Source organism: Oncorhynchus nerka, linkage group LG2 (genome assembly GCF_034236695.1).
Source record: "Oncorhynchus nerka isolate Pitt River linkage group LG2, Oner_Uvic_2.0, whole genome shotgun sequence".
NCBI classification, from domain to species: domain Eukaryota; kingdom Metazoa; phylum Chordata; class Actinopteri; order Salmoniformes; family Salmonidae; genus Oncorhynchus; species Oncorhynchus nerka.
In genome coordinates, this window is record NC_088397.1 from 68606856 (window position 1) to 68751034 (window position 144179).

A 144179-nucleotide genomic window follows, 5' to 3' on the forward strand; every position below is an offset into this window, starting at 1 on the left:
CAAACCAGAAACTGTGGATAGATGGCAGCATTTGCGCAAAACTGAAAGAGTAAACCACCGCATTTAACCATGGCAAGGTGACTGGGAATATGGCCAAATACAGACAGTGTAGTTATTTCCTCCGTAAGGCAATCAAACAGGCAAAACGTCAGTACAGAGACAAAGTGGAGTCGCAATTCAACAGCTCAGACGAGACGTATGTGGCAGGGTCTACAGTCAGCTTTATTAAATAGTACCCGCAAATCACCAGTCTCAACGACAACAGTGAAGTGGCGACTCCGGGATGCTGGCCTTCTAGGTGGAGTTCCTCTGTCCAGTGTCTGTGTTCTTTGCCCATCTTAATCTTTTCTTTTTATTAGCCAGTCTGAGATATGGCTTTTTCTTTGCAACTCTGCCTAGAAGGCCAGCATCCTGGAGTCACCTCTTCACTTTTTTTTTTAAATAAAAAAATGTTGTTGAATTTTTACCCCCTTTTTTCTCCCCAATTTCGTGGTATCCAATTGTTAGTAGCTACTATCTTGTCCCATCGCTACAACTCCCGTACGGGCTCGGGAGAGACGAAGGTTGAAAGTCATGCGTCCTCCAATACACAACCCAACCAAGCCGCACTGCTTCTTAACACAGCGCGCATGTCTACACTGTATTTCTGATCAATTTTATGTTATTTTAATGTTCACAAAACGCACTATTCTTTCTAAATGACCCCAAACTTTTGAACGGTAGTGTAAGAATGCTGTTCATTGACTATAGCTCAGCATTCAACAGCATTAGTACCCTCCAAGCTCATCATTAAGCTCGGGCCATGGGTCTGAACCCCACCCTGTGCAACTGGGTCCTAGACTTCCTGACGGGCCGCCCGCAGGTGGTGAAGGTAGGAAACAACACCTCCACTTCGCTGATCCTGAACACAGGTGCCCCACAAGGGTGTGTGCTCAACCCCCTCTTGTACTCCCTGTTCACCCATGACTGGGTGGCCATGCACGCCTCCAACTCGATCATCAAATTTGCAGACGACACAACCGTAATAGGACTGATTACCAACAATGACGAGACAGCCAACAGGGAGGAAGTGAGGGCCCTGGAAGAGTGATGCCAGGAAAATAACCTCTCACTCAACATCACCAAAACAAAGGAGCTGATTGTGGACTTCAGTAAACAGCAGAGGGAGCACGCTCCTATCCACATCGATGGGACCGCAGTGGAGAAGGTAGAAAGCTTCAAGTTGTCGGTGTACACATCACTGATGATCTGAAATGGTCCACCCACAAAGACAGTGAGGTGAAGAAGGCAACCTCAGGAGGATGAAGAAATTTGGCTTGGCACCTAAAACCCTCGCAAACTTTTACAGATGCACAATTGAAAGCATCCTGTCGGGCTGTATCACCGCCTGGTACGGCAACTGCATGGCCCGCAAACGCAGGGCTCTCCAGAGGGTGGTGCGGTCTGCCCAACGCATCACCGGTGGCAAACTATCTTCCCTCCAGGACACATACAGCACCCGTGGTCACAGGAAGGCTAAAAAGATCATCAAGGACAACAATCACCTGAGCCACGGCCTGTTCACCCTGCTATCATCCAGAAGGCGAGGTCAGTACAGGTGCATCAAAGCTGGGACCGAGAGAATGAAAAACAGCTTCTATCAAGGCCATCAGAGTGTAAAATCACTAGGTGGCGTCCACCAGGGTTACTGTCATGGAAATTCTAATCAAGTGAGAGAGACTTTGTCATTTCTTCAAACAATCAACCTTTATTTGATATCGATACATTTTTGCAATAATGGAGCTGGTCAACAAACCACCCGTAGGTGATTCGTTGAAAGCCCAGCATTACAGGAAATGCTGAGGTCTTATATAGTGGACCTAAACATGCTTATTAATGGCTGGTTCCACCCCCCTCCCGGGCAGATCAGGGTATCATAAGCTACCTTGTTTTCTTCTTGTGGCTATGTGTATCGGGTCATAACGCACAAACAAGTGATAACGTTAGTTCTGTTACTCCTCTCTGTTCAAGCCAGTCTCTGTTCACCTCTTAACTCCACACAGCAGTACCCTTGAAAGATATGAGAAGAACAGGATGGACAGGATGAGACACTTTGTTCACTCTCAGAGGCTCTTTGTCTTATGCCGTGTGACCAAGTTGAACAGAGGCAGAGTGGAAAAATACCTGCTTTTTCTTACAAGACCTTCAAACAGACAGTGGAAATGTACAGGTTTAAGATTAAGACTCATACAGCACATGTGCATAACAAAGTTCAGCATTAAGAACTAATGAAGTAATTCTACTTCATTACAGGCTGTACGAGCTTATAGAGCTTATACAGGATTTTTCCCCTTACATTACGCAACCCTGCACCATAGAGGTTGTGTCACGACTTCTACCGAAGTCGTTGCCTCTCTTTGTTCGGGCGGTGCTCTGGCGATGTCACCGGTCTTCTAGCCATCATTGATCCATTTTTCATTTTCCATTGGTTTTGTCTTGTCTTCCCACACACCTGTTTTCAATCCCATTCATTACCTGTTGTGTATTTAACCCTCTGTTTCCCCTCATGTCTTTGTCAGAGATTGTTTATTGTCAGTGTAGTGTTTTTTGTATAGGTGCGCGACGGGTCTTCGTACCCATATTTGTTTATATTCATTTTTCTATTTAGTGTTATGGAGCATGTTACTTGGACATTTATTAAAAGACTCCATTTTACACTCCGTTTGACTCTCCTGCGCCTGACTTCCCTGCCACCTATACACATATATCTGACAGGTTGCTGCCCTATATACATACTGTAGACTTGGAATCACTGGCCACTTTAATAATTGAACACTAGTCACTTTAATAATGTTTACATATTTTTGCTTTACTCATCTCATGTGTATATACGGTATTCTATTCTACTGTATTTTAGTTTGTCACTCTGACATTGCTAGTCCTAATTTTATATATTTCGTAATTACATTATTTTACTTTTAGATGTGTGTATTGTGGTGAATTGTTAGATATTACTGCACTGTTGGAGCTAGAAAAATACCAAAGGCGGACATTGTGCAATCAGTCAGTGGTTGCACAATGTGGTGCAACCACTGGTAACGCACATCATGATTGGTGTCGTGGAAATATTCGGTCAATTCTATTTCACAAATATATATATATTTTTAACCTTTATTTAACTAGGCAAGTCAGTCAAGAACAAATTCTTATTTTCAATGACGGCCTAGGAACAGTGGGTTTAACTACCTTGTTCAGGGGCAGAACGACAGATTTGTACCTTGTCAGCTGGGGGATTCGAACTTGCAACCTTTCGGTTACTAGCCCAATGCTCTAACAACTAGGCTACCCTGCCACCCTGGAGCCCGTGAGTTCAAACCATTTTTATACATTATTCCTCCTTATATCACACTCATAGTAACTCCTGTTAATTACTCGTCTCCTCTGGCATTTAGCCACAGTTACCTTATTGCCTTGCACTAAGTTTAGTTTGGTTTCATATTAGGGCATGGAACCCGTAGAGCCACAGAAATAGTTCATATATGACGACATTCAGTGCCTTTACGGAAATAGTGGATGGACTGTTGATTTGTTTACACGTATGTGAACTCTATAATCTATTTTCTCGGGCTGAAAATAGGAGGAGCAGTTGTCAATCCCAAGTGTGTCCGTGCGCCCATTTGATCTTTAGGTTAGGCCTATATAATGGGAGTATTAGTATTCTGTGGAAGGCTACAAGTACAACAGAGAAATCAACAATGTCTACTCTGAATAATAAATGCATGTATTTGTGTAACTACATTCCTGGAGTGAAGGCAGAGTGAGGACGGGGATCAGCTGTTTCACTTTGGGTAACTTAAAGCAGGCGTAGGGTGTCCTGTTGCAACATGGTGGACTATAGAAACTGTTCTCAAATTGTGAAAGATCATTATTGGGTAACAAACATCAACCAAGAACATACTTGTGTTTCTCAATTAATTGAGACATTTTTTACAAACAACTACTATGTGCATTTTGCATATCTTGAGATGAATTACAATATACAGATATTTGAATTGAAGTCAAATGTCATCCCCTGATCTTCATTCGGCCTATTGACCGCTAATATTCAGTACAATTCATCCTCTCAGGGTAGGACAATGAAATGTAGTAATGCCAGAGGGTTAGACGAGACCTATTTTTGGGGAGCACAAAATACCCTCGTCACAATTAGAGAGACAGATGCAAAGAGACTGCTCACCCTGATAAATAAGTTAGGACCTTCAAAAGACAGATAAACAGCAATCACTCGCGGCTGTTCAGGCTACTTATTATCCTGATCTTCATTCAGTTCAAGAAATGAAACTAGATTTCCTATGTAGGGTGTGGCTTATAGCTTTGTTTACACACACCCCAATTCTAATAAATGCTGTCACTTTCAGATCAGCTCTGAAAAACATCTGATGTGAAAAGGTCTGACATTATTCTTGTGCAGGTCCACATGAGCATCTTGCCACCTTAATAAAAACATAAATGTAGCACCTTATTTTACAGTACTGTTTCCACTGTTACCTGTGGATACTTTCTGGTACTTACTTCAAATAATTCATACCCATTTGGTAAACATATGCTGCTTATTTCAATAGATCCAATGGAAACAACATCCATTTACCATTTTACTATGAAATATCTCAGTAAGAACCTGATAATTACATATTGTAAAGTGCAATCTACAAAGAGACAACTCACCATGACAAACAAGTTAGGACCTTCAAAACACAGGCAAACAGCAACCACTAGCGGCTGTTCAGGCTACATATTAACCTGATAGTCATTCAGTTCTCAAGAAATGAAACTAGATTTCCTACATAGGGTGTGGCTAAAGACTTCAGTTACAAAAAGGCTTTGTTTATTTTTCACTTATTGGTTGTTTGACCAATCAGATCAGCTCTGAAAAAGATCTGATGTGAAAAGGTCTGACGTTATTGGTCAGAAGACCAACTAGTGGAAAAAAGATCAGAAACGGGCTGCCAGTCTAAACACAGCCTTAAGGATCAGAGTCAGTATGTATAGATACAAACATACGATTGGGACATTTCAGCTGCCATACAGTGGGGAGACATCAACTGAAGGCGGCCAATCTGAAACTCTACAATCAAGCAGCAAGTCTCCAAACAAAGTAAGTTATTGTAGGTTATGTTAAAGAAACAATGCATTTCATGAGACAACAATGTGATTTAATTACACATACTTACAGTACATCATTTCATGAAGTAATCACATATTTGGTGGATATTTGTACATATGTAAATTATAATTAGCTTATGTCATGAAATATGGTATGAGTCTGTAACTTTATTATAATAATATGTTATTATTATGTACTGTACACTTTTGAAACAGTCAAAATTACCTTTATAGTTAAACCAATATCCATATTATAGTTCATCCAACCTACAAAGTGTAGTTCAGATGATGATATCAATCTGCAAGTAAGGGGGACTTGACATTTATTTGATTTTCTTTCAAGTCAGGGATGGATGTTAGTAAAACCATCCTGACAACTTTTTTAAAAAGAAGGCTAATTGGTTCCAGTTAATTGGGAGAGCCATTTTAACATTACTCTTGGATACAAACTGTTGTTCAGATAATTTTATTGAATGTCTGATTGAACTACTGTACAGGTTATTCACTCATTGTGGATTGACAAGAGCTATCTACATCTATCAGACCGCAGATCTTCCATCAAGCAGCTAATCTTCCATCAAGCAGCTATGTCCAAACTTGGGGAAAAAAGGTCGGTTGTATCACAGTAACAATTCAAATCTAGTGTGTGTGTGTGTGCAAAGAAATATACATTATTTGTAGCCTACTAAATAGGTGCGGAGAGCAGAATTGCATGTCTGTTCAACCAACATTTTAAATGTTTTATTTTTATCTTAGGGAAATGAAGGTGCGTTATAATGACAGAGGTGTAAAGGAGCACTTTTCCAGTGGAGAGCATAAGAATATCGCCACATTAAAACAAGAGAAGACCCTTTTAAAAGAGGCAGGAATAGATAGATACCTATCAAAAGACATAGAACCATACCCAGAGGCACCAGAGTTCCATCTGTCCAAAGTTGCCCATGTCACTACAAAAAGAGGCCTTGATGGAATCTTGAAATCAGGTGGATTTAAGGGGGGTGAGAAGAGTTTCCTGTGGTGCAATCTTCCTGTGGATGATGACGATATCATTGCAGCAGAACGCCGTTACCTGGAGAAGATCTTCCCTGACAGAACACCCGAGCAGAGGCAGATACAGCAACCCTTCCTCAGCAAGTTCACCACCTCACCTGCCTTCAGGAAGGCATCACGCTTTGGGAACTTCAGGTTCACTTTCAGTCTGTCTGATTTCCTGATGATGTACAGTCAGCAGATCTGTGATGGAAAACAGCCTGTCCTGAGAGTGTATGAGACTGTAGTCTACAAACAAGAGATTATGTACACAGTGCTTGTTCACAGTCCAGATAATAAGGAATTTGAGAAGTACCCCGTTCTTGGTGATGGTAGTGATGATGCTCTCTGTGCTTACATGAGGGGCAACATTGTCTGGCGTGCACAAGCCATGTCTAAAACCCATGACTTTGGGTTAGCCATAGATGAAGTTAACCAAAATGTAGGAACAGAAGGCGGGGGGAATGCATGGCACATGTGGGACCATGTGACCCTGGCATTCCACCTGCCTGAAGGTCAGGCCCTACATTTTGACATGGATATTGTGATCAAAAACCTTACTACTTGTGATGCCGATGAAATGTTTATTGGAGTGAAATGTCGCAAAAAAGGGCACGAGTGTGTGGGTACATGTCCATGTGGAAAATGTCTCGTACCCCTCGCCACAGCTGATGAAATAGTTGAGGGCATATCATGTGATTACAAAACCAACTGTTGAAGTTTGTCTTTTTCCCTCCAGTAGCTTATTAAAAAAGTTTATGATGAGGGAAATTCATTCAATCAACAGGTGTGGTGTTTTAACTTAATGCTGTCACATTTTTTCAGTCATCTTTTGTCATATAAGATTCATACCAATAATGTAGTTAACCAACAGTTTCAACAAATTGTGCATCATCATGAAATGGTGTTGTGTCATAGTTATGTCGTCTTTTTCCATAGCACTCGAGTGTCCCTAGTGATTATGTTAATGTAGGCTCTAGTACCTTTTTCAAAAAAATTTCATGTTTTTTTCTAAACATTGTTGTAATTTCCTTTCCAACCTATCCCTGGATAAAGTGATGATGCATCTAAAAAAAATACTTTGTCTGCTTTGGAAATAAATTCCAAGAATGACGACACAATCATTGCCTGGTTTTATTGTGACCTGCCACAAGAGATTTAATTTAAACGGCCTGCTTCAATTTCCATCATCCCAACAAATGATCATGATAATGCCTACAAACATTTCTCTAAAGGGTTTAGTATTTGAAGATAGTGTGGTTTAATATGTCAGCAATGACAACTATTTTTTAACAACCAACAAATGTTTTCTTTTCTTGTTGCTTATTTCAGCTTTGCATTCAGAAAATGTTACCCTAAAATGTATGAGCTCACCTCTGATCAGAATATTATAATTGATCATATACAGTACACGAAGGTATGGGAGTCCACAAACAGCAATCCCTTGAACCCACATAAACAGATGACTGTAACAATCACTGGACGGGTACCACTCCCACTGGACCCATGCTGACAGCTTTCATTTTTTCTCGTTCAAATATTTTTGATTGAACACACACAAGAATGGTGTATAGGTATAAAAGACAAGTATGCAATTCTTATCTAAACATAAAAGAGCAGACAGAAACAACAAGACTCAGAGTTCTGGGTACAAAACAAATATGACAAAACAAGGCATACAGAACCAGGACAGGTAGAAGGAAAGAGGGTAGATGTCACCCCCCCCAACTGCTATGATGGCGGGGCCAGCACATGCTGCCCAAAGGTAGATTAAAATACAATACAATGGAGAGTGCGTTAAAATGTACAAGTTCTCAGCGCCGACTGGTCCAAGCAAGAGAGGAAAGGTTTCCAGATTTGATCAAATGTTGATAATCTATTGTTCAGAATATATCTGATTCTTTCTAAGTGTACAGTGTTTGCCAATTTCGCTGAGCCATAATTTGGTAGAGGGAGCTTCCCTATTTTTCCAAAACAACAAGATGTACCTTCCGGCGCCGACAGAGATGGCCACCTCGCTTCACGTTCCTAGGAAACTATGCAGTTTTTTGTTTTTTTACGTGTTATTTCTTACATTAGTACCCCAGGTCATCTTAGGTTTCATTACATACAGTCGAGAAGAACTACTGAATATAAGATCAGCGTCAACTCACCATCAGTACGACCAAGAATATGTTTTCCGCGACGCGGATCCTGTGTTCTGCCTTACAAACAGGACAACGGAATGGATCGCATGCAGCGACCCAAGAAAACGACTCCGAAAAAGAGGGAAACGTAGCGGTCTTCTGGTCAGACTCCGGACAAGGGCACATCGCGCACCACTCCCCAGCATTCTTCTTGCCAATGTCCAGTCTCTTGACAACAAGGTTGATGAAATCCGAGCAAGGGTAGCATTCCAGAGGGACATCAGAGACTGCAACGTTCTCTGCTTCACGGAAACATGGCTTACTGGGAAGACGCTATCCGATGCGGTGCAGCCAACGGGTTTCTCCACGCATCACGCCGACAGAAACAAACATCTTTCTGGTAAGAAGAGTGGCGGGGGCGTATGCCTCATGACTAACGAGACATGGTGTGATGAAGGAAACATACAGGAACTCAAATCCTTCTGTTCACCTGATTTAGAATTCCTCACAATCAAATGTAGACCGCATTATCTTCCAAGAGAATTCACTTCGATTATAATCACAGCCGTATATATCCCCCCCCCAAGCAGACACATCGATGGCTCTGAACGAACTTTATTTAACTCTTTGCAAACTGGAAACCATTTATCCGGAGGCTGCATTCATTGTAGCTGGGGATTTTAACAAAGCTAATCTGAAAACAAGACTCCCTAAATTTGATCAGCATATCGATTACGCAACCAGGGGTGGTAAAACCTTGGATCATTGTTACTCTAACTTCCGCGACGCATATAAGGCCCTGCCCCGCCCCCCTTTCGGAAAAGCTGACCACGACTCCATTTTGTTGATCCCTGCCTACAGGCAGAAACTTAAACAAGAGGCTCCCACGCTGAGGTCTGTCCAACGCTGGTCAGACCAAGCTGACTCCACACTCCAAGACTGCTTCCATCACGTGGACTGGGACATGTTTCGTATTGCGTCAGATAAAAATATTGACGAATACGCTGATTCGGTGTGCGAGTTCATTAGAACGTGCGTTGAAGATGTCGTTCCCATAGCAACGATAAAAACATTCCCTAACCAGAAACCGTGGATTGATGGCAGCATTCGCGTGAAACTGAAAGCGCGAACCACTGCTTTTAATCAGGGCAAGGTGTCTGGCAACATGACCGAATACAAACAGTGCAGCTATTCCCTCCGCAAGGCTATTAAACAAGCTAAGCGTCAGTACAGAGACAAAGTAGAATCTCAATTCAACGGCTCAGACACACGAGGCATGTGGCAGGGTCTACAGTCAATCACGGACTACAAGAAGAAACCCAGCCCAGTCACGGACCAGGATGTCTTGCTCCCAGGCAGACTAAATAACTTTTTGCCCGCTTTGAGGACAATACAGTGCCACTGACACGGCCTGCAATGAAAACATGCGGTCTCTCCTTCACTGCAGCCGAGGTGAGTAAGACATTTAAACGTGTTAACCCTCGCAAGGCTGCAGGCCCAGACGGCATCCCCAGCCGCGCCCTCAGAGCATGCGCAGACCAGCTGGCCGGTGTGTTTACGGACATATTCAATCAATCCCTATACCAGTCTGCTGTTCCCACATGCTTCAAGAGGGCCACCATTGTTCCTGTTCCCAAGAAAGCTAAGGTAACTGAGCTAAACGACTACCGCCCCGTAGCACTCACTTCCGTCATCATGAAGTGCTTTGAGAGACTAGTCAAGGACCATATCACCTCCACCCTACCTGACACCCTAGACCCACTCCAATTTGCTTACCGCCCAAATAGGTCCACAGACGATGCAATCTCAACCACACTGCACACTGCCCTAACCCACCTGGACAAGAGGAATACCTATGTGAGAATGCTGTTCATCGACTGTGTTGCATTCAACACCATAGTACCCTCCAAGCTTGTCATCAAGCTCGAGACCCTGGGTCTCGACCCCGCCCTGTGCAACTGGGTACTGGACTTCCTGACGGGCCGCCCCCAGGTGGTGAGGGTAGGCAACAACATCTCCTCCCCGCTGATCCTCAACACGGGGGCCCCACAAGGGTGCGTTCTGAGCCCTCTCCTGTACTCCCTGTTCACCCACGACTGAGTGGCCACGCACGCCTCCAACTCAATCATCAAGTTTGCGGATGACACAACAGTGGTAGGCTTGATTACCAACAACGACGAGACGGCCTACAGGGAGGAGGTGAGGGCCCTCGGAGTGTGGTGTCAGGAAAATAACCTCACACTGAACGTCAACAAAACTAAGGAGATGATTGTGGACTTCAGGAAACAGCAGAGGGAACACCCCCCTATCCACATCGATGGAACAGTAGTGGAGAGGGTAGCAAGTTTTAAGTTCCTCGGCATACACATCACAGACAAACTGAATTGGTCCACTCACACTGACAGCGTCGTGAAGAAGGCGCAGCAGCGCCTCTTCAACCTCAGGAGGCTGAAGAAATTCGGCTTGTCAATCGAGAGCATCCTGGCGGGACTGCTCCGCCCTCAATAAGGCTCTCCAGAGGGTAGTGAGGTCTGTCACCAAAAGCACTCCAGGACACCAAACTTCTACAGATGCACAATCGCCTGAGCATCCTGGCGAGGTCAGTACAGGTATCACCGACCTGGAGACGGCAACTGCTATCCGCCTCAACTGTTAAACAGCCACCAGAGGGTAGTGAGGTCTGCACAACTGACATCACCAGCTACTTTAATAATGGGAATTGGGCAAACTACCTGCCCTCCAGGACACCTATCATCCACCCGATGTTACAGGAAGGCCATAAAGATCATCAAGGACATCAACCACCCGCTCTGTACCAACCACTGCCTGTTCACCCCAGTAGTTTTGGAATTGTTAGTTAGATGACTATCATCCAGAAGGCGAGGTCAGTAACCAGGTGCATCAAAGCTGGGACCGAGAGACTGAAAAACAGCTTCTATCTCAAGGCCATCAGACTGTTAAACAGCCACCACTAACATTGAGTGGCTGCTGCCAACACACTGTCATTGACACTGACCCAACTCCAGCCACTTTAATAATGGGAATTGATGGGAAATTATGTAAATATATCACTAGCCACTTTAAACAATGCTACCTTATATAATGTTACTTACCCTACATTATTCATCTCATATGCATACGTATATACTGTACTCTACATCATCGACTGCATCCTTATGTAATACATGTATCACTAGCCACTTTAACTATGCCACTTTGTTTACTTTGTCTACATACTCATCTCATATGTATATACTGTACTCGATACCATCTAATGTATGCTGCTCTGTACCATCACTCATTCATATATCCTTATGTACATATTCTTTATCCCCTTACACTGTGTATAAGACAGTAGTTTTGGAATTGTTAGTTAGATTACTTGTTGGTTATCACTGCATTGTCGGAACTAGAAGCACAAGCATTTCGCTACACTCGCATTAACATCTGCTAACCATGTGTATGTGACAAATAAAATTTGATTTGATTTGATTTGATACATTTTTTTGCCGAAATGAGACTGTAAGAGATGAGTTGTTTTTGGGGGTTGGATAATCCGTTTAGGGAATCAGACACTCCCAGGATTATCAGAAGCGAGTCTGGGTCTATTGAAGTCTCCAGAACTTCAGAGAGGATCCTAAAAATCCCACACCAATAACCATACAAGTTAGAGCATAGGGCAAAGCAGTGGAGTAGTGTACCCTGCACAGCCTGACATTTACCACACGTAGGGGATGTATCAGGAAATAACCTATGCAGTTTAGTTTTGGAATAGTGTAATCTGTGTAATACCTTGAATTGTATGAGACGATGTCTGGAATTAATGGAGCATGTGTGGATATACTCCAAGCTCTCTTCCCAGTCTGCCACCGAAATGTCAGTCCCTAGTTCTTCCTCCCATTTTGCCTTAATGGCATCTGTAGAAGGTGTGCTAACAGATTGAAAAGCATCATATAGACAAGATATCAGTTTGTCTGAGGTGGGGCATATTTTTATGCATCTGTCAAACATGGAAGGTTTAGCATTCCCAAATGTTGGGAGGTGTTTTCTAACATAGTCTCTAATTTGTACGTTTCTGAAAAAGTTACTTCTGGGAAGATTATAAATTTCCCTGAAGCAACTCAAAGGAGGCAAAGGTCCCTTCTATATATAGATCCCCTATGGTACTTATCCCCATCTCTCCCCATCGCTCAAAGGTGTTATCAAGGTTAGAAGGGGCAAAGGAGGGATTCCTGGCAATAGGATCATGAATGATATTGGTCTAATTTAAAAATTAAAAAATTAAAATAAAAAATATTTTTATTTCACCTTTATTTAACCAGGTAGGCTAGTTGAGAACAAGTTCTCATTTGCAACTGCGACCTAGCCAAGATAAAGCCTAGCAGTGTGAACAGACAACACAGAGTTACACATGGAGTAAACAATTAACAAGTCAATAACACAGTAGAAAAAAAAGGGGAGTCTATATACATTGTGTGCAAAAGGCATGAGGAGGTAGATCAGAGTGGACTTTGATTTGCTTCCAGATTCGGACTGTGCTATGTATAATAGGATTGTTATGATAATAGTGACATCTCCAGATTAACAGGCGACAAAATCACTGCGCCAATAGAGAAGGGGTGACACTCCTCACGCTCCATACTAAGCCACCTGCATGACGGAAGTGCGTCATCCAGCAAAAATGTAACCGTGAGGTTAGCGGCTCAATAGTAAAATATACCATTTGGGAGAGACAATCCTCCTTCCATCTTGGATGTACAGGTGTTTTTTTTTACCTATCCTGTGTGTTTTATAATCCCAGATGAAAGGATTGGTAATTGAGTGCAGTTGTTTATGAAAGGACTTAGGTATGAATACTGGGATGTTCTGGTATACTGTAGGTAGAGCAGTTGTGGGAGGAAGACCATTTTAATGGCATTAATTCTTTCGAGCAGAGAAATTTGAGAAGAGAAGCAGAGATGTTTGCCTTGTGTTTTTGCATCAGAGAAGGGAAATTATCTTTAAATAGTGAGGAGTATTGTTTGGTAACTACAATTCCTAGGTAGGTAAATTTTTCTGAAGATAACTTAACTTTTTTGCAACCGTATGGGCATTAATTCGCTCTTGTTCAAATTTATTCTGTATCCCGAGAAGGTACCAAACAAATGAATCACATCAAGAATAGCTGGGATACTAGCTTGGGGTTCTGTTACATAGAGGAGAATGTCATTTGCGTATAGGGAAATCTTATTTAGAGTATAGCCGTGTATTGCTGCATGAGATCTGATCGCCTGAGCGAGAGGTTCAACAATTAGAGCGAAGAGCATAGGCGACAGCGATTGGTTAGTGAGTATTCTCGCTCAGGGGTTCCTATATAAAAGCTGGATCAAATTTGTGAACCCATCTCCAATATAACATTTCTGTAGGACCTTGAATAGATAGGACCACTCAACTTGATCAAGGGCCTTTTCGGCGTCAAGAGATATAACGGCAAGGTCCACGTTAGGTAACCTCTGAGAATACATCATGTTGAAGAGACGCCTGGAATTGAAGAATGAGTTTCTGTTAGGGATAAAGCCAGTCTGGTCCGAATGGACCAATTTGCCAATTAAAGTGCTAAGCCTGTTAGCCAGAGTTTTTGCTAAAATCTTTTGGTCTGTATTAAGGAGAGATATTGGTCTGTATGACCCTACCTCTTCTGAATCTTTACCCTTCTTATGTATAACTGTAATGAACGCTTCATCCAAAGTAGGTGGGAGAGCTCCATCCTCATTGGCCTGAACCAACATTTTGTGCAGGTAGGGAGAGAGCATGTTGCTAAATGTTTTATAAGGTATCCATCTGGGCCTGGGGTCTTGCCACTCTTTAGAAATATATTGTCGAGATTTGTCCTACTTGTTTTTGATTTAAAAAATGATCATTCCCAGGGACTGGGAATAAGAATTTATTCTTAATTGACTTGTCTAGTTAAATAAAGGTTAAATAAAAAAGTGGTCTAGAGTGCAAACTCTGCCTACTTAGCCCGCCAAGCGAGACAAATCAAGTGCACCTCTTCACAAGGCCGGTGATGTTGTTCATGAAATGCAAGATTACCCCATGACGTGGATATTTTATGATTTTTGAAAAGTCATTTTTCTAAGTGAATAAATACATCTTCAAAAAGAACATGTGTAGGGTGACATTGTTTTGGCATAAAGAAATGGCACTCATTGATTTGGCAGAACGTATCTAACTTTAGTCCCCTGTTATTGCTATGAAGGAAAGAGAAATAAAAACTCCTTATGCTCCTATATATAAGTGAACAGAATGTCTGCCGTAGACTAGTGAGAAATTGGTACAATTATAAAGAATACTAAACAAATCTACATGCCCATAACGTTATTCCTAAAAATTCCCAATATTCTTAATATTGCCTAGAAATTACCATCACTTATTGTGAAAATGCATGTTTTTTTTTTTTTTGTTTACCATTCCATTACCTAGTCACATTATTCGAGACAGTAGAAGGTTTCCACTATTTAGTTCTCAATTGTTGATGTAGTCTATGTGTCTGTGCCTTTTGGTAAACCTATGCAGCCCAAAGATATTTATAACTAATCCAAGATAGTTAATCTAGTGGTCATTTCCACGACATTGTGTAGAATTTCCACGACACCACCTTTTCATGTTGTTTATTAAAATACTTTTAATTAAAATCATATGGTTTGGTTTCAGTAGGCTATTTCAAAACCAAATGGTAATTCCAGGTGGTCACAAAAATTGATGAGTGTTGGTTATATGGGGATTTGAATGAATGGAGCGAATTTGAAGGTAGTTTATTTTCCCCTGTGAGCAAGAAGCAGTTTTTGGAGGAGCAGTTGGAAAGGATGTGGAGCCCCAGTGGGATTTCTGACTGCTCATCTCCACTACACTCACATACTCTGGTCTGTAGGCAGCCGATATGGGCTGCTAGATCTGAATCTAGATCTGCACTATCATCTAGGAATGATGTTAGAGAGGAAGAGGTGAAGCGAGAGGCCCAACTGACAAAAATCAGTCTTCTCCAGCAGGTGGCGATGTTTTGTTTTAAGAGTTTTTGTAAGGAGGTTGTCTCGATACGAAACCTTCAGCCCCGCCCCTTGGCCGGCAGCGGGGTGCTAGAGGTGATTAGCGTCCCATTCCCTGGATTGGGCAGGGCACTATAGATACTTCAGGTTATCTCGGTATAACCAGGACCGCTCGCTTAGCCCTGCCTCTCTTTCTTTATCGATACGTTGTCCGCGTAGAGAGGTCTTTTGCCTTGTCACTCTCAACGGTCCAGCTCTAGCTGGGATGTGTGAACCCCAAGGGAGGTCTTTTGCCTTGTCACTCTCAACGGTCCAGCTCTAGCTGGGATGTGTGAACCCCAAAAGAGGTCTTTTGCCTGGTCACTCTCAACGGTCCAGCTCTAGCTGGGATGTGTGAACCCCAAGAGAGGTCTTTTGCCTTGTCACTCAACGGTCCAGCTCTAGCTGGGATGTGTGAACCCCAAGAGAGGTCTTTTGCCTTGTCACTCTCAACGGTCTAGCTCTAGCTGGGATGTGTGAACCCCAAGAGAGGTCTTTTGCCTTGTCACTCTCAACGGTCCAGCTCTAGCTGGGATGTGTGAACCCCAAGAGAGGTCTTTTGCCTGGAAACTCTCAACGGTCCAGCTCTAGCTGGGATGTGTGAACCCCAAGAGAGGTCTTTTGCCTGGTCACTCTCAACGGTCCAGCTCTAGCTGGGATGTGTGAACCCCAAGAGAGGTCTTTTGCCTGGTCACTCTCAACGGTCCAGCTCTAGCTGGGATGTGTGAACCCCAAGAGAGGTCTTTTGCCTGGTCACTCTCAACGGTCCAGCTCTAGCTGGGATGTGTGAACCCCAAGAGAGGTCTTTTGCCTTGTCACTCTCAACGGTCCAGCTCTAGCTGGGATGTGTGAACCCTAAGAGAGGTCTTTTGCCTGGTCACTCTCAACGGTCCAGCTCTAGCTGGGATGTGTGAACCCCAAGAGAGGTCTTTTGCCTTGTCACTCTCAACGGTCCAGCTCTAGCTGGGATGTGTGAACCCCAAGAGAGGTCTTTTGCCTGGTCACTCTCAACGGTCCAGCTCTAGCTGGGATGTGTGAACCCCAAGAGAGGTCTTTTGCCTTGTCACTCTCAACGGTCCAGCTCTAGCTGGGATGTGTGAACCCCAAGAGAGGTCTTTTTTGCCTGGTCACTAGCTGAACCCCAACGGTGAACCCCAAGAGAGGTAGCTCTAGCTGGGATGTGTGAACCCCAAGAGAGGTCTTTTTTGCCTGGTCAGCTCTAGCTGAACCCAAGGTCTTTTGGTCCAGCTCTGAACCCCAAGAGAGGCTTTTGGGATGTCCAGCTCTGTGAACCCCAAGAGAGGTCTTTTGCCTTGTCACTCTCAACGGTCTAGCTCTAGCTGGGATGTGTGAACCCCAAGAGAGGTCTTTTGCCTTGTCACTCTCAACGGTCCAGCTCTAGCTGGGATGTGTGAACCCCACGTTTATCCTCTAGACTCCTTTTACACCACTAATGGATCCTTGAGTTGTTATTAAGCCTCCTTCCTACCAGTCTCTATATGATTTCCCTCAGGTTGAGTATTTCCCTTCTGTGATGTATCTAGTTTAATTAAAGTGTGAAGACCTTTAGTCAACTTAGTCTCACTACTCTGCCCGTCGGCTATGTATCACTTGGATATTAAAACTTAGATAGATCGATAAGACAATTAATGAATCACTACTGGACACACCTTCCTCTTTGTCTTTTAATGGTATTTCACTTTGTCATGGAGTTTAATTGGTGAAGACCTTTTCCAGTGTCACCGGTGGAGGGAGTGTCACTTGGAAGTTGTTATCTCCTTGGGAGGGCGTTTTACTCGAGACAAAATAAGACTACCGTTTATTTTTGGAAACACTCTGTTTTTTGTCTTTTACAATCAAACACACTTCAAAATACACAATTTGTTACTCAGTTACACACCGCGTTAATCAAAAACATGCAAATGTCTTAATGCTCTATAATGCCTGGTACAATGATAATCAAACACGCGCAGTGTCTGGGGCAAGCAACCCGGCCGGTGATACAGTGTTCCTCTGTCAATTAAGACTTTGTCACAACGGTACACTCGGTCCATACGTATACTGCACACAGGGTCAACTGTTCGATAGGTAAACAGACTTATCTCTAATCAAATATAATATTTCAACTTAATTACCTTTAAAAGATGACAGGGAGACCCACGAGATCAGGAGTGGTGTTTCAATCGGTCAGAGTTCTGAGAATTTAGTTTATGTATCGATCTCTCCTATGAGGAATCGATCTCTCCTATGAGGAATCGTTGGTTCAACTCAATTTCGAGATTCAAGTTAGACTGAGTACTCTAACCTGCCCTCAGGTTGGATAGTATTGTCAAATAACCTGAAACCGAGATTCCAGGGCAAGGTACTGTGTTCAATCAGTTAAGATATTCTTACAACAGTACACGTGTCACTGGGTCGGTCGGAGACAGAGTCGATTCGAACAATTTACCAACCGTTCTCAGCAAGTGGTAATTCTGCCGTTGATCTACCGCAGTGTCTGGGGCAAGCAACCCGGCCGGTGATACAGTGTTCCTCTGTCAATTAAGACTTTGTCACAACGGTACACTCGGTCCATACGTATACTGCACACAGGGTCAACTGTTCGATAGGTAAACGGACTCTTACCCTAGTATCCAGCAAGTTAGAATCTTTAAAGTAATTTGACCTCGGGCTCAAAATAGCTTGCTTTTGTACTCCATCTTAATTCTCATCCTTAGATATCCTTCATCTGAGTGCCTGCATCTGGTAACTATTCTACTGTTTTCAAACAACTCTGCATATTCTCCCTCCAGGGGCCAAAATTCCTGAGGATCTTCCCTATACCACTCTTTCCTATGCCTTACGCAAGCCCTATGACATAAACATATTTTGCAAAGCGCGTATGAACTACTCATGGTGCTTACTCCTCCCATGTCCCACAACATGGTGTACTGTCCTTTAGTCCCTGTATCACAGCCTGTGCATCTTTGAACCGGTCTCAGTGGTCCTTCTTCTCCAACCTGTTGAATAGGTCTTATAAGCCATTCCATGTAATTCAACAGTACCAGTTCTCCTATCCCATTCTACTTCCTTTCCTTTATACACCATCATGAGGTTAAGCTCCTCTGGCTCGTCCTCATAATCCCACTTGTCTCCCTTGTTGACTATCAATTTTAATTTTGGCCACACATTTCTCAAGGCCAAGCAGATCATGCATACTGCATCTACTACTCTAGTCCTTATCGTCAATCTACCACTGAGTACCCCTTCGGTACTTCTGCTGCAGGATCCACACACCTTTAAACTATCTGGGTGTGGTACAATTGGAATTGGGACTACCCATCCTAAAGGGTAATTTCTGGTATCTGGTAATTCTGGGATCCCTTTTCTCTCTAATTCTCGCCATGCTGTCATGACTCTATGCCCTATTGGCTTACTATCCTCTTCCTCTTCCTCTTCCCATTCACTATCCCCAGAATGGTTGTCTTCACTGGGATCCTGGGGAGAGAAAAGGTTAATTACCTATTTTCTACTCTGACCTTTCCTGACCCTCTTCTTGTCCCTCCTACTGGGAGGTCCACTGTTTCCCTGAGGGTCGTTTTGGGTCAAGGCTCCTATTGCTCTCTCAGCTGCCAAGGTCATGTCAGCCAATCTATGGCCTAGCAACACCAGGTTCTCCCTATATCTTAGTTCTAACCCTGGCTCTGGGCCGTTCCTGCCTGGACCTCTCTGTTGGGGTCTAGGGGACACGGTTGTGATGCTTGTGTGGCCATAGGAGTGCCTATGGGTCATGGGGTCCCTATGTCTGAACCCATGTTGTCGCCTAAGGCCTCTCTGAGTTCCTTCTCTGTTGCCTCTGGTGAAGTCTGCCAACAGTTGTGGCTCTCCTGATTCGAAGTGTCCCTGTACTCGTGCTTGTGGCTCATGCCTAGCCTTTCTCATAGCCTGCCTGTCATCTCCACTCGGAAAATACTTGTCCCTAACTGGTAGGTGGTTGTTCAGTTCCCACTGGTTACAGCTGAGTCTGACCCACCTGGGGGGGAAGTTTTCACAGCTTAACAGGGACCTTCCACTGCCAAACTGAAACCACTGGCTATTTCTGAATACTGCCAGATCTTCCCGGGACCAATATGGTTCTAGGTCTTTACACACCAGAGCCTCGTCCCATTGTCCCGTCAGCACACCTGTCCCTATATCCCCTGCCACCCTCCGGTGGTTAAGAGTCAAGGTAAGGTATCCTGGCTTCTTTTGAGTGCTGCCTTTTGTTTACCTTTTCCCTCTCCAGCAGCACTATCTCTACATATGTACTTGTGACAGGAGTAGACTCCTTCAGTTTTATACACAGGGTCCTGGGCTAAGTACAGCTGCCACCCTAGGCCTAACCTGTACCTTCTCCTGCCATCTCCATCATGGGGAGGGACATCATTTCCTCCAGTCATGGGGGTGACAAATGTGAACACTTGTTCCTTTTCCATTGCTCTGCCCCAGTGTAGCTCTCTAACTGGCCTGCATGACCTTCCCACCAACACCTTCTCATCCATCCAGGATGTTTGTTGGACTCATGGTTGTAGTCTAGGGGATATTTGTCCACCTGGTCCCAACCTGTGGACTCCAGAAGCACTCCATCCCAGGCTACACTAGGGTCTACTAGGATCCATTCACCTTGTCCTGTTTCCATCCAGGCCTGCCTGTTGACTCTGTCTATCCCATATCCATCACTAGGTCCCTCTCCAAGGTCTCTATCTCTCAGATACTCATGGCTGGAGTTAAATTGGAACCTTTGACCTGTTAGAGCTGGGTCTGGGCCTGCAGTTCCAGTGGGAATGGGCCAGAGTGGTGCTTCTATTCTAACTGGGGTTAAGAGGGCACTTCTGGTTAGTTTGACCTCTGTGACCCTCTGTCTGCGACATTCCAGGCAATCTTTGTCTGAGATGTTTCCATATCTATCCCAGGCACACTGGCACCCTCTGGGGTCCCAGGAACCATTAATGGTCCTTATGTCCAGTGCACAGTTGGTCATGGTGTTGCAGTTGCACCTGCCACACGTCTGAACTCTTCCATACCTGCACCTATACTCTCCTGAGGCTCCATCAGAGCACATCTCTAGTTGCCTGATGCTTAGCTCAGCGGGCCCTTCGTATTGCATATCGCCAGTGGGCTCATTGCATACGTCACAAGGGACACACTTCAGTCTGCTTGAGCCAGGTAGACCTGTCGGAACGCTTCGTTCCCAGACTACTCTTCCTGTGCTCCCTCCTTTGAGGCCCTGTCTGGCTAATTCCTCATGTCTAAAGTGCCTGCCTACCCAAATGGTGTTTGGACTCCTCCTGACTTGGAGGCCTGCTCTGCACTCTAGGAGGTATTTCCAGTCTGGTACGATTATGGAGGACATACTTTCTTAAATTGTGCTATGTCAACTGTTTTTCCACAAGCTGTCCTTACAGTATTAGCGCTTATTACTTCCTCAATAATACGCCTTTTACCGTATTTCTTTGGCACTACCAGGTCACTTTTATCTGCCGCTGGATTCTTCCTAATCCTGATCCAGTCTCCTACCTGTAAAACACAAGGTAGAGGGGTAGACTGGGGATTAGGAACGTCCACCGTACTATTTTGTCCTGGTAATCCCATTAACTCTCTTGGACTAGGCCCTGAACTGGTTGGGGTGCTATTTAACTCTATGCATGCTTGCACTAGCTTTGGTCCCCAATCTTTGTCCGCTCTCCACAACCCCAAAGTTGTTTTGAGTTTGCCAATGGTCCTCTCTGCACACCCATTTGCTTGAGGTGTGTAGGGAGGTGAGAAAGTGTGCTTTACTCCCCTCTGGGTGCACCATTCCTCTACCTTTTTGTTTTTATACTGACGTGCATTGTCAGTCCTGATCGATTGAAACCGTCCTAGGGTCAAAGTCAAAAGGTTAAGCATTGTCAACACAGGCAGAGCATTGCATGTTTTCGCTGTGTGTACCATTGTGTAGCCTGTTGCCATGCACACCGCTACTATAGCATACCTATGTCCCAGTACCGTAGCACTTTTCATGGGACCCATAGTGTCTAATGCTATTTGACTCCAGGGCGTGCATGTTTTGATGTGTTGATCAGACACTCTTCCTAGATTACTAGGCTTTTGCTCTTGACAGGTAATGCACTGCTGGCACACCAGTTTTGTCATGTATTGTCATGTTATGTCTTGTTCCTGTGCTTTCTCTTCTCTTCGTTTCCCCCTGCTGGTCGTATTAGGTTACTTTCTCTTTCTCTATCTCTCTCTCTCTCTATCGTTCCGTTCCTGCTCCCAGCTGTTCCTCATTCTCCTAACGACCTTGTTTACTCTCTCACACCTGTCCCCTCTTTTGCCCTCTGATTAAGTCTCTATTTCTCTCTCTGTTTCTGCTTCTGTCCTTGTCGGATTCTTGTTTGCTTTGCCCTTGTCCCGTCCTGTCGTAATCTGCCTCTTCTTCAGATACTGCGTGTGAGCAGGTGTCTCTGTCCTCTACGGCCCGCGCCTACCCGGAGGGACCAGCAGTCTGTTGCCGCTAGCCCTGCTATTCTCCTCTACTACTAGAAGGGGGACTCTCCTGTATAGATAGAGGATTTATGTTTTCCCTGTTTGGACATCTCCTGTAAAGATTGAGGATTTATGTTTTCCCTGTTTGGACATTAAAGACTCTGTTTCTGTTAAATCGCTTTTGGGTCCTCACTCACCTGCATAACAAGTTTGGCCTCTACTGGGTCAAATTCAATCTGGTCCTGTCTAAGATGCTTCATAAAGATTTTGGGACCTGGGTGTCCGCAATCTATGTGTAACGCCTTAAGTTTGTCTGCTTCAGTTTTGTAGAGAACTATCCTGCCCATCTGCACTAGTTCATCTACTTCCCTGTTGCCTTGTTGGTTGAAATCAGCTCCTTTTCCGTCCCCATCTACTGTGTGGGCTTTTTGGTGACTGACGACAACATCCATTCTATCCATTGACTCATGGATTTTTCTCCATTCTCCTTCGTGCTGAATTGTTTTGTTCTTAGCACTTCTGTACCCATTATTCTGCCATATCTTTTTATCAGAAGTCATGGCCTGGGCACTGTAGTGACTGTCTGTGACCAACTCTAACCTTTTTAGATTTGAACCAGCACAGTGTAGCAGAGCTTCCATTATGGCCATGACTTCTGCTTTCTGGGCAGTGCCTGCTATTTGTTGTTTCCTTTTTATGAGTGTTTCGTCAGTGGCTTTGTTTTTTACAATAAAACCCCTCTTGGTTACTTGTTATCTCACTTCCATCCGTGAACACTACTATGTCCCTAGGTTTATCCTCCTTTGGTTTCACCTTGACTGTTGTAGGTCCTGGTCCTGGGTATTCAGTGTCCCATCCTTGGTCACTGATGAACACGACTCCTTTGGTGGCATGTACATTCCTCCACTTGTCCCAAGTGGTGGTAGTAATGCCTACCATTTTCTTTGTGTTGTTTGTGGCCCATAGTTTGTTTAGTTCTGTGTCTTTTATGATTATGGCCTGTCCTTGGGCAAGGGACACTATTTTGTTCCAGTATAGTTTTAGCTCCGGGACTTGAGTATCTCACTATGGGTCCTTTCAACTGCTTACTGTAGCACTTGATTGTTCTCTCCGATCCTTCATTGGCCACTCATATGAACCCGTCCCTATCTATGTCCTCCCCTTCTAATTTTACAAATGTCCATAGGGGCAGATCGGGGTTTCTTGGCTCATTAGTCTGGGCTACAGCTGCCATCTTTTTTTTAACTTTATCCATGATTCAGTCATTTTGTCTGTTTAAATTATGGGCTCTTCCCCATATTGCTTATGTGACAGCTCTAGTTGGTCATTTCGTCTAGTAATGCCTTTATAGCAATGCTTAGCTACTCTGCTATAGCCCGGTATGTGGTTTCTAATATACCCTAGTTTACCTAGGCATTTCTGCATCTCATTCACTGTTTGTGGCTCCTCCATTCTCTGCACTTTTTGTAGGTATCCTTCACTTGCAGTTATTCCGTCGCTGATTGTGAAACCGAGAACTGACTTCCTTCCTGCCTTTCTGCCTATCTGGCTTTTGTCAGATTCAGTTTTCTGCCTGCAGTATTCAACTTGGTTAAGGCCTCTTTTGTGTCTGGCTATTTTGCATTGCTTCCCTGGCTTGTGTACTCCTCCAATTATTTTATGTGTGTTCTGACTCTCTCTATTTGGTCTGGAACAAAAAATGGTTCATATTTATGACTCCCTTACTTATAATTATTTAGCGTCCGATAAGCTGAGGAGATTTTCTTCTCCTTGTAGCATATTTATCCCTAAGTGGTTTATTATTTTCATATCTTTTTTAAAGTCCATCCTGAAATTGTACCCTGAGGTGTCCACTCTTTGCATTATTTACTTCCCTGTAGGCTTAAAATATATCCTAAATATTTAACATAAGTCTTCCTGCATGGCTCTCAACATTACACTAGTGTCTCCTAGATTCGTTGGAGTCCCATCTTGTAGCAGGGCCATTGCCATGGGGTACCAGAGCTGTGCATAGAAGGCCACTTTGCCACAATACATACTTACATCCTTTGGCCCCCCTTCTTTTTCTGAAATGACTTTTAACTGTTCGATAGGTAAACGGACTCTTACCCTAGTATCGAGCAAGTTAGAATCTTTAAAATAATTTGACCTCGGGCTCAAAATAGCCAGAGGTCAAATGGTTGTCTAAATGAATTCGAGATTCAAGAAGTCAGCGCCAAAGTGATGGCGTTTTCTCTTTATATACCTTCTGATCACCGCTCAAGTCCCACTTGTGGTTTCTGCACCTTGTTATTTCAAAGAGCACAGCAGCACTACTGTGCCTCTTAGTTCATAGGCATCCTCTAACCGCAGCAAGACAATACATATATGGTCTTCCGCTTAAGGCGGTGGCTTTTACTCTATTAGCAGTGCTTCAAGCAGTTTCTCCGATTCTGCAGCTTCGTCAGATGGTGGAGGCGGTTCTTCCTGGTACCATGTTGTTGAGGTGGATGGTTGACTGGCGCCCTTTCCTGGTGACTGTGCCCACTCTGGTAGCTCATCAGACCTGCTCATGTCTGACTGTACTGGTGGTACGTAGGGTAGTGGCAGCGGGAGGGGGGCAGGAGGGAGATCCATTTTGCTTTTCACTACAAGGTCAATAGAGTACCACAATATGAATCATAATTCCCTGGCGTGACCTTTTGATAACCGTGTAAGTATCTCTAGGACAAGGTGACTTGTCAATATATTCGCCTGTATTTACCCCCCAAAATGAAATGCTAGTCATAAAGACCCACAAATGCCATGATGATCTGGACGAGACTGCCGAATCGAGGCAAAGGTAAGAATCTCTGGATTAACTATCTAGCTCCAGCCTGTTTATTAACCTAACCCTTGCATGTCCTACATAGGTACGGATGCCCCCAAGGGACATCCTACTACATATTCCCCTCTCCCATGAACAAGAACTCAACATGCATAACCACTGAAGGATAACTGAAATGCAATTTGGAAACCAGTATTATTCTCTAACATGCTACTTCCCATCCTGAAACAGTATGACAGCATTAAATCACACAGTCTCTTTTTGCTGGGTATGTTCCCCAGCAGTATGTTTTCTCTTCAGGTAACATAGTCTTTCAGCCACTCTGGTGGCTTCACATCCCTTTTTGGGCGTGCTTGTGGCTCCGTGAGCATTCTCTCTCCTTCACCCTCTGTTTGTGCATTTTGTGTGGCCTCGGTCTGTGTGGCTGGTACATCTGGAAGAGCTCTGAGGTGTGTTTTGTTCCTTCGTACCTCTTCTGAGCCTGTTTCCACCACATAGGAGCGTGGGGCATCCGCTTTCCTCAGCACTATTGCTGGTGTCTTTGAGTTTGTAATCCACACGCGTTGACCTTCGGTCAGCTCTGGCCTCTCCTTAGCACGGTGTCTCCGATTAAAGTCTCCTGTTTGCGTTTGTTTCAGACGTTTGTCCCTCTCAGCGAAGGCCTTTCTGTTAGGCCATCGGGGTTTAAGCTGAGCCGGTGAGACAGGCAATGGGGAACGCAGCCTCCTGCCCATCAGGAGCTCGGCAGGCGACGGCCCATGATGCAGTGATGTAACTCTGTAAGCTAACAGAGCCCTGTATGGATCCTTGTTCTTTTTCAGCTCTCTCTGCCTCACCATTACTCTGTGCATGGTAGGGGCTACTGGTCACATGTATGAAGTCATATTCTGCGGCAAAAGCAGAAAAGGAGCTCGCAGAGAACTGGGGAGCGTTATCTGTAACCAGGACCTCAGCGACCCCTTGCCTGGAAGAAATGTACTTTAATCCATTGATAACACCAGCTGATGTGGTTATGGGTGTCTTTGCTATTTCAATGTATTTTGAGTAGTAATCTACCACTAGCAGATAAGTGTCATTTTTCCAATAGAACATATCCGCCCCTACCTTTTGCACCTTGTCATTGGCTCCGGATGACAAGGTTGACATTTTGTACAGACCTCACACTGGGCCACTAGCTTGGCAATCTGAGTACTCAGACCAAGCCACCACACTGACTGTTGAGCCCTCAGTCTGCATTTGGTTATCCCCATGTGTCCATCATGCACTCTGTCTAGCATTTCTGGTTGTAGAGTCTCTGGGATAACTATCCGTTGTCCTTTCATGAGAAGGTCTCCATTACAGTGGAAGTCACTTTGGTGCACCCAATAGGGCTTCAGCAGCTGAGGCAGTTCCTCCTGCCTGGGCCATCCCTTTGGTGCACCCAATAGGGCTTCAGCAGTTGAGGCAGTTCCTCCTGCCTGGGCCATCCCTTTGGTGCACCCAATAGGGCTTCAGCAGTTGAGGCAGTTCCTCCTGCCTGGGCCATCCCTTTGGTGCACCCAATAGGGCTTCAGCAGTTGAGGCAGTTCCTCCTGCCTGGGCCATCCCTTTGGTGCACCCAATAGGGCTTCAGCAGCTGAGGCAGTTCCTCCTGCCTGGGCCATCCCTTTGGTGCACCCAATAGGGCTTCAGCAGCTGAGGTAGTTCCTCCTGCCTGGGCCATCCCTTTGGTGCACCCAATAGGGCTTCAGCAGTTGAGGCAGTTCCTCCTGCCTGGGCCATCCCTTTGGTGCACCCAATAGGGCTTCAGCAGCTGAGGCAGTTCCTCCTGCCTGGGCCATCCCTTTGGTGCACCCAGTAGGGCTTCAGCAGCTGAGGCAGTTCCTCCTGCCTGGGCCATCCCTTTGGTGCACCCAATAGGGCTTCAGCAGTTGAGGCAGTTCCTCCTGCCTGGGCCATCCCTTTGGTGCACCCAATAGGGCTTCAGCAGTTGAGGCAGTTCCTCCTGCCTGGGCCATCCCTTTGGTGCACCCAATAGGGCTTCAGCAGCTGAGGCAGTTCCTCCTGCCTGGGCCATCCCTTTTTGCACTGCTGCACTATCTGTTGGCAGATGTGGTCTCGTTGTTGCTCCTCTGCAATCTGCTGCAGTTTGGTCTGAGATGCAGGTAGACTGTCCCTTATTGTATTAATGGACACCTGTACCTCACCCTCTAGACATTGCTCCTCCTCTGATAATGGACGTTTAATTGGGGCCCTGGAGAGTGTATCTGCTGTGATCAGTGCCTTCCCTGGCACATACACCATCTTGTAGGTGAACCTCAGTAATCTGAGGGGAAGCACAGAACTCTGGGAGGCAAGTCGTCCAGTGCTTTTGTCCCTACCAGAGCCAACAGTGGTTTGTGGTCAGTCTCTGCTGTAAACTGCAGGCCAATAAGGTGTTGGCTGAGCTTTTCACATGCCCATGTGATAGCCAACGCCTCCTTCTCTACTTGAGCATATCTTTGCTCTGTGTCGGATAAGCTTCGGGAGATGTATGCTATTGGACGCCACTCCATGTTGTCCTGCATCTGTGTGAGGACCGCCCCTAGCCCAAAGGATGATGCATCTGCTGATACTTTTGTCTTAGCGTGGGGACGGTACTGGGCCAGCACTCTCTGTGAGGCCAGATCTCCTTTGATTTTGTCAAACGCTACCTGTTGCATGTGACCCCATGACCAGTCATTCTCTTTGGCTAGTAAGTCTCTCTGAGGTTTGGTTGTATCTGAGAACTGTGGGAGGAACTTACCCACATATGTGTCCATGCCTAAGAAGGTCCTGACTTCAGCCACATTCTGGGGTCTGGGCATATCGGTGAGGACGCTGATCTTCTCTGGGTCCGGCTCTATTCCAGCTGCACTGATTTTGTGTCCCAAGAACAAGACCTCTGATTGTGCAAAAGTGCATTTTTCATTGAGTGTCAGGCCAGTCTCCTGGAGTCGGCTCAGAACTGCTGTGAACCTTACATCATGTTCTGCTCTGTCCCTTCCGCACACGAGCACATCGTCCGCGTGGACTATGACCCCACTCAGCCCATCCAACAGCTGGGACATGCGTCTTTGGAAATGCTCAGGACCGGAAGCGATTCCAAATGGCAAAACGTTAAAACAGTAACGGCCAAACGGTGTTATAAACGTTGTGAGTGCCCTACTCTCTGATGACAGCGGTATCTGCCAGAAACCTGAGCGGGCATCCAGCTTTGTGAAGACTTGTGAGCCATCCAACTGAGCCAGTGACTGCTCCACTGATGGTAAGATGTGTCTCTCTCTGCAGAGTGCCTCATTCAAATTAGTCATGTCAACACAGATCCTTATTTCCCCATTGGCTTTTGGGACCACCACCATCCCTGCACATCAGTCTGTGGGACTCTCTATTTTAGACACCGCCCCAATGTCTTCCATCCTCCCCAACTCTTCCTTTACTCTGGCCAATAAAGGGATAGGCACCCGGCGGGGGGTGGTAAGGGCATAGGGGACAGCATCCTCTTTCAGGCGGATTTTGTAGTCCCTTCTATCCTTCCTAGACCAGAAAACACTTTTGGGAATTTCTTTTTGAAAACTTCACCTGGGTCCTCCAGTTCGCTCACTCTCTCAATGAGTTGCAATGCTTCAATTGCTGGCAGCCCCAGCAACGGTCTGGCTAGAGAGTCAATGACGAAGACAGGCTGGATGGTACTTTTGTCTTTACTCTCCAGTTCAATCACCAAGTGCCCTACCACTGGTAAAATGTTATTACTGGGCCCGTACAGCTTTTTGTTTGTAGAGAGCAAAAGGCCATCTCTGCTATAGCTATACAGCCTAGTTGGGATAGCCGTCACTGCTGCCCCAGTGTCTAGTTTAAATGACACAACCTCCCCATTGAGTTTAATGTCTGAATGCCAGCCAGTATTGTTTCCCTTTACTTCTCCCAGCAAGATGCTGTCCTGCTGTACCTCCTCTGAGACCTCATGCATTTGCTTTAATCGACAGACAGCTGAAAGTGTCCTCTCCTGTGACAGTTCCTGCATTCTGCATCCTTTGCTGGGCAATCTTTCCATCTGTGGAAAGGGGATTTCCCACATTTGCACAAACATTTGAACTAGCTACTGGTGCTGTCTGTGATTGTTTTCTCGCTGTGATAAAACTGTCGGTGGTTTCACCATGCTCCTGTTTGCGCATATTAAACCTAGCTCTCTCAAATATAATGTTGTGTCTCCCTACAAAATGCGTTTCAAAACAGTCTTTAACGGCACTGTAGTTAAGTTTCTCTTCCTCGGTCAACGTTGAAGCATTTAATATATCCTCGGCTTCATCACCCATAGAGTAGATCAGTGTATTAACTTGAAATGCCTCATTTTTCACGTTTAAGCCTGATGCTACCCTGTACCTTTCAAAGCGCCTGATCCATTTCGGCCAGTTTTGAATGTCCATACAAACAAAATTCTCGGGGGACTAATGTGAAATCAGTCAGCACTAGCCACTGGCCTGTCCGTGTTTGCGCCAGAGCCCGTTGAACTTGGAGTCGCAAACCCTGAAATCCCGCCAGCTTCTTCCTCTTGCAACATGTTGCTTAGCAGTAGCTTAGTCCTTGCTCGTTAGCTAGCAAAATAATGATATGCGCTGTTTTATCTCCAACACTGTGCCCTCCCTGCTTTGAAACAGCCTGAATGTATGATTTACTTGGTACCTCCTTCACGTTTATGTGAATTTTAAAACCACTTCTGACACCATGTAGTATGATCTAAAATAAAGACGCGCGACCAAGAGGTTCAAGCTCCAGCCTGTTTATTAACCTAACCCTTGCATGTCCTACATAGGTACGGATGCCCCCAAGGGACATCCTACTACCAGTTACATGTAGTATGAATACATTTGCAACATTTATTTAAATGTACAATTCTCTGAAGTGTCTTGGCAAGTTTTCAATTGACACAATACCTGTTAGCAAAGGTGTCAGTTAGAGATAACGTGCAGGAGCTTGCAGGTATTTGTAGTCTTGCGTGATGTCTACTTTGATGCTAATTAGCATTTTCAAATCTGAGAGTAAATAGAGAATATATTGATAAAAGTCACATTGTCCAAGAGTAAGTAAGATGGTGCTGACAGATGTGGCAGCTCTGCTTCTAGCTCCTAAGCAACCTTACAGTATTTCGTTTTTTTGTGTGTTATTTCTTGCATCATTAGCCCATCATTTATTTTGTGCTATTACATACAGCCGGAAATAACTTTTGGATATCAGAGCGGCGGTAACAGCATTATAAATAGGAATACGACTTTCCAGAATTGGATCCTTTGTTCCTACCCCCCAGGGCAATTGAACTGATTCCAGAGGCAGATCCAAAACACCGCCGGCGGAGAACAGGTATTCAGACTTCCGACTCAGAAGACGCACACACCATCCACCGCTTCTGAGTATATTACTCGCTAATGTTCAGTCTCTGGATAATAAAGTAGACGAGCTCAGGGCGAGGATCTCCTTCCAGAGACACATAAGGAATTGTAACATACTCTGTTTCAAGGAAATATGTGTCATGGTTTTCCTCCTCTTCATCTGAAGAGGAGAGGCGAGAAGGATCGGAGGACCAATATGCGGCGTGGTAAGTGTCCATGGTTCTTTTAATAAGTAAATCTCAACATGAATACAACTACAAAACAAGAAACGTGAAAACCCAAAACAGTCCCGTGTGGCACAAACACTGACACAGGAAACAATCACCCACAAAATACCCAAAGAATATGGCTGCCTAAATATGGTTCACAATCAGAGACAACGATAAACACCTGCCTCTGATTGAGAACCACTCTAGGCAACCATAGACTTACCTAGACAACTAAACTGAACACAACCCCATTAATCTAATAAAACCCCTAGACAAGACGAAACACAATAAATCACCCATGTCACACCCTAGCCTAACCAAAATAATAAAGAAAACAAAGATAACTAAGGCCAGGGCGTGACAGTACCCCCCCCCCCCCCCAAAAAAAAAGGTGCAGACTCCCGGCCACACACCTAAACCAATAGGGGAGGTTCGGGGGGGTGTCTGTCCACGGTGGCGGCTCTGGCGCGGGACGTGGACCCCACTCCACCATCGTCTTAGTCCAAAAAATCTCAAATTGGACTCATCAGACAAAAGGACAGATTTCCACCGGTCTAATGTCCATTGCTCGTGTTTCTTGGCCCAAACAAGTCTCTTCTTCTTATTGGTGTCCTTTAGTAGTGGTTTCTTTGCAGCAATTTGACCATGAAGGCCCTGATTCACGCAGTCTCCTCTGAACAGTTGATGTTGAGATGTGTCTGTTACTTGAACTCTGAAGCATTTATTTGGGCTACAATCTGAGGTGCAGTTAACTCGAATGAACTTATCCTCTGCAGCAGAGGTAACTCTGGGTCTTCTGTTCCTGTGGCGGTCCTCATGAGTGCCAGTTCCGTCATAGCGCTTGATGGTTTTTGCGACTGCACTTGAAGAAACTTTCAAAGTTCTTGAAATGTTCCGGATTGACTGACATTCATGTCTTAAAGTAAAGATGGGCAGTTGTTTCTCTTTGCTTATTTGAGCTGTTCTTGATGTAATATGGACATAATATGTACATCTCTACAAATGTATTTTGTAGTCATTTAGCAATTTTTTCTATTTCTCTATGAACTAGTTCAGCAGGAAGATGTTGTGGGAGTCGCCTTAATTGCTGAGAAAGAGAGAGAGAGAAGGCCTGGTATGTGTAAACTGTTGGTGATCCGTAGATAATATTGGGGTGCATATTCAGTTGAAGTGGGGGCCTGGGAGAGGAGAGTGTGTCAGAAGTGGAGACTAAGCATAAACACTGCTCGCTTAGGAATGTAAGACTTTCCCCTTTTGTACTGAAGTAGTGTTTGTGTGTAGAAGCATGCACGTTTGCGTGGTGCACACTCGGACTGACCACCAAGACATCAGTTCCTGCCGAGTTGTGCTCCAGTCTACCTGTGTCATATAGCAGCTGATTTTGTGACCTCCTGGTTGTCAGGTGGCTGCTGCCCCCTGGTGGTTGCCAGTCAGAGGGGCAGACTGGAGGCACCCAGAGGGTCTCGACTCCAGCATCACTAACAGGTAGGAGTTACATCTCTACATTACAGACAGGTAGGAGCTAGGATCATCCTCATCAGAATGAATATAATCCAATATCAAGTCAAGTCCTGTCTCTACATCACAGGTAGGAGTTATGTCTCTACACTGGATCATCCTAATGAGATCCAGTGTCCCCCTGTCACTACTCTATGTCACATTCAGGTAGAGTTCTGCTGATAAACATGATTCTTATGGCTCAGTTGGTTTGAGTTGTATTGATTCATGCTTGGGCCACATGTTCTGAACATATGTTGCTACAGTGCCTTCAGAAAGTATTCATACCCCTTGACTTATTCTACATTTTGATGTGCTACAGCCTAAAATGTGTTTTTATTAAATTGTCATTTTTTTCTCACTAATCTACACACATTACCCCTTAATGACAAAGGGAACATGTTAAAACAAATTAGGTAAATGTATTACATTTAATACAGAAATATCAAACTTACATCAGTATTCACACCCCTGAGACAATACATGTTAGAATTACCTTTGGCAGCGATTTCAGGTGTAAGTCTTTCTGGGTAAGCCTCTAAGTGCTTTGCACACCTGGATTGTACAATATTTGCTGTTTTTTTATTTTTATATATATATATTTTTTAATGTGTCAACTCTGTCAAGTTGATTGCTGATCATTGCTAGACATTCATTTTCAAGACTTGCAATAGATTTTCAATACCGTCTTGGTAAGCAAATCCAGTGTATATTTGGCCTTGTGTTTTAGGTTATTGTCCTGCTGAAAGGTGAATTAATCTCCCAGTGTCTGTTGGAAAGCAGACTGAGCCAGGTTTTCCTCTAGGATTTTGCCTGTGTCTAGCACTATTCCATTTATTTTTATCCTAAAAAAACTCCCTAGTCTTTGCCGATGACAAACATACCCATAACATGAAAATATGAACAGTGGTACTCAGTGATGTGATTTGTTGGATTTGCCCCAAAAACACTTTGTATTCAGTACATAACTCATTTCTTGACACATTTTTTTTTCAGTTTTACTTTAGTGCCTTTTTCCAAACAGGATGCATGTTTTGGAATATTTGTTATTCTGTACAGGCTTCCTTCTATTCACTCTGTCATTTAGGTTGGTATTGTGGAGTAACTATAATGTTGTTGATCATTCTCATTTTTCTCCTATCACAGCCTTAACGGTTTTAAAGTCACCATTGGCCTCATGGTGAAATTCAGGCTGTAACACAACAACATGTGGAAAAAGTCAAGGCGTGTGAACACTTTCTGAAGGCTCTGTATATTGCTAAAGGACCGTATGTTGTTATTATTAACCATAAACCTGGTTGTGTGTACAGACCATCCTGTGCTGCATGTGTCATGGGGGGATGGTCTGGCCTACTGCTCCTGGACCCACAAGAGACTGAGTGGGAGTACGCCTGCAGATGTGGCCTACAACACAGGTAGTGTAGTGTTGTGGTGTGTGTATGTTTAAGGGAACCACTCATATTAATATGTCATTTAAGGGGAACTACTGGTTCAACAAAGACCTTATCTATTGTTCGGGAATATGCCACTACTGATATTATATTTTATATATTTAAAAATATATATATATATGTATTTAACCTTTATTTAACTAGGCAAGTCAGTTCAGAACAAATTCTTATTTACAATGACGACCTACCGGGGAACAGTGGGTTAACTGCCTTGTTCAGGGGCAGAAGGACAGATTCTTACCTTGTCAGCTATGGGATTGGGTTACTGGCCCAACGCTCTAACCACTAGGCTACCTGCCGCCACATATATGTGTACAAAGCATTAGGATCACCTTCCTAGTATTGAGTTGCACCCCCCTTTGCAATCAGAACATCATCAATTCATCGAGGCATGGACTCTACAAGGTGTCGACTCCACATGTTGACTCCAATGCTTCCCACAGTTGTGTCCTTTGGGTGGTGGACCATTCATGATACACACAGGAAACATTTGCATGAAAAACCCAGTAGCTTTTCTTGACACCATGTTTGTGTTGTTGTTGTGTTGTCTTATGTCTCTCTTTATGGAGTGTTGTGGTCTCTCTTGTCGTGATGTGTGTTTTGTCCTACTTGTTTTTTACATTTATTTTTATCCCAGCCCCCGTCCCCACAGGAGGCCTTTTGCCTCTTGTTATGCCATCATTGTAAATAAGAATTTGTTATTAATTGACTTGCCTAGTTAAATAAAAAAGTTGCTAGGCTATCTTCCACGGTATACTGAGCTGTTAACCCCGCCTCCTCGGAGAAGCAACTGGTGACACAACCAGTCTGCCCACGAGCTCTGGTTGCCTTGGTGATGCGATGGACAGCATGCAAAACGAGTCCTGAGCACAGAGCTGGAATTGTTTCATCTGAAGGAGTCTTGTGAAAGAGGAAAGGAATTCATTTAAATAGCCTTTATGAATCTAAAACACACGTTGGCCTTGTTTGAAATCTTACTTACTTTCAATACTTATACTTGAGTAATAAAGCAATTATACGAGAGGGCGTGGTTTACGTTTATTCATTTTTTTCAGGGCTGTGCTGCCGTCGTAGGTACGAGGCATAACTGATCTATCCAGTTGTTGGATCAGTGAGTAGTACTTCCAGGGAGCATGGAACTAAGGGTGCATTTAGAAAAACATTTTAAACAGGGCCTTTGATTCAATCGCTGTAATTTACATGCAAATGTCTGCTTTTCTTTTTCTCTCTCTACCACTCCAGTCCTACTGTTACAGGTACAGGTGTGCAGCACATAGTCAGAACACCCCTGACAGCTCTGCCTCTAACCTAGGGTTCCATTGTGTCTCCTGGGAGCCACCTAGCTAGAAATCATAACATACGTTTTTACAAATTCGTAACGTATGTTTTTCAAATTTGTAACAGAATTCGGGGCTGTAGTGGAGCTGGCCGAGAGTTTCTAGTTTCTTGGTATTCACATCACCAACAAACTATCATGGTCCAAACACACCAAGACAGTTGGGAAGAGGGCACGACAACACCTTTTCCAGGTTAAAGAAGGATTATTAAGCTTTGAGACAATTGAGACACGGATATGTGCCATTCAGAATGATTTGGCAAGACAAAAGATTGATGTGAATTCAAATAGGGTATGGCAGTAGGTGCCATGGGCACTGGTTTGTGTGTAACGGGATTCCTCCTGGGAAGGAGAGGCGGACCAAAATGCAGCGTGGTTATAATTCATGGTTCTTTAATAATGAAACTATACATGAATAAACTACAAAACAAGAAACGTGAAAACCCAAAACAGTCCTGTGTGGTACAAACACTGACACAGGAGACAACCACCCACAAAACCCAACACAAAACAGGCTACCTAAATATGGCTCCCAATCAGAGACAATGACTAACACCTGCCTCTGATTGAGAACCATATCAGGCCCAAACACAGAAACAGACAAACAAGACATCCAACATAGAATGCCCACTCAGATCACACCCTGACCAAACAAAACATACAAACATACAAAGCAAACTATGGTCAGGGTGTGACATTGTGTCAAGATTTGCAACTTTGCTGGGTTTTTCCCGCTCAACAGTTTCTTGTGTGTATCAAGAATGGTCCAATACCCAAACAAAGGGCATCCAGCCAACTTGACACAACTGTGGGAAGAATTGAAGTGAACCCCTTTTTGGTGTAGATTATGAAAGTATCCATTTCATAGCTCTCTGTTTCCTGCAGGTGATGTCATTTCCTGCTAATGGCTATGGCCTGTACAACATGGTGGGGAAGGCATGGGAGTGGACATCTGACTGGTGGACTGTTCACCACACTAAGGACGATAATACACAAACACATTTATTTTATGTGGCACTTATATCTGTGAGGATTTCCTCTTCTTCATGTTCTGATATTTTCTCTCCTCTCTTTTACAGACAGGACCACCATCAGGCAGAGACCAAGTGAAAAAAGGAGGCTCCTACATGTCTCATAAGGTAACCAAGACAACCATTAACTAAAGGGTTATAACTATACCACGGCCAATACTGATACAGATGTGTAGTGTCAGAATAGCAGTGAACACCAAGGAAAGGCAGTGCTTTAGCTTAGTGCAGTGTCGACCAGTACAGTAGACCTTTCTGTATGGAGGGGCCTGTTGTCTCTGTGTGGGTGGTTCAGAGACCGGCTAGGCTCTGGTGTGTATTTGACTTCTATGCCCATGTAGACTAGCCTGACTCAGCTACCAAAGCTAGAGGGAGAGTCTTTCATCTTGACTAACACAATGTATTGTTGTAATTGGTAATGCAAGGGAGCTGCAAAAACGCTCAAATTGGACAGTTTTATCTCCATCTGTACATTCAAAGACTCAATCATGGACACTCTTACTGAAACTTGTGGCTGCTTCGTGTGATGTTTTGTTGTCTCTACTTCTTTGCCCTTCATGCTGTTGTCTGTGCCTAACAATGTTTGTCCTGTGTTGTGCTGCTGCCATGCTGTGTTGCTACCATGTTTGTGTTGTTGTTGTGTTGTCTTATGTCTCTCTTTATGGAGTGTTGTGGTCTCTCTTGTCGTGATGTGTGTTTTGTCCTACTTGTTTTTTACATTTATTTTTATCCCAGCCCCCGTCCCCACAGGAGGCCTTTTGCCTCTTGTTATGCCATCATTGTAAATAAGAATTTGTTATTAATTGACTTGCCTAGTTAAATAAAAAAGTTGCTAGGCTATCTTCCACGGAATTACTGAGCTGTTAGCCCCGCCTCCTCGGAGAAGCAACTGGTGACACAACCAGTCTGCCCACGAGCTCTGGTTGCCTTGGTGATGCGATGGACAGCATGCAAAACGAGTCCTGAGCACAGAGCTGGAATTGTTTCATCTGAAGGAGTCTTGTGAAGAAGGAAAGGAATTCATTTAAATAGCCTTTATGAATCTAAAACACACGTCGGCCTTGTTTGAAATCTTACTTACTTTCAATACTTATACTTGAGTAATAAAGCAATTATACGAGAGGGCGTGGTTTACGTTTATTTATTTTTTTCAGGGCTGTGCTGCAGTCGTAGGTACGAGGCATAACTGATCTATCCAGTTGTTGGATCAGTGAGTAGTACTTCCAGGGAGCATGGAACTAAGGGTGCATTTAGAAAAACATTTTAAACAGGGCCTTTGATTCAATCGCTGTAATTTACATGCAAATGTCTGCTTTTCTTTTTCTCTCTCTACCACTCCAGTCCTACTGTTACAGGTACAGGTGTGCAGCACATAGTCAGAACACCCCTGACAGCTCTGCCTCTAACCTAGGGTTCCACTGTGTCTCCCGGGAGCCACCTAGCTAGAAATCGTAACATATGTTTGCAAATTCGTAACATATTGTATGTTTTTCAAATTTGTAACAGAATTCTGGGCTGTAGTGGAGCAGGCCAAGAGTTTCAAGTTTCTTGGTATTCACATCACCAACAAACTATCATGGTCCAAACACACCAAGACAGTCGTGAAGAGGGCACGACAACACCTATTCCCCCTCAGGAGACTGAAAAGATTTGGTATGGGTCCTCAGAACCCCATAAAGTTCTACAGCTGCACCATCGAGAGCATCCTGACCGGTTGCATCACCGCCTGGTATGGCAACTGCTCGGCATCTGACCGTACGGCGCTACAGAGTGTAGTGCGTACCCAGTACATCTCTAAGCTTCCTGCAATCCAGGATCTTTATAATAGGATGTGTCAGAGGAAAGCCCCCAAAATTGTCAAAGACTACAGTCACCCAAGTCATAGACTGTTCTCTCTGCTACCGCACGACATTCATGTTCTTTAATAAAGGAACTAGACATGAAATAACTAACAAAACAATAAATGTGCGAAAACCTAAACAGTCCTATCTGGTGCAAACACAGAGACAGGAACAATCACCCACAAACACACAGTGAAACCCAGGCTACCTAAATATGGTTCCCATATTTGACTAACACCTGCCTCTGATTGAGAACCATATCAGGCCAGACATAGAAATAGACAAACAAGACATCCAACATAGAATGCCCACTCAGATCACACCCTGACCAACCAAAACATAGAAACATACAAAGCAAACTATGGTCAGGGTGTGACAGGAACGAAGTGGCTAGCTAGCTAAGTGTGTCATTGTTTCGTTAATTTTCATTCTATTGTCCGTGCAATAGGCCATCATTGATTTTGGCCCAATAGGCCTGACATGACCTCTTTCAAGGAGCTTTCCGTGTTGATAGGGTTATTTTGCCTAAAAACAAAAAACAACTCTGCATCCCTGCCAATGTAAGGGGTGCGTACTGGCGGCAGAGAAGTCAGACGCAGGAGAGCAAAAACTGTGTTTCCAACGACGCAGTTTAATAACAAAAAAAACAGGAAAACAGAACAATCAAATAATGGGTAAATAAACCGGACAGACGTGCACAAGCACTTACAATAAACAATCACCGACAAGGACTTGAGGGGGAACAGAGGATTAAATACACAACATGTAATTGATGGAATTGGAACCAGGTGTGATGGAAGACCAGACAAAACCAAGAGGATCAGCAATGGCTAGAAGTTCTTCGACCGCTGAACGCCGCCCGAACTTGGAAAGGGACCAACTTCAGCCTATACGCGCAATTTATAGACTATAATGATTTAATAGAACAAAATGTTGTTTAAATACTTGAGCGCTTAATGTTCCTGCCAGCCTTTTGTGTTGCAATCGCAAATGCTTCAAAATTTATTTCTTTGTAGGCTAATATACAGTGCCTTGCAAAAGTATTCACCCCCCATTGGTATTTTACCTATTTTGTTGCGTTACAACCTGTAATTTAAATAGATTTCTATTTGGATTTCATGTAATGGACATAAACAAAATAGTCCAAATTGGTGAAGTGAAATGAAAAAAAATTACTTGTTTAAAAAAATTATAAAAAAGATCTTAACGGAAAAGTGGTGCTTGCATATGTATTCACCCCTTTTGCTATGAAGCCCCTAAATAAGATGTGGTGCAACCAATTACCTTTAGAAGTCACATAATTAATTAAATAAAGTCCATCTGTGTGCAATCTGTGTCACATGACCTCATATACAGTGGGGAGAACAAGTATTTGATACACTGCCGATTTTGCAGGTTTTCCTACTTACAAAGCATGTAGGGGTCTGTAATTTTTATCATAGGTACACTTCAACTGTGAGAGACGGAATCTAAAACAAAAATCCAGAAAATCACATTGTATGATTTTTAAGTAATTGATTTGCATTTTATTGCATGACATAAGTATTTGATACATCAGAAAAGCAGAACTTAATATTTGGTACAGAAACCTTTGTTTGCAATTACAGAGATCATACGTTTCCTGTAGTTCTTGACCAGGTTTGCACACACTGCAGCAGGGATTTTGGCCCACTCCTCCATACAGACCTTCTCCAGATCCTTCAGGTTTCGGGGCTGTCGCTGGGCAATACGGACTTTCAGCTCCCTAAAAATATTTTCTATTGGGTTCAGGTCTGGAGACTGGCTAGGCCACTCCAGGACTTTGAGATGCTTCTTACGGAGCCACTCCTTAGTTGCCCTGGCTGTGTGTTTCGGGTCATTGTCATGCTGGAAGACCTAGCCACGACCCATCTTCAATGCTCTTACTGAGGGAAGGAGGTTGTTGGCCAAGATATCGCGATACATGGCCCCATCCATCCTCCCCTCAATACAGTGCAGTCGTCCTGTCCCCTTTGCAGAAAAGCATCCCCAAGAATGATGTTTCCATCTCCATGCTTCACGGTTGGGATGGTGTTCTTGGGGTTGTATTCATCCTTCTTCCTCCAAACACGGTGAGTGGAGTTTAGACCAAAAAGCTCTATTTTTGTCTCATCAGACCACATGACCTTCTCCCATTCCTCCTCTGGATCATCCAGATGGTCATTGGCAATCTTCAGACGGGCCTGGACATTCGCTGGCATGTGCAGGGGGACCTTGCGTGCGCTGCAGGATTTTAATCCATGTATTAGTAATGGTTTTCTTTGAGACTGTGGTCGCAGCTCTCTTCAGGTCATTCACCAGGTCCTGCCGTGTAGTTCTGGGCTGATCCCTCACCTCCCTCATGATCATTGATGTCCCACAAGGTGAGATCTTGCATGGAGCCCCAGACCGAGGGTGATTGACCATCATCTTGAACTTCTTCCATTTTCTAATAATTGTGCCAACAGTTGTTGCCTTCTCACCAAGCTGCTTGCCTATTGTCCTGTAGCCCATCCCAGCCTTGTGCAGGTCTACAATTTTATCCCTGATGTTCTTACACAGCTGTCTGGTCTTGGCCATTGTGGAGAGGTTGGTGTCTGTTTGATTGAATATGTGGACAGGTGTCTTTTATACAGGTAATGAGTTCAAACTGGTGCAGTTAATACAGGTAATGAGTGGAGAACAGGAGGTCTTCTTAAAGAAAAACTAACAGGTCTGTGAGAGCCAGGATTCTTACTGGTTGGTAGGTGATCAAATACTTATGTCATGCAATAAAATGCTAATTAATTATTTAAAAATCATACAATGTGATTTTCTGGATTTTTGTTTTAGATTCCGTCTCTCACAGTTGAAGTGTACCTATGATAAAAATGACAGACCTCTACATACTTTGTAAGTAGGAAAACCTGCAAAATCGGCATTGTATCAAATACTTGTTCTCCCCACTGTATATACACCTGTTCTGAAAGACCCCAGAGTCTGCAACACCACTAAGCAAGGGGCACCACCAAGTAAGCGGCATCATGAAGACCAAGAAGCTCTCTAAACAGATCAGGGACAAAGTTGTGGAGAAGTACAGATCAGGGTTGGTTTATAAAAAAAGCAGAAACTTTGAACATCCCACTGAGCACCATTAAATCCATTATTAAAAAATGGAAAGAATATGGCACCACAACAAACCTGCCAAGAGAGGGCCGCCCACCAAAACTCAAAGACCAGGCAATGAGGGTATTAATCAGACAGGCAACAAAGAGACCAAAGATAACCCTGAAGGAGCTGCAAAGCTCCACAGCGGAGACTGGAGTATCTGTCCATAGGACCACTTTAAGCCGTACACTCCACAGAGCTGGGCTTTACGGAAGAGTGGTCAGAAAAAAGCCATTGCTTATAGAAAGAAATAAGCAAACATGTTCGCCAAAAGGCATGTGGGAGACTTCCCAAACATATGGAAGAAGGTACTCTGGTCAGATAAGACAAAAATTGAGCTTTTTTTCAAGGAAAACGCTATGTCTGGTGCAAACTCAACACCTCTCATCACCCTGAGAACATCAGATGTTGTTCATCTGCAGGGGCTGGGAAACTGGTCAGAATTGAAGGAATGATGGACCAATTTGTAAGTCGCTCTGGATAAGAGCGTCTGCTAAATGACTTAAATGTAAATGTAATGGATGGTGCTAAATACAGGGAAATTCTTCAGGGAAACCTGTTTAAGTCTTCCAGAGATTTGAGACTGAGACGGAGGTTCACCTTCCAGCAGGACAATGACCCTAAGCATACTGCTAAAGCAACACTCGAGTAGTTTAAGGGGAAACATTTAAATGTCTTGGAATGGCCTAGTCAAAGCCCAGACCTCAATCCAATTGAGAATCTGTAGTATGACTTAAAGATTGCTGTACACCAGCGGAACCCATCCAAGTTGAAGGAGCTGGAGCAGTTTTGCCTTGAAGAATGGGAAGAAATCCCTGTGGCTAGATGTGCCAAGCTTATAGAGACATACCACAAGAGACTTGCAGCTGTAATTGCTGCAAAAGTTGGTTCTACAAAGTATTGACTTGGGGGGTGAATAGTTATGCACGCTATGCATGTTTGTTTCACAATGAAAAATATTTTGCATCTTCAAAGTGGTAGGCATGTTGTGTAAATCAAATGATACAACCCCCTCCCAAAAAAATATATTTTAATTCCTGGTTGTAAGGCAACAAAATAGGAAAATTCCAAGGGGGTGAATACTTTCGCAAGCCACTATAAATGTAAAACATGTAAAACATACATACATGTTAAATGTATATAGGTTCAGAGCTTTTGTGAAATAGCAGCTACAAATATATGGCAAATAGATATACATATACAGTAGGGCAAAAAATTATTTAGTCAGCCACCAATTGTGCAAGTTCTCCCACTTAAAAAGATGAGAGGTCTGTAATTTTCATCATAGGTAAACTTCAACTATGACAGACAAAATTAGAAAAAAATCCAGAAAATCACATTGTAGGATTTTTAATGAATTTATTTGCAAATTATGGTGGAAAATAAGTATTTGGTCACCTACAAACAAGCAAGATTTCTGGCTCTCACAGACCTGTAACTTCTTCTTTAAGAGGCTCCTCTGTCCTCCACTCATTACCTGTATTAATGGCACCTCTTTGAACTTGGTATCAGTATAAAAGACACCTGTCCACAACCTCAAACAGTCACACTCCAAACTCCACTATGGCCAAGACCAAAGAGCTGTCAAAGGACACCAGAAACAAAATTGTAGACCTGCACCAGGCTGGGAAGACTGAATCTGCAATAGGTAAGCAGCTTGGTTTGAAGAAATCAACTGTGGGAGCAATTATTAGGAAATGGAAGACATACACTACCACTGATAATCTCCCTCGATCTGGGGCTCCACGCAAGATCTCAACCCGTGGGTCAAAATTATCACAAGAACGGTGAGCAAAAATCCCAGAACCACACAGGGGGACCTAGCGAATTACCTGCAGAGAGTTGGGACCAAAGTAACAAAACCTACCATCAGTAACACACTACGCCGCCAGGGACTCAAATCCTGCAGTGCCAGACGTGTCCCCCTGCTTAAGCCAGTACATGTCCAGTCCCGTCTGAAGTTTGCTAGAGAGCATTTGGATGATCCAGAAGAAGATTGGGAGAATGTCATATGGTCAGATGAAACCAAAATATTACTTTTTGGTAAAAACCTCAACGCGTCGTGTTTGGAGGACAAAGAATACTGAGTTGCATCCAAAGAACACCATACCTACTGTGAAGCATGGGGGTGGAAACATCATGCTTTGGGCCTGGTTTTCTGCAAAGGGACCAGGACGACTGATCCGTGTAAAGGAAAGAATGAATGGGGCCATGTATCGTGAGATTTTGAGTGATAACCTCCTTCCATCAGCAAGGGCATTGAAGATGAAATGTGGCTGGGTCTTTCAGCATGACAATGATCCCAAACACACCACCCGGGCAACGAAGGAGTGGCTTTGTAGGAAGCATTTCAAGATCCTGGAGTGGCCTAGCCAGTCTCCAGATCTCAACCCCATAGGAAATGTTTGGAGGGAGTTGAAAGTCCATGTTGCCCAGCAACAACCCCAAAACATCACTGCTCTAGAGGAGATCTGCATGGAGGAATGGTGTCACGGCTTTCTTCCTGGGAAGGAGAGGCGGACCAAAACGCAGCGTGGTTATAGTTCATGGTTCTTTAATAAGAAAACGCAAACATGAACAAACTACAAAAAAATAAACGTGAAAACCGTAACAGTCCTAACTGGTGCATAAAACACAAGACAGGAAACAATCACCCACAAATTACCAAAAGAATATGGCTGCCTAAATATGGTTCCCAATCAGAGACAATAAACACCTGCCTCTGATTGAGAACCAATCTAGGCAACCATAGACTTACCTAGACACCTAAACTGAACACAACCCCATAAATATACAAAAACCCCTAGACAAGATAAAACACATAAATCACCCATATCACACCCTGGCCTAACCAAAATAATAAAGAAAACAAAGATAACTAAGGCCAGGGCGTGACAGTACCCCCCCCCCCCCCCCCCCCCAAAGGTGCAGATTGCCGGCCGCACACCTAAACCCATAGGGGAGTGTTTGGGTGGGTGTCTGTCCACGGTGGCGGCTCTGGCGCGGGACGTGGACCCCACTCCACCATAGTCTTAGTCCGCTTTTTTAGCGTCCTTTTAGTGGCGACCCTCGCCAGGGCGTGACAAATGGGCCAAAATACCAGGAACAGTGTGTGAAAACCTTGTGAAGACTTACAGAAAACATTTGACCTCTGTCATTGCCAACAAAGGGTATATATCAAAGTATTGAGATAAACTTTTGTTTTTGACCAAATACTTATTTTCCACCATAATTAGCAAATAAATTCATTAAATATCCTACAATGTGATTTTCTGGATTTGTTTTCTCATTTTGTCTGTCATAGTTGAAGTGCACCTATGATGAAAATTACAGACCTCTCTCATCTTTTTAAGTGGGAGAACTTGCAACAATTGGTGGCTGACTAAATACTTTTTTGCCCCACTGTATATACACATACTTTTTTAAGAATATACCTTCCTTTATTATTCCCTGCTAACCCTACCACCGCTCCCAATTGGAGTAAACTAATAAACTATAACACTTAGGCTTCTACTTCAGCTTATACATACTATATACATTTTACAGACACAATCTATTTTACAATAGTCATATTTTGTTTATTTTTTAGTCCTGGACTTCCTCTATATCTATATCCGCACTATTCCTCTCCATCCTCAAAGTGATGGCCTTGTGGAGTGCTTCAACAGAACGCTTGGACAGCAGCTGGCCATCGTCTCTGCCAAACACCAGCGTGACTGGGACAAGCACCTGCCTATGGTCTTCATGGCATGCCGCTCCGCTGTCCAAAACTCCACCTCCTGCACGCCTGCCCTCCTCATGCTGGTGAGAGAGATCCGATCCCAGAGATGGCGTGGAGATTGGTCGGGCCCTGGATAGCCCTCCTGTTCTCCCGGGGCCGGAGTATGCCCAGAGACTCCAGGACCACCTGGAAACAGCCCACACCTACGCCAGAGAGCAGCTGGTAAATGCAGGTGTGAGGCATTTAGAGGAACTATGACGTGCACACCCGGGGAAGGCACTTTGTGGCTGGGGAGATGGTCTGCTTCTACAGCCCCCTGATGAAAGAAAAGCAGATGGGTGGGGCCCTGCAGCCACTGGGTGGGGCCCTGCAGTGTCCTGGAGAGGGTGAGGGAGTTGTGTCCTGGGTGCAGCTTTCTCCCGGGGGAGAAAGGTGGCACTGCACCGGCCAGGTTAGCCCCATACAGAAGGGCCTATTCTCCCCAAACCCCAGGGACCCCCACAATTCCTCTCTCTGGCAATGACATTCCCCAAGCATCCACCCCCAAGCGCAGCAGACAAGGATCCAGACAGCTCACTCAACCAGGCCCCTCCCCCTGTCACCGCGTGGTTCCCCAGAGCCACGGACCCTATTCCCTGTTCCTTCATCCTTGTCCCCCATGTCCCTGCCCTCATCCTCTGGGCCCCAGAGGGGCAGGACCCTGCCACGGACTGAGCCCACTGTTTCACATCTGGACACTCTACAACCATCACGACCACGCAGGCAAAGGAGACCTCCGGGTCACTTCAGAGACTTTGTTTGTTCCCTCGGGGACAAGGTACTTTGTGGTGGGGGGGGCTGTGTAGCGGCCCGCACAGACAGCTGTGTGTTATGTGTTATACTGTCCGTTGGTTGGGATACCACTGAGAATGATTGCACAATGTCCAACAAAGGTAAGCTGTTAGCTGGGCCAAATATATTTTCCCCTTATGTCTGTGCCTGGGCTTCTTTGGTGGACATTGCCGCAATCAGTCAGTGGTAACCAGGTGAGGCACGTAATGATTGGCAGGTGGTTGCGCCAGACAACACGGCCCATCTGAGCCCATTTGAGCTGTAACCAACCAACCAGTGTATGCTGGTCTATGAAAACGTGATCTGAATGGTTAGAATAAAGAGGTCCCACCTACCAGAGCTCCTACTACAAATCTGTTTTTTTTCCTGTTCACAACTGATTTCAACTCATCAATTACATGTTTGAGAATGTTTACAACTACAGATGATTTTTTCATGTTCACGGTTACGCACTTGCAAATTGTGTTTACAACTACAAATCTTGTAAAATGATGCCTTTGTTGAATGAATAGAGGATGCTTTATGTATGAGCCGGACCACGAGTGATACGAGTGTGTTACCGGGATTGTACACCAATCCTAGAAGATAGTAGCCTCTAGATCTGCACTATTAGCTGCCTGATCAATGGAAAATAACCACCACCACTTTACTTGTTTATTTTTATTTCACAATGAAATGGGGTTAATAACTTTTATGTTTAATTCCTTTGATATGTACACGCAGAACATAACATGGAACCGCGTGCGCTATCGTGCATACATTTATTTTGTCCCCCTACACCAAATGCGATCACGACACGCAGGTTAAAATATCAAAAACAAACTCTGAACCAATGACATTAATTTGGGGACAGGTCGGAAAGCATTAAACATGTATGGCAATTCAGCTAGTTAGCTTGCACTTGCTAGCTAACGTTAATTTGTTCTATTTAGCTAGCTTGCTGTTGCTAGCTAATTTGTCCTGGGATATAAACATTGAGTTGTTATTTTACCTGAAATGCACAAGGACCTCTACTCCGACAATTAATCCACACATAAAACGGCCAACCGAATCGTTTCTAGTCATCTCTCCTCCTTCCAGGCTTTTTCATCGTTTAATATATATGGTGATCGCATCTAAACTTTCATTGTATTACTACGACTACTGCAAAACAGTTCTGTCTTTCAATCACCCATGTGGGTATAACCAATGAGGAGATGGGAGAGGCAGGACTTGCAGCGGGATCTGCGGCAGAAATAGGAATGAGGTCTACTTTAGCCCTTGGCGTCGCAGACGCTCGTTTGCGCGTGCGAGCAGTGGGTGTTTGAATGTTAAATGACGAGACAGAGGCATTGATGCGAGTAACCAGTCTTGTTCAGTACATGACAACACATCCGGGTATCTCAAGCACCCCGGTAAAACACAAGAGTTGCAGTAATGAACATTTACCAAAAGATGGCATCACTGTGCCATCTTACACCCATAACATATTCCATTTAAGGACAGGAGGTGTCAATTCCCTAACAAAACAAACCTAGTAACAATTTCCAACATGAACAGTTCAGTATTTATTTTTTTATATATTTTTTCAGGTAACAACAACACATTTTGATATTCACTTCACTTTTATCTCTGTCAACAATCCCTGATGGGAAACCTACAGATTAAGTATTTTTGGTGGCTGGGACAGACGCCCGCAGCGTGAAAAGACAGGGGGCTTGTCTGCGAGGACTGCGGGTTCCCGCACAGGCGTCTCACCTGAATGTCTAAGGGGAGAATTGATGGGCGACCTGTGATCCCCTGGCTCTTCGCACAGTGCCTCAGGCCCCATGTGACTTGCTGGGGTTCTGTCTTTTGTCATGCGACCCCTTTGGCCATCAGGGTTCTGAGTAGGTGCTGGCTCAGCAATCCGAAGGTCAACCCTGTTACGACGGTACAGTGAGCCATTCACTTCGACCAAGTAGGAGCATGGTGCCACTTTCTGTACACAGGATCCGAGTCTCCAGAGGCCTGTCCGGTCCCCTGGTAGTGGCTTCATTCGCACCGTTTCACCCACCCTGAGCTCAGGTAAGTCTTTTGCTGATTTGTCGTAGATGAACTTGGAGACCTGTCTTCTGTGACGTAGCTTCACCAGCACGTCTGTCACCACACATGGCTCCAGGAGAGTGCTGGCTACTGGCAGAGCTGCTTTTAAGCGCCGTGCCATGACGCGCTGTGCCTGGCTGCTGCCCATGCCTTCTGCATTGCGCCACTGCAGGATTGCTCTCCAGGCATCTTTGCCCTCTCGCAGAGCCTTTTTGCAGAGGTTCTTTGCGATTTTTACTGCGGACTCCGCCTTCCCATTAGCTTTGGGTGTCGTGGTGATGAAGTGACGTGCTCGAATTCCCATCCTGCAGCAAATTTTCGGAACTCAACTCCGGAGAATTGGGGTCCATTGTCTGAAATTACCCTATCTGGCTGGCCATAGCGGGCAAACTGAGCCTTGCAGCGTTTGATCGTTGTCTCTGCTGAGAGGTCGGGGGGGAGGTCAATCTCCCAAAAGTCTGAGTAATGATCGACTACCAGCAGAAAGTCTTTGCCACTGTGCTGGAAGAGATCTAGACTTACTATCTGCCAGGGGCGCATCGGTAGCTCGTGGGACATCATCGTCTCTCTCTGTTGCTCAATGGCATATTCATTGCAGATTGTGCATTTACTGACATAGTCTTTGATTTCACTCTGCATTCCTGGCCAATACAGTGTGTCACGTGCTTGTCTGTAACAGGCCTCACCTCCTATGTGACTTGAGTGCACGCGTGCCAACATCTCAGGGCGCAGAGACCGGGGAATAACGACTCTCTGACTCTTGAATATTACTCCGTTTTGAACACTGAGCTCCTCTTTGACTGGCCAATATTCTCTGACGGCTAAAGCAGTTTCTTCCCTGCAGTCGGGCCAGCCCATCAGAATCACAGACCTCAATGCCTGGAGTTGCCCGTCCCTGTCTGTGTGCTGTCTGATTTGTATAAGGCGCTGGTCTGTAACATTCAGGTAGTCAGCCTGGTTGATTCAACATCCACTTGCTGTTTGTAAGCTGCACACTACGTGTTGTTCATGCATGGAGCGTGTATGAGTGCCTGATGCAGTAGCCCTGCTGAGCGTGTCACTCACATACATCTCTGGCCCTGGCTTATACACCACCTTGAGGTTGTAGTTTTGTAGGGCCAGTAGCATGCTCTGCAGTCGTTTTGGGGCATTCAGGAGAGGCTTGCTGAATATAGCGATAAGGGACTTGTGATCTGTCTCTGCGGTAATATTGTTGCGCCCGTACAGGTAGTGGTGGAAGCATTGGCATGCAAACACAATGCTGGGGCACTCCTTCTCTATCTGGGCATAGTTCTGCTCTGTTGGGGTGAGTGCCCTAGAGGCGAATGACACAGGCTGGCCCTCCTGCATGAGGCAACAGCCAAGTCCATACTGGCTTGAGTCACTCTGAATCGTGACAGGTTTTGACACATCGTAGTATCGCAGTACAGGTGTCTGGGTGACCAGTTGTTTTATTTCCCTCACCGCTGCGTCATGTTTTGGGAGCCAATGCCAGATGGTGTCCTTGTCCATGAGCCTCCTTAGTGTCTCGCACACTTCAGAGTGCCGCGGTAGGAACTTGGCCAGGTAGGTGACGAATCCGACGAAGCGCTGCACTCCCTTCATGTCAGATGGGTGGGGCATTTCCAAGACAGCCTTCACTTTTTCAGGATCCGCCTTCAATCCGGTGGAGGACAAGATGTGCCCATGAAAGCGGACCTCTGGCACTTTAAACTGAAGCTTTTTTATGCTTACCCTTAGCTTGACCTGTCTGCATCTGACCATCAGGGCCAGCAGCTTGGCGTCATGGTCACATTCTGCCTCCTCATCACTGTCCCCACAGCCCACTACGAGGATGTCATCTGCTATGGGTTCCACACCACTGAGTCCCATCAACAGCTCATGCTGTTTCCGCTGATACACCTATGGAGCCACCAAACGGAAGCTTCAACCACCTCTTCCTGTCCCAGGGTGTCCAAACGGTGGTCATGTAGCTGCTGGGCTCGTCGAGCTTGCACTGCAGGAAGGCATCTCTGGCATCCACGAGCGTGAAGACTCTGGCCTTTGGGAGCTTGTAAAGAACATCCTCCAAGCCCGGTTGAGGTGTTTAGGATCAATGCATATCCGTAGCTTGTCTGGTTTCTTGACGATAACCATATTACTTATCCAGTCCGTAGGCTCAGTGACGGATATGATGTGGCCATCTGCTTCGTATTTGTCAAGCTGAGCCTTCGTAGCTGCTTTCATGGCCACTGGTACATTGCGGGGTGCACACTGGACAGGCTGGATTGCTGCGTCCAACTCAAAGTGGACTTCCCCAGGAACTGACTCGACCGGTGCGTTGAAGACATCATGGTACTTGCTTAGGAGTGTCTCCTTGCTCAGGGGCCCAGCCTGGACTTTGTCTATAATGTTAAGATCAGCTGGGATGGTGAAGTTAATAAGTCCAAGGCGCTCGCATGTAGAACCTGACAGTAATGGCTGTTGACTAGCCTCAACTATTTCAAACTCAAGGGTGTATTTCTGGCCACGTAAAACACACTCTGTCACAAACAGGCCTAAAGAGGTCATGAACTGGCCTGAATACAGTTTCAGCTTGGTGCTACTCTGTGTGAGTTTGTCTCTGGGCGCGAGCCTCCTTTTGTCTTTAAGGCTCATAACGTTGCATGTGGCCCCTGAATCTAGCTGGCATGGCTGTGGTTTATTATTAAGTAGCAGAGTGACAAACCACTTTTGTCCTTTTGCCCTCACTGCCCCTATGCACTCGCTAGCATATACATCCTCTGTGCTGTCGTTCCCTTCATCTGTGTTTATTTCCATGGAGTGCACTTTACCCTCCTTTCTCTTGCTTTTCATGCAGGCCCTTGCGAAGTGATTAGCTGTACCACAGGATTTGCATATTTTTCCATAGGCTGGGCAGTGTTCTTTTCCTCGTCCATGAGAAATGCCACAATATCGGCATGTATTGGGGTTGTCTACAGCAGAGTTGGCTGTAGTATTAGCATTAGCTGTGACAAAGGGGAATTTCTTTACTGGCTGCCTGAATGTAGCATTGACATTGTCCGTATGTTGCCTTTCTAGCTCCATGGACCTTATCCGTATATCAGTAAGCTCTGCTGCACGGCATGTCTCCACTGCCAAGGCCAGCATCAGGTCACGTTCTCTCAGCAAACGTCTGTGGGTGCCCTCATCAGTTATGCCAAGCACAATCGTATCTCTGATTAGTTCATCTCTTAAAGCACCATAGTCACATGTAGCTGCCTTTTCCCTTAACCTAGTGACAAAGCTGTCAATGGACTCCCCGTCCTCCTGTTTGCAACGACTTAAAACATAACGCTCGTAGATGACGTTCTTTGCTGGCGTAAAGTAATGTTCAAGAGCATCAAGAATAGCTATAGCGTTACCTTGCTGAGCTGCTGTTAGGTTCAGGTTGTGTTTGTATACGTGTCGGCATTCAGTTCCCATTATAGTCCTCAAAGTGGCAGCCACTACCACATCTTCCTTTTCCAGAAGTCCCGTTGCTAGCGCATAGTCCTCCCATTCACCTCTAAACGTATCCCAGTTCGTGCTCCAATCCCCGCTGAGCTTCATAACGGCGGGAGGGGGAATGTTCGCTGCCATGTCTAACCGGTGCTAACAACACTGAAGCTAACTACCAAACTCACTCTAGCTAAGGCCAATTCCGGGTGAAATTTTACACAAATAAGCATTTGTTTGTAAACCAGAGCAGGTGACTCTAATTTGTGGAAAGCATGGTTAGTTATCTGACTCTGACACCATGTTTGAATGTTAAATGACGAGACAGAGGCATTGATGCGAGTAACCAGTCTTGTTCAGTACATGACAACACATCCGGGTATCTCAAGCACCCCGGTAAAACACAAGATTTGCAGTAATGAACATTTACCAACAGATGGCATCACTGTGCAATCTTACACCCATAACAGTGGGTGCAATAATTGAATAACATGGATTTCTAAATGTATTTTGCGACGCTCGCGCACGCGACGTATCCGGTCTGGTCAGCATGTAAAGCTTTAACGTTGAGTTTCACCAAAGATGATCTAGCCTTTTCTCTTCCACTCCCATGACGACAGTCAGTGACTGGTAAGGAAATAGTGGATGGACTGTTGTTGATTTATTTACACTTATGTAAACTCCAGTATCAGAATCCCAGATCGGTAACATTGTGGGAGGCAACCCGTATATCTGGACTAGAGAGACGAATGTGAACCCATCGTCGGCGGGTTCTTGAGGAACGCAAATTACATATAACACTGGCTAATACAGTACCAGTTTCTCCGATGTAAAATAAGAGGAGCCGTTGTCAATCCCAAGGTTGTTCGTGCGCCCATTTGCTCTTCAAGTTAGTTATTTATAACGTGAGTATTCTCATTCTGTGGAAAGTTACAAGTACAACCTCGTAATCAATAGAATGTCTCGTAATCATAAATACATGTGTTTAAACTACATTCCTGGAGTGAGAGCAGAGTCCTTTGACTTTAGGTAATTTAAACTAGTGTAGGGTGTTCTGTTGCAACATGGTGGAATATAGAAATGTATATCAAATTGTGAAACATCATTATTCGATAACAACACCGACCAAGAACGTGCTTGTATTTCCAATTAATTGATTTACTACTACTAAGTGCATTTAGCATATCTTGAGATTAATTACATCATACAAATAGTTGAATTGAAGTCAATTGAATTTAAACGCCTAATATTCAGTACAATTCATCCTCTCAGGGTAGGAGAATGAAGCGTATAAATGCCAGAGGGAAAGAGGAGACCTATTTTTGGGGAACACAAAAGACTCTAAACACACTGAGAGACATGGAAGGCCTCTCTTGTTACAAGAATGTTCAGAAAGACATCCCACAGCTCACTGATATTGAGTTTCACATATCCAGTGTGACCCATGTCACCACAAAGTCTGGTCTTGATGGAATCTTGGATTCAGGTGGATTTAAGGGTGGGGAGAAGAGTCTCCTGTGGTGGGGTCTAGCGATAGACCATGATGATATCAGAGCAGCAGAAGACCGTTACCTGGAGAAGATCTTCCCAGACAGAACACCTGAACAAAGACAGATGCAGCAACCCATCCTCCGCAAGTTCACCACCTCACCTGCCTTCAGGAAGGCATCACGTTATGGGAACTTCAGGTTCACTTTCAGTCTGTCTGATCTCCTGATGATGTACAGTCAGCAGATCTGTGGTGGAGAAGAGCCTGTCCTGAGAGTGTATGGAACTACTGTCTACAAACAAGAGATTATGTACACAATGCTTGTTCACAGTCCAGGTGTACAGGAATTGGAGAAGTACCCAGCTCTTAATAATGGTGGAGAAGAAGTTTTTACATACCAAGAGGGGACCATGGTCTGGCATGCACAAGCAGTGTCTGAAACCCATGAGTTTCAGCCGGTAATTCATAGGCCACAGGTGGTTGAAGTGGAACCTTTTGATTGTTTGTATGAATATGACAAGTGGTATGTTTGGGACCATGTGACCCTGGCGTTCCACCTGCCAGAAGGCCAGACCCTACAAGTTGATAGAGAAGAACTGATCGAAAACCTCACTGCTTGTGAGGCTGTTGATCCATTTCTTGGGGTAAGGTGTGTCTCCAACAGCTACAACTGTGCATGTAATTGTTGTCGTCTAAACCGCTCTGAAGCTGAATACATTGTGAAGCAGAAAAGAAGAGACAAGCAATCAGACAGCACCAACAGTAACTCATAGCTTTTGGAAGCTACAGGAAATATTGATGCATATTTATAACTCAATTATGAAACCAGAATAACCAAACCAACTATAACACATTCTTGTGTGGTTTCCTTTCTCATTTCGTGACAGAGAGCTGAATTCATTCAGAACATCATCATATGATGAGGATTAAATCATGTCACGTGAGGTGTTTATAATTGATGCTATTAAGTATGTATTACCACTAGACTGTGTTTTTCAATGATATTTTGTATTTTTTCATATTTGATGTAGTTATATATAGACATGAGGTTAGAGCCCATTTAATATATTATATTTTTCAATTAAATTTAAATATTTATGCCTATATGTCAAAGTAAATAATGACTGTCAATTGGGTGGAGCTCTTTTTCCCCACTCTCATTATTTATACCCCACATAAATGTTTATTGGTTAACACATACAGTATTTTGTATTCTTGCTTTTACTAAGATAAGATTTTACATTTGATAAGGAGTCATTGAAATCAGCTAGAAGAGTGCCCCTCTGTTATTGATCCATTGCCAGGGAGCATCTTATTACATCCACATTATCTGGTTTCACTGAACTTCTTGTGCAGGTCCACATGAGCATCTTTCCACCTTAATAAAAACATAAATGTAGCACCTTATTTTACAGTACTGTTTCCACTGTTTTTATCTGGGGATACTTTCTGGTACTTATTTCAAAGAATTCATACCCAATTTGTAAACATCTGCTACTTATTTCAATAGATCCAATGGCCAGCAGCATACCACCCTGCGTACCACTGCTGGCTTGCTTCTGAAGCTAAGCAGGGTTGGTCCTGGTCAGTCCCTGGATGGGAGACCAGATGCTGCTGGAAGTGGTGTTTGAGGGCTAGTAGGAGGCACTCTTTCCTCTGGTCTAAAAAATAATATATATATATATCCCAATGCCACAGGGCAGTGATTGGGGACACTGCCCTGTGTAGGGTGCTGTCTTTTGGATGGGACGTTAAATGGGTGTCCTGACTTTCTGAGGTCATTAATTAAAGATCCCATGGCACTTATCGTAAGAGTAGGGGTGTTAATCCTGGTGTCCTGTCTAAATTCCCAATCTGGCCCTCAAACCATCATGATCACCTAATAATCCCCAGTTTACAATTGGCTCATTCATCCCCCTCTACTCCCCTATAACTATTCCCCAGGTTGTTGCTGTAAATGTGAATGTGTTCTCAGTCAACTTACCTGGATAAAATGGAAACAAGGTCCATTTACCATTTTACTATGAAATGTCTCAGTAAGAACCTGATAATTACATATTGTAAAGTGCTATCTACAAAGAGACAACTCACCATGACAAACCAGTTAGGACCTTCAAAACACAGGCAAACAGCAACCACTAGCAGCTGTTCAGGCTACATATTAACCTGATAGTCATTCAGTTCTCAAGAAATGAAACTAGATTTCCTACGTAGGGTGTGGCTAAAGACTTCCGTTACAAAAAGGTTTTGTTTACACAGACAGCCTAATTCTGATATTTTTCACTTATTGGTCTTTTGACCAATCAGATCAGCTCTGAAAAAGATCTGATGTGAAAAGGTCCGACGTTATTGGTCAGAAGACCAAATAGTGGAAAAAAGATCAGAAACGGGCTGCCAGTCTAAACACAGCCTTAAGGATCAGAGTCAGTATGTATAGATACAAACATACGATTGGGACATTTCAGCTGCCATACAGTGGGGAGACATCAACTGAAGGCCGCCAATCTGAAACTCTACAATCAAGTAGCAAGTCTCCAAACAAAGTAAGTTATTGTAGGTTATGTTAAAGAAACAATGCATTTCATGAGACAACAATTTGAATTAATTACACATACTTACAGTACATCATTTCATGAAATAACCACATATAAAACACAGTGCTAAACACTGCTAGAATCTTGACTAGAACCAAAAAAAGGTATCATATTACTCCAGTGCTAGCCTCTACACTGGCTTCCTGTTAAGGCAAGGTTTGATTTCAAGGTTTTACTGCTAACCTACAAAGCATTAAATGGGCTTGCTCCTACCTATCTTTCTGATTTGGTCCTGCCGTACATACATTTACATTTAGACGCAGGCCTCCTAACTGTCCCTAGAATTTCTAAGCAAACAGCTGGAGGCAGGGATTTCACCTATATAGCTCCATTTTTATTGAATGGTCTGCCTACCTATGTGAGAGATGCAGACTCGGTCTTGACCTTTAAGTCTTTATTGAAGACTCATCTCTTCAGTAGATCCTATGATTGAGTGTAGTCTGGCCCAGGAGTGTGAAGGTGAACGGAAAGGTACTGGAGCAACGAACCCGCCCTTGCTGTCTTTGCCTGTCCGATTCCCCTCTTTCCACTGGGATTCTCTGCCTCTAACCCTATTACAGGGGCTGAGTCACTGGCTTACTTAAGCTCTTCCATGCCGTCCCTAGGAGCGGTGCATCACTTGAGTGGGTTGAGTCACTGATGTGGTCTTCCTGTCCGGGTTGGCGCCCCTCCTTGGGTTGTGCCGTGGGGGAGATCTTTGTGGGCTATACTCAGCCTTGTCTCAGGATGGTAAGTTGGTGGTTGAAGATATCCCTCTAGTGGTTTGGGGGCTGTGCTTTGGCAAAGTGGGTGGGGTTATATCCTGCCTGTTTGGCCCTGTCCGGGGGTATCGTCGGACCTGGCCACAGTGTCTCCCAACCCCTCTTGTCTCAGCCTCCAGTATTTATGCGGCAGTAGTTTATGTGTTGGGGGGCTAGGGTCAGTCTGTTATATCTGGAGTATTTATCTTGTCTTATCCGGTGTCCTGTGTGAATTTAAGTATGCTCTCTCTAATTCTCTCTTTCTTTCTCTCGGAGGACCTGAGCCCTAGGACCATGCCTCGGGACTACCTAGTCTGATGACCCCTTTCTGTCCCCAGTCCACCTGGTCGTGCTGCTGCTCCAGTTTCAGCTGTTCTCCTTGCGGCTATGGAACATTGACCTGTTCACCGAATGTGCTACCTGTCCCAGACCTGCTGTTTTGGACACTCTCTCTACCGCACCTGCTGTCTCTAACTCTGAATGATCGGCTATGAAAAGCCAACTGACATTTACTCCTGAGGTGCTGACCTCGATCCAACTCAAGAGACATGGATTGTGTATGTGTGCCATTCAGAGAGTGAATGGGCAAGGCAAAAAATGGGCAAGTTCCTTCAAACGGGGTATGGTATTAGGTGCCATGGGCACCGGTTTGTGTCAAGAACTGCAACGCTGCTGTTTTTTTCACTCAACAGTTTCACGTGTATCAAGAATGGTCCACCACCCGAACAAAGGGCATCCAGCCAACTTGACACAACTGTGGGAAGCATTGGAGTGAACATGGACCAGCATCCCTGTGAAATGCTTGACACCTTGTGGAGTCCATGCTCCAATGAATTGAGACTGTTCTGAGGGCAAAAGGGGGCACAACTCAATATTAGGAAGGTGTTCTTAATGTTTTGTACACTCAGTATCCATTGTTTCCATGAACAGCTATTTCTACATTGAATTTTTTTTTTTTTTTACATATGACATATATTTTCTCATATTTAGGTACAGCATTTTTCATACAAAGAAGCACATTACTTCTCATATTCTCATAGTGCTTAGTGCTCACAAGGGCTTTATTGTAATACCCACTAGAGGGCAGCACAGACTCACAAATCCATTTGATACATGAAAAATATTACCAAAATGAGCTGCACTGGACTTTCTCATTTCAATTTTTACAGCTCAGTATTTACTATTATTCTCACACAGTAAAGTCATAACCTCTTGGTTAACACAGTCCCCTAATCTACTGCGTTTATGCAGTTCACAGAGCAATAAGACACCTTTCTAAACAGACAGAAGGGATTGATGGCACTCCGCTAATGCTTCAGACATGCACTCAGCAGCAACCCACCACATCCACAACCTCCTACTACCCTCCATCTGGTCATATCCATCTTCAGACCCCTCACCCCCTCTCCCCAGGTACATTACTATTCTCTCAGAGATCCTCTGCACCGCTCTCCCCTGGCAGATTCATAGCACTTTCTCTCAGCATGTTTGTAATGTGATCGTTGTGAGAGGAATGATTTGGTCGGATCAGGAGGGAACAGTATATACACCATCTATTGTCTCATGTTAACCATATTTCCCTGTGTCATGTGGCGTGAAGGTGGCATGTTGTACGATATTACCCCAGTTCCTTCACTGATTCCTGAAGCACTGATTGATGAGCTGGTAATATGGTGGAATAAAGTTATTATTCTCTCCCACTCTGATATAGCGTGCACACATGCACACACAAACACAGAGACACATGCAGAACAGAGCAGACAGCGGGGGGTTAAGCCGACAGGATCTGTGCTCTCTGTATGGCTGATTAGACTCCGAGGAGTGGGCTCTGCCGCACAGTGTGAGTCTGAGCCGCGGAGCTCCATGCTGAGATACTGCTTATGGGCTGCTGCAGCACATTGGAGGTGAATTGGAACCAGGTCTGCATGGAAAAATAACCAGAGCCAAGAGATCAGAGGTCAAACAGAGGTAAAAGGCCATGGTCCCTCATTACAATATGATTCATAGCGATTGAAGGACTATAATTAAGCAAACTGGTGAAATAAATGTACAACAACTGATTGAGAGACAATATTTATATAAAAAGATCAAAATGTTATTTATTTCAACTTCTTCCTCATATACAACAAAAGTAAGTGGTCAGCGACAGATTCTAGCAGATAAGAAAGAAATAATTCAGAGTAAATAAAGCTACTACTGTACCTAGTAACTGCATGTTATCAAACATTCACATTTCTCGTGCTTTACAGAACATTTATCAGCAAACTAATTTCTACTTTTTTTCCCAATTACAATTGAAAAAGAGTTTCAAATGATAGTTGATACAACATTACCGTACAATCGCTAACGTTATTCAGTAGACAGTATAACAAGTCTAATCCCCTTAGTCAGCTTTTAAATGAAGTCCATACAAACTCCTTTACATTTCAGTGCACAACAGATGACCTGTTTTACAAAAAGAGAGAAAAAACTATGTGATCTCAACCAACACTGCCAGAGGAACCTTTAACTAGACTAGTAGTCCCTGTTGCTGCGTTATCGACACTAAGAAAGTGGGTCCATGGCAACAAGCCAAAAGGCTGTGCTATCAAAAACGCACCATAAAGCAGCTCAACTGAGACAACCTAGAAGCTAGACACAGCTGCCATCTTGGAATAGTCCAAACTATAAAAGAGAAATAGAGTCAAACAAAGGCGATACGCTATACTAATACAAATCCTGTCCTTATCACTCTGCTACTTATTAGCAAAGCTAAAAATAAAAACATTTGCAACTATCTGATTTTTGCCCCCAACATTGCAAGTGTGTCTGTGTGTGCTGGGGGAGGGGCGACCCCCTCAACACATGTAGTAGCTGCGTGTGGTGTCCACAGGGGAGGGCTTGCTCTCTGCCCCGCCCTCCTTGTCCTTCTCACTGTCCACCTCCCACAGGTTGATGAGGGGCGGGTAGAGCTCATTGAGGGGGATGGAGGAGGTCTTCTGCATGTACTTCTTCAGGGAGTGGTGGTAGTTCTTCCTCTTCCAGCGCCGTGCCACGTACACCCCCACCGTAGCCAGGCTGAGGAAGGCCAGCATGGTGGCCATGACGACTAGCAGGGCGGCGCTAGGCCTCTGGTCCGACACGTCCAGGGCGAAGGTGTTGCTGCGCGTGGTCACATTGACGCACGACTTGTGGGTCTGCAGGTGGATGTTGGAGACGGTGAGGCACACCTCATACTCAGTGCCCGGCTGCAGGTGAGTCAGGTTGTACTCGTGCACGTCGACGGGCACGCGTGCAGTGTAGGTGATGTGGGGGTTGTCAATCTTCATGGTGGCCGAGGCCCACTTAAGGTTGGAGGTCATGACGTTGGAGTTAATCTTCCAGGAGACCAGAATGGAATGGGACTCGGTCTGCTTGACGTAGATCTTCATCACCTCGACACTGTCCAGCAGGGTGCCGTTGACCCGGATGGTGGTGACGCGTGTGTCGGCCCCCTCTGTGTTCTGAGCCACGCAGGTGTAGCGGCCTGAGTCCTCCACCTGGACTTGGGACAGCCGCAGGGTGCCCTCACTGCTCAGGTGGTACCGCTCTGACACCATGTCCACCGTGATCTTGCTCCCCATAGGAGACACCCAGTAGATTTCTGGCTCGGGCTCGGCCATGGCCCGGCAGTCCAAGCTGACACTCATGCCCAGCTCTAGGCTCAGGTGGCTGGGGAAGGTGTTGTGGGAGATGAGGGGCAGGCACTGCTCTGGGGAGTCCTGTAGCCTCACCTCCCTGACCTGCTGGCCCCGGAGCTCAGGCGGTGAGCTACACAGCATGGCCCGCGGCTCCATGAATCGCACACTGGTCCTGTTTGAGCTCATCCACTGGATGACGCAGTCACAGCGCAGTGGGTTGCTGTGCAGGCTGATCTCGCGCAGATTGGGCAGCGCCTCCACGGTGCGCTGGTAGATGGCATTGAGGGCGTTGTTGTTGAGCATCAGGCTCTCCAATGAGGACACGTCCCTGAAGGCCGTCCGGTGGACAAAGGACAGCTTGGGGTTGTTGGTGCCCTCCAACTTGGTCAGCTCAGGCAGGTTGTCCAGGGCGTAGCGGTCGATGGACACCAGCTCAGCCATGTTGTTGATGCCAAGCTCCTTCAGATGCAGCATGTTCCTGAAGTCCCCCTCCTGGATCTTGTGCACCGGGTTCTTGTTCAGGTCCAGGAACTTCAGGTTCTGCACTTTCTGCAGGGCCAGCTGGGGAACTCGGACCAGCTTGTTGTCGTAGAAGGACAGGCTTTCCAGGTTATCCAGACCCACCAGAGCACTCCCGGGAACGTCGGTGAGATCCATGCCGGCCAGAACCAGGCTCCTCAGACTCCCCAGGGGCTTGAAGTTCATGTCCAGGATACCAATGACGGGGTTATCGCCGATCATCAGGATCTCCAGGTTGGGCGTGGCCTCGAACCAGCGGCTGTCAATGACCCGGAGCCTGTTGGAGTTGAGGTGGAGGCGCAGCAGGCTGCGCAGGCCAGAGAAGGCCCCTGGGGCAATGGTGCTGATCTGGTTGTGGTTGATGTAGAGCTCCTGCAGGTTGCTCAGGTCCTGCAGGCAGTGGTCGGGCAGCTGGCTGATCTGGTTCTCCTCCAGGTGCAGGGTGGTGAGCTGGTTCATGTTGGCCAGGCCCACGGCTTCCACACTGCTGAAGTTATTCTGGGATAGGTCCAGCTCCGTCAGGTTGAACAGGGCTTCTAGCTCCCCGCTGGTGTGGGCGATGGAGTTGCTCTGGAGCAGCAGCACCTGGGTGTCAGAGGATAGGTTGGAGGGGATGCGTGTCAGCCGCAGGTCGTTGCAGTCCACTGTGGCCGCCTCCCTGTAGGTGGACTGGGGGGTGAACCAGGGGCGCACCTCACACACGCACAGCCTCGGGCACTCCCCGCCCCGCACCAGGGGCAGCAGGGGCAACAGCAGCCCTACACACAGCCATGCCAGTTGGGGCCAAGGGAGGGGGCTTAGAGTCATGCTGTCTGCTCTCTCTGTCTGGTCACACTGCTCTTAAAGGAGAGGCCGGGTTCCTGAGGAGGGCCTGGAGGGTAGGTGTGGGATGTGACATCAACAACCGATGGTCATCAGTGTCCTCTCTGTACAGGCTGGTAGTGGCTGGTAGAGCTGCGGTCCACAGTGCGGGTGAATGTGTGTGAGTGTGTTTCAGAATGGGGCCAGGGGGTGGTCAGGGTTATCCTCTTCCTCCACTCACGTGTTTTTCTCTCTCTTAACTTCAGAATTCAGCAGAATAAGCCTGAAATACACAGAAACCAGGTCAGGTATTAGAGCTCTGCATTACATCGTTCCATTATCATCCCACAAACAGATGGTGATTTAGATAAAGATGAAAGAGATATAGAGAGGGATACAGAAACAGGAAGGAGAGAGAGAAAGGTGTGAGAGGGATTGAGAGTTCCCGGTGAGAGATAAAAGCCATAAAACCTGTCAGACAGTGAATTGCATTTCATTAAAAAAATTGCTGATATTGACAAGACTTTTAACCTAAATATGGGCATGAATTACAAGTCCATATCTGCTACATATCGACAAGACAACATGTGTGTGAAACAGAGAGTAATACATTTACAGTAGTTAGCTGCTGACCTGGCTTCAAATACAATTTGAAATCATTTAGAATACTTTAACTGTTTGTTTGACCTTGCCTGTTATAATGGAACCAATAAAAATTCCCAAAAGCTCAAACTCTGCCCCCCTGGCACTCCGGTCTGGGTAAAGGTCTGGTTCTGTGGTTGGACAGAGATCTGACATCCTTTATAGTTTCACAGCAGAGGGTTAAGAGTGGAGACAGCACCCAGCCTACACAGCACCAGTCTGCAGACTTCTTGGGGACTCATTTGACATGCCTAACAGGGCAGAATAAATCTGTGAAATTCTTTTTTTTGCTGTGCTATTGTACAGAGGTTAATTTCTGTCTTTAATGAGCTGTTACTCAGCCAGAGACTATTCAAAAACAGGTGAAAAAAAGCTAACTCTGAGCATTCAAGTTTAATTGAATCAGTCAGAGTGTCTTGGTAGTACAGGCAAAACCACTCAACCCCAATGCCAGCAGTCAGACTGCTCTGGCCTGTTAGTAGCAGGTCGCCTCTGGAAAAATTAAAGGTTTTAGTGAAATGATTTATCATATTGGTGTCCTAATTCTTCTTTTTAAATAAAACATGGATCATACTAAATGTTTATATACATTAACTGAGACAGACAGTCCTGCTGTTTTAACATCTATTGCTGCTGTTTTAACATCTATTGCTGCTGTTTTAACATCTATTGCTGCTGTTTTAACATCTATTCCTGCTGTTTTAACATCTATTGCTGCTGTTTTAACATCTATTGCTGCTGTTTTAACATCTATTCCTGCTGTTTTAACATCTATTGCTGCTGTTTTAACATCTATTGCTGCTGTTTTAACATCTATTCCTGCTGTTTTAACAGCTGGGTGAGTGAAGGGTAAACACACGAGTAGGTTGTAAACCATAATGTACTCCCAATGTATTGCATCCAACAACAAGCCTATAACATCTGACTACACATTGTTTGCATATGGCTCACTATATTTGTGTATGCAGAAGTGTTGTCTTTGTTCAGATAATATATAAGATTATGGTCCAGAATTTTAAGCTATGGGCAATTCCACGGTAACGGAGTGACACAGACTGATTTTTCACTTTAAAATGTATGTCGCAAAAACAAATTATTGTAAAGTGAAACCGTACAACTATATATACACAAGGACTACTTTTAACAATTTCCACTGAAAATGTACTTGAAGAGCAGTGCAGATGCAAAGTTTGGTAACAGAATCACAGCACCAATAGCACAAACTGTCATTCTGTTACCAAACTTTGCATCTGTATTGATCTTCAAGTAAATGTGTTTCTGTAAAAGTTTCAGTGGAGATTGTTAAAAAGTAGCCCTTGTGCATGTAGTTGTATGGTTTGTTTAAAAATCTGAGTCTCAGTGTCACTCTGTTACCATGGAATGCCTGTATATGACAATGTATATTAGTAGAGATTGGTAGGCTAAATGTTTGATGCATATTTGATCCTATCTGAGGTCCATTGTGGATATGAACTCAGCTACTCTAATGTATTCTGTGTTCTGTCTCTTCAGAGATTACCCACGTTTCTCTCTCCCAAGGGATTATCTGCGTATGCTACTGGCACAGTGACAGAGAGATACTTTTGGTGTGGTAGCAGCCAGCCAGAGTTCTCTGCTCTGACTATGAGCACATTACACAACACACCTAATCTACCAGGGCGGGCAGAAAAAGAAAAGCGCTCAGCTCGACTCTGTGCATTATCATTAATGGTAGCTCTTGATTGTGAGACACGTCTCTGGAAAGCAGTGGCAACACAGGCGGGTAGAAATGTGTCTTTTAATGAGCCTGAAGAAATCAATTAGAGGCCTGTAGCCTCTGTGCTGGGACGCTGTCAGCTCCAGGCGTTGGGTTGGATGTGGGGGAATGGGCAGGGCAGGGGCCAGGGTGGATATGGGGGAATAGGCAGGGTGAGGCTGGGGCCAGGGCAGGGGCCAGGGCAGGGGCCAGGGTGGATATGGGGGAATAGGCAGGGTAGGGCTGGGGCCAGGGTGGGGGCAGGGCAGGGGCCAGGGTGGATATGGGGGAATAGGCAGGGTAGGGCTGGGGTCAGGGTAGTGGGTGGATGTGGGGGAATAGGCAGGGTAGGGCTGGGGACAGGGTGGGGGGTGGATGTGGGGAATGGGAAGGGCAAGGGCAAGGCTGGGGCCAGGGTGGGGTTGGATGTGGGAGAATGGACAGGGCTGGTGGGTCTAGCTCCAGAGGACATGTAACATTCAGGAGCCTCCACCGCCGCTGGGATAGCTCCTCACTGATGGGTCCCTGGCACCGCAGCATCCTCCCCTTTCCCCAACACATTTATGAGGCCCAATTATGGAAATCCAACACAGCAGTTTATTCTTCCTCTCCGTTTAAACTGCCAATACTGGATCTATAAGGCCTGTCAGGGGAAAATATGTGTTTTCTATATCAGTTTGGTGCTGTCAGTGATAAGGGTATTTCCACTGTAGCGGTGATATCCTCTGTGCCAAGAGTGTAGTGTTCTCTAAACAGGTATGATGTATGATGGTGAACTACCATGTATGATCTGCACATAATCAATGACTATGCCTTTCCTCTGCCCTGCCTGGAGATATTCAAATCAGTGACAGGAGAAAATAACATTGCATTATCATAAACAGATAGGACAGTGATGAGGACAGTGAGGAGCACAGGGCCCAGTGACTCCAATCCGTTTCAGCAAATCAAAGATTTGTTTTTTTTTGTGAGAAAATGTATCTCCATCCAGGCCAATTAGTTTTCAATACTAGAGAAAAGGATGATTAAATCTCAGCATTTTAGGCGAAGTGAAACACTTTGTATCTGTTCAGGTAGGATTCCAGTGGGTGTGAGTATATATACACACACTACAGCTGAGGACGGCAATTTCTCTTCAACCTGGAGGAATGGAATCAGCCTTCCATAACTGTCCCAGTGAGGGTGTACGGCAGGCCCTGCCGCTCTCACACTGACAATAAACACCACCATTCCTGCCCCTCCAGTCAGATACTAATAACACACCACATTTATCCCCATAAACACACTCCGTGCAGCCTGAAGACAGAGACGTGTGCGGGGGGGATGTGTTTTGTTTCACATCAAAACCTGACAACCATTTCTCTGGATTTATACTTTAGAGACAATAGTAACATAGAACAGGTTTAGTTAGATTTTTCTCCTTTTCCTCATGTGTGATTTCTCATCGACATTCAGTGCAAGCCTGGCAGAAACACCGAACACGGGGATGTGTGACTGACACAAACTCGGCTTTGATTCATATTGCAGGTGTGGTATTTATAGTGTCTCTAAAAATACTTAGTTATGCAGAAAAAAAACAGCATGTCAGTCACTGTGTTTCATGTCTGCATATTTTAATCATGAACCAATGTATGATCAAAAGCCTATCTGCCATTACAACTTCTCAATTAGTTAACTTAGTTGCTCCCACACTGACTAGGTACTGGATACAATATAATGTGAGTATCCAGTTGGTATGTCTGTTACTGTAAGAAAATCCCCTACCTCTAAGATACTGTTCTAATAGCCATGATGATATATATAGTATCCAAGACTAATGGCATCCTCTCTGCAATGCCCCGGCCAATCAGAACGCCATCTCAGTGATTTGTACACTGTGACTGAACTGTAACATCAAGGCTTTATATTTCCTCCTATTCCTCTTCTCAGGGCTCAGGGCCTGGGAATGGACAATAAGAGATCTGACTGTCATCTCTCCCTCTTTATCCATCAACCTGCCTATCTATCAATCTGTTGGTCTGTCTGGCTATACACTGTATCTTTATATCCAGCCATCTATCAGGTCATATATTATGCCTCTCTCTCTCTCTCTCTCCCCCTCTTTCCTTCTCTTCTCTAAAATCAGAGGAGACAGGCGAGGTAATCGCTGTTTTCACACTGAGGCTATAAAAATCACACCTGGCACCAGGCTCCTGGAGTGCTGACAGCTCTGTGGGGGCTCGTATCCAGTTTGACCGACCGCTACCTCAGTGTGTGTGTATGTGTGTGTGTGTGTGCGTGCGCACACATGTGCTTGCATGTGTGTGTGTGATGGGGGGGAAAACGATTATGACAGGGGACACCTCCAATGGAAATTGTGAACAAACAAGGCCAGAGGTGTCCTCCCTCAGCATCAAAGCCCAGAGAGACTACCAGATTGTCCATCGTGGCCTGAAGGCCTGAAAACAGAACACTCACTGTCAGTGATGAGTGTAATGAATGTTGTCACACTACACAAAATGACATTTCCCTCAGCCCACAGAGTGGTCTGAATGAAGGGAAACAGATGTTGCTATTTCATCCTCTCACTGACACAGCAGCACCAGGCACTGTTGACTTACACAGGGCCCCTTCCTATTAGCACTGCTGTTGATAGATACGGTGGCTAAAAGCTGTTTAAACCTGAATGGAAAAAAACATTATTGCTGCAAATCCTACAAACTATCCATATCCTGATGGCAATCCTTCAGTCATTCCAAAAGCGTCGTGTGTCGTAGCCTTACCCGCTATAAAGTGAATGGAGAAAAATATATATTTTCTACTCCTCCTGGTTTGAGTGAAACCAAACTGCTTAAAGACTAGAACAGTTATGGGGGATGCAATAACATCCTATACTATATACAGTATATCCTGTTTATACTCATCTACAGGATGTACATAACAATGCCTCAGGAGCAGACATAATAAGCATTGTTTTGGGCTTCCTGGCTTGTGACCCCTAATCGGGTGCAACACTTGTCTGAAGAGGCCAAACTGCTTAACTCAGATACACAGAGATTCAGTGTTCACACATTGTTTGCACTTAACCCAGAACTACAACAAAGAGAAACACAGGTAGAGAAGAGGGATAAAGGAGAGAGAGTGTAGAGATGTCTGCTTTTACACTCACCTATCATATCTCACCACACAGACAAATGCCTGTGTTACAGAAGGAGACCCAAAGCCCTGCATGAAGCCTAGTTTTATAGTGAGTGTGTTTGGTGGGCCCTGGCCCTTTGTGTGATAGCATGAGAGGTTTTGGTGGATCGGAGTTTCATTCCCTCCCTGACAAAGGTGATTTACATTTTTGTCATTATCCAATGTGACTTACAGGAGCAATTAGGGTTAAGTGATTTGCTCAAGGGCACATCAACAGATGTCTTCATCTAGTTGGCTCAGGGATTGAACCATAGAACTTTTGGTTCCTGGCCCAACCCTATGAAACGCTGGGCTACCTACCTCTTCATTCTGTCACATCCTTTATGTGCTTGAGTTTCTTAAAACACACAAGCATGCATGCACACGCACAGTATAGAAAAACATACACACAGTCAGGCACCCAGACACTCATGCACACACACACAGAGTGGTGAATGTTCACCCAGCTTAGTGCACTTTGATAAAAACAGCCCTGGGGTTCAAAGGATAACACATGCAAGTAGAGCAAGATGTAATTTAGAGATATTATCAGCCCTGTCTTTTAATGCCAAAGCCTCATAAATACATGCATTACTCTATGTTCCCAGGTAGCACAGGGACTAATGAAGCAGTAGGGCTCTCTGTCTGTGGCCACATAGAGCGCACTGATTTTGGAGAGGAGACTGAGAGACACCCTGTTTGGATGTCTGGACGGAGGTCTGGAAGTCTTAGACCCTTCATGAATGCTCTGTTTCATGTCCTGCTGAGCTTTTCCTAACAGCATTAGGTTTCCTTGGGCTGAGTCCACTCTGCCAACGTAAGCACTCACTGTTCTACAAAGACTTCAATAGCTAAAACCTTCTCAATTTTCAAATCGGGACACCAAAGTACACAAAGGCAACCACATGAATAAAAAACAAATGGCCAAATAGCTTTTTTCCATTGGAGTATGAATGAGTGTCTGTCTTCGGTATCCACTTTGCTCAGTGACTTAACCCTGGCTTTCCAGATGCTCTAACCAAGTGCCACTGGATGCTTCTGCCAAGAGGAAACTGGGTCTAATGACAACATGATAGCACCTTTTACAGGGAAGAATATCTCCACATTCATTTGTCCCTTTTCTTTGGGCGTAAAATGTGAGCAGTGTTTCTCAAACAGCAGCCGCACTACCACTACAGGCTCCCTCATAATCTTGCCGTCACCATGGTGACCGGCTATGCCACCGGCATGTCTGTTTCATGCCCAAATGAGGAGACAGCTGTGTGTGCCATTAGGCCACCGTAGAGCGACAAGAACCACCGCTAGCACGCGACCACAACCACAAACATCCATATGACCAGATTAAACAACTGACAGCTGATAACTGCAATACCAGCAGACAATGGCTCCACTATAGCGCAGCTGTGATCAGTCTACAGCTGCCAAAACAAGCAAAAAAGAGACTGCTGTTGCCTAGTAGTCTACTGACTAGAGCTACGAATGCACAACAGCATGTATCTTTCCCAAACAACATCTATTACCGCTGCATCACAGTATATCACAATACAGCAACCACATCCAAACCTAACATTCCATCACTATTATTAGTCTAGACGCAATGCTTCTAAATTACAGTTCCATACTGGAGCCCCGAGCCCCGCCATGTGCTGCTGACCGCCGGCCTCCCAGTCATGTGTGTACCTGATGGCTGATGGGCACGCCATGTCCTTGCTGCACTGGCCTGCCTGAGAGGCACTCTGATCCTGCTGCTTTGACCTGCTTGAGGCACCCTGTTTTGGCTGCTTTGGCCTGTTTGAGAGGCACTCTGTTCCTGCTGCATTGGCCTGTTTGAGAGGCACCCTGTTTTGGCTGCTTTGGCCTGTTTGAGAGGCACTCTGTTCCTGCTGCATTGGCCTGTTTGAGAGGCACTCTGTTCCTGCTGCATTGGCCTGTTTGAGAGGCACTCTGTTCCTGCTGCATTGGCCTGTTTGAGAGGCACCCTGTTTTGGCCTGTTTGAGAGGCACTCTGTTCCTGCTGCATTGGCCTGTTTGAGAGGCACTCTGTTCCTGCTGCATTGGCCTGTTTGAGAGGCACTCTGTTCCTGCTGCATTGGCCTGTTTGAGAGGCACCCTGTTTGGCCTGTTTGAGAGGCACTCTGTTCCTGCTGCATTGGCCTGTTTGAGAGGCACTCTGTTCCTGCTGCATTGGCCTGTTTGAGAGGCACTCTGTTCCTGCTGCATTGGCCTGCCTGAGAGGCACCCTGTTTTGGCTGCTTTGGCCTGTTTGAGAGGCACTCTGTTTAGGCTACTTTAACCTGCTTAAGAGGCAACATGTTCGGGCTCCATTAGTATGCAGGCGTCTCGCTCCACATCACACAGGGCTTTGGTGCTAGAGGCAGAACAGAGGCGTGGAGCTGAGCAGAGGAGGGGGAAATGTTTCTGTTCAGCCAGAGAAGAAGAAGCGGGAGAGGACAATCTTGTATGTTTCAGTAGCTGAAGCCAATTCCTAACGGAACAGAGATGGTGCTGACATGAACTATTTCTCTCTCTCACACACATGCACACACACACTTTGGCAAAGTCCTTTAACACTGCAGCAATATAGAGACTCAAGTCCAATAACTCAAGGGATGCCCCACGTGGGACAAAGCATAAACATCTCTCAGAATAATGCCCATTCATTCATTCCCTACCCAGAAATTAGATGGGTAGAGTTAGACACACAGCTACCTCAATCAGAAACGTCTTTACAAAAACCTCACAATGGGGGATGTGTTTCCCTCACCCCTCAGCTCGCAGTCACAATGGGAGAGGGTCGAGCTGGAGCACCCAAGTCCCCGACAGCCGTCCCCCCTCAAACACCCCACTGACCTCAAAAACTAGAGCGCACAGTGCAGTCAGTCCCAGGCTCTCTTAATGGATCTTGGCGACTTGTGAACACACACATGCACGTGCACGCACACACACACACCGTGTTAAACACATCTTTGTGTTGGCTGGTTCTCATGACTCCTGAACTGCTGGCGGAGGACACTGCTTTGTGTGTGGGGGTGGGATGGGGGAACTCACTGCCTGTGCCATGCCTTCCTAAAGCGGGTTATACAGTGGGGCAAAAAAAGTACTTAGTCAGCCACCAATTGTGCAAGTTCTCCCACTTAAAAAGATGAGAGAGGCCTATAATTTTCAAATTTTCATCATAGGGACACTTCAACTATGACAGACAAAATGAGAAAAAAAATCCAGAAAATCACATTGTAGAATTTTTAATGAATTTATTGGCAAATTATGGTGGAAAATAAGTATATGGTCAATAACAAAAGTTTATCTCAATACTTTGTTATATACCCTTTGTTGGCAATGACAGAGGTCAAACGTTTTCTGTAAGTCTTCAAGTCTTCACAAGGATTTCACACACTGTTGCTGGTATTTTGACCCATTCTTCCATGCAGATCTCCTCTAGAGCAGTGATGTTTTGGGGCTGTTGCTGGGCAACATGGACTTTCAACTCCCTCCAATGATTTTCTATGGGGTTGAGATCTGGAGACTGGCTAGTCCACTCCAGGACCTTGAAATGCTTCTTACGAAGCCACTCCTTCGTTGCCCGGGCGGTGTGTTTGGGATCATTGTCATGCTGAAAGACCCAGCCACGTTTCATCTTCAATGCCCTTGCTGATGGAAGGAGGTTTTCACTCAAAATCTCACGATACATGGCCCCATTCATTCTTTCCTTTACACGGATCAGTCGTCCTGGTCCCTTTGCAGAAAAACAGACCCAAAGCATGATGTTTCCACCCCCATGCTTCACAGTAGGTATGGTGTTCTTTGGATGCAACTCAGCATTCTTTGTCCTCCAAACACGACGAGTTGAGTTTTTAACCAATCTTCTTCTGGATCATCCAAATGCTCTCTAGCAAACTTCAGACGGGCCTGGACATGTACTGGCTTAAGCAGGGGGACATGTCTGGCACTGCAGGATTTGAGTCCCTGGCGGCGTAGTGTGTTACTGGTAGGCTTTGTTACTTTGGTCCCAGCTCTTTGCAGGTCATTCACTAGGTTCCCCCGTGTGGTTCTGGGATTTTTGCTCACCGGTTGAGATCTTGCGTGGAGCCCCAGATCGAGGGAGATTATCAGTGGTCTTGTATGTCTTCCATTTCCTAATAATTGCTCCCACTGTTGATTTCTTCAAACCAAGCTGCTTATTTTCACACCATAATTTGCAATAAATTCATTAAAAATCCTATAATGTGATTTTCTGGATTTTTTTTTTCATTTTGTCTGTCGTACCTATGATGAAAATTACAGGCCTCATCTTTTTAAGTGGGAGAACTTGCACAAATGGTGGCTGACTAAATACTTTTTTGCCCCACTGTACCTAACCTCTTCCCCCCTCCTCCCTCACTACTCTGGCTAGAGTACATCCATATATGTCCGCGTTTGTAGAGTTTTCCCAAGACAAGGCTCCGGTTTAGTTGGCAAGCCCAAAGAGCACAGTAGTGAATAACAGGATTATTTAAATCAACTGTGTCTCGGCCAGTGAACTTTGCACATTTCCATATCAGGCTAAATTTTTTATCAAATTACAGAAAATGCAATTCCTTGAAAACAAAAAGCCTTAACAACTGAAACACAAAACCCTGCTCAACTTTTATGTTGATTGCCTCTGTAGGACTATTCATCATGAAAACACTACACAAACATTATGACTCTCAAGTTCAAACCAAGTATGAGCCAGTGCTCAAACAAATCCTCCACATTACAAAGACTTGACTTGTGTAGGTTTGATTGAATGAGACACTCAAAGCATCTTGAATCTGTGGCTTCAGCTTCCGAGAGCGCAATAACAGGTGCCACTGTCGCGCAACAGCTGCAACAACAAAGCCTATAAGGATGAGGAGCCAACTTTTACAAAGGTGACCCAAAACAATGTAGAGTCACCGCCCCTACCAGCTCTCACCCCCAACTTATCTTGAACAACCCATTGTCTTTTTGTCGAATTCCTCCACAGAGCAGTCGAGACATCTGCCAACATCATTCCCTTACCAAGACAAATGAATATGATGGGGCACTAGAGACCTTAGCTGTCAGTCAGCTGTTTTAGCTGCTCTCCTTGTGCACATGTCATGTGTGTTGTTGCAGTTTGGGATTGTTACATTGTAGACTCATCCTCAAGCACATGAGGATGACAGAATGGGGGAATAAAAACACATCTGGGATACACAAAGGAATTCAGTGCTCCTTTTACTTCACAACAGTGAGATCATTTAAGGACAGGTGCAGCTTACTTTGAATCATTTAGAAATAACACACTAATTCTAGAACGACACTCTTTGGTCCAAAGTACAGTGTGTCAGGAATATGGGTGATATCATGGCAAATGTTTTTGTTTTTGTTTTTGCATGTTTTTCTGCTGTTGTTTATAAAGCGATTTTATTGGTATATTGCATGCAGCCTACTGTGTGAGTGCACGTTTGTCAGTGTGTCATCCCTCTCAGACAAAATCCATATGAATTCGCATTCTCAATCGATAGAAATGTATTATAGGCACACATACTGTATATCAGACTACAGCCTCCGTATTATTCGCCACATGTAGGCTACTGAATGCGGATCACAGTGCCCTTGCAAATCCAATGGTTGCACTGATGCTGTAGCTACCCTACCCTTTGAGCTTCAAAAATAGAAATATGTACGGCCACGGTTCTGTTGAGTTAAATAAACAGCTAAATAAATAGCTTAGACTACACATTTCATTTAAAATATATACCAATTGTGCTGCCACCACCCCAAATTGTCTCTCAGCCAATTAAGTTTATATCTGTTTATATTCAAAAGCTAAGAACGCAATTCTTAATAATTGACTTGTTTCTGAATATTTCAATTGGAACATATTATAAATGAAAATGAGTTAACGTTATTGGTCTCACCTTAGCGTTTTAGCATCCAGCGGAATGCCTCTCCACACACACAGACTCCGATGCTCCAGGAAAAAAATAGGACATTTGAGCGCTATGTCTTGAAAGATAATATTAAGCCTGCTATATCTATGGAAATTAAATAATATAACATTGAACTTACAAAGCGACGTCTATATTCAGAGAGGACACGTTTTATTCTCTCCAGGAGCCGTTTTTTTCTGTCCTCTGTGCTTCTGCCGCTGCTGACTGTAGAACACTAAGAACCTCGCCACTGCTAACCCGCACAAAGAGCCTGCCTTGAGCTCGCGATTCTCTTGCCCTCCTCCAACTCAACATGCAGGGATCACCTGGCGCTGACCAGCGCAGCAAGGCTAGTCAGCTGATTTCAAACGCGCGATTGTGCGTGTGCGTCCTTGTCACTGGTGCTCAACTGGTCCACCTCACCATCTGCTCGAGTTCTGCTGTGATGCCAACAAAAGCCGCGTCGGCCAGAAGCTCGCGGTGGGAAAAATGAAGCGTGGATGAGGTTGGCAGGCCAATGAATAAAAGGGTTTCCTGAGTGTCCAATGGAAATGTTCAACGCTCCCTCGTGTCATTGTTTGGACGTTCCAGAGTGGTCTTTGTCTTAAAGTTTCCAATGTTAGGTGACGTGGGTCCATGTCCATGACCCCTCAAGTCAACTAATCGAATCCAAAAACACCCTACGCACTCTACATTTACATAATGACCGTGTGAAAGGTTTGGTGGCATAGTACTGGGTTTTTGGATTTGACAGGGGTGAAAATCTAGGATCTGGCAGTATTTGTATTTCACACACACACACAATCGAATAACAATTTCAAATTTTAGTGGTTGCTTACATATATTTTGCCGATGTTATCACAGGTGCAACGAAATGCTTATGTTTCTAACTCAAACAATGCAGTAATACCTAACAATGCAAAATAATACACACAAATCCCCAAAATATAAATAAATTAAGAAATATCAGAAAGAGCAATGTCAGAGTCCGGAATATAAATATGTACAGTACCAGGGTTTTAATTTACTTTTTACTTTTTTCTACATTGTAGAATAATAGTTAAGACATCAAAACTATGAAATAACACCTATGGAATGATATAGTAACCAGAAAAGTGTTAAACAAATCGAATTATATTTTATATTTCAGATTCTAGCCACCCTTCAGTAGCCACCCTTTGCCTTGATGACAGCTTTGCACACTCTTGGCATTCTCTCCGCCAGCTTCATGAGGTAGTCACCTAGAATGCGTTTCAATTAACAGGTGTGCCTTGTTAAAAATGTATTTCCTTCTTAATGCGTTTGAGACAATCAGTTGTGTTGTGACAAGGTAGGGGTGGTATACAGAAGATTTATAAATAAGCAAAGAGAAACGACAGTCCATCATTACTTTAAAACATGAAGGTCAGTCAAACCAGAAAATATCAAGAACTTTTTAAATTTCTTCAAGCAGAAGCAGTTTGGAACTCGATAGGACAGGCGATTTTTACGTGCTAAGCGCTTCAGCTCTCGGTGGTCCCGTTCTTTGAGCTTGTGTGGCTTACCACTTCGTGGCTGAGCCGTTCTTGCTCCTAGATGTTTTCATAATAACAGCACTTACATTTGAACAGGGCAGCTCTAGCAAGGAAGAAACATGACGAAGTGACTTGTTGGAAAAGTGGCAACCCCACCTCTTTAAGGAATACCTAGGATAGGATAAAGTAATCCCTCTCACCCCCCCCCCCCCCCCCTTAAAAGATTTAGATGCACTACTGTTCCACTGGATGTCATAAGGTGAATGCACCAATTTGTAAGTCGCTCTGGATAAGAGCGTCTGCTAAATGACTTAAATGTAAATGTAAGTGCAGGCACAAAAACTATCAAGCGCTATGATGAAACTGGCTTTCATGAGGACCGCCACAGGAAAGGAAGACCCAGAGTTACCTCTGCTGTAGAGGATAAGTTCATTATCCAAACTGCACCTCAGATTGCATCCCAAAATGCTTCACAGAGTTCAAGTAACAGACACATCTCAACATCAGCTGTTCAGAGGAGACTGCGTGAATCAGGCCTTTATGGTCGAATTGCTGCAAAGAAACCACTACTAAATGACACCAACAAGAAGAAGAGACTTGCTTGGGACAAGAAATACAAGCAATGGACATTAGACTGGTGGACATCTGTCCTTTGGTCTAATGAGTCCAAATTTGAGATTTTTGGTTCCAACCGCCGTCTCTTTGTAAGAAGCAGAGTAGGTGAACGGATGATCTCTGCATATGTAGTTCCCACCGTGAAGCATGGAGGTGATGGTGTGGAATGCTTTGCTAGTGACACTGTCAGTGATTTATTTAGAATTCAAGGCACACTTAAACAGCATGGCTATCACAGCATTCTGCAGTGAGACGCCATCCCATCTGTTCAAATCAAATCAAATTTTATTTGTCACATACACATGGTTAGCAGATGTTAATGCGAGTGTAGCGAAATGTTTGTTTGGCACTTAGTGAGACTATCACTTGTTTTTCAACAGGACAATGACCCAACACACCTCCAGGCTGACCAATAAGTAGAGTGATGGAGTGCTGCATCAGATGACTTGGCCTCCACAATCACAATGGTTTGGGATGAGTTGGACTGCAGAGTGAAAGAAAAGCAGCCAACAAGTGCTCAGCATATGTGGGAACTCCTTCAAGACTGTTATAAAAGCATTCCAGGTGAAGCTGTGCAAAGCTGTCATCAAGGCAAAGGGAGGCTACTTTGAAGAATCTAAAATATATTTTGATTTGTTTAACACTTTTTTGGTTACTAAATGATTCCATGTGTCATTTCATAGTTTTGATGTCTTCACTATTATTCTACAATGCAGAAAATAGTAAAAATAAAGAAAAACCCTTGAACGTGCAGGTGCCCAAACTTTTGTCTGGTACTGTATATGGTAGGATATTTAGACAGTATGGGCAGTAGGCTACATTAATAGAAAATGTGTGTACGGCAGCTGCTATGTAAATTTAGCCTTGATTAGAATGGAGTATATAAAAAAACACATATGAAGTGGGTAAAACCATATGTAAACATTATTAAAGTGACCAGTGTTCAATGACTATATAAGAGCACAAGGCGAGACCCAAAATACAGACACAGGAGGCAGATGGTTGAGCGCCGATATTTATTATAACAAAGGGAGTAGGCAAAGGCAGGTCGGGGACAGGCGAGAGTTCATAAACCAGGTCAGAGTCCAAACAGTACCAGGCAATCTCGAGGTCAGGCCAGGCAGGGGTCAGAAACCAGATCCAAGTCCAAAAGAGTACAAGGGGATAGGCAGGCTAGTTCAGAGTTAAAACAGGCAAGAGTCAAAACCAGGAGGATTAGGAACAAACAGAGACTGGGAAAAATAGGAGCAAGGAAACAGCTGATTGACTTGGCAAACAAGACAGAAAACATGAATAAATACACCAGGGATAATAAGCGACACCTGGAGGGGGTGGAGACAATCACAAGGACAGGTGAACCAGATCAGGATGTGACAGACTCTGTACATAGGGCAGCAGACTCTAAGGTGCTGGGTTGAGTACCAGGGGCCAGGGTTGGGGATTTCCTTTCTAAATGTAATCTGTTAGCTAGTAGTTACCTGTCTAAAATTGTAATCAGTAATGTATCTTTTGGATTAGCCAAACTATGTAACATAATCTGATTACTTTCCCCTTAAGAGGCACTGGCACAGACCGTCATAAAATCAGATTTTAACCCTAACCACACTGCTAACCCTAATGCCTAACCTAACCTAACCTAACCTAACCTAACCTAACCTAACCTGAACCTTAAATTAAGACCAAAAAGCACCAAAAAGCACTTTTGTTTGATTTTTTTTTAATGCATGCCAGCAAAGCCAGTACACAATACAACATTAAACAATACATTAATTGCACTATAACGGTGAAACACGTTGCCCACAAACTGTTAAATAACTGTTAGAGCTTTCTTTTCAGCACCATGGAGTGAATCCTTACCACTGACCACTTGGCTATCAGCGGAGCCTTGACTTGCAGTGAAACAGTTCATTCAGCCTCATTTATGCATTTTTTTAAAAACATAGCTGATATGGATGACTTGGTTAAACAAATGTGGTTTCTACTGACAATTGAGATGTACAAACTATGGCATAAGGGGACAATCCATAATTTTGATTAAGATATTCAAGCGAGCTAGGACGGACATAGGCAATATAACTATTTGTTCAGCACATTTGAAATGTACAGCGACAGTATTCTCCCTGTACACCAAGTCAGAACTGGGGGGGAATATAAGCAGACAATGAAAGCTCTTACAGTATTCAATGATTACATTTCTCTAAAACAGGCTATAGGTTAAAAATGCACATGGCCTACTAACAGGAAGCCTACTAACAACACACCACACTTAGTATTACTTTCTTAGCTACAGTATACATTTCTCTCTGGCAAATTACATCATTTATACAGCAGCATACAATACATTTTTGGACTCACCTTGTGCTGTGCTCACTTGAACAGGAAGGTGGCGCAGCGGTCATTGATCCAAATTCCTTGAGCCCTTTTACTATCTTTTATTCACATTGAACGTCATATTTGGATCAATTTATGAGTGACAAACAGATCCATACGAAACCTTAGAAAGGAAGAGCAACAGCAGTGGTTTTCACATCCCAATTTAAAGCTGTCACCTGATACCCACTAGAGTCCAATGTGTAAATTATTTACAATATAGTGGCAAGAAAAAGTATGTGAACCCTTTGTAAATATCTGGATTTCTGCACAAATTAGTCATAAAATGTGAGCTGATCTTCATCTAGGTCACAACAATAGGCAAACAGTCTGCTAAGACTAATAACACAAACAATTATATGTTATGATGTCTTTATTGTAAACATTCACAATGCAGGGTGGAAAAAGTATGTCAACCCTTGGATTTAAAAACTGGTTGATCCTCCTTTCGCAAAAATAACCTCAACCAAACGTTTTCTGTAGTTGCGGATCAGACCTGCACAACGGTCAGGAGGAATTTTGGATCATTCCTCTTTACAAAACTGTTTCAGTTCAGGAATATTCTTGGGCTGTCTGGTGTGAACTGCTCTCGAGGTCATGCCACAGCATCTCAATGGGGTTGAGGTCAACTCTGACTGGGACACTCCAGAAGGCGTATTTTCTTCTGTTGTTGATTTACGCCTGTGTTTTGGGTCGTTGTCCTATTGCATCACCCAACTTCTGTTTAGCTTCAATTGGCAGACAGCCTAACATTCTCCTGCAAAATGTCTTGATAAACTTGGGAATTCATTTTTCCGTTGATGATAGCAAGCTGTCTAGGCCCTGAGGCAGCAAAGCATCCCCAAACCTTGATGCTCTCTCCACCATACTTTACAGTTAGGATGAGGTTTTGATGTTAGTTTGCTGTGCCTTTTTTTCTCACCACACAGTGTTGTGTGTTCCTTCCAAACAACTCAAATGTAGTTTCATCTATACAAAAAATATTTTGCCAGTAGCGCTGTGGAACATCCAGGTGCACTTTTGCAAACTTCAGCAGTGGCTTCTTCCATGGTGTCCTCCCACGAACACCCTTCTTGTTTAGTGTGTTAGGTATTCTAGACTCGTCAGAGATGTTAGCATATTCCAGAGATTTCTGTAAGTCTTTAGCTGACACTCTAGGATTCTTATTGAGCATTCTGCACATTGAGCACTCTGCACTGTGTTCTTGCAGTCATATTTGCAGGATGGCCACTTCTAGGGAGAGTAGCAACAGTGCTGAACTTTCTCCATTTATAGACAATTTGTCTTACCGTGGACTGATGAACATCAGGGATTTTAGAGATACTTTTGTAAGCCTTTCCAGCTTTATGCATGTCAACAAATCTTAATCTTAGGTCTTAGGTTCTGAGATCTCTTTTGTTCAAGGCATGGTTCACATCAGGTAATGCTTCTTGTGAATAGCAAACTCAAAATGTGTGTTTTTTATAGGGCAAGGCAGCTCTAACCAACATCTCCAATCTGATCTCATTGATTGGACTCCAGGTTAGTTGACTCCTGACATCAATTAGCTTTTGGAGAAGTCATTAGCCTAGGGGTTCACATACTTTTTCAAACCTACACTGTGAATGTTTAAATTATGTATTCAATATAGACTAGACAAATACAATAGTTTGTGTGTTATTAGTTAAAGCACACTGTGTTTGTCTAATGTTGTGACTTAGATGAAGATCAGATCAAATTTGATGACCAATTTATGCAGAAATCCAGGTAATTCCAAAGGGTTTACCTACATTTTCTTGCCACTGTACATTTTGTGGGTACAATTTATAAGATGCAAAGTGTTAAATCGTTTTTTTACTAACCAATTCAAATAACTCTGATGTCTTTCTTGAATTTATTATAGCAATGTTGTTGTTATGATGGAGTCAGTAGAATTGACCACATATTGTGCTGGCCCTAGTTGACTAATGCGCGCCCGATGAAGGACATATTGACTTAAATCTAAACATACCATTCACTCCTAGTCTTTCCATTTGGCAGATTAAATCTATTTCTCTTAGTTTGGTAAACATCGAGAGTGTTCTGAGTGGATTCAATGGTCATTCTTTGATTGCTGACCTCTCCAGCCATTAACCTGCGCTGTGTGTGTATGTGTGTGTGTGTGTGTTATGGTAGCCATGGCAACAGCACTCTCAGAGAGAAAGGCTTTGTGGCGTTTCCTGTGGTTATTAGATCTCAAAGCTGCAGGCTCCACATGTCCCTCTAGGATCACCATGCACAGATAAACATGTCCATCTGGGAACACCATGCACAGATAAACATGTCCATCTGGGAACACCATGCACAGATAAACATGTCCACCTGGGAACACCATGCACAGATAAACATGTCCCTCTAGGATCACCATGCACAGATAAACATGTCCCTCTGGGAACACCATGCACAGATAAACATGTCCCTCTGGGAACACCATGCACAGATAAACATGTCCCTCTGGGAACACCATGCACAGATAAACATGTCCCTCTGAGAACACCATGCACAGATAAACATGTCCCTCTGGGAACACCATGCACAGATAAACATGTCCACCTGGGAACACCATGCACAGATAAACATGTCCCTCTGGCAACACCATGCACAGATAAACATGTCCCTCTAGGATCACCATGCACAGATGAACATGTCCCTCTGGGAACTCCATGCACAGATATACATGTCCCTCTAGGATCACCATGCACAGATAAACATGTTCACCTGGGAACACCATGCACAGATAAACATGTCCATCTGGGAACACCATGCACAGATAAACATGTCAATCTGGGAACACCATGCACAGATAAACATGTCCCTCTGGGAACACCATGCACAGATAAACATGTCCATCTGGGAACACCATGCACAGATAAACATGTCCCTCTGGGAACACCATGCACAGATAAACATGTCCCTCTAGGAACACCATGCACAGATAAACATGTCCCTCTAGGATCACCATGCACAGATAAACATGTTCACCTGGGAACACCATGCACAGATAAACATGTCCCTCTAGGAACACCATGCACAGATAAACATGTCCCTCTAGGATCACCATGGACAGATAAACATGTCCCTCTGGGAACACCATGCACAGATAAACATGTCCATCTGGGAACACCATGCACAGATAAACATGTCCATCTGGGAACACCATGCACAGATAAACATGTCCCTCTGGGAACACCATGCACAGATAAACATGTCCCTCTGGGAACACCATGCACAGATAAACATGTCCCTCTGGGAACACCATGCACAGATAAACATGTCCCTCTGGGAACACCATGCACAGATAAACATGTCCATCTGGGAACACCATGCACAGATAAACATGTCCCTCTGGGAACACCATGCACAGATAAACATGTCCATCTGGGAACACCATGCACAGATAAACATGTCCCTCTGGGAACACCATGCACAGATAAACATGTCCCTCTGGGAACACCATGCACAGATAAACATGTCCATCTGGGAACACCATGCACAGATAAACATGTCCATCTGGGAACACCATGCACAGATAAACATGTCCCTCTGGGAACACCATGCACAGATAAACATGTCCCTCTGGGAACACCATGCACAGATAAACATGATAAACATGTCCATGTCCTCTGGGAACACCATGCACAGATAAACATGTCCATCTGGGAACACCATGCACAGATAAACATGTCCCTCTGGGAACACCATGCACAGATAAACATGTCCCTGCACAGATAAACATGTCCTGCACAGATAAACATGTCCCTCTGGGAACACCATGCACAGATAAACATGTCCCTCTGGGAACACCATGCACAGATAAACATGTCCCTCTGGGAACACCATGCACAGATAAACATGTCCCTCTGGGAACACCATGCACAGATAAACATGTCCCTCTGGGAACACCATGCACAGATAAACATGTCCCTCTGGGAACACCATGCACAGATAAACATGTCCACCTGGGAACACCATGCACGTATAAACATGTCCACCTGGGAACACCATGCACAGATAAACATGTCCATCTGGGAACACCATGCACAGATAAACATGTCCCCTCTAGGATCACCATGCACAGATAAACATGTCCACCTGGGAACACCATGCACAGATAAACATGTCCCTCTGGGATCACCATGCACAGATAAACATGTCCCTCTAGGATCACCATGCACAGATAAACTTGTCCATCTGGGAACACCATGCACAGATAAACATGTCCCTCTAGGATCACCATGCACAGATAAACATGTCCCTCTGGGAACACCATGCACAGATAAACATGTCCCTCTGGGAACACCATGCACAGATAAACATGTCCATCTGGGAACACCATGCACAGATAAACATGTCCCTCTAGGAACACCATGCACAGATAAACATGTCCATCTGGGAACACCATGCACAGATAAACATGTCCCTCTAGGAACACCATGCACAGATAAACATGTCCATCTGGGAACACCATGCACAGATAAACATGTCCCTCTAGGATCACCATGCACAGATAAAAATGTCCCTCTGGGAACACCATGCACAGATAAACATGTCCCTCTGGGAACACCATGCACAGATAAACATGTCCCTCTGGGAACACCATGCACAGATAAACATGTCCCTCTGGGAACACCATGCACAGATAAACATGTCCACCTGGGAACACCATGCACAGATAAACATGTCCCTCTAGGATCACCATGCACAGATAAACATGTCCCTCTGGGAACTCCATGCACAGATATACATGTCCCTCTAGGATCACCATGCACAGATAAACACAGATAAACATGCACAGATAAACATGTCCTCTGGGAACACCATGCACAGATAAACATGTCCATCTGGGAACACCATGCACAGATAAACATGTCCCTCTGGGAACACCATGCACAGATAAACATGTCCCTCTGGGAACACCATGCACAGATAAACATGTCCCTCTGGGAACACCATGCACAGATAAACATGTCCACCTCTGGGAACACCATGCACAGATAAACATGTCCCTCTAGGATCACCATGCACAGATAAACATGTCCCTCTGGGAACTCCATGCACAGATATACATGTCCCTCTAGGATCACCATGCACAGATAAACATGTCCACCTGGGAACAACATGCACAGATAAACATGTCCATCTGGGAACACCATGCACAGATAAACATGTCCCTCTGGGAACACCATGCACATATAAACATGTCCACCTGGGAACACCATGCACAGATAAACATGTCCATCTGGGAACACCATGCACAGATAAACATGTCCATCTGGGAACACCATGCACAGATAAACATGTCCCTCTGGGAACACCATGCACAGATAAACATGTCCATCTGGGAACACCATGCACAGATAAACATGTCCCTCTGGGAACACCATGCACAGATAAACATGTCCCTCTAGGAACACCATGCACAGATAAACATGTCCCTCTAGGATCACCATGCACAGATAAACATGTCCACCTGGGAACACCATGCACAGATAAACATGTCCATCTGGGAACACCATGCACAGATAAACATGTCCCTCTAGGATCACCATGCACAGATAAACATGTCCACCTGGGAACACCATGCACAGATAAACATGTCCCTCTAGGATCACCATGTACAGATAAACCTGTCCCTCTAGGATCACCATGCACAGATAAACATGTCCCTCTGGGAACACCATGCACAGATAAACATGTCCCTCTAGGAGCACCATGCACAGATAAACATGTCCATCTGGGAACACCATGCACAGATAAACATGTCCATCTGGGAACACCATGCACAGATAAACATGTCCCTCTGGGAACACCATGCACAGATAAACATGTCCCTCTGGGAACACCATGCACAGATAAACATGTCCACATGGGAACACCATGCAGAGATAAACATGTCCCTCTAGGATCACCATGCACAGATAAAAATGTCCACCTGGGAACACCATGCACAGATAAACATGTCCCTCTGGGAACACCATGCACAGATAAACATGTCCCTCTGGGAACACCATGTACAGATAAACATGTCCCTCTAGGATCACCATGCACAGATAAACATGTCCCTCTGGGAACACCATGCACAGATAAACATGTCCCTCTGGGAACACCATGCACAGATAAACATGTCCCTCTGGGAACACCATGCACAGATAAACATGTCCCTCTAGGATCACCATGCACAGATAAACATGTCCCTCTGGGAACACCATGCACAGATAAACATGTCCCTCTGGGAACACCATGCACAGATAAACATGTCCACCTGGGAACACCATGCACAGATAAACATGTCCACCTGGGAACACCATGCACAGATAAACATGTCCATCTGGGAACACCATGCACAGATAAACATGTCCCTCTAGGATCACCATGCACAGATAAACATGTCCACCTGGGAACACCATGCACAGATAAACATGTCCCTCTAGGATCACCATGCACAGATAAACCTGTCCCTCTAGGATCACCATGCACAGATAAACATGTCCCTCTGGGAACACCATGCACAGATAAACATGTCCCTCTAGGAGCACCATGCACAGATAAACATGTCCATCTGGGAACACCATGCACAGATAAACATGTCCCTCTAGGAACACCATGCACAGATAAACATGTCCATCTGGGAACACCATGCACAGATAAACATGTCCCTCTGGGAACACCATGCACAGATAAACATGTCCATCTGGGAACACCATGCACAGATAAACATGTCCCTCTGGGAACACCATGCACAGATAGACATGTCCCTCTAGGAACACCATGCACAGATAAACATGTCCCTCTAGGATCACCATGCACAGATAAACATGTCCACCTGGGAACACCATGCACAGATAAACATGTCCATCTGGGAACACCATGCACAGATAAACATGTCCATCTGGGAACACCATGCACAGATAAACATGTCCCTCTGGGAACACCATGCACAGATAGACATGTCCCTCTAGGAACACCATGCACAGATAAACATGTCCCTCTAGGATCACCATGCACAGATAAACATGTCCCTCTAGGATCACCATGCACAGATAAACCTGTCCATCTGGGAACACCATGCACAGATAAACATGTCCCTCTGGGAACACCATGCACAGATAAACATGTCCCTCTGGGAACACCATGCACAGATAAACATGTCCCTCTGGGAACACCATGCACAGATAAACATGTCCATCTGGGAACACCATGCACAGATAAACATGTCCCTCTGGGAACACCATGCACAGATAAACATGTCCCTCTGGGAACACCATGCACAGATAAACATGTCCCTCTGGGAACACCATGCACAGATAAACATGTCCCTCTGGGAACACCATGCACAGATAAACATGTCCACCTGGGAACACCATGCACAGATAAACATGTCCCCTCTGGGAACACCATGCACAGATAAACATGTCCCTCTGGGAACACCATGCACAGATAAACATGTCCACCTGGGAACACCATGCACAGATAAACATGTCCACCTGGGAACACCATGCACAGATAAACATGTCCATCTGGGAACACCATGCACAGATAAACATGTCCCTCTAGGATCACCATGCACAGATAAACATGTCCACCTGGGAACACCATGCACAGATAAACATGTCCCTCTAGGATCACCATGCACAGATAAACATGTCCCTCTAGGATCACCATGCACAGATAAACTTGTCCATCTGGGAACACCATGCACAGATAAACCTGTCCCTCTAGGATCACCATGCACAGATAAACATGTCCCTCTGGGAACACCATGCACAGATAAACATGTCCCTCTAGGAGCACCATGCACAGATAAACATGTCCATCTGGGAACACCATGCACAGATAAACATGTCCCTCTAGGAACACCATGCACAGATAAACATGTCCATCTGGGAACACCATGCACAGATAAACATGTCCCTCTAGGAACACCATGCACAGATAAACATGTCCATCTGGGAACACCATGCACAGATAAACATGTCCCTCTAGGATCACCATGCACAGATAAAAATGTCCCTCTGGGAACACCATGCACAGATAAACATGTCCCTCTGGGAACACCATGCACAGATAAACATGTCCCTCTAGGATCACCATGCACAGATAAACATGTCCACCTGGGAACACCATGCACAGATAAACATGTCCATCTGGGAACACCATGCACAGATAAACATGTCCATCTGGGAACACCATGCACAGATAAACATGTCCCTCTGGGAACACCATGCACAGATAGACATGTCCCTCTAGGAACACCATGCACAGATAAACATGTCCCTCTAGGATCACCATGCACAGATAAACATGTCCCTCTAGGATCACCATGCACAGATAAACCTGTCCATCTGGGAACACCATGTACAGATAAACATGTCCCTCTGGGAACACCATGCACAGATAAACATGTCCATCTGGGAACACCATGCACAGATAAACATGTCCCTCTGGGAACACCATGCACAGATAAACATGTCCCTCTGGGAACACCATGCACAGATAAACATGTCCATCTGGGAACACCATGCACAGATAAACATGTCCATCTGGGAACACCATGCACAGATAAACATGTCCCTCTGGGAACACCATGCACAGATAAACATGTCCCTCTGGGAACACCATGCACGTATAAACATGTCCACCTGGGAACACCATGCACAGATAAACATGTCCATCTGGGAACAACATGCACAGATAAACATGTCCCTCTGGGAACACCATGCACAGATAAACATGTCCCTCTAGGAACACCATGCACAGATAAACATGTCCCTCTGGGAACACCATGCACAGATAAACATGTCCCTCTGGGAACACCATGCACAGATAAACATGTCCACCTGGGAACACCATGCACAGATAAACATGTCCCTCTGGGAACACCATGCACAGATAAACATGTCCCTCTGGGAACACCATGCACAGATAAACATGTCCACCTGGGAACACCATGCACGTATAAACATGTCCACCTGGGAACACCATGCACAGATAAACATGTCCATCTGGGAACACCATGCACAGATAAACATGTCCCTCTAGGATCACCATGCACAGATAAACATGTCCACCTGGGAACACCATGCACAGATAAACATGTCCCTCTAGGATCACCATGCACAGATAAACATGTCCCTCTAGGATCACCATGCACAGATAAACTTGTCCATCTGGGAACACCATGCACAGATAAACCTGTCCCTCTAGGATCACCATGCACAGATAAACATGTCCCTCTGGGAACACCATGCACAGATAAACATGTCCCTCTAGGAGCACCATGCACAGATAAACATGTCCATCTGGGAACACCATGCACAGATAAACATGTCCCTCTAGGAACACCATGCACAGATAAACATGTCCATCTGGGAACACCATGCACAGATAAACATGTCCCTCTGGGAACACCATGCACAGATAAACATGTCCCTCTGGGAACACCATGCACAGATAAACATGTCCCTCTGGGAACACCATGCACAGATAAACATGTCCACCTGGGAACACCATGCACAGATAAACATGTCCATCTGGGAACACCATGCACAGATAAACATGTCCCTCTGGGAACACCATGCACAGATAAACATGTCCCTCTGGGAACACCATGCACAGATAAACATGTCCCTCTGGGAACACCATGCACAGATAAACATGTCCCTCTGGGAACACCATGCACAGATAAACATGTCCCTCTGGGAACACCATGCACAGATAAACATGTCCCTCTGGGAACACCATGCACAGATAAACATGTCCCTCTGGGAACACCATGCACAGATAAACATGTCCATCTGGGAACACCATGCACAGATAAACATGTCCCTCTGGGAACACCATGCACAGATAAACATGTCCATCTGGGAACACCATGCACAGATAAACATGTCCCTCTAGGATCACCATGCACAGATAAACATGTCCACCTGGGAACACCATGCACAGATAAACATGTCCCTCTAGGATCACCATGCACAGATAAACATGTCCCTCTAGGATCACCATGCACAGATAAACATGTCCATCTGGGAACACCATGCACAGATAAACATGTCCCTCTAGGATCACCATGCACAGATAAACATGTCCCTCTGGGAACACCATGCACAGATAAACATGTCCCTCTAGGAACACCATGCACAGATAAACATGTCCATCTGGGAACACCATGCACAGATAAACATGTCCCTCTGGGAACACCATGCACAGATAAACATGTCCATCTGGGAACACCATGCACAGATAAACATGTCCCTCTAGGAACACCATGCACAGATAAACATGTCCATCTGGGAACACCATGCACAGATAAACATGTCCCTCTAGGAACACCATGCACAGATAAACATGTCCCTCTGGGAACACCATGCACAGATAAACATGTCCCTCTGGGAACACCATGCACAGATAAACATGTCCCTCTGGGAACACCATGCACAGATAAACATGTCCCTCTGGGAACACCATGCACAGATAAACATGTCCACCTGGGAACACCATGCACAGATAAACATGTCCCTCTAGGATCACCATGCACAGATAAACATGTCCCTCTGGGAACACCATGCACAGATAAACATGTCCCTCTAGGATCACCATGCACAGATAAACATGTCCCTCTGGGAACACCATGCACAGATAAACATGTCCATCTGGGAACACCATGCACAGATAAACATGTCCCTCTGGGAACACCATGCACAGATAAACATGTCCCTCTGGGAACACCATGCACAGATAAACATGTCCATCTGGGAACACCATGCACAGATAAACATGTCCATCTGGGAACACCATGCACAGATAAACATGTCCATCTGGGAACACCATGCACAGATAAACATGTCCCTCTGGGAACACCATGCACAGATAGACATGTCCCTCTAGGAACACCATGCACAGATAAACATGTCCCTCTAGGATCACCATGCACAGATAAACATGTCCCTCTAGGATCACCATGCACAGATAAACCTGTCCATCTGGGAACACCATGTACAGATAAACATGTCCCTCTGGGAACACCATGCACAGATAAACATGTCCATCTGGGAACACCATGCACAGATAAACATGTCCCTCTGGGAACACCATGCACAGATAAACATGTCCCTCTGGGAACACCATGCACAGATAAACATGTCCATCTGGGAACACCATGCACAGATAAACATGTCCATCTGGGAACACCATGCACAGATAAACATGTCCCTCTGGGAACACCATGCACAGATAAACATGTCCCTCTGGGAACACCATGCACAGATAAACATGTCCACATGTCTCTGGGAACACCATGCACAGATAAACATGTCCATCTGGGAACACCATGCACAGATAAACATGTCCCTCTGGGAACACCATGCACAGATAAACATGTCCCTCTATGGAACACCATGCACAGATAAACATGTCCCTCTGGGAACACCATGCACAGATAAACATGTCCCTCTGGGAACACCATGCACAGATAAACATGTCCACCTGGGAACACCATGCACAGATAAACATGTCCCTCTGGGAACACCATGCACAGATAAACATGTCCCTCTGGGAACACCATGCACAGATAAACATGTCCACTCTGGGAACACCATGCACGATAAACATGTCCACCTGGGAACACCATGCACAGATAAACATGTCCATCTGGGAACACCATGCACAGATAAACATGTCCCTCTAGGATCACCATGCACAGATAAACATGTCCACCTGGGAACACCATGCACAGATAAACATGTCCCTCTAGGATCACCATGCACAGATAAACATGTCCCTCTAGATAAACATGGATCACCATGCACAGATAAACATGTCCATCTGGGAACACCATGCACAGATAAACCTGTCCCTCTAGGATCACCATGCACAGATAAACATGATCTGGGAACACCATGCACAGATAAACATGTCCCTCTGCACAGGAACACCATGCACAGATAAACATGTCCATCTGGGAACACCATGCACAGATAAACATGTCCCTCTGGGAACACCATGCACAGATAAACATGTCCATCTGGGAACACCATGCACAGATAAACATGTCCCTCTAGGATCACCATGCACAGATAAACATGTCCCTCTGGGAACTCCATGCACAGATATACATGTCCCTCTGGGATCACCATGCACAGATAAACATGTCCACCTGGGAACACCATGCACAGATAAACATGTCCATCTGGGAACACCATGCACAGATAAACATGTCCCTCTGGGAACACCATGCACAGATAAACATGTCCACCTGGGAACACCATGCACAGATAAACATGTCCATCTGGGAACACCATGCACAGATAAACATGTCCATCTGGGAACACCATGCACAGATAAACATGTCCATCTGGGAACACCATGCACAGATAAACATGTCCCTCTGGGAACACCATGCACAGATAAACATGTCCCTCTGGGAACACCATGCACAGATAAACATGTCCCTCTAGGATCACCATGCACAGATAAACATGTCCCTCTAGGATCACCATGCACAGATAAACCTGTCCATCTGGGAACACCATGTACAGATAAACATGTCCCTCTGGGAACACCATGCACAGATAAACATGTCCATCTGGGAACACCATGCACAGATAAACATGTCCCTCTGGGAACACCATGCACAGATAAACATGTCCCTCTGGGAACACCATGCACAGATAAACATGTCCTCTCTGGGAACACCATGCACAGATAAACATGTCCATCTGGGAACACCATGCACAGATAAACATGTCCCTCTGGGAACACCATGCACAGATAAACATGTCCCTCTGGGAACACCATGCACAGATAAACATGTCCACCTGGGAACACCATGCACGTATAAACATGTCCACCTGGGAACACCATGCACAGATAAACATGTCCATCTGGGAACACCATGCACAGATAAACATGTCCCTCTAGGATCACCATGCACAGATAAACATGTCCACCTGGGAACACCATGCACAGATAAACATGTCCCTCTAGGATCACCATGCACAGATAAACATGTCCCTCTAGGATCACCATGCACAGATAAACATGTCCATCTGGGAACACCATGCACAGATAAACCTGTCCCTCTAGGATCACCATGCACAGATAAACATGTCCCTCTGGGAACACCATGCACAGATAAACATGTCCCTCTAGGAGCACCATGCACAGATAAACATGTCCATCTGGGAACACCATGCACAGATAAACATGTCCCTCTAGGAACACCATGCACAGATAAACATGTCCATCTGGGAACACCATGCACAGATAAACATGTCCCTCTAGGAACACCATGCACAGATAAACATGTCCATCTGGGAACACCATGCACAGATAAACATGTCCCTCTGGGAACACCATGCACAGATAAACATGTCCCTCTGGGAACACCATGCACAGATAAACATGTCCACCTGGGAACACCATGCAGATAAACATGATAAACATGTCCTCTGGGAACACCATGCACAGATAAACATGTCCATCTGGGAACACCATGCACAGATAAACATGTCCCTCTAGGATCACCATGCACAGATAAACATGTCCACCTGGGAACACCATGCACAGATAAACATGTCCTCTGGGAACACCATGCACAGATAAACATGTCCCTCTAGGATCACCATGCACAGATAAACTTGTCCATCTGGGAACACCATGCACAGATAAACCTGTCCCTCTAGGATCACCATGCACAGATAAACATGTCCCTCTGGGAACACCATGCACAGATAAACATGTCCCTCTAGGAGCACCATGCACAGATAAACATGTCCATCTGGGAACAACATGCACAGATAAACATGTCCCTCTGGGAACACCATGCACAGATAAACATGTCCACCTGGGAACACCATGCACAGATAAACATGTCCCTCTAGGATCACCATGCACAGATAAACATGTCCCTCTGGGAACTCCATGCACAGATATACATGTCCCTCTAGGATCACCATGCACAGATAAACATGTCCCTCTGGGAACACCATGCACAGATAAACATGTCCATCTGGGAACACCATGCACAGATAAACATGTCCCTCTGAACACCATGCACAGATAAACATGTCCCTCTGGGAACACCACAGATAAACATGTCCATCTGGGAACACCATGCACAGATAAACATGTCCTCTGGGAACACCATGCACAGATAAACATGTCCATCTGGGAACACCATGCACAGATAAACATGTCCATCTGGGAACACCATGCACAGATAAACATGTCCCTCTGGGAACACCATGCACAGATAAACATGTCCCTCTAGGAACACCATGCACAGATAAACATGTCCCTCTAGGATCACCATGCACAGATAAACATGTGTCCCTCTAGGAACACCATGCACAGATAAACATGTCCATCTGGGAACACCATGCACAGATAAACATGTCCCTCTGGGAACACCATGCACAGATAAACATGTCCTCTGGGAACACCATGCACAGATAAACATGTCCCTCTGGGAACACCATGCACAGATAAACATGTCCCTCTGGGAACACCATGCACAGATAAACATGTCCATCTGGGAACACCATGCACAGATAAACATGTCCATCTGGGAACACCATGCACAGATAAACATGTCCCTCTGGGAACACCATGCACAGATAAACATGTCCCTCTGGGAACACCATGCACAGATAAACATGTCCACCTGGGAACACCATGCACAGATAAACATGTCCACCTGGGAACACCATGCACAGATAAACATGTCCATCTGGGAACACCATGCACAGATAAACATGTCCCTCTAGGATCACCATGCACAGATAAACATGTCCACCTGGGAACACCATGCACAGATAAACATGTCCCTCTAGGATCACCATGCACAGATAAACATGTCCCTCTAGGATCACCATGCACAGATAAACTTGTCCATCTGGGAACACCATGCACAGATAAACCTGTCCCTCTAGGATCACCATGCACAGATAAACATGTCCCTCTGGGAACACCATGCACAGATAAACATGTCCCTCTAGGAGCACCATGCACAGATAAACATGTCCATCTGGGAACACCATGCACAGATAAACATGTCCCTCTAGGAACACCATGCACAGATAAACATGTCCATCTGGGAACACCATGCACAGATAAACATGTCCCTCTAGGAACACCATGCACAGATAAACATGTCCATCTGGGAACACCATGCACAGATAAACATGTCCCTCTAGGATCACCATGCACAGATAAAAATGTCCCTCTGGGAACACCATGCACAGATAAACATGTCCCTCTGGGAACACCATGCACAGATAAACATGTCCCTCTGGGAACACCATGCACAGATAAACATGTCCCTCTGGGAACACCATGCACAGATAAACATGTCCACCTGGGAACACCATGCACAGATAAACATGTCCCTCTAGGATCACCATGCACAGATAAACATGTCCCTCTGGGAACTCCATGCACAGATATACATGTCCCTCTAGGATCACCATGCACAGATAAACATGTCCACCTGGGAACAACATGCACAGATAAACATGTCCATCTGGGAACACCATGCACAGATAAACATGTCCCTCTGGGAACACCATGCACATATAAACATGTCCACCTGGGAACACCATGCACAGATAAACATGTCCATCTGGGAACACCATGCACAGATAAACATGTCCATCTGGGAACACCATGCACAGATAAACATGTCCCTCTGGGAACACCATGCACAGATAAACATGTCCATCTGGGAACACCATGCACAGATAAACATGTCCCTCTGGGAACACCATGCACAGATAAACATGTCCCTCTGGGAACACCATGCACAGATAAACATGTCCCTCTAGGATCATGTCCCTCTAGGATCAATGCCATGCACAGATAAACATGTCCATCTGGGAACACCATGCACAGATAAACATGTCCCTCTAGGATCACCATGCACAGATAAACATGTCCACCTGGGAACACCATGCACAGATAAACATGTCCCTCTAGGATCACCATGTACAGATAAACCTGTCCCTCTAGGATCACCATGCACAGATAAACATGTCCCTCTGGGAACACCATGCACAGATAAACATGTCCCTCTAGGAGCACCATGCACAGATAAACATGTCCATCTGGGAACACCATGCACAGATAAACATGTCCATCTGGGAACACCATGCACAGATAAACATGTCCCTCTGGGAACACCATGCACAGATAAACATGTCCCTCTGGGAACACCATGCACAGATAAACATGTCCACATGGGAACACCATGCACAGATAAACATGTCCCTCTAGGATCACCATGCACAGATAAACATGTCCCTCTGGGAACACCATGCACAGATAAACATGTCCCTCTGGGAACACCATGCACAGATAAACAGATAAACATGTCCCTCTGGGAACACCATGCACAGATAAACATGTCCCTCTAGGATCACCATGCACAGATAAACATGTCCCTCTGGGAACACCATGCACAGATAAACATGTCCCTCTGGGAACACCATGCACAGATAAACATGTCCTCTGGGAACACCATGCACAGATAAACATGTCCACCTGGGAACACCATGCACAGATAAACATGTCCATCTGGGAACACCATGCACAGATAAACATGTCCATCTGGGAACACCATGCACAGATAAACATGTCCCTCTAGGATCACCATGCACAGATAAACATGTCCACCTGGGAACACCATGCACAGATAAACATGTCCCTCTAGGATCACCATGCACAGATAAACCTGTCCCTCTAGGATCACCATGCACAGATAAACATGTCCCTCTGGGAACACCATGCACAGATAAACATGTCCCTCTAGGAGCACCATGCACAGATAAACATGTCCATCTGGGAACACCATGCACAGATAAACATGTCCCTCTAGGAACACCATGCACAGATAAACATGTCCATCTGGGAACACCATGCACAGATAAACATGTCCCTCTGGGAACACCATGCACAGATAAACATGTCCATCTGGGAACACCATGCACAGATAAACATGTCCCTCTAGGATCACCATGCACAGATAAACATGTCCACCTGGGAACACCATGCACAGATAAACATGTCCCTCTGGGAACACCATGCACAGATAAACATGTCCCTCTGGGAACACCATGCACAGATAAACATGTCCACTCTGGGAACACCATGCACAGATAAACATGTCCCTCTGGGAACACCATGCACAGATAAACATGTCCTCTGGGAACACCATGCACAGATAAACATGTCCTCTGGGAACACCATGCACAGATAAACATGTCCCTCTGGGAACACCATGCACAGATAAACATGTCCCTCTAGGAACACCATGCACAGATAAACATGTCCCTCTGGGAACACCATGCACAGATAAACATGTCCCTCTGGGAACACCATGCACAGATAAACATGTCCCTCTGGGAACACCATGCACAGATAAACATGTCCCTCTAGGATCACCATGCACAGATAAACATGTCCCTCTGGGAACACCATGCACAGATAAACATGTCCCTCTGGGAACACCATGCACAGATAAACATGTCCACTCTGGGAACACCATGCACAGATAAACATGTCCCTCTGGGAACACCATGCACAGATAAACATGTCCATCTGGGAACACCATGCACAGATAAACATGTCCCTCTAGGATCACCATGCACAGATAAACATGTCCACCTGGGAACACCATGCACAGATAAACATGTCCCTCTAGGATCACCATGCACAGATAAACATGTCCCTCTAGGATCACCATGCACAGATAAACATGTCCCTCTGGGAACACCATGCACAGATAAACATGTCCCTCTAGGATCACCATGCACAGATAAACATGTCCATCTGGGAACACCATGCACAGATAAACATGTCCCTCTAGGAACACCATGCACAGATAAACATGTCCATCTGGGAACACCATGCACAGATAAACATGTCCCTCTGGGAACACCATGCACAGATAAACATGTCCATCTGGGAACACCATGCACAGATAAACATGTCCCTCTGGGAACACCATGCACAGATAAACATGTCCCTCTAGGAACACCATGCACAGATAAACATGTCCCTCTGGGAACACCATGCACAGATAAACATGTCCCTCTGGGAACACCATGCACAGATAAACATGTCCTCTCTGCACAGATAAACACCATGCACAGATAAACATGTCCCTCTAGGATCACCATGCACAGATAAACATGTCCACCTGGGAACACCATGCACAGATAAACATGTCCATCTGGGAACACCATGCACAGATAAACATGTCCCTCTAGGATCACCATGCACAGATAAACATGTCCACCTGGGAACACCATGCACAGATAAACATGTCCCTCTAGGATCACCATGCACAGATAAACATGTCCCTCTAGGATCACCATGCACAGATAAACATGTCCCTCTGGGAACACCATGCACAGATAAACATGTCCCTCTAGGAGCACCATGCACAGATAAACATGTCCCTCTAGGAGCACCATGCACAGATAAACATGTCCCTCTAGGATCACCATGCACAGATAAACATGTCCACCTGGGAACACCATGCACAGATAAACATGTCCATCTGGGAACACCATGCACAGATAAACATGTCCCTCTAGGAACACCATGCACAGATAAACATGTCCATCTAGGAGCACCATGCACAGATAAACATGTCCATCTGGGAACACCATGCACAGATAAACATGTCCCTCTAGGAACACCATGCACAGATAAACATGTCCATCTGGGAACACCATTCACAGATAAACCTGTCCCTCTAGGATCACCATGCACAGATAAACATGTCCCTCTGGGAACACCATGCACAGATAAACATGTCCCTCTAGGAGCACCATGCACAGATAAACATGTCCCTCTAGGATCACCATGCACAGATAAACATGTCCCTCTGGGAACACCATGCACAGATAAACATGTCCTCTGGGAACACCATGCACAGATAAACATGTCCCTCTAGGATCACCATGCACAGATAAACATGTCCACCTGGGAACACCATGCACAGATAAACATGTCCCTCTGGGAACACCATGCACAGATAAACATGTCCCTCTAGGAGCACCATGCACAGATAAACATGTCCATCTGGGAACACCATGCACAGATAAACATGTCCCTCTAGGAACACCATGCACAGATACACATGTCCATCTGGGAACACCATGCACAGATAAACATGTCCCTCTGGGAACACCATGCACAGATAAACATGTCCCTCTGGGAACACCATGCACGTATAAACATGTCCACCTGGGAACACCATGCACAGATAAACATGTCCATCTGGGAACACCATGCACAGATAAACATGTCCCTCTGGGAACACCATGCACAGATAAACATGTCCCTCTTGGAACACCATGCACAGATAAACATGTCCCTCTGGGAACACCATGCACAGATAAACATGTCCCTCTGGGAACACCATGCACAGATAAACATGTCCCTCTGGGAACACCATGCACAGATAAACATGTCCCTCTGGGAACACCATGCACAGATAAACATGTCCCTCTGGGAACACCATGCACAGATAAACATGTCCACCTGGGAACACCATGCACAGATAAACATGTCCACCTGGGAACACCATGCACAGATAAACATGTCCATCTGGGAACACCATGCACAGATAAACATGTCCCTCTAGGATCACCATGCACAGATAAACATGTCCACCTGGGAACACCATGCACAGATAAACATGTCCCTCTAGGATCACCATGCACAGATAAACATGTCCCTCTAGGATCACCATGCACAGATAAACTTGTCCATCTGGGAACACCATGCACAGATAAACCTGTCCCTCTAGGATCACCATGCACAGATAAACATGTCCCTCTGGGAACACCATGCACAGATAAACATGTCCCTCTAGGAGCACCATGCACAGATAAACATGTCCATCTGGGAACACCATGCACAGATAAACATGTCCCTCTAGGAACACCATGCACAGATAAACATGTCCATCTGGGAACACCATGCACAGATAAACATGTCCCTCTAGGAACACCATGCACAGATAAACATGTCCATCTGGGAACACCATGCACAGATAAACATGTCCCTCTGGGAACACCATGCACAGATAAACATGTCCCTCTAGGATCACCATGCACAGATAAACATGTCCCTCTGGGAACACCATGCACAGATAGACATGTCCCTCTAGGAACACCATGCACAGATAAACATGTCCCTCTAGGATCACCATGCACAGATAAACATGTCCACCTGGGAACACCATGCACAGATAAACATGTCCATCTGGGAACACCATGCACAGATAAACATGTCCCTCTAGGATCACCATGCACAGATAAACATGTCCCTCTGGGAACACCATGCACAGATAAACATGTCCCTCTAGGATCACCATGCACAGATAAACCTGTCCCTCTAGGATCACCATGCACAGATAAACATGTCCCTCTGGGAACACCATGCACAGATAAACATGTCCCTCTAGGAGCACCATGCACAGATAAACATGTCCATCTGGGAACACCATGCACAGATAAACATGTCCCTCTAGGAACACCATGCACAGATAAACATGTCCATCTGGGAACACCATTCACAGATAAACATGTCCCTCTGGGAACACCATGCACAGATAAACATGTCCCTCTGGGAACACCATGCACAGATAAACATGTCCCTCTGGGAACACCATGCACGTATAAACATGTCCACCTGGGAACACCATGCACAGATAAACATGTCCATCTGGGAACACCATGCACAGATAAACATGTCCCTCTGGGAACACCATGCACAGATAAACATGTCCCTCTTGGAACACCATGCACAGATAAACATGTCCCTCTGGGAACAACATGCACAGATAAACATGTCCCTCTGGGAACACCATGCACAGATAAACATGTCCACCTGGGAACACCATGCACAGATAAACATGTCCCTCTGGGAACACCATGCACAGATAAACATGTCCCTCTGGGAACACCATGCACAGATAAACATGTCCACCTGGGAACACCATGCACGTATAAACATGTCCCTCTGGGAACACCATGCACAGATAAACATGTCCACCTGGGAACACCATGCACAGATAAACATGTCCCTCTGGGAACACCATGCACAGATAAACATGTCCCTCTGGGAACACCATGCACAGATAAACATGTCCACCTGGGAACACCATGCACGTATAAACATGTCCCTCTTGGAACACCATGCACAGATAAACATGTCCCTCTGGGAACAACATGCACAGATAAACATGTCCCTCTAGGATCACCATGCACAGATAAACTTGTCCATCTGGGAACACCATGCACAGATAAACCTGTCCCTCTAGGATCACCATGCACAGATAAACATGTCCCTCTGGGAACACCATGCACAGATAAACATGTCCCTCTAGGAGCACCATGCACAGATAAACATGTCCCTCTAGGATCACCATGCACAGATAAACATGTCCACCTGGGAACACCATGCACAGATAAACATGTCCATCTGGGAACACCATGCACAGATAAACATGTCCCTCTAGGATCACCATGCACAGATAAACATGTCCACCTGGGAACACCATGCACAGATAAACATGTCCCTCTAGGATCACCATGCACAGATAAACCTGTCCCTCTAGGATCACCATGCACAGATAAACATGTCCCTCTGGGAACACCATGCACAGATAAACATGTCCCTCTGGGAACACCATGCACAGATAAACATGTCCATCTGGGAACACCATGCACAGATAAACATGTCCCTCTAGGAACACCATGCACAGATAAACATGTCCATCTGGGAACACCATGCACAGATAAACATGTCCCTCTGGGAACACCATGCACAGATAAACATGTCCCTCTGGGAACACCATGCACAGATAAACATGTCCCTCTGGGAACACCATGCACGTATAAACATGTCCACCTGGGAACACCATGCACAGATAAACATGTCCATCTGGGAACACCATGCACAGATAAACATGTCCCTCTGGGAACACCATGCACAGATAAACATGTCCCTCTTGGAACACCATGCACAGATAAACATGTCCCTCTGGGAACACCATGCACAGATAAACATGTCCCTCTGGGAACACCATGCACAGATAAACATGTCCACCTGGGAACACCATGCACAGATAAACATGTCCCTCTGGGAACACCATGCACAGATAAACATGTCCCTCTGGGAACACCATGCACAGATAAACATGTCCACCTGGGAACACCATGCACGTATAAACATGTCCACCTGGGAACACCATGCACAGATAAACATGTCCATCTGGGAACACCATGCACAGATAAACATGTCCCTCTAGGATCACCATGCACAGATAAACATGTCCACCTGGGAACACCATGCACAGATAAACATGTCCCTCTAGGATCACCATGCACAGATAAACATGTCCCTCTAGGATCACCATGCACAGATAAACTTGTCCATCTGGGAACACCATGCACAGATAAACCTGTCCCTCTAGGATCACCATGCACAGATAAACATGTCCCTCTGGGAACACCATGCACAGATAAACATGTCCCTCTAGGAGCACCATGCACAGATAAACATGTCCATCTGGGAACACCATGCACAGATAAACATGTCCCTCTAGGAACACCATGCACAGATAAACATGTCCATCTGGGAACACCATGCACAGATAAACATGTCCCTCTAGGAACACCATGCACAGATAAACATGTCCATCTGGGAACACCATGCACAGATAAACATGTCCCTCTGGGAACACCATGCACAGATAAACATGTCCCTCTAGGATCACCATGCACAGATAAACATGTCCCTCTGGGAACACCATGCACGTATAAACATGTCCACCTGGGAACACCATGCACAGATAAACATGTCCCTCTAGGAACACCATGCACAGATAAACATGTCCATCTGGGAACACCATGCACAGATAAACATGTCCATCTGGGAACACCATGCACAGATAAACATGTCCCTCTGGGAACACCATGCACAGATAAACATGTCCCTCTAGGATCACCATGCACAGATAAACCTGTCCCTCTAGGATCACCATGCACAGATAAACATGTCCCTCTGGGAACACCATGCACAGATAAACATGTCCCTCTAGGAGCACCATGCACAGATAAACATGTCCATCTGGGAACACCATGCACAGATAAACATGTCCCTCTAGGAACACCATGCACAGATAAACATGTCCCTCTGGGAACACCATGCACAGATAAACATGTGCCTCTGGGAACACCATGCACAGATAAACATGTCCCTCTGGGAACAACATGCACAGATAAACATGTCCATCTGGGAACACCATGCACAGATAAACATGTCCCTCTGGGAACACCATGCACAGATAAACATGTCCATCTGGGAACACCATGCACAGATAAACATGTCCCTCTGGGAACACCATGCACAGATAAACATGTCCCTCTGGGAACACCATGCACAGATAAACATGTCCATCTGGGAACACCATGCACAGATAAACATGTCCATCTGGGAACACCATGCACAGATAAACATGTCCCTCTGGGAACACCATGCACAGATAAACATGTCCCTCTGGGAACACCATGCACGTATAAACATGTCCACCTGGGAACACCATGCACAGATAAACATGTCCATCTGGGAACACCATGCACAGATAAACATGTCCCTCTGGGAACACCATGCACAGATAAACATGTCCCTCTAGGAACACCATGCACAGATAAACATGTCCCTCTGGGAACACCATGCACAGATAAACATGTCCCTCTGGGAACACCATGCACAGATAAACATGTCCCTCTGGGAACACCATGCACAGATAAACATGTCCACCTGGGAACACCATGCACAGATAAACATGTCCCTCTGGGAACACCATGCACAGATAAACATGTCCCTCTGGGAACACCATGCACAGATAAACATGTCCCTCTGGGAACACCATGCACGTGTAAACATGTCCACCTGGGAACACCATGCACAGATAAACATGTCCCTCTGGGAACACCATGCACAGATAAACATGTCCCTCTGGGAACACCATGCACAGATAAACATGTCCCTCTGGGAACACCATGCACAGATAAACATGTCCCTCTGGGAACACCATGCACAGATAAACATGTCCACCTGGGAACACCATGCACAGATAAACATGTGCCCCTCATTCTCCTCTTTTCCCTCTTTAACCATTTCTCCATCTCAATTAATTCTGTTGAAGGGAGAGACAGCATGTAATTAGCAGAGAGTCAGTGGCGCCTGTTTTCAGTGGAGGATGAACAAAAGATGAAAAAGGGATCATTAGATGACTGTTTAAATGAATGAAGAAGGTCCAGAAAGACGCCAGGAAGCAGACTGCCAAATCAAATCAAGCTTTATTTATACAGCACATTCAGTGGCAGAGTCAAACCTGTTTTGAGCCCCACATGTTTAGATTTTTTTTTTAAATGCATTAGATTTTTGCAATAATAAATGTTACATATCAGTTTGCAAACAATGTTAAAATATAAATAAATCACTGAGTTAATAAAGCTGCATACAAACATGGTCTCTTTTTCATTTCTTGAATAAGGTAGATCCAAAATGCAGGTGTTTCAGCCTAGCTCAGTGCTTTCTGTGGTGGTGGGACAAGCCAGCAGAAAATATGGAGAGTTGTGCCGTGATTGCCTCAGTGTTCTGTCACTCATGCGGACACTACGTCACCACCAAGTCTAAGAGTAGAGCTAGAAAATTCAAGCCCCTTGGGTGCTGCCATAGAGTTACATTAGAAATGCCCATCCAAGAAGGCTCAAGGTCATTGGCCACTGATAAAATGTTGTCAAATCACGTTATATCTACAGGAGCTTTGATTGGACTGATCATGTCAACGTCATACTTTCAAAATCTTAGCTAGCAGTCATCATCATGATTCAGTCAACAATCTACTGGTAAATCCTTTTTAATCCTTGTGATATTAACCTTTTCACACGTACCAACACACGGGTGTGATTATTCTACAGTGGTCCCTGTAGCTACGATCAAACCGGTGTGATGCTTATTTCGAAAGCTTTTTTTGAACACTTATCTAGAACGGACAATTTCGAATGACGCAACAATCAGCATTTGAGCTTGCCACACTGTTTTCTTCAAAAACCTTTTGCACAAACACAGTCCTTACAAAGTTATGTCCAGAATGTGAGTAGTTTATTTTTGGATGCAATGTTCAGACATTCACAGAAGTATCTACAGCATAATGCAATCATCCAAAACCCCCAAAAAATGTAGACTACATTTGTCCTAGAGCTAACTGAGGAAAGATTGACGTAACGCAAGCGGTCATATTTTTATAACTCTCGGCTGACATAAACTACAATATGAATTAGCTAATAGCAATTACTATTATAATTAATCACATCACGGGTGAACTCACCATTGATAGAAATAATCCTACGATGGATAGTTTCTGCAAGCTGCCACGCTTTTGTTTCTCACAGAACCAAAGATAAAAAGAGAAGACAAGATGAGTTTGGTCTGTTTATAGTATGCGTGTTGAAGGGGGTGTGTCGTCTACCATCGTTCACATCCCACCATTCACTTCCGGGAGTTCTCAAAAAATGAGTGAACCCTTACTCACGTCATTTTTTATAACATCTTTGGTTCGACAGACGATTACCTGACACCCAGAATGCATTGTATGTGAACAAACATGGCACATCATAATCAGTGCAATCTTCAAAAAAGTATTTTACACACATAATATGTGCCCATTACAATCTATGCAAGAATCGGAATGCATAATTTGTCAATAGTACTTACCACACAAAACATTTTCTGGAAGTGATTTATTGATACAAGTGGCGCGTGCCGGCAGTCAATCACATAACCTCTCACTCCCACTCCAAGCCATTCAGTGTTGTTGTTTATGTATGTAGCTAGTGAGCTACGCTGTAGCATTAGCAATGTCTTTCAAAAGGAGACATCTCACAAATGTGGAAATTCTGGAGATTTTTTAAATTCTGACAATGAGTCTGAGTATGAAAGTCAGGAATAAGATTCTGACAGTGACAGTGAGGAGCTGGCCCCCAACCTTGTAGCCATTGAGAACCCTGAATCCTCAAATCAAATCCTTGTCCACTGACGAAGTCCCAGGTCCCTTTGAAGATGCTGGTGGTGATGGAGGCAGACAGACAGTGGATGAAGTACAGGAGCTCTGTGGTAGCTGGAAGGCGCCAGCCATTTCACCCCTCCTGGCCCTGCTGTTTGCTTTGATGAGTCCCAGTCTGGGGTGCAACGCCCCTTGCCACTTCCATCTGAGGCAGAGTGCTTCAAGTTGTTTCTGACAGAGGAGCTGCTGGTGGGAGACATAGTAGGGGAGACCAATCACCAGGAGTGAGGGGGAAACTCACTAAATGGGTGACAACCACAATTAGTGAAATGTATATCTTCCTGGTGACAGTCCTTCTCATGGGGATAGTAAAGAAGAACTCCCTAAGAGAATACTGGAGCACAGATCCTATGTTTGCAACTCCCTTCTTTGCCACCCTCTTTTCCCAAGACTGCTTCCTAGTTCTGCTGTGATGCCTGTATTTCGTCAACAATGCTACAGCCATCCTAAATGACACAAAATAAGAAATGTTCTTACCAGCCAGACATCAACATTTGTGCCATACAAGGACCCATATGCATTGATGAGTCCCTGATGTTATAGAAAGGTAGGCTGGCGTTCTGTCAATACATTCCCTCTTAAAGGCACAGGTTTGGGGTAAAGTTCTTTGTCATGTGCAACGTATAGACAGGATTTGTCCAGGACATAATAGTTCACACAGGGTCCACCACTGACATCCAACATTATGAGTGGCTTGGGGTGTCTAGGTCTGTGGTGATGACCATGCTGGCTCCTCATCTCGGCAAGGGACACACTTTGTATGTGGCCAATTGTTACAGCAGTCCCACACTCTTCCAGCATCTGCTCTCCAACAGCACAGGGGCCTGTGGCACAGTCAGGTTGAACAGGAAGGGAATGCCGGCATTCGGATGCAGCAAGATGCAGAGAGGGGAGGCGGAGTTCAGGGAGAGAAACTATTATAACGTAATAAGGCACTTATTTTGATAGAAACGCAGCCTGGATTTGAACCAGGGTGTCCTGTAGTGATGCCTCTAGCTCTGAAATTCTGTGCCTTAGACCGCTGCGCCACTTGGGATTCATAAAACCAGGGTAGCCTCAAAATACAACAGAAGCTAATATTTATCTGACACATTTAGCATTGTTTTACAGAGCTAATAGAATAATGTAGCTAGCTACATAAGCAAGATTGAATATAACAGCATAAAGTTATGAAATGAGTAACGTTACCTCACATGTCCGCGGTTATAAGGAATATACACAAATATATTATGCTCCATACACACAGTGAGCTACAGTAGAAACGACATACAGAAACTATTATAATGTAATAAGGCACGTACTTTGATAGAAACGAACACATTTCCCAAGTTATTATTAGTAATTAAAACAACAAAAGTAAAAAGGACTACTTTTATGTGAATGAATGAGGAGGCGGAACACACCTCAATTCAAACTGTTCTTAGAAAATACACATTTGTTCCAAAATCATTTGAAATTGACAAATTGAAAACAGCCTATAAATAAAAACTGGCTAAATGCCTTGGTTTGAGGGCAGCGCGGATTAAATGTACTGTTGCGTAACAATCCCATTCTGGAATGGAGAGAGCATTATAACATCACGTGCATAAATAAACTCACGCTGTGGCGACCATTAGAGATATTTGGAACTCACATATGAAAAGGTTAAGAGAAATAATGAAGCGAAATTACTGATAAAACGTATCGGTGCTCATCGGCCATTGGACATAAACATTACACAACAATTTGGAAATAGCAAATTCAACAATCAGTGGCTAACTGCAAGCATTGCAAAGCAATCATTAGCATGCTTTTCAGTGGAGTGGCTGTGTGGTCCCAGGTCTAAGATTAAGGGTCTATTTTCCTAGTTTAAATTGATAAATTATACACTGCTCAAAAAAATAAAGGGAACACTAAAATAACACATCCTAGATCTGAATGAATGAAATATTCTTGTTAAATACTTTTTTCTTTACATAGCTGAATGTGCTGACAACAAAATCACACAAAAATTATCAATGGAAATCAAATGTATCAACCCATAGAGGTCTGGATTTGGAGTCACACTCAAAATTAAAGTGGAAAACCACACTACAGGCTGATCCAACTTTGATGTAATGTCCTTAAAACAAGTCAAAATGAGGCTCAGTAGTGTGTGTGGCCTCCACGTGCCTGTATGACCTCCCTACAATGCCTGGGCATGCTCTATCCTGATGAGGTGGCGGACTTTAATAATGGGAATTGATGAAATGATGTAAATAGCCACTTTAAACAATGCACTTATATAATGTTACTTACCCTACATTATTCATCTCATATGCATACGTATATACTGTACTTAAATGCTATCCTTATATCACTGGTCTCCTGAGGGATCTCCTCCCAGACCTGGACTAAAGCATCCGCCAACTCCTGGACAGTCTGTGGTGCAACGTGGCGTTGGTGGATGGAGCGAGACATGATGTCCCAGATGTGCTTAATTGGATTCAGGTCTGGGGAACGGGCGGGCCAGTCCATAGCATCAATGCCTTCCTCTTGCAGGAACTGCTGACACACTCCAGCCACATGAGGTCTAGCATTGTCTTGCATTAGGAGGAACCCAGGGCCAACCGCACCAGCATATGGTTTCACAAGGGGTCTGAGGATCTCATCTCGGTACCTAATGGCAGTCAGCCTACGTCTGGCGAGCACATGGAGGGCTGTGCGGCCCCCGAAAGAAATGCCACCCCACACCATGACTGACCCACCGCCAAACCGGTCATGCTGGAGGATGTTGCAGGCAGCAGAACGTTCTCCACGGCGTCTCCAGACTCTGTCACGTCTGTCACATGTGCTCAGTGTGAACCTGCTTTCATCTGTGAAGAGCACAGGGCGCCAGTGGCGAATTTGCCAATCTTGGTGTTCTCTGGCAAATGCCAAACGTCCTGCACGGTATTGGGCTGTAAGCACAACCCCCACCTGTGGACGTCGGGCCCTCATACCACCCTCATGGAGTCTGTATCTGACCTTTTGAGCAGACACATGCACATTTGTGGCCTGCTGGAGGTCATTTTGCAGGGCTCTGGCAGTGCTCTTCCTGCTCCTCCTTGCACAAAGGCGGAGGTAGCGGTCCTGCTGCTGGGTTGTTGCCCCCCTACGGCCTCCTCCACGTCTCCTGATGTACTGGCCTGTCTCCTGGTAGCGCCTCCATGCTCTGGACACTACGCTGACAGACACAGCAAACCTTCTTGCCACAGCTCGCATTGATGTGCCATCCTGGATAAGCTGCACTACCTGAGCCACTTGTGTGGGTTGTAGACTCCGTCTCATGCTACCACTAGAGTGAAAGCACCGCCAGCATTCAAAAGTGACCAAAACATCAGCCAGGAAGCATAGGAACTGAGAAGTGGTCTGTGGTCACCACCTGCAGAACCACTCCTTTATTGGGGGTGTCTTGCTAATTGCCTATAATTTCCACCTGTTGTCTATTCCATTTGCACAACAGCATGTGAAATTTATTGTCAATCAGTGTTGCTTCCTAAGTGGACAGTTTGATTACACAGAAGTGTGATTGACTTGGAGTTACATTGTGTTATTTAAGTGTTCCCTTTATTTTTTTGAGCAGTGTATATTGCGGATGTATATTAAGGCTATTATAAGTGGATGATTCAATAAGAGCCTGTATGCAGCCGATATGGAACGGGTTCTATAGGGACACTGCGGGCAGAGGGTACTTAGATGGCCCTGGATAAGATCATTCATTTAATCAGTCTTATTGGGTCATGCCATCAAGTCAGATAAGGCTACAGACCAGTAGAGGCTGCTGAGGGGAGGATGGCTCATAATAATGGATGGAACAGAGAAAATGGAATGGCATCAAATACATGGAAACCATGTGCTACAGATACAAACACATGTGTTTGAACACTATAATAGGGTATGCCCAACCTACCAAGCACAGTCTGCTTGTAAAGTTCAGTGTGGTTAGGTTTATCATTAGTTTTACCTTCAAGTACAATCATTTGGAATTGTAAGATCTGAAAATGTTCTCATTTCTCATCATAAAATGCAACAGCATTACTCCACCTCTAATGGAGACAGGAATCTGAAAATGGAAATGTGATTCTGAGAAACATAAATCAGTGTCGTAACCTGCATACACACAATGCGTGGTTTTTGGCTTTAAAGCTGGAATCCATAATTACTACATCCATTTTTGGACTTTTAGCTTAGTGATATATACCCATTGATTCTTGAGGAATATAACTTATAAATGCCTCATGAGCTAAGTTCAACTGTCGTACCCCATCAGAACCCAAAATAGAAGCTTGTTTTACTCCAATGTTTGTAAACAATGTAAGTGTAAATAAACACTGTATAGCCTCAAAACATGTTTAAAAACGACAGTTTTGATATCATGGCTGATCAGGCCTTCCATCCATAGCTCTGTCTAAACATTTGGGAGTGGTTACATTTCTCCAGGCCCCTCCCTCAGCTTTTTACCAAAACAGAGGTGGAGTGACCGCTTTGTTATTGTTTCAATTATTTCAATTTCAATTGTTTAACTTAAGTTTTTTGATTGTGCTCCTTATGTTATCTGATCTAATTAGCTGCTAATGTGAGACAGCTTGGTGGTGTTGTCAGTGGCAACTGTTGCAGTTGCCTCCTCCCACCCATATGTTTAGCACATTGCCACCTTGTTGTGACACACTGTCACATACCCACGCCACACTATCACATACCCACGCCACACTGTCACACACCCACACCACACTGTCATACACCACGCCACACTGTCACATACCTACGCCACACTATCACATACCCACGCCACACTGTCACATACCTACGCCACACTATCACATACCCACACCACACTGTCATACACCACGCCACACTGTCACATACCTACGCCACACTATCACACACCCACACCACACTGTCATACACCACGCCACACTGTCACATACCTACGCCACACTATCACACCCACACCACACTGTCATACCACTGTCACATGCACACTATCACATACCCACCACACCCACACCACACCACGCCACACTATCACACACCCACACCACACTGTCATACACCACGCCACACTGTCACATACCTACGCCACACTATCACATACCCACACCACACTGTCATACACCACGCCACACTGTCACATACCTACGCCACACTATCACACACCCACGCCACACTATCACATACCCACGCCACACTGTCACACACCCACACCACACTGTCATACACCCACACCACACTATCACATACCCACACCACACTGTCATACACCCACACCACACTATCACACACCCACACCACACTGTCATACACCACGCCACACTGTCACATACCTACGCCACACTATCACACACCCACACCACACTGTCACATACCCACGCCACACTATCACACACCCACACCACACTGTCACACACCCACACCACACTGTCATACACCACACCACACTGCCACACTATCACACACCCACGCCACACTATCACATACCCACGCCACACTGTCACACACCCACACCACACTGTCATACACCCACACCACACTATCACATACCCACACCACACTGTCATACACCCACACCACACTATCACACACCCACACCACACCACACGCCACACTGTCACATACCCTACGCCACACTATCACACACCCACACACCCACACCACACTGTCATACACCACACCACACTGTCACACACCCACGCCACCACTATCACACACCCACACCACACTGTCACACCACCCATGCCACACTGTCAATACACCCACGCCACACTGTCACACACCCACACCACACTGTCATACACCACGCCACACTGTCACATACCCACGCCACACTATCACACACCCACGCCACACTGTCACATACCCATGCCACACTGTCAATCACCCACGCCACATCCAGACACCACACTGTCTAAAACAGTCACATGACGACAAGTGACAGATGTCACTGCAAACTCACATACCCATGCCACACTGTCAATCACCCACGCCACATCCAGACGCCAGCTAAAACAGCTGACGACAAGTGACAGATGTCACTGCAAACTCACACACACACACACACACACACACACACACACACACACACACACACACACACACACACACACACCTCTGCGAAACACTGTGAGAGATGTGTCTGTGTCTGTCATCAGAGTGAGATGCAGTGAGATCAGCTCACAGATCATTTTTACCTGTTGTTGAATGTGGTAAGGAAACATACAAGGTACTGTAAGGACTGTACAAGTATATCCTGTCCTGGCTTTGTCTCAGATCCGGCTAGACAATCAGCAGTGGTGGAAAAAGTACCCAATTGTCATACTTGAGTAAAAGTATGGAAAAAGTACCCAATTGTCATACTTGAGTAAAAGTATAGATACCTTAACATGCTGACCACACCGCTCGCATTTCAAAATAAATGTAAACATACATGTTATTCAATTATTGCACTCACACTGCCTCTTCCATCTCCTCATTGGTTTATAGAAGCAGATACTTAGATGAACTTAGTTCGGTCGGTCATCGGGGTAACTATGAAAGTTAGATGCCAATCGCCATATAAAGCCCAAAGAAGAAAAAGCCTGGAAGGAGGAGAGATGACTCGAAACGATTCCGTTGACCGTTTAATGTGTGGATTAATTGTTGGAGTAGTGGACCTTCTGCATTTCAGGTAAAATAACAACTCAACGTTTATATCCCAGGGCAAATTAGCTAGCAAAAGCAAGTTAGCTAAAGATGACAAAATAGCTAGCAACTGCAAGCTAGCTAGCTAAATTGCCATGAATGTTTAATTATTTTTGACCTGTCCCCAAATTAATATAATTGGTTCAGAGTTTGTTTTGATATTTTAACCTGCGTGTCGTGATCACGTTTGGTGTGGGGGACAAAATCAATTTGCGCACGTAAAAGTTGTCAAAAAATATAAATAGTAAAGCAAAGTACAGATACCCCAAAAAACTACTTAAGTAGTACTTTAAAGTATTTTTACTGAAGTACTTTACACCACTGATGATCAGAAATCACCTAGACAAAGTGGTCTCCGAGGTCTGAGGATGAGCTGGGGATTTGCCTTAGTTATACCCACCCCTGGCGTGATTGGGCAAGGTGCTGTCTCTGGGTGATGGGCATGTTGTGACACAGGGAGGAGAGATCTCACCTGACACCTATAGCCAGGAGAGGAGATGAGAGTCTCTCTCTGAAAAGGTTACAGGGATAAACAACAACAGGCAATTGGAGTTCCTCTTCCTCCTGCTGAGGTCTTAGTGTGACAGTGCATAGTCTCTGTCTGAATGTTGTCAGTGTAAGCTGTCCCTGTGTATTACCACTGTGTGTGAACTGTGTCATAAGGAGATATTTTATTGGTACAGATGTGTGGGTATGCCTGCCTGTGTGTGTGTTTGTGTTGATCCTGTGTTGTATGCCACAGTCTCAGGCTGAGCATCAATGTGAGCTGTCCCAGTGGTATTGGTTAATAACTGTTTCGGTGATGAGGTTTCCTTTGCCGTTTCACCAGTCACTACTCATTAGTCTTCACATTAGACCTTTCCCGTCTCCAACCAATCAAAGCCACTTAACAAGAAAATCAACAGATCCCTTTATAATTGCTCCTGAGGAAAGCTATTTACCAAGGACTCTTGGGGTTTGATTTTCATTTGCGTTTGTCAAACATGTGCCTCAGTTAATTTGTTTTGGTCCAAAAACAAATTTAAACTGTTTTCTAAAAGTCACATGTACCAGTGTATTAAGCCGAAATGGCTGTCTGCGGCTGTTTGCTTGATGCACAATAAATTGATTAAATGACCTTAAAAGTGGGAGTTAAGGAATCTGGTTAATAGCAGGCATTTGCAAATTACCCCGTTCCCAATATTTATCCAAGCTAAGTGGCTGTCTTTCAGACAAACAGACAAACTTTTTTCAAACAAACAGGGAAAATATTTTTTTTCAATTTATCCTCAATAAACAGAGCATAAATATTTAATTGAGTGGGAACAGTAGCTTTCTTGAATGCTGACTATTTGCGAAGGAGGGGAAACAAACTGTCTGTGACTGCATAATTACTAGAATTACATCCATTAACACATATTGAAAAACAGTTTTCTTGAGTGTGCAAACTGACATTTGCCTACACTTACAGAGCAGTTTGCTAGGCATAGCACCTACTGCATAATCCAAGAACTCTTGTGGATGTCCACACAAACCATGCTTGACCAGTGACAGACTATACCACGACTGAACACAATTGCAGTCCTGATCTGTTTCACCTGTCTTTCTGATTGTCTCCACCCACCTCCAGGTGTCACCCGTCTTCCCCATTATTCCCAGGGTATTTATTCCTGTGTTCTCTGTTTGTCTGTTGCCAGTTCATCTTGTCTTGTCAAGTCAACCAGCGTGTTTTTCCATGCTCCTGCTTTTTCCTTGTCTCTGTTATTCTAGTCCACCTGGTTTGGACCTTTTTGCCTGCCCTGACACTGAGTCCGCCTGCCTGACCATTCAGCCTGCCTCCCTGTACCATTTGTAACTCTGACCTGGTTAATGAACTTTTGCCTGTCCTCAACCTGCCTTTTGTCTGCCCCTTGTTGTTGAATAAATATCAGAGACTCTAACCATCTGCCTCCTGTGTCTGCATCTGAGTCTCGCCCTGTGTCGTTATAGTAGAGACATGTTGTACTGTTCTCTTCAGAGAACTTTTAGCCATGCAGAAAAGAGGCCATGTTAATCATAAAACAGCACTACAGTACTCTGTAATGCTAAGCAGGTCTGATCCAGCTCTGTCTGCCCTAGTGGTCTACTGAAGGCAGGTGGTAAACATATTGAACCTGAAATGCCCTTGTTGTAGATGTTGAATGATAAAGAAAATTGAGTTTATTTGTCATTGTTTGTGTTGACTGGTTTGTAGTCTCAGATAGAGAGATCTTGAGGATTACAGATCATGATCTTCAAGGACTGAACTTGAAATACTTCTAGGCTCAAACCTTATACCCCCTTTAGCCCGTCCCCTCATTTGTCCCTCAGTGGGGGAGTGGGACTCAAACGGAGCAACTAGTGGTGGGGAGAGATAAATAAAGCCTAGGAAATAGATCACTACATTTGCGCACATCAGAAACTGCCAACAGATACCACGCAATTCATTCACAACGAGCCTTGTGTTTTCCACAATGTCTGTACTGGCAGCAGTAATAGCTTTCCTTATATTTCTCATACAACAAATGTGGTTGAAGTCGGAAGTTTACATACACCTTAGCCAAATACATTTCAACTCAGTTTTTCACAATTCCTGACATTAAATCCTGGTAGAAAATTCCCTGTCTTAGGTCAGTTAGGATCACCACTTTATTTTAAGAATGTGAATTGTCAGAATAATAGTAGAGAATGATTTATTTCAGCTTTAATTTCTTTCGTCACATTTCCAGTGGGTCAGAAGTTTACAAAAACTCAATTAATATTTGGTAGCATCGCCTTTAAATTGTTTTACTTGGGTCAAACGTTTCGGGTAGCCTTCCACAAGCTTCCCACAATAAGTTGGGTGAATTGATGTAACTGAGTCAGGTTTGTAGGCCTCCATGCTCGCACAAGCTTTTTCAGTTCTGCCCACAAATTCTCTATGGGATTGAGGTCGGGGCTTTGTGATGGCCACTCCAATACTTTGACTTTGTTGTCCTTAAGCCGTTTTGCCACCTTTGGAAGTATGCTTGGGGTCATTGTCCATTTGGAAGACCCATTTGCGACCAAGCTTTAACTTCCTGACTGATGTCTTGAGATGTTGCTTCAATATATCCACATAATTTTCCACCCTCATGATGCCATCTATTTTGTGAAGTGTACCAGTCCCTCCTGCAGCAAAGCAACATGATGCTGCCACCCCCGTGCTTCACGGTTGGGATTGTGTTCTTCGGCTTGCAAGCCTCCCCCTTATCCCTCCAAACATAACAATGGTCATTATGGCCAAACAGTTCTATTTTTGTTTCATCAAACCAGAGGACATTTCTCCAAAAAATACGATCTTTGTACCATTTGCAGTTGCAAACTGTAGTTTGGCTTTTTTATGGCGGTTTTGGATCAGTGACTTCTTCCTTGTTGAGCGGCCTTTCAGGTTATGTCGATCTTTGTACCCATTTGCAGTTGCAAACCGTAGTATGGCTTTTTTTATGGCGGTTTTGGATCAGTGGCTTCTTCCTTGTTGAGCGGCCTTTCAGGTTATGTCGATATAGGACTTGTTTAACTGTGGATTTAGATACTTTTGTACCTGTTTCCTCCAGCATCTTCACAAGGTCCTTTGCTGTTGTTCTGGGATTGATTTGTACTTATCGCACCAAAATACGTTCATCACTAGGAGACAGAACGCGTCTCCTTCCTGAGCGGTATGACGACTGCGTGGTCCCATGGTGTTTATACTTGCGTACTATTGTTTGTACAGATGAACGTGGTACCTTCAGGTTTTTGGAAATTGCTCCCAAGGATGAACCAGACTTGTGGAGGTCTACAATCTTTTTCTGAGGTCTTGGCTGATTTCTTTTGATTTTCCCATGATGTCAAGCAGAGGCACTGAGTTTGAAAGTAGGCCTTGAAATACATCCACAGATACACCTCCAATTGACTCAAATTATGTCAATTAGACTATCAGAAGCTTCTAAAGCCATGACATAATTTTCTAGAATTTTCCAAGCTGTTAAAAGGCACAGTCAATTTAGTGTATGTAAACTTCTGACCCACTAGTATTGTGACACAGTGAATTATAAGTGAAATAATCTGTCTGTAAACAATTGTTGGAAAAATGTATTGTGTCATGCACAAAGTATATGTCCTAACCGACTTGCTAAAACTATAGTTTGTTAACAAGAAATTTGTGGAGTGGATGAAAAACGAGATTTAATGACTCCAACCTTAGTGTATGTAAACTTCCGACTTAAACTGTGCTTACTTACGAATATGAACAACAATTGAGAACAGCAGAACAACAATACGCTGTATTGTCCCCATCTTCTGGCTGTAGTTCAACACGGAGTAGTACTGAAGCAGGACTTTCATTCCATAGCAGCAGGCATGTGCACAGCTCTTTGCCTGCGCAGAGCACATGCTGCTTTGACACTCTAGTCTCCAAAGTGCCCTTTTGGGTGATGTCATAATTTCCCCAAAATGCTTTTTTTGTATACATTCTTGCCACTGAGCTTGGCAGGCCAGGTTGCTTTCCCACCCAGGCTGCCCTGTACGACAATCTTGAGTATTGCCACAGCAGCACCATTTGATGAACACTCTTTCTAACCCTGGCAGGCATTCTGAATGCAGATCCACTCTGGGTGGATTCCAATAGGAACTAAACATCACTGTGCAACCAGCAAAGCCTGGTCACCAGCAAAAACACAGCGAAGGCTGTAGTTGAATAAGATGGCATTGACTAGAATACAGTATATGGATATGAAATGAGTAAAACAGTATGTAAACATTATTAAAGTGGCCAGTGATTCCATGTCTATATACAGTGCATTTGGAAAGTATTCAGACCCCTTGACTTTTTATAAATGTTGTTACATTACAGCCTTCTTTTAAAATTGATTAAATTGTTGGTTTTTTCAATGTACACATAATACCACATAATGTCAAAGCAAAAAGAGGTTTTAATTTTTTTGCAACAAAAAAATAAACTTAAAAAGTATTCAGACAGATTACTCAGTACTTTGTTGAAGCACCTTTGACAGTGATTACAGCCTCGAGCCTTCTTGGGTATGACACTACAAGCTTGATACACCTGTATTTGGGGAGTTTCTCCCATTCTTCTCTGCAGATCCTCTCAAGCTCTGTCAGGTTGGATGGGGAGTGTCGCTGCACAGCTATTTTCAGGTCTCTCCAGAGATGTTCGATCTGGTTCAAGTCCGGTCTCTGGCTGGGCCACTCAAGGAATTTCAGAGACTTGTCCCGAAGCCACTCCTGCGTTGTCTTGGCTGTGAGCTTAGGGTCGTTGTCCTGATAGAAAGTGAAACGTTGCCCCCAGTCAGGTCCTGAGTGCTCTGGAGCAGGTTTTCATCAATGATCTTGCTGTACTTTGCCCTGTTCATCTTTCCCTTGATCCTGACTAGTCTCCCAGTCCATCCTGCTGAAAACCATTCCCACAGCATGATGCTGCCACCACCATGCTTCACCATAGGGATGGTGCCAGGTTTCCTCGAGATGTAGCACTTGGCATTCAGGCCAAATAGTTCAATCTTGGTTTCATCAGACCAGAGAATCCTATTGTTCATGGTCTGAGAATCCTTTAGGTGCTTTTTGGCAAACTCCAAGCGGGCTGTCATGTGCCTTTTACTGAGGAGTGGCTTCCATCTGGCCACTCTACCATAAATGCCTTATTGGTGGAGTGTTGCAGAGATGGAAGGTTCTCCCATCTCCACAGAGGATCTCTGTCAGTGACCATTGGGTTCTTGGTCAGCTCCCTGGCCAAGGCCATTCTCCCCGATTGCTCAGTTTGACCGGTGGCCAGCTCTACCAAGCGCTTTGGTGGTTCCAAACATATTCCACTGAAGAATGATGGAGGCCACTGTGTTCTTGGAGACTTTCAATGCTTGGGGACCTTCTCCAGATCTATGCCTTGACACAATCATGTCTTGGAGCTCTACGGACAATTCCTTTGACCTCATGGCTTGGATTTTGCTTTGACATGCACTGTCAACTGTGGGACCTTATATAGACAGGTGTGCCCTTCAAAATCATATCCAATCAATTGAATTCACCACAGGTGGCCTCCAATCAAGTTGTAGAAACATCTCAAGGATGATCATTGGAAACAGGACGCACCTGAGCTCAATTTCGAGTCTCAGAGCTAAAAGGTAAGGGTCTGAATAATTATGTAAATAAGGTATTTCTATTTTTAAGTTTTAATGCATTTGCAAAAAATCTTAAAACCCGTTTTCACTTTGTCATTACAGGGTATTGTGTGTAGATTGATGAGGAAAAACATTTATTTAATACATTTTAAAATAAGGATGTAACGTAACAAAATGTGGAAAAAGGGAAGGGGTCTGAATACTTTCCGAATGCACTGTACATAAGGCAGCAGCCTCTAAGCTGCAGGGTTGAGTAACCGGGTGGTAGCCAAAGCAAGTGAAATCTCTCTGTCTCCCTTCATATACGTTGCTGGGCAGATTTGGTTTAGTTAGTCTATTCTCTGGGGGTATTTGATGGGTGAGGGGGGGGGGCTGCTTTGCCTATCTCCGTTTTGGTGACAAAATGACCTACCTTTCTCTCTTCCTCACCTCATGGAAAATGTATGGAAATCTTTCTTTATTAAGCTAAAACAGATATATTGTTCATGTTGAACAATGAAAAGGAACATGGCAATATACTGGAGAAAATAGAACATGTATTATGCATGTCTGGTTATGATCACATCTGATTTTTGTGCATGTCTTTGTGTGTGTGTGTGTGTGTGTGTGTGTGTGTGGAGCAGTCTCCTTCAGAGGATACATTTTATGGAGTCTTTAAAGTCAGCCGGTGAATGAGATAATTTAGCTCCATTTCCTGGCTGGCTAATATCAATAGAGCGTGATGGAGAGTTAGAGTGTAAAGAGTGTGGGCTGCCATTCGCCATTATGAATCACACTGATTCCAGAGCGATGGAGGGAGTGGGAGAGAGAGAAAGATATAGAGATAAAGAGATAGAGAGCAAGTGAGACAGAAAGGGAAAGACAGAGACACTCTCCTGCAACCTTATCTGAAACAGCTCCATCTGTCACTTTCTCTTTCACTTTCTCTCTTTAGCTCTCTCTCCCTCTCTCTCTCATTCCGCTCTCTCTCTCTCTCCTTTTCCATCTCCCTCTCTCCCAACATCCAAGCTGTCTGCAGAAACAGACGAGTGGCATCCAGTTGAAGACTGAGTTAGGTTAGAATTGATTAGATCATACCGGGTGGTAGATCTGCTGGTAGATCTAACCAAATCTATATTCAGCCCTGTCATAGCCTGGACGCCAGGGTGAGTGTTACGAATCCCTTTTGGCCCGACAGTCTAGGGGGGATGGTAATGAGACCCGTAACATAACTCATGCAAATTATTATTGTGACAAAGTAAAAGTGTGAACGAAATAACCACGACAACAGAAATCTACCGTCAAACTCTAGGTTTATTTATAAACACACGGTAATGGGGGGAGCAGGAAAAGGGGCTGAGCTGGACCCAAGAAAAGAAACAATAAGTATTCAAAAACACCCCTAAGCTAGACTAGCCTACTTTAACAACAGCTAACTAACTAACCAAAAATACAGTGGGTGGTCCGCCCAGTTCTAACTAGTGTATTTAACAAAGTTCACCTACGGGTAGTGTATGCCCATGGGCGACTTGTCTTGGTTTCCCCCTTTTCCCACCAGCAACAAACAAACACCATAACCAAAAACAATACTCACAGGTGATGACAAAGTGCTATGGAGGTGCTTTAAACAAAAGAGAGGTTAAGACACAAAGCGAGAGTGAAACACAGAGACCTACAGACATGGCATTTACAGAGAGATTGAGCTAGAGATTGAGCTAGAGATTTAGCTAGAGATTGAGCTAGAGATTGCTCCAGAGCAAACAAATGATGGGGTTTTTAAACCATGGGAAGGAACTGTGATAGGGTAGGAAATAGGAGGTGTGTCTTCTGATTGATGATTGATTGTTGACTGATTGGGGAGTGATGGTTTTCACCTGTGAGGGGAGAAGGAGAGAAAAGAAACACACACAGGATACACACACACACAGGATAACTGTATCCGTAACACTCCCACCCTTAAAAGAGCAACCCTAGGGGTTGCCCTAGTATTTCAATGAATACTCACAACCTTGCAAAACATACAGAAATCATTTTCACACACGAGACAAAGCATCTGCCAACACATTATCATTAACAAAAACTGGTTACCCGATTTTGTCTTCGGTAACGGTCCGACACAAACAACTACCACATGCTCGAATGGTTCACCTATGACAGGTATGGGACAAAGAGGAGCGGGAGGAATAACCTGATTTGGTTTTCCTGTTATCTGACATGTGTGGCATGTCCGACAGAACTGAGCCACATCTTGTTTTAAACCCGGCCAAAAGAAATGTTGAAGGATCCGATCATAAGTATTTGTGATTCCTAAATGACCAGACCACTGGTGATCATGAGCAAGGGATAACACATTTTGTCGAAAGGCTGTAGGAATCACTATTTGGTAAACAGCATTCCAATCTCCATCCGCGTCAACATGGGATTTCCATTTACGCATGAGGAGATCCATCAATGAAGTAAGCCACGTTCTTCTTCTTCACATCTGCCAATGAGACAACACTAGAAAAACATTTAGCAAGCTTGTTGTCAATCTTTTGGTTTACAATCAGCTGCTCACGAGTGACTGGTAACTGTATTGCATCAACAATAAGTTCAACGTTCTTTGATTCTTTCCTGGGCTGTTTGTCAGAGGTGATCAGCTTCTCAGAGGTATCACACAATCCATCCTCTTGATCAACCTCTTTGAACAGAACAGTGTTCGACAAATCTATCACGTCACCCTCTTGTAGTGCCTGAGCACGAGTGACAGCACAAGCGGGGAACACATGTGGATAACTCTGTGCCAGCTCATTCGAGAGAGAGTGGTCACTTTTATCCAATACTTCCAATATGGGTACTACCTTTCCTCCGGCAATATCGTTACCCATTATAAAGGTCACACCTTTCACTGGCAACATAGGACGTACCCCCACTCTGAATATTCCACTGATTAACTCAGAGTGTACTTTCACAAAGTGCAATGGCACTGGGACAAAACCCATTTCAATACCCTGCACAAACACACTGGAACCACAGTATGTATCGTCAGATAAGGGCAACACATCAGACAATATAAACGACTGCGCCGCACCAGTATCTCTAAGGATTTTAACCGGTCGTTGAGACGCTCTCGTCATTCTTTAGGGACACAAACCCTCGAAAATGAATGGTTCATAACTGCGGTCGGGGACTGAGACTTTCAAACTACAGTTACCCTGAGGCACCTGTTTTGTTGCAGACCTCACGACCGTACGAATTAGAGCAACACCTGTTGGTGGCAGCACGAAGAGGCATCCCTTGTTTGCGTTTAAGCAGGAAGCAATCATTAATCATATGTCCTACTTTATGACAATAGAAACAGGGACGCTCATTCTTCTGCTGATATACTACTGCTGGCCGACTAGGGCTAAAGGTAGGAAACTCAGTGGCTCTACTCTCAGTTTGAGCCGAAAACACACTCTTGTGCGTCAACACAAACTCGTCTGCCAACACAGACGCTTCTGCCAGGGAGGATACTTTCTGTTCGTTTAGGTAAACTACAATGCGTTCGGGTAAGCAATTTTTAAACTCTTCCAACAAGATTAACTCCCGGAGAGAGTTGAAATCAGTTACCTTACTAGCAGCATGCCATTTATCAAACAGATTTCCCTTGTCTCTAGCAAATTCCACATAAGTCTTACTAGAAGACTTTCTATGAGACCTAAATCTCTGTCGGTATGCCTCAGGCACAAGCTCATAGGCACGAAGAACAGTAGCTTTGACCACTTCATAATTCAAACTGTCCTCCAGAGGTAACATGGAGTAAAACTGACAAAACCTCTTGGGCTTTACCAGTTAATTTACACTGAAGTAATAGGCACCATACCTCTTCAGGCCATTTCAATGCTACGGCTATACGCTCAAATACACAAAAATAGGAGTCAACCTCTGACTCTCTGAACAAAGGTACTAAGGCAATCTGTCTACTAATGTCAAACGTGTTTGAGGACACAGCAGGTGAGGACGGCTCACAAACAGGCATAGTAGGACCGGAGGCTAGCCTCGCTGTCTCTGCCTCCAGTTCCATCTGGCGCATTTTGAACTCCAACTGCCTTTGTTCTCTGTCTGCCTCAATTTTACACATCTCCAAATGCCGTTGTTCTCGTTCTTTTTCTGCCTCTATTTTACATATCTCCAACTGGAGAGTCTCTCGCCTAATTTGGGCTCTCTCTTCCACCTCCAGTTGGAACTGTGCTAAACGGACATCCCTCCTGGCATCACCATTTGACAGTGGGGAGAGTGGATCAAACAGGGACAATGTGGCTGGAAAATGGTCAGCTCATTTAACTGGGCTTCGCCTAACGGTTTCCCCTCATTATCAGACACCAATGGGCTCAAACAGGAGCAGCAACATCCGCTACAGGGGTAGTAGACTCAGGCAGCGGTAACACAAGCACCTGCTCTTCCAACAATACATTTAATACTAGCCGTTTAACCTCCGCCAATAATACAGTTAACTAAACTCTATATACAATGCGGAATCGATACTGAATAATGGTCAGCCAAGGTCATTAAATCAACTCTAAACGACATTTGTCAAAAACCTCCCAGCGAAGGGTTATCCAAAAAGGATCTCAAATCAAAAGTATTCACCTTTTACACTACTTCAAGTGCTTGTAGATGACAAAGAAAATAGCAAACACTAATGCTACTTCAGCTATGACGCTCAACACTGAACTATACCACTACAACAATCTACATGAACCAGCGGCATGGGTGTCAGTTATGACAGATCCCGGACGAGCCCCCACTTATGTTAAACAATAGATCCAAGAATCCCTTTTGGCCCGACAGTCTAGGGGGATGGTAATGAGACCCGTAACATAACTCATGCAAATTATTATTGTGACAAAGTAAAAGTGTGCACGAAATAACCACGACAACAGAAATCTACCGTCAAACTCTAGGTTTATTTATAAACACACGGTAATGGGGGGAGCAGGAAAGGGGCTGAGCTGGACCCAAGAAAAGAAACAATAAGTATTTAAAAACACCCCTAAGCTAGCCTACTTTAAGGCTAGCCTACTTTAACAACAGCTAACTAACTAACCAAAAATACAGTGGGTGGTCCGCCCAGTTCTAACTAGTGTATTTAACAAAGTTCACCTACGGGTAGTGTATGCCCATGGGCGACTTGTCTTGGTTTCCCCCTTTTCCCACCAGCAACAAACAAACACCATAACCAAAAACAATACTCACAGGTGATGACAAAGTGCTATGGAGGTGCTTTAAACAAAAGAGAGGTTAACCTCTTCAGTCGACCCTCTACTTTTTTGAACATTCTGTTAAAAATCGCGCAACATTTCAGCGCCCTGCTACTCATGCCAGGAATATAGTATATGCATTTGCTTAGTCTGTGTGGATAGAAAACACTCAGACGTTTAAAAAACTGGTTAAATCACTGCTGTGGCTTTACCAGAACGGCATTTACATCGAAAAGCACAGGAAAAACTGATCACTGAAAATGGGGAAAATATATCCATGCGCTACTTGAACCCATTGATAAACGTGAACCACAATTAATTGACTGAGGTTGCAGTACCTACAGCTTCCACAGGGTGTCTAGAGTCTTGTCATTTCCCTTCGAGTTTTTTCTTGGTCAAACACATACAGGACACCGTATCTAATCCGGTCTAGGACCGGATACAGTTTCTAGCCAGACATTTTTCCAGACGGACAGCTAATGATCTTTACATCGCCTCCTGATGAATTTTATCGCTTATTAACGTTTACTAATACCTAAAGTTGCATTACAAACGTATTTCGAAGTGTTTTGTGAAAGTTTATCGTCGACTTTTTGAATTTAAAAAAATGACGTTACATTTTGAAACAATGTTTTTTTCGTTTATCACACAGTCTACATATAACGATATCTAGGCTTTATATGGACCGATTTAATCGAAATAAAGACCCAAATAGTGTTTATGGGACATCTAGGAGTGCCAACAAAGAAGATGGTGAAAGGTAATGAATGTTTTCTATTTTATTGTGCGGTTTGTGTAACGCCGAAATGCTAATTATTTTGTTTACGTCCCCTGTGGGTCTTTTGGGGTGTTGCATGCTATCAGATAATAGCTTCTCATGCTTTCGCCGAAAAGCATTTTAAAAATCTGACTTGTTGCCTGGATTCACAACGAGTGTAGCTTTAATTCGATACCCTGCATGTGTATTTTAATGAACTTTTGAGTTTTAACTAATACTATTAGCATTTAGCGTAGCGCATTTGCATTTCCAGAGCTCTAGTTGGGACGCAAGCGTCCCGAGTAGAAGCAACAGGTTAAGACACAAAGCGAGAGTGAAACACAGAGACCTACAGACATGGCATTTACAGAGAGATTGAGCTAGAGATTGAGCTAGAGATTGCTCCAGAGCAAACAAATGATGGGGTTTTTAAACCATGGGAAGGAACTGTGATAGGGTAGGAAATAGGAGGTGTGTCTTCTGATTGATGATTGATTGTTGACTGATTGGGGAGTGATGGTTTTCACCTGTGAGGGGAGAAGGAGAGAAAAGAAACACACACAGGATACACACACACACAGGATAACTGTATCCGTAACAGTGAGCTATTGTTGCTAATGAAGCAAACTTTGTCTGTTCTCAACCATAACTATGAGCCTTACAGGACATTTGGAATGTATTCAGACCCCTTGACTTTTTCCACATTTTGTTACGTTACAGCATTATTCTAAAATGGATTCAATTGTTTTTCCCCCTATTTAATCAACACAAAATACCCCTTAATGACAAAGCAAAATCAGCTTTTTAGAAATGTTTGCAAATATATATTTAAAAACAACTGACATCACATTTACATAAGTATTCAAACCATTTAGTCAGTACTTGAAGCACCTTTGGCAATGACTACAGCCTTGCGTCTTCTTGGGTATGACTCTACAGGCTTGGCACAGCAATATTTGGGGAGTTTCTCCCATTGTTCTCTGCAGATTCTATCAAGCTCTGTCAGGTTGGATGGGGAGCGTCGCTGCACGGATATTTTCAGGTCTCTCCAGAGATATTCAATCAGGTTCAGGTCAGGGCTCTGGCTGGGCCACTGAAGGACATTCAGAGACTTGTCCCGAAGACACTCCTGTGTTGTCTTGGCTGTGTGCTTATGGTCGTTGTCCTGTTAGGTGAACCTTCGCCCCAGTCAGGTACTAGCGCTCGGGAACAGGTTTTCATCAAGGATCTTGCTGTACTTTGCTCTGTTCATCTTTCCCTCGATGCTGACTAGTCTCCCAGTCCATCCTGCTGAAAAACATCCCCACAACATGATGCTGCCACCACCATGTTTCAGCGTAGGGATGGTGCCAGGTTTCCTCCAGATGTGATGCTTGGCATTCAGGCCAAAGAGTTCAATCTGGGTTTCATCAGACCAGAGAATTTTGTTTCTCAAGGTTTGAGAGTCCGTTTGGTGCCTTTTGGCAAACTCCAAGCGGGCTATCATGTGCCTAGAGTGGCTTCCGTCTGGCCACTCTATTATAAAGGCCTGATTGGTGGAGTGCTGCAGAGATGGTTGTCCTTCTGGAAGGTTCTCCCATCTCCACGGAAGAACTCTGGAGCTCTGTCAGAGTGACCATCAAGTTTTTGGTCACCTCCCCGATCAAGACCCTTCTCCACCGATTGCTCAGTTTTGCAGGGGGGCCAGCTCTAGGAAGATTCTTGGTGGTTCCAAACTTCTTCCATTTAAGAATGATGGAGGCCAATGTATTCTTCGGGACCTCCAATGCTTCATACATTTTTTGGTACCCTTCCACAGATTTGTGCTTTGACACAATCATGTCTCGGAGCTCGGCTTGGTTTTTGCTTTGACATGCACTGACAACTGTGGGAACTTATATAGACAGGTGTGTGCCTGTCCAATAAAATTAAATTTACCACAAGTGTACTCCAGTCCAGTTGTAGAAACATCTCAAGGTTGATCAATGGAAACAGGATGCACCTGAGCTCAATTTCGAGTCTTATTAATACATTTGCAAAAATGTATAAAAAACTGTTTTAGCTTTGTCATTATAGGTTATTGTGTGTAGATTGATTATGAAATCTCATATGGGAGATGGGTTTTATACACTGCTGTATTCAAGTATACTGTATGTACAGTATTTATAGGAGTGTGTAATGTTATTGGCCTCCTACCATTTCAAATATTACAGCATTGTGCCATGGTCCTCCACATTTGCATCAATTATGTCTAGGATTTGCATTTAGCTCTAGTCTGCAGCTCATTCTGTGAGAATGTTGTGCCTCTTTATAGTTATAGGATACCAGTGAAGGAGTTCTATTAACCTGAGCCGCGGTGCACCGGTCTATGGCTTGTGATGTGAACTGGCAAAAGCTCAATTTCGAGTCTCATAGCAAAGGGTCTGTTTTTTTATTTGTAATAAATATGCAAACATTTCTAAAACCTGTTTTTACTTTTTCATTTTGGGTTATTGTGTGTTGATTGATGTTTTATCCATTTTAGAATAAGGCAGTAACATAACAAAATGTGTAAAAAGTCAAGGGGTCTGAATACTTTTAAAATGCACTGTATGTGCTCTCCCTATGGGATCATAACAATGAGACTGCTGAATAACACTTCTATAGCCTGATCCCAGCTTACAGTGCAACTTCATATTGTATTCTGACACAAACAGTTCCGGGTTTCATGCACTACTTTTGACCAGTGTGGTCCCTGATCAAAAGTAGTGCACTATATAGGGAATAGGGGCCATTTAGGACACAACCAGTCCCTGAGCCTTGAGCCTAATAGTGGATCCAGAGTACAGTTTAGTGATTGGAATGCATTATTTTGTAGGTTTATCAGGGTAAATCAATAATAACCGGTCTTCAAAGAGAAACTCCCCACTGATGCCAGTGTGGGCCCCATTTGCATAATTATTTAATATTAGTTTCCATAAACAGCTGACATGAGGCCTACTCCGACCACAAAGGCACACATGCTGAATACTGATGTGCATTTATGTGCTCTACCTAGCCCTAGATGTTTCAAGCTAAAATTACACAACCGAAGCCCTATAATGATAGTACTATACAGTACAGCATGTGCTATTGACTCTGAACGAGGCAACTGTTTCATGTACTGCAATTTATTCTTGATGGTTTGGAATACCACGGTGCCTTACTTTGCAGTGGCACACTGCTGTCTCAGAGGGGGTATTGAAGAACACAGATTTAACCCCCCCCCCCCCCAAAGAATCACTCAGTGCTCCCTCTTCCCCATTTTTCCTCCCTCCCCCTCCCTTCACCCTTGACTGAGAGTACAGTGGTTTCCATCACTAAGCACATCCAGAAGAACATGACGTTTAAATATTAACCATCTTTCTGGCTGGAAACGGCATACACTCCAGGACAGCAGCACAGCTGCAGCTGATCTTAGACCAGTGCTCCAGGCAACGTCTCCTCTCTCCTCCTCCATCACACATGGGAGACACAATTGAGTCTTTTGTTTTACTTTCTATCTCATTCTCCCACACACTCTGCAGGCAGTTGGAGTGAAGGCTTGGATGGATTTTTAAAACACAAGGGGGGTTTTAAAGTCAGTGAACACTGTTGTGTCAATGGATAAAGCTGTGGCTGAGCAAGCCTGCTAGCAATGACTACCCTCTGAGGAGAGGAGGAGAGAAAAAAGGAGGGGAGCAGAGGGGGGAGGAAAGGAGAGGAGCTAGGAGACAAGCAGAGTGTGGACCAGTGAGCCAGCATGAAGCTGTCCCTGATATCAGCAGTGGGCATCGGTCTGCTACTTTTGACAGGATCAGTACACAGCAAAGAGCAGGGGTACCCACAGAGCTAAATGAAACCACAAAAGGAGACAAAAGAGAGAGAGAGAGAGAGAGAGAGGACAGGAGAGAGAGAGAGAGAGAGAGAGAAGGACACACACATTTAAAAATGTCTTTATTATTTTGGAACTTGTGTGACTGTAATAATTACTGTTCACTTTTTGTTGTTTATTTCACTTTTGTTTATCCATTTCACTTACTTTGGAAATGTAAACATATGTTTCCCATGCCAACAAAGCCCCTCAAATTGAGTTGAATTAAGAGAGAGCAGGAGAGAGAGAGAGACAGACATTAGAGTGAAAGACAAATGTTTGGGTTCACAAAAGGTTGTTTTGGTGACCATACTTCCCAGTCCCATCATAGGCCAGTTGGAACAACCTTCAACCTTGTACACACAACACTTTATTACATAACAGGGACCCAGCCCAAGGAGACACGCGTCTCAATTCATTTAATCCAGAGCCAAAGGTAATGCAGTCACAAATCCCGCCTGGCAACAGGCAGCGCTTGTAAACACTGTCACCTTATACTCTTCCTCCTCACAGAGTGTCTCTGTCTGCCTGGTGGTACCGTGGCTAGCCTGGGGTCCCACTATAAAGCCTCTCAGCTTTAGCTCCGTGATTATATCATGGAAATTAGCTTGTGCGTTGTGCAGTGTGAGTCTCCTTCCCAGCAGATGGGATGTGATTCCATTTGGTATTTAAATAGGTCAAACTGTGGTGATTTATTCATGGTCTATGTATTTAGTGCCACTCAGGACAGCTGTCTGCTTTTCTGTCCTCCTCCCCCTTACAAAATAAACTCTCCCACCCTCCCCCTTACTGTCCCACTCCATCATACCAACTCCACAACCACTGAAGGGAATCTGAAGATTTAAGTTGTTACCTTAGTGTGCACTTTATAGCCAGAATAATTGCACTGGAGGAGATAGCTGCCGTTTTACTGGCTCCTAACCACTTGTGCTATATTTGTAATTATTTTGTACATAATGTTTCTGCCACTGTCTATGATTGAAAAATAACTTCTGGAAATCAGAACAGTGATTACTCACCTCGTACTGGACGAATATTTCTTCTTTAACGAGTCAGACGCGAAGGATTTACTCCAGATACCCGACAAGGACCAAATCCCTGTCATTTGTGTGAAGGGAAGACTCAGATACAGGGGACGTATGTCCGGGTGCCTTGTGAGAATTCATCAGTGAGTGTGTAACTCACTTCTATCATCTGTCCTATTGGCCACTGTGCAGTCATTGGAGAATAAACTGGATGAGCTCCGTTCAAGACTGTCCTACCAACGGGACATTAAAAACTGTAATATCTTGTGTTTCACTGAGTCTTATGTTTCACCGAGACGACATGGATAATATACAGTTGGATGGTTTTCCCATGCATCGGCAGGACAGAACAGCTACCTCCGTTAAGACAAGAGGTGGCGGTCTGTGTCTATTTGTCAATAACAGCTGGTGCACAGAATCAAATATTAAGGAAGTCTCAAGGTTTTGCTCGCCTGAGGTAGAGTATCTCATGATAAGCTGTAGACTACACTTTTCACCAAGAGAGTTGTCAATTATATTTTTCATAGCTGTCTATTTACCAACACAAACCAATGCTGGCATTAAGGCCGCACTCAACGAGCTGTATAAAGCCATAAGCAAACAAGAAAAAGCTCACCATAGGCAGCGCTCCTAGTAGCCGGGGACTTTATTGCAGGGAAACATAAATCCGTTTGACCAAATTTCTATCAGCATGTTAACCGTGCAACCAGAGGGGAAAAAAACTCTGACCATAATTCATTCCTCCTGATTCCTGCATCCATGCAAAAACTAAAGCAGGAAGTACCAGTGACTCGCTCAATACGCAAGTGGTCATATGACGCAGATGCTAAGCTACAGGACTGTTTTGATAGCACAGACTGGAAAATGTTCCGGGACTCATCTGATGGCATTGAGAAGTACATCACATCAGTCACTGGCTTCATCAATAAGTGCATCGATGACGTTGTCCCCACAGTGACCGTACGTACATACCGCAACCAGAAGCCATGGATTACAGGCAACATCTGCACTGACTTAGTGCTGCTCTATTCAAGGAGTGGGACTCTAACCCGGACACGTATAAGAAATCCCGCTATGCACATCAGACGAACCATCAAACAGGCAAATGTAAATGCAGAACTAAGATTGAATCCTATTGTCACGACATCCCCCAAAGTTGGCGCATCTCCTTGTTCGGGTGGCATTCGGCGGTCGATGTCACCGGCCTTCTAGCCATCGCCACTCCATTTTTCATTGTTCCATTTGTTTTGTCTTGTTCCCAGCACACCTGGTTTACATTCCCTAATCACATTGTATATACTGTATATATATATATATATATTCCTCTGTTCCCCCCATGTCCTTGTGTGGAATTGTTATGTTTCATGTTCAGTGTGACGCGCCAGGCTGGTTATTTCCCCCCTGGGTATTCTTGTTTAACCCATAGGAGGTTGGATTATTAACGTTAGTTTTGTGACTATATATTGCGCATTTCTCCTTTTGCATTTCGGCTGGAGGTTTGACGCAGTTGCGTCCGTTTGTTGTGCTTCTGCCCTAATAAAGAGTGCGCCTGATCACATTTCTCTGCTCTCCTGCACCTGACTTCAACACCAGTAGCACATACGCTGACACCTACTACAACGGCTCCGACACTTGGCGGATGTGGCAGGGCTTGCAAACTATTACGAACTACAAAGAGAAGCCCAGTTGCGAGCTGCCCAGTGACACAAGCCTACCAGATGAGCTAAATGACTTCTATGCACACTTCGAGGCAAGCAACACTGAAGCATGCATGAGAGCACCAGCTGTGTAATCACGCTCGCCGTAACCAATGTGAGTAAGACCTTTAAACAGGTCAACATTCACAAGGCCACAGGGCCAGACGGATTACCAAGACGTGTACTCCGAGCATGCACTGACCAACTGGCAAGTGTCTTCACTGACATTTTCAACCTGTCCCTGACTGAGTCTGTAATACCTACATGTTTCAAGTAGACTACCATAGTCCCTGAGCCCAAGAACACCAATGTAACCTACCTAAAGGACTACCAACCCATAGCACTCACGTATCTACCCATGAAGTGCTTTGAAAGGCTGGTCATGGCTCACATCAACACCATCATCCCAGCAACCCTAGACCCACTCCAATTTGCATCCCGCCCTAACTGATCCACTGATGACGCAATCGCACTCCATTACTGCCCTTTCCCACCTGGACAAAAGGAACACCTATGTGAGAATGCTGTTCATTGACTACAGCTCAGCGTTCAACACCATAGTGCCCTCAAAGTTCATCAGTAAGCTAAGGACCCTGGGACTAAACTCCTCCCTCTGAAACTGGATCCTGGACTTCCTGACGGGCTGCCCCCAGGTGATAAGAGTAGGCAACAATACATCTGCCACGTTGATCCTCAACACAGGGGCCACTCAGGGGTGTGTGCTTAGACCCCTCCTGTACTCCCTGTTCACCCATGACTGCATGACCAAGCATGACTCCAACACCATCATTAAGTTTGCAGACGACACAACGGTTGTAGACCTGATCAACGACAACGATGAGACAGCCTTTAGGAAGGAGGTCAGAGACCTGGAAGTGTGGTGCCAGGACAACAACCTCTCCCTGAATCTGATCAAGACTAAGGAGATGATCATGGACTACATGAAAAGGAGGGCCGAGCACGCCTCCATTTTCATCGATGGGCTTATAGTGGAGAAGGTTGAGAGCTTCAAGTTCTTTGGTGTCCACAACAAACCATAATGGTCCAAAGAGGGCACGATAACACCTACTCCCACTCAGGGGACTGAAAATATCTGGCATGGTTCCTCAAATCCTCAAAGAGTTGTACAGCTGCACCATCGAGAGCATCCTAACTGGTTGCATCACCTCCTGGTTTGGCAACTGCTCGGCCTCCGACTGCAAGGTGCTACAGAGGATAATGCGAACGGCCCAGTACATCACTGGGTCCAAGCTTCCTGCCATCCAGAACCTCTATACCAGGTGGTGTCAGAGGAAGGCCCTAAACATTGCCAAAGACTCCTGCCATCCTAGTCAGACTGTTCTCTCTGCTACATCACGCAAGCGGTACCGGAGCGCCAAGTCTAGGTCCAAAAGGCTATTTAACCCCAAGCCAACAGCTAATCAAATGGCTACCCAGACTATTTGCATTGACCCTGCCCCCCCCCCCTTTTTACACTGCTGCTACTCGCTGTTTATTATCTATTATCTATCCATAGTGTACAACCTACCTACATGTACATTTCCCTCAATTACCTCGACTAACCTGTACCCCGCATATTGAATCGGTACCAGTTCCCCTTGTATATAGCCTAGTTATTGTTATTTTGTTGTTCTTTAATTTTTTTACTTTACTTTAGTTTATTTATTAAATAGTTATTCTTAACTTATTTTTCTTATATCTGTATTGTTGGTTAAGGACTTGTAAGTAAGAATCACTGTAAGGTCTACACCTGTTGTATTCGGCGCATGTGACAAATAAGATTTGATATGGGTATAGCAGAATACGCTATCATACAACATGAGACATGACCAAGTGCTGTACCAAGATGGGACCCTCCAGGTGATTCAGCACTATGGACAGTGTTAGAGACAAACAAGTACATGCAAGTGCATTTAAATAAATTGTAAATTGTATTATAGTCCCCCATCCCACCCACAGTCAACAAGACACATGCCTCATGCGTATGCCTCATGACTAACGAGACATGGTGTGATGAAGGAAACATACAGGAACCCAAATCCTTCTGTTCACCTGATTTGGAATTCCTCACAATCAAATGTAGACCGCATTATCTTCCAAGAGAATTCTCTTCGATTATAATCACAGCCGTATATATCCCCCCCCAAGCAGACACATCGATGGCTCTGAACGAACTTTATTTAACTCTTTGCAAACTGGAAACCATTTATCCGGAGGCTGCATTCATTGTAGCTGGGGATTTTAACAAAGCTAATCTGAAAACAAGACTCCCTAAATTTTATCAGCATATCGATTGCGCAACCAGGGGTGGTAAAACCTTGGATCACTGTTACTCTAACTTCCGCGACGCATATAAGGCCCTGCCCCGCCCCCCTTTCGGAAAAGCTGACCACGACTCCATTTTGTTGATCCCTGCCTACAGGCAGAAACTTAAACAAGAGGCTCCCACGCTGAGGTCTGTCCAATGTTGGTCAGACCAAGCTGACTCCACACTCCAAGACTGCTTCCATCACGTGGACTGGGACATGTTTCGTATTGCGTCAGATAAAAATATTGACGAATACGCTGATTCGGTGTGCGAGTTCATTAGAACGTGCGTTGAAGATGTCGTTCCCATAGCAACGATAAAAACATTCCCTAACCAGAAACCGTGGATTGATGGCAGCATTCGCGTGAAACTGAAAGCGCGAACCACTGCTTTTAATTAGGGCAAGGTGTCTGGCAACATGACCGAATACAAACAGTGCAGCTATTCCCTCCGCACGCTTTGAGGACAATACAGTGCCACTGACACGGCCTGCAACGAAAACATGCGGTCTCATGCGGTTAAACGTGTTAACCCTCGCAAGGCTGCAGGCCCAGACGGCAGCCGCGCCCTCAGAGCATGCAGACCAGCTGGCCGGTGTGTTTACGGACATATTCAATCAATCCCTATACCAGTCTGCTGTTCCCACATGCTTCAAGAGGGCCACCATTGTTCCTGTTCCCAAGAAAGCTAAGGTAACTGAGCTAAACGACTACCGCCCCGTAACACTCACTTCCGTCATCATGAAGTGCTTTGAGAGACTAGTCAAGGACCATATCACCTCCACCCTACCTGACACCCTAGACCCACTCCAATTTGCTTACCGCCCAAATAGGTCCACAGACGATGCAATCTCAACCACACTGCACACTGCCCTAACCTATCTGGACAAGAGGAATACCTATGTGAGAATGCTGTTCATCGACTACAGCTCGGCATTCAACACCATAGTACCCTCCAAGCTCGTCATCAAGCTCGAGACCCTGGGTCTCGACCCCGCCCTGTGCAACTGGGTACTGGACTTCCTGACGGGCCGCCCCCAGGTGGTGAGGGTAGGCAACAACATCTCCTCCCCGCTGATCCTCAACACGGGGCCCCACAAGGGTGCGTTCTGAGCCCTCTCCTGTACTCCCTGTTCACCCACGACTGCGTGGCCATGCACGCCTCCAACTCAATCATCAAGTTTGCGGACGACACAACAGTGGTAGGCTTGATTACCAACAACGACGAGACAGCCTACAGGGAGGAGGTGAGGGCCCTCGGAGTGTGGTGTCAGGAAAATAACCTCACACTCAACGTCAACAAAACTAAGGAGATGATTGTGGACATCAGGAAACAGCAGAGGGAACACCCCCCTATCCACATCGATGGAACAGTAGTGGAGAGGGTAGCAAGTTTTAAGTTCCTCGGCATACACATCACAGACAAACTGAATTGGTCCACTCACACTGACAGCGTCGTGAAGAAGGCGCAGCAGCGCCTCTTCAACCTCAGGAGGCTGAAGAAATTCGGCTTGTCACCAAAAGCACTCACAAACTTCTACAGATGCACAATCGAGAGCATCCTGGCGGGCTGTATCACCGCCTGGTATGGCAACTGCTCCGCCCACAACCGTAAGGCTCTCCAGAGGGTAGTGAGGTCTGCACAACGCATCACCGGGGGCAAACTACCTGCCCTCCAGGACACCTACACCACCCGATGTTACAGGAAGGCCATAAAGATCATCAAGGACATCAACCACCCGAACCACTGCCTGTTCACCCCGCTATCATCCAGAAGGCGAGGTCAGTACAGGTGCATCAAAGCTGGGACCGAGAGACTGAAAAACAGCTTCTATCTCAAGGCCATCAGACTGTTAAACAGCCACCACTAACATTGAGTGGCTGCTGCCAACACACTGTCATTGACACTGACCCAACTCCAGCCACTTTAATAATGGGAATTGATGGGAAATGATGTAAATATATCACTAGCCACTTTAAACAATGCTACCTTATATAATGTTACTTACCCTACATTATTCATCTCATATGCACACGTATATACTGTACTCTACATCATCGACTGCATCCTTATGTAATACATGTATCACTAGCCACTTTAACTATGCCACTTTGTTTACTTTGTCTACATACTCATCTCATATGTATATACTGTACTCGATACCATCTACTGTATGCTGCTCTGTACCATCACTCATTCATATATCCTTATGTACATATTCTTTATCCCCTTACACTGTGTATAAGACAGTAGTTTTGGAATTGTTAGTCAGATTACTTGTTGGTTATCACTGCATTGTCGGAACTAGAAGCACAAGCATTTCGCTACACTCGCATTAACATCTGCTAACCATGTGTATGTGACAAATAAAATTTGATTTGATTTGATTTGACACACAAGCGCATTCACATGAACATTATACTGTAAGCACACAAACACACACACAAATGCCCACATACACTAAATATCGGTCTCCTCTAAGAGAGGAAGGAAGGAGGCATCGTGCCCCATAAACAGATCTCCACTGAGCTCTAATGTGGAGTGGCACTCCTGTCAACAGTCCTACTTCTCATCTGTACTACACGCTAGAGCTATTACAGAGCCCTCCCTCTTCTCCCTCACTTCTCTTTCACTCCCTCTCTCTCTCACTCATTCACTATACTTTTCTGTCTCTCTCTTGCTTTCTCACTCATTTGCTCTTTCTCTTTGTCATTCACTCTTTTGATTTTCTGTCTCAAACCATTCATTTAACCCCTCCTCCTTATTCACAAAAATGTGGGCCACAAAACAAGAGCCCATCAGACAAGCTCAAGTCTATCTTCCCACTGAAAGCAACTTGATAAAATAATCCAGCTGTCTTGAGTCTAGCCAAGCCGCAGACCTGGAGACATCAGCTTTAGAGTTGAGACATTAGAAGAAGGAAGTTTATATACGTAGCTGATGTAGAGAAAACAGTCTCGAGTTTAGCATATGCTACACAGCAAACTGGCCAGTGTTACCTCATGTTGATTTTTCAGTGTAACATTTCTAGTGTGGATTCAGGTGTTAAATGAACACTCAGTGGTGTAAAATAACCCCAGTTTTGGTGTTAATAACCAGTGTTAAAGAAAAACCATGCCCATCATTATCATATTTATTCCAGTATGCTCTATTGCAGGCTGGTTTTTAGAATAGTTTTTTACATTGATTAATAAATCTTACGCTACCTAAATATAAATAATGTACATTTTTCTAAACTAATCCAATATGTTAATTGGACTTATTGCATCCATTACTGAAATGCTCATATCTATCAGTTTCATATCTTAGTCTTCCCAACCTGGATAGTCATTCTTATTGCAGGTTTCAGGTGAACAAAAAATCCAAATGTTGGATATCCCCAATCCGTCTGGATTCCAGTAGGAATTACATATCACTTTGCAAGCCTTCATAATGTGACTTGCAGGCCTGAAAACCATGAGTGTTACGGCTGTCGACTGAATGAGACCAAGGTGCAGCGTGGTAGGCGTACATTTTGAATTGATTAAATAAAAACCAAGAAAGATAAACAACACGTAAAGTAGTAGCGCTAAACCAGCAACTAACAAAACAAGCTCCCACAACAGAAAGTGGGGAAAAGGGCTGCCTAAGTATGATCCCCAATCAGAGACAACGATAGACAGCTGCCTCTGATTGGGAACCATACTCTGCCAAAAACAACGAAATAGACAACATAGAATGCCCACCCCAAATCACACCTGACCTAACCAAATAGAAAAACGTCTCTAAGGTCAGGGCGTGACCTAGGTCCTCAAAATAGCGCCTTGTTAACTAGTTTTTGTATTGTGTTCTATAATATAAAATGTATGATAACATATTTTCTTAGAATCTCACTTGGGGAAGGCCACAGTGCTAAAAATGGAGGAATGGATGTCTCTGTCACTAACAAATAAAATAATAAGTGGTGACTCTACAGTTCACTTGAAAGGCAAGACACTGGGAAGTATACAAACAAGGCTTTACACTAAGCAGTGTGTTAATTTAACCCTAAAAAGTCTGGATTTAACACTGTCAGTGTTGGTTTAACACTGGATAATATGCTGTGTATATAAACTAGGTCCCAGACTTTTTCCTGACCATGTTACGTGACGAGGAACAACTCCTGGCCCTACAAATTACGGATGACTAACTCTTTCCAGGGCTAACCCCTCACAACCAGAAGGATGGAAGAGGGAGCTCAGTGTCTAAAAGGGAACATCCAACCTAGACTCCCAACCGGTTTGGATTTAGCTGCAAATGGAAAAAGCTACTACCCTTGAATATTGATTCACTCCGTCTACTAATCTATATAATATTTACATTGCCAACCTGAAGACAATCTTATATGACCACTGTGATCATATTCTCCTGTTGCTAGTTGAATACCATGTAATACCTGTATGTATCTATTTCTAAACGCCAGCCTCTTGTGTTCAGTCACTGGTGCTGCTCACCTCACATGCTTTCAGACAGCACTCTCAGGTACAAGAGTCGGCTCTCGAGTTGGTGCAGCATGCAGCCTCCTCTCTCCCTTTGAAATCATCCATCTCTCCAGCACAGTAGATTACAGTGAGCAAACTCAGAGTCACCTGCATTAATGAACAATGGGGGAGAATAGAGCCTTTGTTTTGTGCATTCAAATTCTACCGAAAGGTTCCAAAAGATCACACACAGGCACACACACACAGGAACATACAGGCACTCACACACAGGAACATACAGGCACACACACAGGCACATACAGGCACTCACACACAGGAACATACAGGCACACACACACACAGGAACATACAGGCACTCACACACAGGAACATACAGGCACACACACAGACACACACAGGCACACACACTACTCTGAAAGAGATATACAGACAATTCTACCTCTCTGTGATCTTTTGTTTTAGAGTTTCAGGTGGCTGCTTTGATTCTCTCTCTTCTTTTCAGAGGGGAGGGGTGCAGTGTGTTCATTTAGCTCCCCTGAGAGAACTGCTGATGTGGGGAGAGATGGAGGGCACGATTTCACAGAGGTTTGCCCGCGATTCGCCTCCGGCAAAAGCCAACACACACAAAAATAAAATACCCACCCCCCAATGCGACAAACAGCTAGAGATCCTTATCAAGGTCACCATACAGACATTGCTTCTCTCACACCTTCTCTCACACCTTCACACTGTACAATCATAGCTCTGCATTCTCATTGCTTTTTGTATCACATCTGATGCTGATATTTTCTCACAAGCACCTCAGACTGTCTAGTACGTCTCAGCTGAAGACAGATAAAAGGACTTTCTTTTTGTGTATTTTTGGTATTTAGTATTTATTAGGATCCCCGTAAGCCGCTGCAAAAGCATCAGCTACTCTTCCTGAGGTCCACATGAAACATGACATCATACATAGTACAGAACATTATTAGTCAAGGACTGAAATACATACATTTCAAACATCACACACAGCCTACATATCAGTACATACACACAACATCTAGGTCTAATACATAGTACAGTGCAAATTACAATAATATATATAAAATGGCGGTGTCTCTTCACAGTCCCCTTTGTGCAGTAAGGTGTTCTTTAATCTCTTTTTTTAAACGGGTTTTTATTGCTAGCTTGAGTTACCTGGGGTGGCATAGAGTTCCATGTAGTTATGGCTCTATACTGTGATTTTCCCAATCTCTGTATAGAGCACCATTGTATCATTCCAACAACAGCTAACCATTATCACTTCTATTTATATCCATACCTGTCACAGTCGTCGTTGGAAGGAGACCAAAGTGCAGCGTGGTGCGCATACATTTTCTTTATTTTTAAAATGTCACCAACAAAACAACAAAAGAAAGACACCCTCCACCCTTTGGCTCTCAACTCCAAACTCACCGTGTGAGATGCCCAGATAAGCCACCACTGTGCGCTCGCAGTAGATATTGACAGTATTTTGGAATATATGGGCTTGTTTGTACAGTGAGTGACAGTGGTGTGATGTATTAATGCATACTCACTACTGTATCAATAACTATATAGGTTAATATAACGGGTCTGATATTAACCCTGAAACACACTCACCCCATTCCAAAGACAGTTCAATCCTTCCACTCACCAAGCTAAATGGCCTGTCTAGTTCTTCTATGGCAACTGTCTTAGTCACCATCCTTGTCTAGAAGCCTGAAACATGAGGCAATGGCAACAGCTACACATGGCAGACAATATAGTAGCCTGGTCCAAGGCCTCTATTCATGAGAACACAACTATAGTCAGAATTCCCACAAAGGCCGCATTGGCTTTGTCCCCAGAAGAATTGGGGCTGCTAGTTAATAGAGGAACCTTCACAGTGAATGGACAGCCCCGAAGTCTAAGCTTATATCAATAGGAAATCTCAGTAACACCAACCATACCAACACAACACCTCCTCAGTGTTTGTGTTTCACTATAGTGTGTGTGCAAGTGCTTATTTGTTCGGTCTCTGGGACAGAGCAGACCGGATGGTCCCTTGAGAGCTAACCTTGGCCCTATTCATGAAGCAGGGTTTGACCCCATGACCTCTGAAGGGGTCACCTCTGACCCTGGGCTCTTTAGGGTGTCAATAGATATGGGTTGGGGCTGTGGTAGTGCAACAACCCCCACCCTCGAATCCCACGACAGACTGCTTGACCTCTCCAGACTGAAGGCATCTGAGAGGCTGTGTGAACGACTGGGTAAGCCCCGCCTCGGCATGCCTTTACTGGGGTTCCCAGGCTCGGCTGTGGGGCCTCTGGAGGTGAACATCTGCCCTAACCAGAGAGGTTCTATAGAGGACTTAGACAGAGGGAAAGGGGGGAGGGGGTAGATGGGTAGCAGGGTACAAAGACAAATGCAAGGGAACAGACTAATGATGTCAGACCATGACAACACTTCAGCAGAGTGTGACATGAACTGTGAACTCTGTGTAGGATGTTTGGGTGAGCAAACAAAGCTGATGGGAATGTTCTAGGAGTTCTTTTTGCTTTTTCTGCTAAAACAATGGCCTCCAACCAGCCCCTATGCCTACGCAGTACCACCACACATTCAGCGGTGTAGTGGAACACCTTTTTTTTGCACGACAGTTTATCCACCTTTGTGGAAAAAATGTATTAAAAGTATATGGAACGTTTTACTGTTCTGTAGGTTTGGGCCATTATTTGCTTCAAAATATAACTGAAACTTAACCCTTACATAACCTAAGGGTTAAGCTGGGATGTGGACATGAAGCTTGCGTTAGGGTTAGGGTATGAGTTGAGGCTAAGGTTAGGGTTAATGACTGGAAATGATAGGAATGGACACATGACACTATTCATTCCTATGTGAAGACTTAAAAGTGCATTGAAGCCAAATTAAGTAGTTTAAGATGGTGTCTCATGGAGACAAAACATGTTCAGTTTGAGCTATTCCAGGAAGAGACATTGCAGGCTAGCTCAGTGCTGCCCCCTCTCATTGACTAACTCAATTTGAAGGCCGACCGGGGTACTGCAGGCTGCCATTAGCAACTCAATTATCCCTCAAGGAAATACATCTATCTGGTTTATTAGAAGAAATTATTGGTACCATGATTGTCTTCAAATTCAAAGAAAGATTGACCACGAAGATTGCGATTCTTCCATTCACTATAATGGGGATCCTGCTTTCTGCTAACAATGCCTACAGTACCGTGGTCGGCCTTGAACTTCCGTGGCTTCAATGAAAGGGGGCAGGCATTTTGTATTTTTTTATTACATTTTTTATTTAACCTTTATTTAACGAGGCAAGTCAGTTAAGAACAAATTCTTATTGACAATGAAATGTAGGCCTACCAAACCCTAACCCAGGCGACCCTGGGCCAATTATGCACCTCCCTATGGGACTCCCAATCACGGCCGGTTGTGACACAGCCTGGAATCTAATCAGGGTCTGTAGAGACGCCTCTAGAACTGAGATGCAGTGCCACTCGGAAGCCCCTAAAACACCTGGTTAGGGTTGAATCGGGATGTGGACATGAAGGTAGGGTTAGGGTTGTGGAACTACACTGAACAAAAATATAAACGCAATATGTAAAGTGTTGGTCCCATGTTTCATGAGCTGAAATAAAAGATCCCAGAAATCTTCCATATGCACAAAAAGCTTATTTCTCTCAAATGTTATGCACAAATGTGTTTACATTCCTGTTAGTGAGCATTTATCCTTTGCCAAGATAATCCAGGTGTGGCATATCAAGAAGCTGACTGAAAAGCATGATCATTACACAGGTGCACCTTGTGCTGGTGACAATAAAAGGCCACTCTAAAATGTGCAGTTTTGTCACACAACACAATGCCACAGACATCTCATGTTTTGAGGGAGCGTGGAATTGGCATGCTGACTGCAGGAATGTCCACCAGAGCTGTTGCCAGAGAAGAGAATGTTCATTTCTCTAACATAAATCGCCTGCAACAACATTTTAGAGAATTTGGAAGTACATCCAACCGGCCTCACAACCACAGACCATGCCCAGGACCTCCACATCCGGCTACTTCACCTGCGGGATCATCTGAGACCAGCCAGCCAGACAGTTGATGAAACTGAGGAGTATTTCTGTCTGTAATAAAGCCCTTTTGTGGGGAACAACTCATTCTGATTGGCTGGGCCTCGCTCCCAAGTAGGTGGGTGCATGCTCTCTCAGGCCCACCTATGGCTTCGCCCCTGCCCAGTTATGTGAAATCCATAGATTAGGCTCTAATGAATTTATTTCAATTGAATCATTTCCTTATATGAACTGTAATGCAGTAAAATCGTTGAAATTGTTGCATATTGCCTTTATTTTGTTCAGTATAATTAAATAGAACTAATTACTGACAGAAAACCACACACTATTTACAACCAACATAAGAGCCGCGCACTATCAGAGTGAAGAGATTGAGTGGACACAGGGCCATCTGCCTGAACAAGGGAGTCATAAAAACTTCATCTTAGAGTTTCTGAGTGGTACAGACTGATTAGGCCACAGAGCATTATGAATAGGCATGAAACTGTCATTGGGGATATACGTTTTAAAAAATCAGGGTCTGTAGAGACGCCTCTAGCACTGAGATGCAGTGTCTTAGACCGCTGTGCCACTCGTGAGCCCCTGTGGCTATACTACATGGTGTGGTTACTAGACTACATGGTATATAAATGGTATGACTACAGTAAGGACTATTGTATTGCATGGCAGTAACGTCTGCTTGTACTTAAGCAGCAGCAGCAGAAACCTGGGTGGATGGACTCTTTATTACTGATGGTATCTGGGGTGTATTCCACCACTAGTCCTTAACAGCGGCCGGCCGTGTTCATATCCGCGTAACGTTACATGTAACAGATTACAAAAGAACACTGTAACTGTAATACATTATATTACCAGAAAAATATTGTAATATTTTTACAGATACTTTTGAAAAACAAGATGATTACTTCTAGGATTACTTATAAAAAACAAAACACCAGTCTCAACGTCAACAGTGAAAATGCAAGTCTGGGATTCTGGCCTTCTAGGCAGAGTTCCTCTGTCCAGTGTCTGTGTTCTTTTCCCCATCTTAATCTTTTCTTTTTATTAGCCAGTCTGAGATATGGCTTTTTCTTTTGCAACTCTGCCTACAAGGCCAACATCCCGGAGTTGCCTCTTCACTGTTGACGTTGAGACTGGTATTTTGCAGGTACTATTTAATGAAGCTGCCAGTTGAGGACTTGTGAGGCGTCTGTTTCTCAAACTAAACACTCTAATGTACTTGTCCTCTTGCTCAATTGTGCACCGGGGCCTCCCAAATCAAATCAAATTTTATTTGTCACATACACATGGTTAGCAGATGTTCATGCGAGTGTAGCAAAATGCTTGTGCTTCTAGTTCCGACAATGCAGTAATAACCAACAAGTCATCTAACTAACAATTCCAAAACTACTGTCTTATACACACAAGTGTAGGGGGATAAAGAATATGTACATAAAGATATATGAATGAGTGATGGTACAGAGCGGCATAGGCAAGATACAGTAGATGGTATCGAGTACAGTATATACATATGAGATGAGTATGTAAACAAAGTGGCATAGTTAAAGTGGCTAGTGATACATGTATTACATAAAGATGCAGTAGATGATATAGAGTACAGTATATACGTATACATATGAGATGAATAATATAGGGTATGTAAACATTATATTAGGTAGCATTATTTAAAGTGGCTAGTGATATATTTTAAATAATTTCCCATCAATTCCCATTATTTAAGTAGCTGGATTTGAGTCAGTGTGTTGGCAGCAGACACTCAATGTTAGTGGTGGCTGTTTAACAGTCTGATGGCCTTGAGATAGAAGCTGTTTTTCAGTCTCTCGGTCCCAGCTTTGATGCACCTGTACTGACCTCGCCTTCTGGATGATAGCGGGGTGAACAGGCAGTGGCTCGGGTGGTTGTTGTCCTTGATGATCTTTATGGCCTTCCTGTAACATCGGGTGGTGTAGGTGTCCTGGAGGGCAGGTAGTTTGCCCCCGGTGATGCGTTGTGCAGACCTCACTACCCTCTGGAGAGCCTTACGTTTGTGGGTGGAGCAGTTGCCGTACCAGGCGGTGATACAGCCCGCCAGGATGCTCTCGATTGTGCATCTGTAGAAGTTTGTGAGTGCTTTTGGTGACAAGCCGAATTTCTTCAGCCTCCTGAGGTTGAAGAGGCGCTGCTGCGCCTTCTTCACGATGCTGTCTGTGTGGGTGGACCAATTCAGTTTGTCTGTGATGTGTATGCCGAGGAACTTAAAACTTGCTACCCTCTCCACTACTGTTCCATCGATGTGGATAGGGGGGTGTTCCCTCTGCTGTTTCCTGAAGTCCACAATCATCTCCTTAGTTTTGTTGACGTTGAATGTGAGGTTATTTTCCTGACACCACACTCCGAGGGCCCTCACCTCCTCCCTGTAGGCCGTCTCGTCGTTGTTGGTAATCAAGCCTACCACTGTTGTGTCGTCCGCAAACTTGATGATTGAGTTGGAGGCGTGCGTGGCCACCAGTCGTGGGTGAACAGGGAGTACAGGAGAGGGCTCAGAATGCACCCTTGTGGGGCCCCAGTGTTGAGGATCAGCGGGGTGGAGATGTTGTTGCCTACCCTCACCACCTGGGGGGCGGCCCGTCAGGAAGTCCAGTACCCAGTTGCACAGGGCGGGGTCGAGACCCAGGGTCTCGAGCTTGATGACGAGCTTGGAGGGTACTATGGTGTTAAATGCCGAGCTGTAGTCGATGAACAGCATTCTCACATAGGTATTCCTCTTGTCCAGATGGGTTAGGGCAGTGTGCAGTGTGGTTGAGATCGCATCGTCTGTGGACCTATTTGGGCGGTAAGCAAATTGGAGTGGGTCTAGGGTGTCAGGTAGGGTGGAGGTAATATGGTCCTTGACTAGTCTCTCAAAGCACTTCATGATAACGGAAGTGAGTGCTACGGGCGTAGTCGTTTAGCTCAGTTACCTTAGCTTTCTTGGGAACAGGAACAATGGTGGCCCTCTTGAAGCATGTGGGAACAGCAGACTGGGATAGGGATTGATTGAATATGTCCGTAAACACACCAGCCAGCTGGTCTGCGCATGCTCTGAGGGCGCGGCTGGGGATGCTGTCTGGGCCTGCAGCTTTGCGAGGGTTAACACGTTTAAATGTTTTACTCACCTCGGCTGCAGTGAAGGAGAGGCCGCATGTTTTGGTTGCAGGCCGTGTCAGTGGCACTGTATTGTCCTCAAAGCGGGCAAAAAAGTTATTTAGTCTGCCTGGGAGCAAGACATCCTGGTCCGTGACGGGGCTGGTTTTCTTTTTGTAATTCGTGATTGACTGTAGACCCTGCCACATACCTCGTGTCCCACTCCTCTTTCTATTCGGGTTAGAGACAGTTTGCACTGTTCTGTGAAGGGAGTAGTACACAGCATTGTACGAGATCTTCAGTTTCATCTGCAATTTCTCGCATGGAATAGCCTTTGTTTCTCAGAACAAGAATAGACTGACGAGTTTCAGAAGAAAATTCTTTGTTCCTGGCCATTTTGAGCCTGTAATCGAACTCACAAATGCTGATGCTCCAGATACTCAACTAGTCTAAAGAAGGCCAGTTTTATTGCTTCTTTAATCAGAACAATAGTTTTTGGCTGTGCTAACATAATTGCAAAAGGGTTTTCTAATGATCAATTAGCCTTTTAAAATGATAAACTTGGATTGGCTAACACAACATGCCATTGGAACACAGGAGTGATGGTTGCTGAGAATGGGCCTCTGTACGCCTATGTAGATAATCCATAAAAAAATCCAGCTACGTTTCCAGCTACGATAGTTATTTACAACATTACAATGTCTACACAATGTCTACACTGTATTACTGATCAATTTGATGTTATTTTAATTCGCAAAAAAATGAGCTTTTCTTTCAAAAACAAGGACATTTCTAAGTGACCCCAAACTTTTGAACAGTAGTGTATATGTGTATTTTAAACCAGTTTATGCTGCCCATCAGTCATTGTTTTTGTGACCAGGAGTGTATTCATTACAGAAACAGTTTACCGTTTAAGAACCAAACGGAAGCAAACAGGGAAAATTAGAGTTTGTATTGGACAAAGTCAGGTAAGTCCCACCTCGTTTCCTTCCATTTGTATCTGTTTAAGAAACGTTTTGCAACAGAATCGGAGTAATGAATACACCCCAGTGGACAGCCAGTAAAAAATGTGCTCTTGCAACAGCTGCATAGTGCAGATCCCAGCCTATATAATGAACTCCCTCGTGGTATTGTGCTCCATATGGTCAAATATAAGTTTAATTTAAGAAGACCACGAGTGGAGCTTTTCATTTTGTTTTTCACATGCAAATAGCATTTTTCCAGTAGTGCTCAAAGCATGCCACTCCAAGAGCAACATTTATTTCTCAACTCCAAGCAATGAGGCCAATCAGTCCTCCATGACAAAAAACCCCAGATTAGGCTAATTAGTTTAGGGTTATGCTCAGGTAAAACAAATGCTAATCTATATTTCCAAGTCTTATTCTTGAAGATCAAATACTATTACATTTATTGCAATGACTGGAAATCTGACAGACAGTTTATGTAAAGATATCACCTAATAATATTATTATTTGTAGTAGAAAGCAATGTATTAGAAGAAGCCTACATAACCAACCCATAAAGTAAAATGCAAATCAATTTATGGTCAGCTATGGAAACTAACAGATTTATCCTGCAATAAATGTTATTCAATTGGTAATATTCAGTTTTGTCTTCTTCTAATGCCTCTTAAGCAGGTTGACATTTATTGGGAAGGGTCTTGTCCTTGAGACAGAGTCATTTTCTACAACACTCTTAAAAAAAGGGTTCTTTGGCTGTCCCCATAGGAGAAGCCTTTTTGGTTCCAGGTAGAACCTGTAACGATCTTCGTCTTCATCGGATGAGGAGTAGGAAGGATCGGACCAAAACGCAGCGTGGTAAGTGTCCATGTTAAATTTAATATAACTGAACACGAAATACAAAATAACAAAGTGAAACAATGAAAATTGAACCAGTCCTGAACGGTGACAGAACACAAAACAGGAAACAATTACCCACAAACACCAGGTGGGAAAAGGCTACCTAAGTATGGTTCTCAATCAGGGATAGCAATAGACAGCTGCCTCTGATTGGGAACCATTACCGGGCCAAACGCATAGAAAAGAAAACATAGAAAAGCAACATAGAATGCCCACCCCAACTCACGCAACGACCAAACCCAAATAGAGACATAAAAAAAGGAACCAAGGTCAGGGCGTGACAGAACCCTTTTGGGTTCCATGTAGAATCCTCTGTGGAAAGGGTTTTTACATGGAACCCAAAATGGTTCTACCTGGAACCAAAAAGAGTTCTTAAAAAGGTTCTCCTATGGGGACAGCCGAAGAACCCTTTTTGGTTATATATTGCAGGTGGGCCAGCTGCAAAGGCAAAATTGACTGTATTGTAACAGTTTATGAAAACACAAATGTGCTTTTTGGTCTGAATTTAAGGTTAGGATTAAAG

General features: G+C 44.6%; 3 protein-coding genes and 1 long non-coding RNA gene across 11 annotated transcripts; 3 read left to right on the plus strand and 1 right to left on the minus strand.

The window, feature by feature from the left end:
- Nucleotides 1-3057: 3057 nt before the first annotated feature.
- Nucleotides 3058-45426, plus strand: LOC115146027 (uncharacterized). 2 transcript variants are annotated; one of them, XR_003866086.2, is made up of 5 exons: nt 3058-3343; nt 31646-31728; nt 33051-33155; nt 35413-35666; nt 44130-45426. It is a non-coding gene; the product is annotated as an uncharacterized LOC115146027 (long non-coding RNA). The 2 variants fall into 2 exon arrangements; XR_010458834.1 differs by lacking the exon at nt 44130-45426 and adding an exon at nt 37062-38730.
- LOC115140411 (uncharacterized) lies at nt 4973-7292 on the plus strand. Of its 2 annotated transcripts, none has more exons than XM_065001826.1 (3): nt 4973-5134; nt 5686-5752; nt 5899-7292. In XM_065001826.1, the coding sequence occupies exons 2-3, from the start codon at nt 5730-5732 to the stop codon at nt 6887-6889; spliced, it is 1014 nt and encodes a 337-aa protein (XP_064857898.1). In that variant the 5' UTR covers nt 4973-5134; nt 5686-5729; the 3' UTR covers nt 6890-7292. The 2 variants fall into 2 exon arrangements, with proteins under 2 accessions (XP_064857898.1, XP_064857897.1); XM_065001825.1 differs by having other exon boundaries at nt 4974-5134; nt 5640-5752.
- Nucleotides 45427-51073: 5647 nt separating the features above from the next.
- Nucleotides 51074-57135, plus strand: LOC115140439 (uncharacterized). 5 transcript variants are annotated; one of them, XR_010458832.1, is made up of 3 exons: nt 51323-51517; nt 51885-54644; nt 55301-57135. XR_010458832.1 is itself a non-coding variant. In XM_029678779.2 (2 exons), the coding sequence occupies exon 2, from the start codon at nt 51894-51896 to the stop codon at nt 52872-52874; it is 981 nt and encodes a 326-aa protein (XP_029534639.1). In that variant the 5' UTR covers nt 51074-51242; nt 51885-51893; the 3' UTR covers nt 52875-57135. The 5 variants fall into 5 exon arrangements, 2 of the variants coding, with proteins under 2 accessions (XP_029534639.1, XP_029534632.1); XR_010458833.1 differs by having other exon boundaries at nt 55712-57135; XM_029678779.2 differs by lacking the exon at nt 51323-51517 and adding an exon at nt 51074-51242 and having other exon boundaries at nt 51885-57135.
- Nucleotides 57136-57508: 373 nt separating this feature from the next.
- LOC115140470 (leucine-rich repeat neuronal protein 1-like) lies at nt 57509-72439 on the minus strand. Of its 2 annotated transcripts, XM_029678812.2 has the most exons (3): nt 72002-72439; nt 71851-71903; nt 57509-60697 (listed from the first exon to the last, which is right to left on the minus strand). In XM_029678812.2, exon 3 carries the CDS (start codon nt 60418-60420, stop codon nt 58273-58275), a length of 2148 nt encoding a protein of 715 aa, XP_029534672.1. In that variant the 5' UTR covers nt 60421-60697; nt 71851-71903; nt 72002-72439; the 3' UTR covers nt 57509-58272. The 2 variants fall into 2 exon arrangements, with proteins under 2 accessions (XP_029534672.1, XP_029534680.1); XM_029678820.2 differs by lacking the exon at nt 71851-71903.
- Nucleotides 72440-144179: the final 71740 nt, after the last annotated feature.

Coding starts and splice junctions, on each gene's coding strand:
- LOC115140411 (XM_065001825.1), top strand. CDS start 5,021: ATGTATAGATACAAACATACGATTGGGACATTTCAGCTGCCATACAGT. Junction 5,135..5,639: donor GCAGCAAGTCTCCAAACAAA/GTAAGTTATTGT, acceptor ACTACTGTACAG/GTTATTCACTCATTGTGGAT. Junction 5,753..5,898: donor TCCAAACTTGGGGAAAAAAG/GTCGGTTGTATC, acceptor TTTTTATCTTAG/GGAAATGAAGGTGCGTTATA.
- LOC115140439 (XM_029678779.2), top strand. CDS start 51,894: ATGAAGCGTATAAATGCCAGAGGGAAAGAGGAGACCTATTTTTGGGGA.
- LOC115140470 (XM_029678820.2), bottom strand. CDS start 60,420: ATGACTCTAAGCCCCCTCCCTTGGCCCCAACTGGCATGGCTGTGTGTA.